At 45.7% G+C, this 117,381-nt stretch overlaps 6 protein-coding genes across 10 annotated transcripts in view; 3 read left to right on the forward strand and 3 right to left on the reverse strand.

Annotated features, from left to right (window-relative positions):
* The window catches only part of YBX1 (Y-box binding protein 1), a 17,890-nt gene extending 1,891 nt beyond the window's left edge, over positions 1–15,999 (forward strand). Inside the window, exons 3-8 of one of the 2 annotated variants that reach the window (XM_055403758.2) lie at positions 7,393–7,426; positions 10,153–10,242; positions 10,540–10,842; positions 10,959–11,041; positions 14,103–14,368; positions 15,614–15,999. In XM_055403758.2, the coding sequence (XP_055259733.1) occupies positions 7,393–7,426; positions 10,153–10,242; positions 10,540–10,842; positions 10,959–11,041; positions 14,103–14,337 (745 nt within the window). In that variant the 3' untranslated portion in view covers positions 14,338–14,368; positions 15,614–15,999. The remainder of the gene's footprint in view (positions 1–7,392; positions 7,427–10,152; positions 10,243–10,539; positions 10,843–10,958; positions 11,042–14,102; positions 14,369–15,613) is intronic. The other variant, XM_088835197.1, reaches the window with a different exon arrangement.
* Positions 16,000–31,583: 15,584 nt separating this feature from the next.
* On the reverse strand, positions 31,584–36,225 carry CLDN19 (claudin 19). The gene is made up of 5 exons (XM_055403764.2): positions 35,867–36,225; positions 34,478–34,642; positions 34,285–34,369; positions 32,398–32,550; positions 31,584–31,689 (listed from the first exon to the last, which is right to left on the reverse strand). The coding sequence occupies exons 1-5, from the start codon at positions 36,087–36,089 to the stop codon at positions 31,641–31,643; spliced, it is 675 nt and encodes a 224-aa protein (XP_055259739.1). The 5' UTR covers positions 36,090–36,225; the 3' UTR covers positions 31,584–31,640.
* A 7,002-nt stretch (positions 36,226–43,227) lies between these two features.
* P3H1 (prolyl 3-hydroxylase 1) lies at positions 43,228–61,959 on the reverse strand. The gene is made up of 15 exons (XM_055403757.2): positions 61,431–61,959; positions 57,984–58,136; positions 56,006–56,195; positions 55,664–55,795; positions 54,452–54,591; positions 49,456–49,545; positions 49,142–49,194; positions 48,846–48,967; positions 47,195–47,322; positions 46,939–47,034; positions 46,134–46,284; positions 44,930–45,047; positions 44,479–44,554; positions 44,083–44,223; positions 43,228–43,687 (listed from the first exon to the last, which is right to left on the reverse strand). Exons 1-15 carry the CDS (start codon positions 61,893–61,895, stop codon positions 43,532–43,534), a joined length of 2,211 nt encoding a protein of 736 aa, XP_055259732.1. The 5' UTR covers positions 61,896–61,959; the 3' UTR covers positions 43,228–43,531.
* A 210-nt stretch (positions 61,960–62,169) lies between these two features.
* C4H1orf50 (chromosome 4 C1orf50 homolog) lies at positions 62,170–69,223 on the forward strand. Of its 2 annotated transcripts, none has more exons than XM_055403759.2 (5): positions 62,170–62,308; positions 62,423–62,538; positions 67,605–67,691; positions 68,205–68,336; positions 68,710–69,223. In XM_055403759.2, the coding sequence occupies exons 1-5, from the start codon at positions 62,230–62,232 to the stop codon at positions 68,908–68,910; spliced, it is 615 nt and encodes a 204-aa protein (XP_055259734.1). In that variant the 5' UTR covers positions 62,170–62,229; the 3' UTR covers positions 68,911–69,223. The 2 variants fall into 2 exon arrangements, with proteins under 2 accessions (XP_055259734.1, XP_055259735.1); XM_055403760.2 differs by having other exon boundaries at positions 62,184–62,299.
* Positions 69,224–74,033: 4,810 nt separating this feature from the next.
* On the forward strand, positions 74,034–100,803 carry TMEM269 (transmembrane protein 269). Of its 2 annotated transcripts, none has more exons than XM_088835198.1 (7): positions 74,034–74,117; positions 75,405–75,513; positions 78,557–78,695; positions 86,291–86,388; positions 87,065–87,208; positions 88,204–88,404; positions 100,488–100,803. In XM_088835198.1, the coding sequence occupies exons 1-7, from the start codon at positions 74,103–74,105 to the stop codon at positions 100,622–100,624; spliced, it is 843 nt and encodes a 280-aa protein (XP_088691324.1). In that variant the 5' UTR covers positions 74,034–74,102; the 3' UTR covers positions 100,625–100,803. The 2 variants fall into 2 exon arrangements, with proteins under 2 accessions (XP_088691324.1, XP_055259736.2); XM_055403761.2 differs by lacking the exon at positions 100,488–100,803 and adding an exon at positions 93,256–93,508.
* On the reverse strand, positions 98,706–103,959 carry SVBP (small vasohibin binding protein). Of its 2 annotated transcripts, none has more exons than XM_088835200.1 (3): positions 103,892–103,959; positions 103,094–103,268; positions 98,706–99,138 (listed from the first exon to the last, which is right to left on the reverse strand). In XM_088835200.1, exons 2-3 carry the CDS (start codon positions 103,205–103,207, stop codon positions 99,052–99,054), a joined length of 201 nt encoding a protein of 66 aa, XP_088691326.1. In that variant the 5' UTR covers positions 103,208–103,268; positions 103,892–103,959; the 3' UTR covers positions 98,706–99,051. The 2 variants fall into 2 exon arrangements, with proteins under 2 accessions (XP_088691326.1, XP_088691327.1); XM_088835201.1 differs by having other exon boundaries at positions 103,094–103,243; positions 103,892–103,953.
* Positions 103,960–117,381: the final 13,422 nt, after the last annotated feature.

The following is a 117,381-nucleotide window of genomic DNA, read 5'->3' on the forward strand; positions in this document are numbered from 1 at the left end:
CCTGTTACACTGGTTGTGTGAAAGAACTTCAAGAGTAAGAAGTAACACCAAATGTTTCTGAAATGGACAATACTGAAGGAAACCAAGTGGGCAAGATCAAGCCTAGACACACAGTTGGCTGGCAAAAAACCATTAGTTACTCAAACGCTCAGAGAGCAAAAGAGATTGTAAGCATTTGATGGTCTGTTTTTCACGTTTGCAGTTGAGGGGAAACATTTTGTTTCTTCCAAAATCTTTAGGAATTTTCCATCTGTTCTTATACTGCCTTGGGACAGGCCAAGGCCACATTTTCTCATCAGTTTTTTTGATAATGGGTTACTAGTGAGGAAGGCAGGGACTGGTTTGATGCCAGTGTTTGATTGACCACTTTTTAGGTGATCTCTGAATTTGTTAGTATTTCAGTCTTACTCTGATTCTCCTTACTGGCCTCACCCTTAAACCAGTGGTTTTAGAATTTGTGTGCTTACCTTGAAAGGGTAAAAGTGCACATTCCTGAGTTCTTTCTTCTCAGCTTAGATTCATTGGATCTGGAGTACATTTTTTAAGGAGAATTCCAGGTGATTATAGCTTGTGAGCCTTAGTTTGAGAAACACTGCTTTTGACCTTTGACCCAGTGTGGTGATAGGCTATCACAGGTGTGCCTATTAGGAATGATCTATAATTTGCAGCCTTTTAAGTAATTTGTGTGTGTGTTTTAAAGATTGTAGCATATGTGTGCCTTCTGTTCTGCTGCATTTGTTAAATGGATTTAGATAATATTTGTAACTGAACAGTTGATAATCCAAGATAAAAGCAGTTCTTCGGGTTCTAAGTTTATTCTGTGAGATACCATTCCTTTATCCATCTAACTTGTAATCAACTCTTCTGATCATCAGATAGGGCAAGTTAAATTTAAGTTGGCTTTTAATGACCCTTTGTTTAGATTGTCTTAACCACAGGGTTTCATCAAACTAACTGGTTCAAATGTGCTTCACATTTATTTCTAAACTGGTTGTCTCAATGTTTCAGAGACTTTTGAACAAGACATTGTAAAACCTAACAAGTTAAGTCCAGGAGAGGTTTACCTTGCTTAAGGGAAAATGTATAGCGAATGGTTCAGGGCTGTAGGCACCTGGCTTTCCTGAGAGAGAGAGTGTGTGTGTGTGATGTGTGCTGTTTTTGAGGATGCAGTGTATAGGATGATTGGTATAGTTCTGATTTTAACCTTGGAATTCTAGGATTACATATTTTAGGTTCTTAAGTTTTTACAATTTGTTAAAAATATATTTTTAATGTAAAAGTCTCCTTTAAAGGAATGCATTTTCACTATAAACTTTTTTCAGTCTGTTATTGCTTGTGATAATTGTTAAAGCCTTGTTAGAATTGTTTTTTTAAGGATTGTATTGTGTGAAAGGTTCCAAATAAATAAGACTGTTGATTTTAACACAGCAAATTTTTTGGCTTTGTTTTCTTAGGCTATGTAGTCTAGGAATTCATTGTTATTCCTTTGTGTTCTGTGACTGTGAAAGATAATTGGATTATGTGACTAGAGGGGTTTATTAACTCCCAGAATTATTTTTCATTTTATAATGAAAAACTTCACTCAAGACTGTTGGAGATAGCATTAGAAGGATGGCATGGGGTCAGTGGTTTGTTTCAAGGTTTGATTCTCTTGATTTTGAATCTAGAAACTTTTTCCGCTTTTGCTTCCAGGTGTTGAGGATTAATCCATGCTCACCAAATTTAAGAAAGATTGACATGGATCAGTAACAACTTATTTGCCAGTTGGACATGCATCTTTTAGTGACCAGAATAGTAATATTTTTCTGTTATCCAGAGTAGTTAAAATGCTTAAATTAATTGTAAGACATGGCCAAGAAATTTGGAGCAAAGAGAATAAAATACAGAAGAGATCACAAACTGGTAATGTTCCTAATCTGTGAGTTTTTAAAGAGCTATTATTTTAATTTGGGGGTCTTTAGTTCCAAGTAAATGAAAATCAGCTAGCCATGAGTGTTACTGCCTGTAATTGGGGTACGCATTCTTTTTTACCACATCTTTCAGGCTTAGTTTTCTCCTGTTGTTGACTTCCTTTCCTGCCTGGCCTCTGTTAATGCATTTGTGTTTATTACCCAAGGTCTAGAAAAGGCTCAGCTGCCCCTCCCTAGAAAAATACTATGTATCATCGCTCTCAGATTTAGTCTCCCCTTAGGGGGCCTCCCTATTGGGGATTTCATGTGCATATAACTGATTCTTCATTACAGTGGTGGTAAGAGTAGCTAATGTTTATCAAATATTTATGCCAGGAACTATAGTAAATGCTTAAAGTCAACTAATGGATTTAATCCTCAACATTTCAGGTTTAGGTATTATTCCATGGCACCGAGAGGTTGAGTAAACTTGCTCCAAGAAGTGTGGTTAGTAAGTAGCAGAGCTGGGATTTGAATTAATTTTCTCAGGTTGGAGTTTGTGTGCCCTAAGTGCTGTTATGCTGTCTGCCTAGTCTTCAATTTGTTTGTTTCCATATGGTCTCAAAATGGGGGGTGGAGGTGGTATTCTTGGCCATTTGAAAGGTTCTTAAATGATATCTAGCTTGTCACTGGGGCTTCTGTATGCTGCTAGTTCCCCAGATTTGAAAAGCTTCCTACTTCTCACTGCCTGTTTCATGTAGTTAGGGATTGCCATAATATAGTTCTAGTTTAGTGTGCAGATTGACTACCTAATATTGGGAGGCAATTAAGGAATTATAGGAGAGAGGACTAGGCTTTATCTTTAAGCTCATTCTGTTTTTATATGATCTTTGAATCAGGAACCAGTTTTGCCTTTTAAAGGTTGTTTAAAAAAGAGGAAAATATTCAGCAATCTCTGACCCTACGAAGCCTGTTTTGTTTTAAATATTTACTTGGCTGCACTAGGTCTTAGTTTTCATGTGGAAATCTAGTTCCTTGACCAGGAATTGAACCCAGGCCCCCTTGCATTGGGAGTGTGGAGTCTCGGCCACTGGACCACCAGGGAAGTCCCACAAAACCTGTTAATTTTAAAAGTTTGTAGATCTGTAGAAAGATGATTGCCAAGCCTCTTAGGCTATTAAAGTCAAACTGATCATAGCTTGATCACATGGGAAGAGCCAAGAAATCATAGGTGGTCTGTAACATAAATGAGTAAATGCTGTGGCACTAGAGAAAACTTGAAGATTTGATGGTGTGCTAAGGGGGCTGGAAGCATTAAAAGACATTTGAGTGGTCCCCCAAGTCTGAAGTGTCATTGGCAGTCTTTTCAAAAATAGACTAGTTCTTAAGACAGTGGCTTGTGTTCAAAGTGCTTTAGGATTCATTCATGTGCTGGTTGTTAGGCACTGATTGTGAGTTGGCCAGAAGTCATGTCACCAAGTTGTTGAGAGTTGAAACTTTTGTTTTTATAGCTATAGGATTATAAATTAATTTATGCTCTTCGGCATGTTAAATTATTAATGGCTTGGTGTGGTGGCCTTCCGATAATGACGTAAGAGCATTTATTTCATATGGTATGTCTCCTTTCGGGCAATACTGTGGATTGGCACCTAGTAAAAAGAATGTTTCCTAAAATTTGAAAAGTTGGCTACATGCTTTTTTTACCTTCATTGTGCTACATTATGGACCTTGAAGAGCCTTTCATTTTCTTTAGATCCCTGCAGGACTTCCTTTTTCTGTGGCATTCTCTTAACTTAAAATGGCATCCCCTTTTCTTCAGTCTTTTGCTATCTGTGTGATTTCTTTTTCCTTGATGTAACTACTGTGTTATATGCTGAATAAGAACAAAATTGTATCAATACTTTTAGATAGGTGAGAAAGCTGTATTTTCATTAAAAATGATTTTTCAGTAGTGAATAATGTTCTGTGAACACCAGGAAGTAAGAGTAGAAGAATGCAATACACATGCTCCTTGGCTGCTGGAGAATGGAAGAATGTGTGTGAGGCCTGGAATGGCACTGTTGAGATACTGTGAGTCCATGCTGTCCAATACAGTAGTAGACACATGTGGCTGTTGAGCGTGTGAGAAACTGAATGTAAAATAAAATACCTCAGTAGTTAATGTTGACCATAATATTGACATGATCAAATTCATTTTACGTTACTTTTTTTTAAGGCCACTAGGAAACAAACTTAGATATTTGACTTCACAAATAAGGCAGCTTGCCCAGGATTATGTAGTTGGTAATGGGAATAGCCAGGATTCCAATCTTGGCTCCAGTGATTTTGGTAAGGAGCTCTTAACTGTTGTGTTCTATATCCCATCTTGCCACTCGCTCCTCCTCGTTTGATTGATATGCCTTAACATACTATGATATGCAGCTGTGTCGGTAAGCTGCTGTATGAGACTGAACGGTGGTGGCCTTCTAGATAGAAATTCTTGAGGGTAGACCATGTCTTATTTTTATTTCTGGTGCTTAGCACAATGCCCAGTTAGCTAGCACAGGTAAATACCCAGCGTTATTAAAGAATTGAATGAGGCCTTCGCTATTCTTTCATTGTCAGTCCTGTGGCTTACGGTAGATCAAAGGAAGAACTAATAAGGTGGAATAATATAGACTTTGGGAAAAAGTTAAAAGTGGCAGTAATTGGGAATCAACAAACCCACACAGAACAGAACTGGTTTTATGTGGCTTGTGAGCACAGAATGGTGTTTGCATTTTCCATGTGTTGAGGGTGGTAAGGCAGCAATATGTAGCAGAACCCTGGTCCAGTTATACAGAATATAACTGTACTGCAGGTGAGGATGTGTAGGGGGTGATTGTTACTTATTACTGCCCTCTCCCAAAATTAGAGAAACCATATGCTGTAATCTACCTCTAAAGCAGAAATATGTAAAGATTTCCAAACAGGTCCTTTTTGAGTTCTCAACGTGATAAAGACCAGGGCCTGTAGAGTCAGATTCTACCACTGTAAGCAGATGACCGCATACTTCATTTTCCTGATTTGTAGAATGGGTGGTAATATAAATAAAAGCACCCACCTTGGCTTTGTGAGGATTGGGATGGTAAAATGCTTGGCAAAGTATCTGAAACTTAAACCCTCACAGTATAAGCTGTTAAGTATCTAATTAAGTTTTTCCCCTGTATAACAAGTTGCAACTAGATCAATTGACTAGAGAAGTATTTGGTGAGTTTTTTAAAATTCCTTTTACAACTCTAAAGTAAAATTCATAGACAACTGCTTTTCTTTTTATTGTGGTGTGTATTTTTGGTCTGTAAATGCCTATTTGCAGCTACATTAGAAAAAATGATATATTGGCTACCCAGATACATGGGCAGCAGCATTGATAGTAATGAAAAATCCCTCTTGAAGGTTGCCTTTTTTTTTTTTTTTTTAAGGAAATTTTAATACATATTAAAACCATAAAGTACTTTTTTTTCCCAAAAAGCTCAAGTAATAAATTTACTTATGTGGAAGTCCAGTGCCAAATATCCTTTACCTTAGTCATCTAGCAAGTCTTATATCCTTTACTCCCGTTAATGAGAGTAATGTCCCCCTGTCTTTGGAACAACCTTAGAGCTTGCATTCAGTTGTGTTGCATTTGAAAACTAGTGGTGGCTATGGAATTGTGTGATGTATGTGGACCTATTTGACAGATGGATACTCCAACTGGCTGTTAATTCCTAAGTGTTTCTAATACTCGGTGGGGCTTCCCTGATGACTCAGTGGTAAAGAATCTACCTGCCATTGCAGGAGACTGGATAGGGACCATCCCCTGGAGAAGGAAATGACAGCCCACTCCAGTTCTCTTGCTTGGGAAATCCCATGGACAGTGGAGCCTGGCAGGCTACAGTCCATGGGGTTGCAGTCAGACACGACTTAGTGACTAAACAATACTCAGCTAGTTTATAAGGTCAGTTTTCACTCACCCTGCCTTGGGTGGGGGGGGTGTGTGTGTGTGTGTTTGAAGACTTTAAATTAATCCTGTTTCCATGAATGTCCTCGTGTTACGATAATCCCATGCTATAAGGATTCTTTGGTGCGTAAACACTAGAATATTGAGTCCTTTCTTAACTCTGACCTACTGACACCAGGGTGGGGTGAGTCAGTAAAGATCTAGAAATGTTGCTCTTTGGTTCTTTTTACTAATAATATCATCACATTAATTCCCAGTCTCTAGAAAGTCAAATCATTTACCACTGCCCCTCACTTCTAACGTCCATTCATGCAGTGTTTCCCTATTAAGTTAAGAACTGGATCAAATCTACTCCTTCACCCACACAGCCACAAAAGCTGGGTCATAGTCCACTTCCTTGTGAAGCCCTGTAGCAATATTTCAACCATATTTGCTTTACAACAGACTAAAGATTGGTGTGGGTTTCCCAGGTAGTTCTGTGGTAAAGAATCAGTCTGCAGTGCAGGAGACCTAGGTTCAGTTCCTGGATTGGGAAGATCCCCTGGAGAAGGACATGGCAACCCACTCCAGTATTCTTGCCTGGGAAATCCCATGGACAGAGAAGCCTGGTGGGCTACAGTCCGTGGGGGTCACAAAAGAGACAACTAAACAACAGCAAAGATTGGTGTAAAAATGATGTCTTAAAATGAAGTAAAAGAGGGTTGTGTGCCAGTGAAAAGTTGCGTTCATCTTCACTTCCTTGGTTTTCTGGCACAAACAACGCTTGCCATGTGAATTATGTCGGTATTGGTAGTGTTCATATTTGTACTTCATTGTAATCTGTTGCTTTATTTTAATCAATATTTTATTTTTATTTTTACAAGCACTTTCTGTTCATGGCAAAGTTGAACAGAAAATACATAGTTCTCATGTACCCCAGGCCTACAGATTGTATCCATGACCACCTCTGCTGTACTGGACCAAGTGATAAATTTGTCAAAATTGATAAATCTACATTTGACACCATTATTTATTGCTCAAAGTCCATAGTTTATATTTAGGGCTCACTCCTGGTATTGTACATTCGGAGGTCATCCTTATGACCTTCAATGAAAGTTGAGAATTGGGAATGGTGAAGATGAAGTAGGAAGGAAGCTAGTAATTGATGAGAGTTATGTTCATGATTTCTTCTAAAGTTAGTAACCAGGCTCTTAGAGGTACGAATGGCTTGTGCTGGAATACTTTTAGTGTTTAGTAGAATGAGAAGCAACAATATATGTTGCTAGTCACTTCTATCCTCTTAATGGCTTTGCCGGTCACACTTTTTGTCTTTTTCCTTTTCAATCCTTCTAAGGTAGGTGGTGAGACAGCTGTTAGTAAAACCATTGTGAGTTACTGGGTTTTTTTTGTTTTGATTCTTAATTTCCTTCCTAATGGCTGGTTGGCAGTCAGGAAAGTCTCTAAAAAGGGGCGGGGAAGGCACAGAGGATCAAGCGTATTCTTAATCTTTGGCAACATGAAATGTGTTCAGTTTTCTAATTTGTTCTACTTGGTTCTGTCTTGTAGGAATGACACCAAGGAAGATGTATTTGTACACCAGGTGAGTGCTCCTGTGGCTGTTTACACTTCTGGCTCAATGCTTGTGAGAGGAAAAGGATGTATGTCTTCTGAACTATTGTTCCTTGTAAAAAAGGTTTATTAAGTCCACTTACCAATTTAGTTCCCACAGGAAGAAGGGTAGTACAGCTTAAATGTGTACATTAAAACATTGTGTTGGCAGTTCACTTAATTAAAATAGGCCTTTCATGTTGGTATTTTGTTTTTGTTAATAGCTGTAGCTTTTTAAAATGTTGACTCTACTTGATACCTTACACTAAATTTTCAAACCTAATTTCAGACAAACTGAAAATCTCCTTTAATGTAAATTCGAACTATACTGTTACTGTCCATAACACAGAGTTTGACTACATGTTCTCAAATGCTGTTAGAGTTAAGCTCTGACAGATGACGGTAATGATGGGGGAGATAGGCCAAAGCCGCAAAATATATTGATTTGAGACAAATGTTGAAAAACTGGACATTGTAGCATTGATCCTTCTGTTTATTTTAAAGTACTTTGAATGGGTAAGATATGTTTTTATGTTTGGAGAATTTTTACCAGCTTGGGAAATTTAGAAATCCTTGCTAGTTTAAGGTTAAGTGAGAGGGTGGTATGGCAAGGTTGGTAATTACTTATTAAATGCTTTTTAGATTAGCCTCAGTGTTTGAGAGGAAAAAACTGACAGGATAGGTGCTACATGCCAGACTTTGCTCCACAAGTACTATTTAAGGAAAGTATTTGGGGGAACTTTAAACATTAAGAAGTTTATTGTTAAAGTAAGCCACTGCCAAATGAACACTAATATTTTGACCTTAAGCATCTCATAGGCTTCATTGGACTTAATTTTCTTCATAGGAATGCAATGGGTAGGGAAAATGTTTAGGAATGCATACTTCTGTGAATTCTGCAGGGGCGGGGGGGGGTTGGTTCGGTTTGGTTTGTTTTTTTACTAAGACTATTGAAATATTATTGACTTGTATTGAAAATCGCTCTTAAAGAACTTTTTAACCACTGTACTGTAATGTAGACATCAAAAGACAAAGTCAGTCTCCACACTCGTGCCTTTATTCAGGCAGGTGTGAGCTTGGCTGGCAGCATACTTCTTGGAAAGGCTGCCTTAAGTTGGTGTTGTGTAGCTCTCTGCATTGACCTGTAGACCACTCAGTGGCAGTTGAGGGGAAAACCAGATCAGTTTCTAGGTACATCCAAAACCCTGTTCAGTAATCACAGGGTCAGACATTAAGTATGGAAACATTTAAATTCTAAACAAATACAGGACTGCTTAGGCAAAATATTGTATTAAAACAAATGTTTGTTTTATAAAATTGAATACCAGTGCTTAATCTGTTTCTTACTTCCTTCTGAGTATTTGAAGGAATTTGCAGACTTGGGTACGAGAGACAGACAGCAAGGCTTGCCAGTCTTGCTGCCTGTGGGCAACAGCGAAGGGTCTGGGAATGTGCAGGAGAGAATTGACACTGACCAGAATAAGAGTTTGGGGTTTTAATTAACCCATATTTCTGCTATCCCCTATGACTGCAGATAATTGAGAGTTATATAAAAGGTATGACAACTTTGTGACAGTTTAGATGACAGATGAGATCAATTATTTGGCTGAACACATGTCACCTACTTGTACCAACCCACAAGTTGTCACCAATATGCTTTCCTCTTTATTTTGGAGGTGGTTTCAACATTTAGTTGTTTCTTAGGACTTTGGCTGCTCAGGTCTTGGTGGTGTTACAAGGAGACTGCAGTTCTGGGCAACTTTAGCTTAATTGGCTTCAGATTTGTTGGTTGTCCTGCCTCCTCTGGAACGGAAATGATGGGTGATCCCATAATGGATACTGCTGTGATATAGTAGAATGAACATGGGATTTGGAGTCCCGAGACCTGGATTTAGAAAAGTCCATACTCTGCCACTTACTGTGTGACCTTGGGCAAGTCACCTGACTTTTAAAGCCTGTTTTATTACCTTAAAAGAGGAATGATGCTTCACATCATCTTCATAATGCGATTGAGTGGGTAATGCATGAAAGTACTTTATGGAAGTATTACAAATGTGAGATGTTATTCTTCCCCGTTAGTTTTGTTATACAATTCTGGAGAATGAGTAACAATGAAAGATTTAATGTATTCTGGGGAGGTAATAACCAACAGAATATTAAAAGTGGCATAGTTAATTCATGGGAATTGCATTTCCATCGAAGTATTCCCACAATCAGGTTGGAAGGGATTTTGGTTGACATTTGTAACAGTTTGATATGGTAACACAGGGACAAAGTTGGTTTGGTCAACTTTGAAGCATGCAAAACTAAACTCGCCTGTCATCTAAACTGGCCCTGTGTGGGGCTAGCCTCTACTATTAAGTGCAGTCTTTGGGGATAGGTGGATATCCTCATTTTGTTCAAAGCTACATATAATGCTTTTGCAGAAAGCATTGTAAAATATATGTTTACAGTTGTGTTTGTCTTGCGCATTAAATTACTTGTTTTAGTTTGGAAAATAGTGATAAAATGCTGGGGCCTTGTAAGATTGGAGTATTTTGGTTGAGGTTGGGGGTAGCACTGGTCCTTGTTTTCCTCAATTTATTGCCGGTTTGGTCTTATTTAAAGCTAATTTTACGTGTATATCCAAGTTAAAATAATATTGACTCTGGTACATTTTAAATGAAAAAGCACATGATTCTCCGCTGTTAATCTATTTTTGGAATGTGATATTACTAGACTGCCATAAAGAAGAATAACCCCAGGAAGTACCTTCGCAGTGTAGGAGATGGAGAGACTGTGGAGTTTGATGTTGTTGAAGGAGAAAAGGTGAGGATGCTTTTTGTGTAAAGGTTTGACTTCAGTATGGAAATATTTTGGAGATCTCATCCATTAGGATGGTGGCTCTAAGGTGGATGGATGGGTCAGGTGACCACTTGAACACAGATGCACCAACCCTAATGTGCTGGCTGCAGTTAGAGGGCTACCTCTTCAGAACAGTGAGGAACTAGTGTTTAATCATTTCTATGCACCCCTGGCCACAGAGACCCTTTTGTATTTTTTGTGTCAGTTTTGTTGCGTGTACTTAATTCCGTAGTCACTATCACTGTATGATGGCTTTTGTAGGGTGCGGAGGCAGCAAATGTCACAGGCCCTGGTGGAGTTCCAGTGCAAGGCAGTAAATACGCAGCAGACCGTAACCATTATAGACGCTACCCACGTCGCAGGGGTCCTCCACGCAATTACCAGCAGAATTACCAGAACAGTGAGAGTGGGGAAAAGAATGAGGGATCGGAGAGCGCTCCCGAAGGCCAGGCCCAACAGCGCCGGCCCTACCGCAGGCGGAGGTTCCCACCTTACTACATGCGGAGGCCCTATGGGCGTCGACCACAGTACTCCAACCCTCCTGTGCAGGGAGAAGTGATGGAGGTAAACGTGATTTTTATGTACTTTTAACTGCTGCTGTATTCAGACTTCTGTCTGGTTGGGTTTTAAGGCTAATGTAAATTGAATAAAATTTGACTTGATTTCCGTTGCCTTTTCAGGGTGCTGATAACCAGGGTGCAGGAGAACAAGGTAGACCAGTGAGACAGAATATGTATCGGGGTTATCGACCACGATTCCGCAGGTATGGTTTGCATTTAAAATTTTTTCAAGCATGTATTACGACTCAGCAGCAACATGCTTCTTCTGCAGGCTTTTTCAGTCATTTGTTAACACTTCACATTTTCTGTCATCAGATGCCTAAGAGGTGAACCTGAAGTCAGTTGTTACCTTTGAGAAGGTGTTCTTTGCATCTTTGCTGGCACTGGTTAAAAACAGCTTTATAGATGTGGTCTACTTTTTGCAGTTGGTTTTGTTGTTGTTTTACTCTAATGAGGGTATGGAATTTCCCATTTCTGTTCTTTAACAGGTGAGAGAATAGTAGTTTAAACTGCATTGTATTATAACTTTAAGATCTGATTCATTGGGAGGGAGAAAAATAAAGGTAAGCATACCTTTTTAACGGAAGGTGTTTAATTATTAGAGGAATTAAGCTTCACAGGCCAGGCAGGTTTACTGCATATGTGTAGTAAAAGATCTTAGAATATTGAGTCTCCAGATGTGATCCCTAAAACTAACAGGTAGCATACTATTCTAAACCTAGACATAGATACCTCGTTGAAATACTGCAAACAATCACAGTATCAGCTCTTAAATGGTGAGAAATGTTTATCTGTGATAGTGATAAACGGTCTAAAATAGGCTTTCATGCTCTGTCCCTTTAAACCCCAAGGGCAGTATCCTTGGTCTACTTTTTGTTACATTATAGAACTTTTCCAATTTTCTACCTAGTTTCATTGGTATGTTAAAAACAGCACATGAATTTTTGTTGAGTGCTTCAGTTTTACTGTTTGCCTTTTCGGTTTAGACTTAATGGTCTCATTTGAATATATTTATTATAATCTATTGATGAATGCAGGGCTTTCCAAACTATTTAGTCAGGAATTTTTTGTTTGAGTAGTAAATGACACATGCTACTTATAATCCAGGGGGTGAAATGATTGATGCAGATCCAAGAGCAAATTGTGAGAAATCTGAGATCAGTACAGCAGGAGTTTTGCTGAAAGGAAGACAGATGAGGTGGCAGTAAAGGGAAAGGAATCAGTAAGAAAGGATTTTTTTTGTTTGAGAAATAAGAACTTAAGAAAAGGATGCTTGTCAGGGAATTATCTGCGGCAGCTCTCTTCCGTTAGGATTGGGTTGATCTCTTGCTGGGAACCAAGGATGTTGCGTGTGTAAAAAGCCAGAGTTTATGGGCACCAGTGTGTGGGTGAAGTCAAAAGGAAAGGGGTGAGAGGTTTGGGACAAATACATGAAATTATCTCTAGAAGAGAAATAGGGGAAATCAAAGAACAGTGATCACAAATTTAAAGTGGGTCTACCAAACATGCTTGTGTTTTTCCACCCATTTTGAGCAGCAGCCTGAGATTAAGCAGAGTTAGATTTGTTCAGCGGATACTGGGTTTGGGTTTGGTGATAATCATTAGTGGTAGACCTTATACTTGGAGAGAAAGGAGAGAAAAGGATTAAGGAAGAGTTAAAGGACAGAATGAGTGATAGGATTGTTGGATTGGAAGGAAATAAGAATAGGAGAACAAGACTCCTGGCATACACCAGGAAAATAAGGGTGACTAGAGAGTGGAATGCTTGAAACTGAGAGAACCTAAGTAGTAAACAAGAATTGCATGGGAGGTAAAGAATCTAAAAGCCCATGTTAATGGAACTGTTGTGATAATTACAATAGGAAAAGTATAGTAAAGTGGAACATGACATTAAGATTTGAAAGGTGGGGTTTCAGAATTCACAACCACCACTGGAAGGCTACAGGGGAGGGCCAGGGCAGTTTTGCCAAAGACTGGTCAGGAGTTCCCAAAAATGTGGGAAAACCATTTCAGAAGAGGTGGGAGGGGTAGGTGAAAGACTGGAGGGGTTAGAGGTGAAATGGAACCTTAAATAGTGAGAGCTGGGATGACCTACAGTAAAAGGCATGCTAATAATCTTGGTTTTTAGTGTATTCACAAAGTTGATTATGTCCCCCCTCCAAAAGAAAAAAAGGCCCTGTATTCATTAACAGTCACTCTCCATTCCCCTCTACCCCAGCCCCTGGCTACCACTAATCTGCTTGCCTTATCTCTGTATTTGCCTAGTCCAGACATTTTTGTGTCTGGCTTTCACCTCATGTATTTTTAGTCATTCATGCCTTTATCATTAGTACTTGATTTCCTTTTATGACCAAATCAGGGTTCCATTGTATGGATATTACATTTTGTTCTTCGTTCACTTGGTTGATGGGCATTTGGGTTATTTTCACATCTTGTTGTGAATGTTAAAATAATGCATAATGGATATTGTTTTGAATACAGGTCTAGAAGTAGAACTGCTAGGTCATTTAGTTGCCCAGCTGTTTTTCAAAGCTGCTGCACCATTTTATAGTCACACCAGCCAGCAATGCATTGAGGGGTTTCTCCACACCCTCCCCAATATGATTGTTTTCAGCCTTGGGATTATGGCTCTCCTGGTTTGTATGAAGTGGTTTTGATTTGCCTTTCCCAAACTAATGGTTGCTGTGTACTTTGATTTATATGAAGATAATACCTTTTCTCTGGTTTTGATTTCTGCTTTTTTTAAACAAATGTTTATCTATAAAGGTTAGCACTTGTTTCCAAACCTGGTTACTTTAATACCCATGCTTTTAAATAGCATCAGGGTATTGATGGTGTTGTACAGCTTCAATCCTCTCATGGCTAACTTTGGAATACATTATACTATGGGTATTTTGAGTAATATGCGTGTATTGTTCAGTCGCTAAGTCGTGTCCAAGTCTTTGTGGCCTCATGGACTGCAGCACTCCAGGCTTCCCAACCTTCACTTCACTATCTATGAATATGCTGGGTATATATATGGATATACTGGGTAATATGAGACTATTGAAATCAGTTTTAAATGGTCATCTTAGTTTACATTTCGAAATCCTTTTACCAAGTCATTGTACTCAATTTGTGAAGTAAAAGCCAAGTTTACTTTTTCAATTTTGATAAATTGCCTGCACACCACTTGATAAACAGAAAGGGCAGATGTGTTGACCTGGTGACTTGATTAAAGAAAGAAGGTTTTGTCATTCCAAGTTTCCACAATGTTCATTCCAGGGGCCCTCCTCGCCAAAGACAGCCCAGAGAGGACGGCAATGAAGAAGATAAAGAAAATCAAGGAGATGAGACCCAAGGTCAGCAGCCACCTCAACGTCGGTACCGCCGCAACTTCAATTACCGACGCAGACGCCCAGAAAACCCTAAACCACAAGATGGCAAAGAGACAAAAGCAGCCGATCCACCAGCTGAGAATTCGTCCGCTCCCGAGGCTGAGCAGGGCGGGGCTGAGTAAATGCCGGCTTACCATCTCTACCATCATCCGGGTAAGTAAGCCTCGATGGCCTCTGGCCTCTGGGCAGTCATGAGTGATGTCCATTAATGAAAGAGAGGAAAACCCAGTTCATCAGGTAAGGTAAGCCACTTAAACTTAGGGTGTCTTCTACCCAAACTAATCTTAAGATGACTTGAATGTCATTTTGTTAATGGACTATATATCAGAGCCATACTTTGGCCTAGCTTTACATTGTATCTTTTGTGTTAGGCCTTTCTGTCAACTTTATTGGATGATTTTATGGGTAAGTTGGAGAAGGAAATGGCAACCCACTCCAGAATTCTTGCCTGGAAAATTCTATGGACAGAGGAGCTTGGTGGGCTGTAGTCCATGGGGGTTACTAAGAATCAGACATGACTGAGTGCACACACAAACACCAGTGAGCTGAGGAAAGTCTTGCTAACCTTACCCTAACAAGTAATTTCATTGTGATATTCTTCAGTTTCAAAAATAAGTGGGATAGCTGCTGCTGCTGCTGCTAAGTCACTTCAGTCGTGTCCGACTCTGTGTGATCCCATAGACGGAAGCCCACCAGGCTCCCCGTCCCTGGGATTCTCCAGGCAAGAACACTGGAGTGGGCTGCCATTTCCTTCTCCAATGTGTGAAAGTGAAGTCGCTCAGTCATGTCCGACCCATAGCGACCCCACGGACTGCAGCCTACCAGGCTCCTCCATCCATGGGATTTTCTAGGCAAGAGTACTGGAGTGGCTTGCCATTGCCTTCTCCGAGTGGGATAGCTACTCGGATTAAAAACATAGGTGATGATGACCAGTGTAGTCTGTTTGAGGAAAGTGGTGGCTTTGGCATTACATCATCAATTCTAAAATTAAGAGGATTCCCTTTTTACTTGATTCTAGGAGACATGTATTTGTCTCTGTTTGACTCTAGAATTATCATGTTCAGCCAGTGAGACTTTTTCCCCTTCTATTTTGAGTGTCAAAAGGTCATTCAGGGGATTTCCCTGGTGGTCCAGTGGTTAAGGTTCCATGCTTCCAATGCAGGGGACACCGGTTCCATTCCTGGTCTGGAAACAAAATCCCACATACCACAACTAGCCAAATAAATAAAAATATTTTTTTAAAAAAAGGTCATTCAGAACCTACAAGTAACCATTCTTATTATATAGTAATGCCCACTCTTGTATGAACTGCAGTGTAAAGGTAAACCAATATGAGATGTGTTAGATTGCAGTGAACTGCAGAAGGTAATTAAAAAACTTTTTTTTTTTCTCTTACAGTTTAGTCATCCAACAAGAAGAAATGAATATGAAATTCCAGCAATAAGAAATGAACAAAAGATTGGAGCTGAAGACCTTAAGTGCTTGCTTTTTGCCTGTTGACCAGATAACTAGAACTATCTGCATTATCTATGCAGCATGGGGTTTTTATTATTTTTACCTAAAGACGTCTCTTTTTGGTAATGACAAACGTGTTTTTTAAAAAAAAAAGCCTGTTTTTTCTCAATACACCTTTAAAGGTTTTTAAATTGTTTCATATCTGGTCAAGTTGAGATTTTTAAGAACCTCATTTTTAATTTGTAATAAAAGTTTACAGCTTGATTTTTTCAAAAAAAAAAAGTCAACAAACTGCAAGCACCTGTTAATAAAGGTCTTAAATAATTGTCTTTGTTGTATATTTCTGCTTTGCTTCATTTTAGTTTATAAGTACTTAGCTGGTTATTAGCTTAAATCTCTGCAGATAGGTGATACTTAGTGGTATTTACTCAAGGAAATGTTCTTAAAATGTGTAATTGTTTGTTGAGTAGCATACCTGTACTGAAAATTAGAATTTGCTATGATAATCTTTCCGTTTTCCTTTCAGTGAGTTCCTTTTACTGGGAGGCAGTGGTAAAGAGAGGGCATGTTCTAGTGGAGACTTAACAGGACTATGAGTTATTTCAGCCTGCAGGTTGGACACCCGCCTTAGTTAGCAGATATCTGCCACAGAGACTGCTGTACTCAGTAAACACAGTACTCCTTTACTTGGGTACCAGAGATGGTAACCACAAATGATGGAATGCTTGTGGGAAGGCTGCTTAAAGAATATAGAGATCAGTGACATTCATTTTGTTCTCAGCATCCTTGTAATGTAAGCATGTTCTACATTTTATAGTGTCTTTCCTTTATGGAATAATTTAATGACTGCTATCCAGAAACACTCTGGATCGTTCTGGCCAGTTTTCGAGACCTTGGGGGGATATACAGTTGGCTAGAGAGGCATATCTGGGAGTCATGAAGTGCTGTGTCCCTGTTCAGAATGGGCTTGGCATTCACAGAACAGAGTTGCATTGCAGTGGTAGTTTTCGTTCAAGGGACTGGTGAATAAAGTGGGGAAAAATAGTCAAGTAGCTGGGCTAGTATCAGCTAACACTTTGAAATGCCTTTTATGAATTTGGGACAGACTCTTTGGATGGTATGGACGATAATAGTTGCATGCATTAGGATATATGTTGTAGAAAATGACTTCAACATTGCTTATATAATCCAATAATGTAAGAATGTGAATTTGAAAACCATGGCAAGGAAGGAAGGAAGCTTTTTGTGATGTAGTCTTGCTGCCAGTGTTGCAAACAGAACAGTGTTTTTCTCGTGTGTATGTTTCTCATATCACCCAGCACATCATGCTGAATTCACTATGTACAAGGACCAGATAGCCTAGAGCGGGGTGGTGGCAGCAGTGCTCTGCTGCAGCGATTTCCTCAGACAGCTCTACGCTAGTTGCTTACCCTTGAGTCTGGTTTTCCCGCTGTACCAGTTTGAATGCCTCATATTCCTGAAGACCTGTGTGGCTGGAGCACAGTGAGCACAGGTGGCAAGGAACTGGGTGCCAAGTCAGTCAAATCAAGTTTGTTGTCTTGTCTTGTTCCTTTAAAATTACGTTCGGATGCTTTTGGTTTCTGTTGAAGCTTGTGGATGAACTAGGCAGTCAGGTAATACTTAAGGAATTAGGTGATAGTGGTAACAAACCAGAAGAGCTTGTAGTCAAGAATGGATAATTTATTAGTAAAGAACTAAAATTTCTTTCATATAAGAAATATAGTAGTATCAAGGGAATATATGTAGAACTAAGTAACATTTTCCAAATATCTAGGAGGAAGCAAAACTATTGAAAGACGTTAAAGCAAAATGAAAATTTACATGTTCATGGATATTGAGAATGATGTCAGTCCATCTGTTTAAATTCAACTTTTTAAAAAATGGCATTTTTGGCTTTTAGAAAAGATGAGAGATTGGAGGTGAGAGGAGAGAAAAAGATGTAAAATGGTTGCCTTGGAGAATAGGAAAATGAGTATACCGAGGAAGTAGAACTGCCAGCAGGTGGAGGGTTGGGTTTCACCTGAGCTTGGCCAGCTGAATCCAACAGAAGGGAAAAAAGTAAAGGTACTGAAAGCAAATGCAGAGGGCTTCCCTGGTGGCTCAGTGGTAGAGAATCTGCGTGCCAGTGCAGGAAGTGGGTTCGTTCCCTGGTCTGGGAGGATCCCACATGCGGCAGGGCAGCTACAACTACGAAGCTCACATGCCAAAATGCCTGACGCCTGAACACTGTGGAGCCTGCACTCTGTAACAGGATGAGCCACCGCAGTGAGATGCCCATACCCTCACCACTTCCCCCATCCCCAGACCTAGACGGTGTATGCTTATTAGTGAAAGCCAATGAGAGCACATAGCTTTCTTCGGTGATTGGAATGAGTCTGTGAGTTGACACAGTTTCAGAGTGATCTGGTGGAGTAAAAGTACTAGTTTAAGGAAACTGGAAGAATGAGGTGCTGGCCTTAAACTAACAAGCTTGGAGACCTGTGGCACTGGTAGTGACAATTGAGGTTATGATCGTGTGTGGAAGACAGAAGAGGTAAAAAATAGACTGTGGTGTTCAAAAAGATCATGAGTGTTGAAGTTCCCTCAGGTGTTGATAGAAGTTAGGTGTGGTGAAGGCCCTGGAATGTCAGTACTGCTGGAGAATGAGCTTAGTTTGAAGGCATGGGCTTCAAGGAAGTTTGAATTTAAAAGTGGCAATGGTGTTAATAGAATTAGCCCACCGTCAGGCACCACAGTACTCTGGGTTTAGAAAAAGAAGTGAAGTCGCTCAGTCGTATCCGACTCTTTGCGACCCCGTGGGCTGTAGCCTACCAGGCTCCTCCATCCGTGGGATTCTCCAGGCAAGAGTACTGGAGTGAGTTGCCATTTCCTTCTCCAGAAAAAGAAAGCCACTACTAAAAGCTCAGAGTTCAGAGAAGCAGCTGGTGACTAAATCCACAGGGCAGGGCCCAGGGTAGGGGAGGGTTGAGAAGCGATAATGAGTCAGTAGAGGAGAGCTGAAATTAAGGTAGTGGCACTGAATGGGAACTGAGCATCTGGCAGAGGTAAACAGGCAAGTATAGTTCATGACAGGCTCATTTCTGAGGTTCTGTAGTGGCACCAAGGCTGGTAAGGCTGCTTTTTGGCTGGGGAAGGAGCATTTGTTAGGAATTCTGCCTCCCTGCTCTGAATGGCACTGCAGATATTGGAGAGCCTGCTTACATCCCTTCAGTCTGGCTGGCTGTCTTTAAAGGCTATAAATGATAAAAAGTCAACTTGCCTATCCAATACCTATCCAAGTGATGTTTAGCACCTCTTAACTGGCTTGGGGCAGCCAGCTGTACAGCCCTTCTGTCTGGGCTGAGAAGCTGGTGATACGGGGTCTGGATGATATTTGTATGTTATCTTTTCAGCAGGCTGTAGCTTGTGGGATCTCGGTTCCCTGAGCAAGGGATCAAGCCTGAGCCCTCAGCAGTGTGAAAATGCGGAGTCCTAACCACTGGACTGCCAGGGAATTCCGACATGATTTTGAAATCGGTTAGTTATCATTTTAAGTTACTCTGGAACAGAAAAGGGGGACATTGTTGTAGAAGCCCAGATAAGATGAGATCTTAGATACGGCAGTAGGAAAAGGTCAAATTTGACATGTTCTCAGAAATGGGGTTGCCAGTTAGGGGACTAGCTGAAGGTGGAATGAGGAAGAGAAGAATGTGGCGTGATTGTAGAATGGTGATGGAGATAGAGCTACTTGCTAGAACAGGGGCTGCACGATCGGGAAGGGTCTGTTTGCTTGCAGTTTCTGCGGCAGAGGGAAGGTGTGGGAAGCAGTTGTGAAGGTAAGGAGTGGGGTGTTAACCACCCAGCAGGTGGCTGTTGAAAGACGTGAGGAATCCAGGAAGGGGAGCATCACGGAACCATGGAGAAGCAGGAAGTGGATCAGTGGGCATCAAAACCAAACAGTCCAAGAAGGGGGAGGCTGAAAAGCGTCCCTTGGGCTTAGCGGCAAGGAGACAAAGGGTGAAAGCAGGCTTGTGGAAATGTGAGGGTGTCCCCAGACTCGGCAGGTGAGTGGTGACAAGGGCTGCTGCATGCTCACCTTCTGCATCTCAGTAACAGTCCATCCTTACAGGTTCTAGCCAAAATCTTCAAATCTATCCTGACTTCGCACTTAGAACACTCCACATCCAACAAGTCTGCAAATCCTGTTGATTCTGCCTTTGATATAGCCAGCATCTGACCACTTCTCACCACCTCTGTCCACATGGGTCCAGGCCTCTTGTCGTCTCTCACTTGGATTGTTGTATCTGCTAGGTGAGCTCCCTGCTACCAAATTCCTGCCCTACCTGTCTCCAGCCAAGTCGACTTAAAAACTGGTCACTTTTCTGCTCAAAACCGTTCAGAAGCTTCCAGTCTCACTTTTGAACAAAAGTCAACACCCCGCAGGAATCTGCATGGTGTGTCCCACTCACTTTTAACTGCCTTCGCCCTGGTTTACACCAGCCTCACAATTCTTTTCCTTGAATGTGCCAGCATACTCCAACTCAAGACTTTTACACTTTACTTCTTGACAGGAAGACTTTCCTCCAGGAACTAAATGGCGTTCTCCCTCTTATTTTAGGGAAAGATTAGGAAGGCTTTCCCTGGCCACTCTTGTTAAAATAGCAGCATCTGACCTCCCTGCCCTGCTTGACCTTTCTCCATAGTGCGTATCATCATAGGCTTATCAATAGTGCATATTCTCTTCGCCAGAAAGTAAAAGGCAGAGATTCTTGTTTGTGTTTTGTGTTTGCTTTTTTCCCTGATACATCTGAAGATCTACAAGGGTACAGAGTAAAAGCTCAGTAACTGTTACTATGTTGGGAAGAAGTGGGATGACGGAAGCGAGGGCTGCCGCTGGAAGGGCAAGATAAGCTAGTAATGTTAGATCGTGTAATTTTTATGTTAGCCAAGTAGATGCTCTTGAGAGTGACAGGGATTTGATTGCCAATTACACTGGGATGGAAAGACTGCCCTGGAGTTCTGATCACTCCAGAGATGTCAAATTTGAAGGAAGGGTTTTTTTAGGATGAGGAAACATGTTTATGTGGGATTGGGGGAGAAGGGGCCAAACAAGAGCTTTGTGATTCTGTGGTGCAACCAAATGCCTCGTTTACCCAATGCACAAAATTCAGTTTTCATAGATCGTTTTGAGACACCAGGATGGAAAGGTGATTTGCAGTCAGAAAACCTGAGTTCCAGTCCTGCCAATGAAACTAGAGGTAAACAGTGCCTACTTCCCAAGTTTCTTGGAAAGATTAACCAAGAATACCTTATGTGGTGGTGTTCAGCTGCTAGTAAAGTGAAGTCACTCAGTCGTGTCCAACTCTTTGTGACCCAATGGACTGTAACCTCCCAGACTCCTCCGTCCATGGGATTTTCCAGGCAAGAATGCTGGAGTGGGTTGCCCTTTGCTTCTCCAGATCTTCCCCACCCAGGGATTGAATCCAGGTCTCCCACATTGTGGGTAGATGCTTTATCATCTGAGCCACCAGGAAAGTCTTGTTCAGCTGCTAAGTCATGCCCTATTCTTTGCAGCCCCATGGACTTCAGCAACCCAGGCTCCTCTGTCCACCCCCTTCTCTTTTTGCCTTCAATCTTTGCCAGCATCAGGATCTTTTCCAGTGAGTTGGCTTTTGTCACCAGGTGGCCAAAGTATTGGAGCATCAGTTAGTGCTCAGTAAATGTAGGCTGTTATAGTAATTTTAAGTATCAACTTAGATAGGAGCTCTGAACACTATAAACTGAAATTGTGGTGGCCATAAGAGTATGACTTGCAAATCTCTAACTACAGGTAGTATAACTTACCCAAGATGCTTTGCTCTGAAATCTGCCACCATGTTTGCCTTGAGGCTGTGCTTTCAAAGTGCTCCCAAGCCAATCAATTAGTAAGCTCAGCAGAGTTTCTAAAACAGTCCTGTTCCTGGAAGATGTTGAACTCCTCTGACGGCTAACTGACTTAGACTCCATGGTAGTCTATGATTCTTCAACCCAGTATTCCTTCACTCAGGCTTGATGACTCCCCCAGCCCCCTACCCATTTTTTAAAGGTGTTTCCATAGTAAATGTCTTGCATTTTAACCCTATTGTGGGGAGGGTGGGGGTCTACTGCTTGGAGAACCCAGACTAACATAAGCATCACGGAACAGTGAGGTGAGAAAGGACTCTGGGAAGATGACCAAGTGTGAAGTACCAGGAATCTGTCCACGTAATCTCAACAAGTACACTGGTAGAATTGGTCTGATGTAACTTGAAGGCTTGCAGCATCCAGGGAAGACATACGGTAAACTGAGATTAATTGGGGATATTGGCTCTTAATTCAGCAGTGACTACCCAGCTCAGCCCTAAGGCATGCAGTTGTTTCTGGATGTGTACCTTGCACAAACCTTGCAGCAGCCAAAGTGAGCAATAAAGACGCTGCCCCCTAAATACTGGGGTTGTGTTCTGATTGTAGTCAGGCAGCTGTTTCTGATCAGGGAGGTGCAAACAGCAGTCACTGTGGTGCCTCCCCTCACTGTTGGCACCTACCCTCATTGTTGCAAGCCTCTCCCCTCCAGCTGAAGGGGTTTTCAGGGGATATAGAGAGCTGGTACCTCCCCCCTCTTCATTTTATTCTAAAGGACAATCAAAAGCACCCACATACGGGGGTAGGGAGAGTTAGTCACTTCACATGCCAGAATGGTGGGGAGATGGTCAGAAATGACCTGAAGATAGCTTGAATTTACACCTTAAGCTGATGCTTGGAACAGATACCGCCTAGAGTAAAAGAAAACAAAGATATAGCAAACCCTGGAGAAGAGAGAAATGTGATTTCCAGGGTTATTACATTATTAGTTTCAATGTCAAGTTTTTAATGGCAACAAATCATAAGGCATACAAAGAGGAAAATATGGCTCAATCAAAGGAAAGAAAACCAACAAACTAACCCTGAGAAAGACCTGGTAGCAGATCTACTAGACAGAGCTTTTAGAACAAATGTTTGAAGATACAGGACCAAAGATGAAAAAGTAGCATATAAACAGAAGAGATACTAGTGGTAAAGAACCCGCCTGCCAATGCAGGAGACTTAAAGAGACAGGCTGGACCTCTGGGTCAGGAAGATCCCCTGTGGAAGGAAATGGCAACCGACTCCAGTTTTATTGCCTGGAGAATCCCATGGGCAGAGGAGTCTGACTATATTCTCTACAGTCGACCTCCACACCCCCACCCTAGTTGCTGGCAACTGAAATAAAGCAAAATATCCACACACACACACACACACAAAAACACTAGGCAAAATACATAATTTTTAAGCTTTAAGAGATTAAAATACAAACTACTAGGCTAGGTCCAGGAGAGGATGAAAGTGTAGAAAAGTGATTTTCAGAGCGTCCTTTCCCCTGGATATGTTTGAAAATCTAGAAGAGACAACAGAGCCTGGGTGCTTATCTGGAAGCTGAAGTTTGCTGGCCTGGAAGAGGCAGTTGTAACTGCTAGAAGGCCCACGGATCATGTGAACCCTTGTGTATTACCCCATGCTTTGAGTTGAGGACTTTGAATGGTTACCATGGTAGTAAATGATCCAACCCTCACAAAGATTGCCACCTGACTTGGAGTCATGTGGGGGCCCAGAGATCTCAAGCCCTAGACTTCAATAAAGGTGATCCTGAATTGCTGGTTCCACCCCAGGTGCCCAACTAACCCAACTAAAGCAAGTAAACTATTTGTGGAAAATAATATAATCCTAGGCTTTGAATTATTTCTATAACTGTTTTACAAATGCCAAATCAAGCATACATTCAAAGGTGATTAGGTCTACAGGAGACAAGTCGTCATGAGCAAGGACTAGTAGAAGGTAGAAGCAGCAGACAGTGGAAAAAGACCCACAGGTAGCCCAGAGGCCAAAAATATTAGACATATAATGTAAAGCAACTGTTTATTGCTTCATTAAATAAAAGACACTCAAAAATTTTAGGACATGTTAGGGGCTGAATTGTGACTCTCTCCAACCCAAATTCATATATTTAAGTCCTAACCCCCAGTACTTTCCAGTGTGACTCTGTTTGAACATAGAGTCTATAAAGAGATGAAGTTAAATGAGATCATGGACGTGAGGCTTAATCTAATATACCTGGTGTCCTTATAAGAAAAGATTAAGACATAGACACACACAAGGAAGGACCACGAAGGCACCGGAAGAGGACAGGCTTCTACAATCTAAAGACGGAGTGTTCAGAGAGAAACTAACTGCCTACACCTACACCTTGAACTTTCAGCCTGCAAGAATGTGGGGAAATAAATTTCTATTGTCTAAGCCACCCAACATACATTATTTTGTTATAGCAACCCTGGCAAACTAATAAAGGAGGGAACCAGAAACTATAAATTGACAGCAGGTTTTAAAAAATTAACCAGATGGAAATCTGAGACTATAAAAATACAATACACCGGTTCAGAAGCTAGTTAAAAGCTGAAGATAAAAAGGGAATTCCCTGGTGGTCTAGTGATTAGGACTCCACACTTGTACTGTTGAGGGCCTGGGTTCAGTCCTGGTCAGAGAATGAAAATCCCACAAGCCATGCATTGCAGTCAAATAAATATTAACTGAGAGATAGTTGAAGGAAATCATTTCTGATGAAATACAGAGAATAAACAATGTGGAAAATAGAGGAGAAAAGCTAAGAGATAGAGAATATAGTAAAATCAACCAGTCTGTAATTATAGCCACAGAAGAAAGAAAAAAGGAGAAAATTGAAGAGATAATGACTAAGACTCAGTCAGAAATGACTGGGGTGGGGAGAGGGGGAGACACCAAAAGAGTCAAGAATCCCAAAGAGGTTAAATGAAATCCACATCTAAACACACCAAAAATGATACCATGGTTTTTTTTTTTTAATGGCAAAAGAATATATTACAAGAAGCCAGGGAGAAAAAAGATTACTTTCAGAGAAGTGACATTTAAGCTGATATTTCTCAACAGAAATGATGCCAGGAAATAGTAAAATGAAGTCTCAGAGTAGAAAAATACCTTCAGTGACCTGAAAGAAAATAATTGCCAACCTAGGTTTCCATACACAGTAGGATATTAAGGTGAAAAAAAAAGACATTTAGAGATAATAACGAAGAACACTCACAAGCAGCAGATGGGCATTAACAAGCAGAAGATAATGATCCTATTTGAAATATTAGGAGATACAAAAAGAATGAAAAGCAAAGTAAGAAGTAAGTCCTAAACCAAGGTTGCCTACCTCTGAGCTAGGGTAGAAGCAAAAGCTGCCTGACACTAGAGAAAAATAGGAAACTCGCTACAAAGATCCTGAATTGATACAAAACAGAAATCTGCTTCCTGATGGGAGGGCAGGAAGCTCCCACCCAGGACCCACTGTCATCACAAGGCAGAGGTCAGATGCTCAGGTGCACAGGGTCTATCTATCACTAAGCCTGGAGCAGAACTGAGAAAACCTCTGCCACCAACATGAGCCTTGTGTCATAAGGAAGCAATGGCAAGCTGTTTCTGGGGAAGGAACAAGAGCATGGAGAGAGATTTCCTTTGGTGCCAGCATGCAGGAAGTGTTGAATGCCGAGGCTCAGTAACACTAAGAAAAACTCTGGATTCCAGGTCTCAAACTAAGCACAAGGTATCAGCAGAAGTGAAGAATTGGTTAGATGTGCTCGTCAAATGATGACACAGTGGAGGAAAACGTCTTGATCTTAAAGATATGTCGAAAGAGATTATACAAACCAAAACATGGGGGAAACAGACCATTGAAGAGCCGTGACACAATATCCAGCATGTGACTGAAGTAGCTGCTGAAGATAGGAAAAATGTAGCAGAAGAAACATTTGAAAAAATAATGGCTGCAAATTTTCCAAAGTCAATGAAAGTTAATACATCACAGGTCCAGGAAGCTCAGAAAACATGAAGCAAAAATGAACCAAGGGAAAAAATACATCCAGGCACATCATAGTCAGATTTAAGAAAACCAAAGACGGCAGAACGTGAAGAGGAACTAAAAAGCCTCTTGATGAAAGTGAAAGAGGACAGTGAAAAAGTTGGCTTAAAGTTCAACATTCAGAAAACTAAGATCATGGCATCTGGTCCCATCACTTCATGGGAAATAGATGGGGAAACAGTGGAAATAGTGTCAGACTTTATTTTGGGGGGCTCCAAAATCACTGCGGATGATGATTGCAGCCATGAAATTAAAAGACGCTTACTCCTTGGAAGGAAATTTATGACCAACCTAGATAGTATATTAAAAACCAGAGACATTACTTTGCCAACAAAGGTCCTTCTAGTCAAGGCTATTGGTCATGTATGGATGTGAGAGTTGGACTGTGAAGAAAGCTGATTGCCGAAGAATTGATGCTTTTGAACTGTGGTGTTGGAGAAGACTCTTGAGAGTCCCGTGGACTGCAAGGAGATTCAACCAGTCCATTCTAAAGGAGATCAATCCTGGGTGTTCATTGGAAGGACTGATGCTAAAGCTGAAGCTCCAATAGTTTGGCCACCTCATGCAACGAGTTGACTCACTGGAAAAGACTCTGATGCTGGGAAAGGTTGGGGGCGGGAGGAGAAGGGGACGACGGAGAATGAGATGGCTGGATGGCATCACTGACTCAATGGACAGGAGTTTGAATGAACTCCAGGAGTGATGGACAGGGAGGCCTGGCGTGCTGTGATTCATGGGGTCGCGGAGAGTCGGACACGACTGAGCGACTGAACTGAAAACGGAGAAAATCTGACAAACAGCCAGAAACAAAGGAACTACAATATGAACTACAGCAGACTTTTGATTTAAAAACTATGTAAGCTAGAAAACACTAGCAAACAGTAGCATGACATCTACAAAGTCATGAAAAAGGATGAAGGAGTCAACCTAGAATTCTATACTCAGTAAAAACATCTTTCAAAAATGAAAGTGAAAGATTCCGTATTCATCATAGGTGAGTTCAAAGCTTCCATCTCTATCTTGGGAGTCCCCTGCATTTGTCTCGTTTCATTACTGGTGGTATGAACTCTTATCACTTGATTAAGATGTGTCTGCTGTCCTCATCATTGCAAAATTAAGTGTTTTGTACTTCTTAGTTAACAAATTACACATATTGCCATTTTACTGTAAAGCTTTTTCTTTTTCCCCAATTATTATTCATATCTCTAGGAACTAGTGGATTCTTATTTTTATTCAGAGTTGAAATCCATTACTGTCACTATGTATTTTGATGATCAAATTGTTCCAGATAAAATCAGAGGGAACCCTTTGATCCGGCTCCTGAATCCTTTAGACACATCTCTATCACTCCTTGAGCACATTCTTACTTTCTGGAACAAGATACTCCAAGCTTATTTTGTACTTTTCTTGAATCTCCCTGGGGTTCTGTGTGGTATTCAGAAATCAAGATATGAGCTTTCCGTTGGGGGTCATTGCTTCTTGGCCTGTCTAGGGGATGTACAGTCAGCTCTCAGTACTCACGGGGGATTGGTTCCAGAACCACACCTGTCCACCCCCTCCCATGCCAACCACAACCATACCAAAATCCCTGAATGCTCAAGTCCTTAATATGAAATACTGTAGTACAGTGCGCTCTCTATATTTCCAGTTCCATGTCTGTGGTTACAGAAGGCTCTGTGTATGTATATTACACACATGTATGTATACAACTGTATCTATTTCTACATTTATCTACATATATTAAAAGCTATATGTTCATCTGCCTACCTCCGATTCCAATCCAGCACCTCAAGATTTATTCTAGTCTTCCCGCTTTCCAACTCTATAAATCCATTCTCTGACAGTGAGAAGACTGGCTCCAATTACCTCCAGTATATATACTTATTTGGGCTTCCCAGGTGATTCAGTGGTAAAGAATCCTCCTGCAATGCAGGGGATGAGGGTTCGGTCCCTGGGTCAGGAAGATCCCCTGGAGAAGGAAATGGCAACCCACTCTAGTATTCTTGCCTGGGAAATCCCATGGACAGGAGAGCCTAGAGGGCTACAGGCCATGGGGTCACAAGTCAGATATGAATGAGCGACTAAACAATGACAAATTTACTTATTTGTTCAGTCCCCTTATATGTAACCAATCTCCAAACCCGCCAACCAGGGACTCTTCAGCTTTGTGGCAACCTCATGGGCCACACAGAGAGGGAGAGGCAGTGCTTCAGGTTTTGACTCTGTGACTCCATGGCATTGTGTCAGTCCTTTGATGCTCTCAAGAATTGTTTCCATTCTGTCGCTCAGTCGTGTCTGACTCTTTGCGACCCCGTGGACTGTAGCCTACCAGGCTTCTCTGTCCATGGGATTCTCCAGGCAAGAATACTGGAATGGGTTACCATTTTGTTTACCCTTTCCTAAACGTTTGTTTCTTTTTTTAAAAATTTAATTGAAGTACAGTTGAAGTACAGTACCCTAGAGAAGAAACTAATAATACCCACTCCTGTATTCTGGCCTGGAGAATTCCATGGACTGTATAGTCAGTGGGGTTGCAAAGAGTCGAACGCAACTGAGCAACTTTCTCACTCACAGTTGATTTACAATGTAATGTTAGTTTCTGCTGTTCAGCAAAGTGATTGTTTCCTCCATAGTTCTAGTTGTTTTTACAAGACTATATAGTATCCAGGGTAAAATTGCCTGCAATATTCTCATACATGGAGCCCAGTTTTACGTGCTCTCTGAGGTGAGATGGCCAGGAAGCCCTTCTTCGGGTGTTGTCCATTCTCCATGTCCAGTTTTGCCTGGATCAGGTTTAGTTGTGTTCCCCACAATCTTCCCAACCCTAGACAAAATCTTAAATTGAACCACTTTCATTATATCCAGTTATTCAATGGTAGCTCAATTGAAATTCTCATCCAGAAAAGGAGAAGCAACACACAGCTCTCACTAGCCTACACCTGCCTTTCCGAAATGCTCCAGAATCACCCAGAGATCTCCTGAAAATGCTGAATCTGTTTCTCCTAGTCTGGAGTGGACCCTGAAATTCTTCACTTCTAACAAGGTTTTGGGTGATGTGATGCTTGTGGCCGGAAGACTCTGCTTTGCGTGACAGAAGCCTTCATCACCTTTATTCCAAGGGGAAGTATATAAAATTGCAAACCAGAAAAACTTAGATGTATTTTTAACCTTTTGATTTTTTTTTTCATTTTCAAACACACAGAGAAGAACAGAGTGAACCCCTAAGTACCACTGGCATTGACCAATCTTATTTTATAAATTTTCCCTGCCTCTGACTTTTCTATTCCTAAAGTATTTTTAAAGAAAATCCAACCATTACATTGTTTCAGTGTGCACGCCTGACAGACAAGGCTTAAAAATGATAACCAGTGTCATTATCACATAAAATGAATAATACATATGACACAAAATTAACCATAATTCCTTGACAGTATCTAATACTAAGTTCCTATCTATACTCTCAGATGCAGGCAATAGATGAGTGTCTGGTCAGATACTCCAGCACCTGGTTCACACCCCTTAGCTGAAAATCTGTTACCATGGTACTCAGGCTTTCCTTCAGGGCTGAGGGCACAGGTATATCCCTCCTCAAACCATCTTTTATGGCCTGCCGATTTCACTCTTAGCTTCTCTGATGGCTCAGACGGTCAAGAATCTGCCTGCTATGCAGGAGACCTGGGTTTGATCCCCGCGTCAGGAAGATCCCCTGGAAAAGGGAATGATAACCCACTCCAGTAATTCTTGGCTGGAGAATTCCATGGATAGAAGAGCCTGGAGAGCTTCAGTCCATGGGGTTGCAAAGAGTTGGACACAACTGAGCAACTAGCACTTAATTTCATCCTTGAAAGAACTCTGCTAGTAAAATAATAACAGAACAACCTACCTGGGTCTCCTCTTAGTCCTCTAGCCTTGCGGCTGGGATAGGAAACAGGAGGCCTGGACAGCTGACCCTGTCACAGGTTGGCAGACAAGGTGACTGTGATGTAAACATTTGAAAGAGAAGAGGCCTGGGGGGATCAGGCTTCCCAAACTCTTCTAGCTGCAAGCTCTGAATTCTTCCCAGGCACCCTCCCATTGCCAGGACCCATTGGGTTGTGAGCGGTCATCTGACTCTCCACCTGTCCAGTCTTCGGCTACGGGCACAAAAGACTTCCCTTCACAAAGGATCACACGGAAGTTTGCTCCCACTTGGCTGTAGGGTGCTTGTCTCCCTCACAGCCCATCCCTGAAGCAGCCAGCACACTCTATCCCAACATTTTCCTACCAAGTCCCAAGCCTCCGGTGGTCCCTGAACCACAAGAGACAGAAGTCTGTGTGTGACAGAAGTTAAACTCAAAACCGTTTCAGTGGAAAGGGGTTTATTTATTTACTGGAAGGGTGTGGTGTTCTCACGGGACAGCCTGGTCTCAGGAAAGGCAGAGGGAGAGGAGCTTACTTTCATCTTTCTCGCCTCTTGTTTTACCTGCCTTTAGAGACTGCCTCAGAGGGGCAGGAAATGCGGCTGCCACAGCCCCAAGCTTCAGGCCTCACAGAGGGGCCCTCAGCGTGCTGACCTTCGGTGCCCAGGTCCGCCACATGGCCGCCTCAAGTCCATCAGGCTGGGACGCCTGGAGGCGGCGGGGAGGGCTGGACATCAGCTCCCCAGGTGACTTGAACGTGTGCGCAGAGCCAAGAGCCCCTACGTTACAGTCGGGCACCCAGAGAGACTCTTCCGTAGCTCTCGTTCGCCTCTCACCTCGTTCGAGAGGAAGGGCTCTGGTGAACCCATTTAGCCCTTCTAACCCCTCAGGCGCCCCCATGTACGCGCAGCTGCTGCCAGGCCAGGCCAGGCTGCCCCTGGACGATCCCACAGCAGCTCTGCCGTCTGCTTCTCCCCTCCCTTCTCCTGGAGCCGGACAATCATTTCGTCTGACTTCACCTCTCAGAGGCATGTCAGGGGGAGACGGTTGAGCTGCATCCTTGGGATCTGTGACTGGGTAGGAGATGTCACTGGACAGGTGGTGGAGGAAGCCGGAAGAGAACTGGCTGAGGAGGGCAGCGGAGGGCAAGGGACAGTTCTTTCCGAGAGCTGTGGTCAGCTCCTTCTGGCTGGGAGAAACAGAGGGCAGAGGCCAGAGAGAGACCCAGGGTCCCGGGAGGACGTCTGGGGTGGGCAACACCTGAGAATCAGGGCAGGGGCTCATCTGGGTTAATTTTCCCTACATTCCTTTGAGGACGTCTCTCGCTTCTATTGGAAAAGGAAATGGCAACCCACTCCAGTATTCTTGCCTGAAAAATCCTATGACAGAGGAGCCTGGCAGCCTACAGTCCAAAGGGTAGCAAAGAGTGGGACACGATTGAGCGACTAAGCCTGCGCACACACCTGCTTCTGTACTAAGGAAGTGATAACTGTCCTTCAAGACCCAAAGCCCTTCCAGCTCTGCCCACAGCCCTGGATGAGGCCACAGCTCCAGCCACTGTCTCAAGCAGCCTCAGGCTGCCCCTCCCTACTCTGGTTCCAGGGCAGGAACAGTGGGGTCTCAGCAGACTGGAGAGGAAGAGGGGTGGGTGTGGGAGAGGTGGCAGCACTGGGCTGGGAGCAGAGCTTCCGACACTGCTGCAAGGCCCTAACGTCCTTCCCTCAGGCACTTCTCCAGGCAGCCGGCTCCTCCTCGGTGTGCAGGCTCTGATCCCCAGCACCAAGTGAGAGGGCCTCCCTGAGATCACCCCCTTTCCCAGGAGGGCTCCAGGACAGCCAGAGCAGCAGGGCTGTGTCTCTAACCAAGGAGGTGCTGGTGCCAACCTAAGGACGGTTGGGGAGGATCCTGACCAGCTTGGACGTACTGTGTAACCCTTCCTCCCCGTCTTTGTGCCCAAGGAGCCCAGGGTCCGGCTCTGCCATGCCAGAGACGGATCAAATGACACCACACTCGGAGCTGGATGTTCACTTTTCTTTCCAAAAAATATCAAGCACATAGTCTAGGTGTGGCAAGGTGGGGCAGAGCCAGGCTGGGGACCTGGACATTACACACCCAGGGGGCCCTTGGTGGAGGCGGACAATTTAACAACTGGTCTGAAAGTCAAAAGAGAGGAGAGCTAGTTAGTGGGGTGAGCAGAGGGCAGTGGGGCCGGGGCAGGGGCTGTGGGGTTCAGGCCCAGACCCAGGGACTGGCAAGCGCAATTCACTGCAGCCCTGCAGCGGGAGCCCATTTCTGGGGCAGGGGTGACATGGCCTGGCTCAGCCATCTGTGTGAGTGTCCACGCAGCTCCAGGCATACTGGAAGACCTGAATTCAGAGGCAGCAGGACCACGCCTCCTGGTCTCTCTGAACCCACTTCCTTGTGTGTAATTGGGGACAAGTGTCATCCTGGTGCTACTTCCTGGGGTTGTGAGAAGCCCTGTGGGTCAGGGGAGCAGTGGGCTCTGGCCACCCCCAGGGCGTCTTTATTGCTGTGTCCTCCAGGCCCAGCACAGAGTAGTCACTCACTCAACCGGTAGATGAGTAAATAAGTGGCCATGAAAGGAACTGCAGCTGGCTGGGGTGTGGACAGGTCCCTGCTTGTACCTGGCCCTGGCCCTGGCCCCAGCAGCGCAGGAGGGCTGAGGCCTGCCTCCCGCCTCTCTCTGAATGTCTGGGTCTGCGTCTCAGAACGCAGACTGGGTGCCTAAGTTGGGGACAAGCTGCTCAGAGCCCTAACCGACCTGGGGGACCCCCTTAGCCCTCCTGGCCCCACCCGGGGTGCTGCACGGGCCGGCGGATGCTGAGCAGGCTCAGACGTACTCTCGGGCAGCCGCGGAGGGGCCTGGCCGGTAGGGCTGCGGGCTGTTGTTGGCTCGTTCTGGCTCCGGACACGTGCAGCAGAGGAAGGAGCCGCCCAGCAGGGCCAGGCCGGCGGCCGCCCAGCCTACAAACAGGGCCGGGCCGAACTCATACCTGCGAGGGGTGGAGGACACCATCAGGTGTGACTGTGCCGACCCCCGCCCCGCCCCGACCTCCCCCGGGGGGCTCCCAGCCTTTCCCTGGGGCCTCACAAGCCTCGTCCTCGGGCTCTCTGGGGAAGTTGGGATGAATGCACATCCTTTCTTCAGCCCCGTCCCAGCACATGAACACCACTGACCCAGAGCGACCTAGGTCCAGGCTGGTCTGCTCCATGCAACCTCGGGCCCCTTTCCTCCTCTGGCCAGTGCAAGGGGGTGTGTGTGTGGGCCCCCGCCAGGCCGTCAGGGGCAGTCCAGCCCCCTCTCTTGGTCAGGGTCTGGCCCACGGAACTCGCCACTGGGCTCTCACTGCCCTCTGGAGAAGGCCAGACTCCTCTGTCTGCTCCATCTGGCACTCCAGCCTCTCAACCCCTAGGCGAGGCGGGACAGCCGGGTGTCCCCTCTGCAGCGCTCAGGTCTCCCCACCTTTGGGTCCGAGGCGCCCCCTGCTGGAGCGTCCCGCTACCTGCGTCCCCTCCTCCTCCAGGACGCAGGGCAGATGCCACCTCCTCCGGCAGCTTTCCCTGAGCCCTCTTTGCTCGCCACCTGGCACTGACTCTCACATGGTGGCTGATCAGTTCCTTGCTTGTCTGGCTCCCTGGGGAGCACCTTGAGGGCAGACAGCACCGGATTCGTCCATGTCCCCAGGGCCCAGCACAGGGCCTGCAATTCGGGCAACCTCGAGGAGTGCTGAAGGGACAGGCTGAGTGCCAGCCTGGCATCTCTGAGCTGCACTACCTCTTGCTTGGCAGGTTTTCGTGGTTACAGCTGCCAGCCTCGGGGAATGAACCTCACTCCTGAAGTGTCCTTTTCCTCCCCTCTCCATATTGCTGCCTCCTCTAGGAAGTCTTCCAGACTGCGACGACCCAGCCATCTCTCCTCATCCTCCCTCCACCCCAGGCCTCAAGGTCTGTTGGGATATCTGGGGTTGAGACTGTCCCATTCTCTGCTCCTGGCAGAGCTGAGAGGTAAAGGGAGGGGCCAGTCCCTTCACAGAGCCCCTTATTTGGCCCCCATACCTTGACCTTGCAAGTCCTGACCATTTTAGCCTCTAAATATCTCTGCCCCTCAGCCCCAAGCCCTCTGCTCCGGACCTCTTCAACAGAACCTTACTGGCCTTGCCCACTCCCCATCATTCTCACACCACAGCCCGAGGGACTGTCCTGCCTTCCACCCCAAGATGGGGAAAAGAAAGCTTCCTATAGTTGCAAGGGCCTCTGCCATGTGCCCTTAAGACTTTTCCAACCTCATCTCTTTGGCTCAAAGTCACTGTGCCTCCTACAGAAATAACAACCCAGGCACTGTACTAGGTCCCTTACCTGCACCATCTCACAGAACCCTCACAACCACACTGAGCTGTATCCCTGGTCCTAGTTGCATGTTCCAGGGCAGGAAACCAGGTACGGAAAGATTAAGGAACTTGCCAGTCGGACAGACAGCCTGTGTGGAGCTGGGATTTAAATCAAGAGCCAGCGCATTACCCCTTGGGGTGGCTTCCATAGGCCTCCCACCCTGTTGGAGGGCCCAGCCACATGCTGTCTGCTCCCCGTGCCAAAGAGCTTCTCAGCGACAGCTCCTGGGGCCTGTCCCTTGTTTCCCCTCCAGGCACCCTGCTGGACAAAGGCCAGTGGCCTCAGAGAAGGTGGAGCGAGAGGCCCAGCCATGGCTCAAGCCATGTCCTGGCACTCACCTGGCGTTGACAGGTGTGCTGGGGTTGAAGAATTCCTGGGTCACCAGGGTGGCGTACCATGAGACCGCTGTCAAAGTGCAGAGGCCTAAGGACAGGGGAGGGAGGTCTCAGCTCTGCTCTGGGCCCCAGGTGGCCACCCAGCATGGGGCTACTGGCTGCAGTCAAGATGGTGGGCGAGGAGCTGGGCACTTACCCGCCAGGATGAAGAGGGCGCCCCCAGCAATGGCGACACGGCCCTTGGCGATGGGGTTGCTGTCCCCGACCCGAGTGCACTTCATGCCGACGACACTGAGGACCATGGCCACGAAGCCCAGGAGCACGGCCACCACCATCAGGGCTCGTGCTGACTGGATGTGACCTGGGTGGAGCGGGAGGGACTGAGCGGGGAGTGGGAGAAGTAGGAGTGGGAGGAGCCCGAGATGGGGGAGCCTGGAGCTGAAGCTGGAGGTGCTACTTGCTGTAGGTGTGAGGGGATGGGGAGGGTGTGAGAGCAGGGTGCAGAGCTGAGCCACACCAGTGAACTCCACCACTCACTCTCGCTTGCGGGGTCTTTTGGATAGTGTGTGGTGAGCAGCGGGGCATGAGTTCTCCCATCTGCTGCTTTCTGGCCAGGCGACTCCCTTTGGGGCCTGGCACAGCCCTCGCAGGCAGTGGGGTTGGGAGGCAGCTTCTCCTGGGGCCTTTCAGATCCGGCAGAAGGAGGAGCTGAGGGATCTGACTCTGGTCAACTTTCGCTCTGCCCCTTGAGTCACCCATGGTAGCTGGATGCCTGCTGCTGGGGTCAGTCCCAGGCCCAGGGGCAGCTCAAGGGATCTGGGTACCTGATGGAGGCCAGATGACCTGTCTGGTCCGCAGTGGTGGGGGCCATGTGACAGCAGCCTGGCTCAGGCCTGTGGGGCCCTGGGCAGAGGGCGGTGGGTGGGCTCCCAGCCAGGGTAGAGCTAAAGTGGTGTCTGTTTACGAGCCAACTTGTCAGACTCAGCCCCACACCTCAGGAGAACTGCCTGCCTACTCAAGTGCCTGTGTGGATGTGCAGGTACATGCATATGCCTGTGTGTGTTAGTCGTGTCTGACCCCCTGGACTTCCCTGGCCCTCACCACCTCCTGGAGTTTGCTCAAGTTCATGTCCATTGCATCGGGGCAGGGTGTGTGTGTAGGTGCACCCAAGTGCCTGCATACTTGTCTCCGTGGCAGGACTGACAAGTAGATGCGTGCACACAGTGTGTCTGCACAGAGTGTGGGGAGAAATAGAGGGAAGGGTCTTGATTGAGCCCCTTGAGTGCTGGCGGTCATCTCCTCTGACCCTCCCAGAGTCCTGCCAGAGTCCTAGTCCTCCCTTTCCAGATGAGGACACAGAGGGTCAGTGACTCCTTCAAGGTCACAGTGGCAGAGCTGGCACGTGGCCCCACAGTTGCCAGAACCTAGAGCCCCTGTTTCCGGCCAGGGGACAGGCTGACCTGGTTCTTCATGAGTGCACAGGGGCAGGGGCTGGCGAGTGAGGGCAGATGGCAGACTGGGAAAGCCTACTCTGGGCCCCCACCCCCACTTCCCGCCTCCCCATCCCAGCGGGCATGAGGCCTACCTTCCAGGGCGAGCAGCGAGTCATAAAGCTTGCACTGCACCTGACCGGTGCTCTGGGAGGCGCAGGACATCCAGAGCCCTTCGTAGAGGCCCACAGCGGTGATGATGGCGTCGCCTGCGTAGGAGGACTGCTTCCACTGCGGCAGGGCTGTGCTGGCGATGATGCCCACCCAGCCACCCATAGCCAGGAAGTACCCCAGGAGCTGAAGGCCGGAGTTGGCCATGGCCAAGGGAGGGGACTGGGGGTTTCAGGGCTCAGGGCTGGGCCAGGATCCCTGGGAGGGCTGAGGTCATGGCCAGGTGACAGGAGCAGCTGGGTGGGGGATGGGGTGCAGCAAGTGGTCAGAGGCTGAAGAGGAGAGGCCTGCAGCAGCAAAGGCAGCGGCTCCGGGCTCTAGAATGCAGGGGGAGGCCCAGGCTGGAAAGGCCAGGGGCCCGCCCACAGTAGCCGCCTAAGCCAGGGCAAGGTCCCCGGCAAAGCTCCTCCTGCCCAGCCCCCTGGGGGTGGGGGGTGGGGTGGGGCGTGGCCAAGGTGGGTTCCCCTCCCCAGGGATAGAGAAAGGAGGGGCTGGGAGGAGTGACCCGGGCTGGCTCTCAGGGCTTGTCTCCTAGGGGAACCCCTTTAGAAGTTGATACAAGTGCCCTAAAATTCTCATTCCTACCCCAAGCATCAGCCCTGAGATGATGGATGTTGCCATCGCACAGTTGATCTGACCCTTGGGGTTTTCTGTCCCCTGCCTGTAGGACGGAAAGAGAATGGAATTCCAATTTGCAGGAGGTAAGACTAGGGTTAGACATCAAGGAGAACTTTTTGGAGTGGGTTCTGAGGTCAGCTATGGAGAGACTGGGCTGGGGAGGAGGTGTTGGGGAGAGAGGTCCTGGGTCCCTGGGACCATGTGTATCAAAACAGGGGAGGGCCAGACTCACTCAAACAGGGGTCCGTTTGAGATCTGAAGTGGGGGGCAGAGGAGAGACCCTGTGAAGGCTGGGACAGAGCTGGCCGCCAGCCAGCCAGGAGCCTGGCAGGGAGGTGGGAGATATCACCAACCTTTGGCATCAGCCTGAAGGAGGGCAGACTGCTCAGGCTGCTAATCCCTTTGCTGGCTGGCGTAACACTCCTGCTGGGGCCTGAGGCACCGGGCCCTGGCCCCCAGCTCCAGAACAGCCTGATGGGGAGCAGTGGCCGCTGCACATTCCCGGGGTTCAGGCTGCCCTTCCGAGAGGGCCCCCTCCCGTCCTCTCCAGTCCCAGCTCAGCCCTCTGGAGCAAGGGAATGTTTAACTCTGTAGACCTCATTAGCAATCCCCTCACGTTCAGTTCGGCTCGCCAGGCGTGGGTGCCGGGGAATGTCACAATCCTGTTCCCGCTCCCGCCAGCCCCCCGCGCCGCCCCCGCACCCACCTCCTACCCAAGCGTCCCAGTCCCACTCGCCTTTCCCCATACTGCGCTGGGGGAAGGCAGGGCTCCAGGCACCCTCCACCCAGAACCCCTCCGCAGGGGCAGCCCCGCCCGCTCCCTCGCATTCTTCACGTGGCTATGCAAACGAGAGGGTGCCAGGCGCTGCAGACAATGCTGCCCTGTGAGCCCGCCCGGGCGTGGGCCCTGGTATGGCCCGCGGCCCCGCGGCTGCCCGCTAGGGGAGGGGCCTGCCCTCAAGGGGGCGGTGGGCACTGCGGGGCCTATGGTTCCCGATACTGTTCCCCCCACCCCCTCACCGCCCACCGCGGTCCTCGGAGCTGGGAAGTCCCAGGCCACGTGGATCTGGCTGTCCTGGGGCCGCCTGCGAGGCCCCCAGAGCTAGCCGGGCCTAGAGCCGTGACACAGTCAGTCCCCAATTCCGATCCCTCCACCAGGGACAGCGAGAGACTGATGCGGAGGAGCAGGGGACTGCCGGAGCCCAGAGTGGAGACTCCTGGCAAGGGTTTCTAGGCCTCATCCCTCTCATCGTAGACAACCCCTCACGGTGGGCGCCCCTTCACGGATAAGGAACCGAGACAGAGAGGTGACCGACCCCAAGCTAGGAAGCCCGGGGTCAGGGTGCTTTCCTATCAGATCTGTCTAGTCCACACCCCACCTTTCTTGCGGCACCAGGAGGAACGGGCCTGAGCTGGCTGGCTGTGGAGCCTGTGTCCTCACCTCTAAATCATGGAATTAGCTTCATGGAATCACCCAGAGAGCTGCCCAGTGTTTGAGAGAGCGTGGGCTGCCTGCATGGGTCTGCCACGCAGCAGTTACTCCCAAAGGACTGACTGCCCTCTCCCGGCTGGGCTTGGCTTCTCTCAGCCTTTGTTGTTAAGTTGCTGAGCCATGTCCAGCTCTTTGCGACCCCATGGACTGTAGTCCTCCAGGCTTCTCTGTCCATGGGGTTTTCTAGGCAAGAATACTGGAGTGGGTTGACATTTCCTCCTCTGGGGAATCTTCCAGACCCAAGGATGGAACCTGTGTCTGCTGCAAGGCAGGTGGATTCTTCATGGCTGAGCCACCAGGGAAGCCCTCTCCCAGCCTTATGCAGGGCTTCTTCTGTAAGGAGGATCCAGGAGTCATTCTGATCCCGAGTAGCACCTGAGTCAGGTCTCTGAGCCTTAGGACCCTCAAGGCCACACAGAGTGTCAGAGCCACACAGTCCGGGAGACCAGGGACTACAAGGCCCTCCACTGATAAATGAAAAGTTGAGAGTCGAAGACAGGAAGCGAGATACCTAGGGTCACACAGCTGCCCCCAGGACCTGCTCGATCCTCCTGGCTGGGCCCTCCCCACACTGGACCAGACCAATTTATGATCCAGAGTGAGGCTCACATCTACCTTGGAAACTCTTAATCCTTCTGTTACTTGTGGTCTTGAGTCTGTTCTACCAAAACATTCTCTCCTACCCCAAAGGCCTTCCCTCACCCATGTCCCAAAGCCCTTTGGAATCCAGATCCTGCTTTTGGAGTCGAGTTCCCTAACCAGGCACAGCTTCTCCACCCAGGACTTCTGCCATCCCCATGGCCCCCTGCAGTCCAGCAACTCCCAGGCATGCAGGGAGAGCGACAGGGCTCAGGAACCCACCCCAGCCTCCATTAAGAGCTAACTAGAAACTTCCTGGGATATCACACTTCACTGTTTAAAAAGTGCTTTCACTTACAAGAAACCTAGGGGTACGAGCTTTATCTCTGCCACTGAAAAGCTGTGTGATGCTAGGCAAGTCCCTTAGCTTCTCTGGTCCTGGTTCCCCAACTGAAAAATAGAGACAATAGCACTCATCTGTCTGGGTTATGAGGGAGTTTAGAAGGATCAAAATGGGTGAGAAGTGCTTTTGGAAAACACAATATGCCTGAAGAATTGTGGCTAATGAATGCTGTGTCCCACCCTGGGCGATCTCCCCCTTGTGCCCTCTCACCCTGGGTGCAGGTTGGGTGCCTTCTCACCTTGCGTGGCTGAAGACCCACTGCCCCTTCCTGCCTGGCAGTGCCTGGCGGGGCGGATGCTTAGTAGGTAGATCTGTGCTGACCACTGACTGATGGGTGTGAAGATGACATTTCTGCCTCCCTCCCAGTGAAACACAGGAGCACCTCCTCCGGTCCTTTCCCCCTGCCAGTCAAGAGGGTCTGACTCAGTTGGTTGCTGTCCAGCACATTCTCTGCAGCCACCATCTGAAACACTGGTGGCTCAGGAGGTGGTGCTGGCCAAACTCCCCCCAGCTTGGAGTCTGACTTTCCCGAGGAGTCCCAGGCTCAAAATGGAGAGGACTTGCCCCAGGTGGCACAGCTAGAAAGCAGTGCAGCTAGCAGCATGGCCACCCCAATGTGACCCAGCCGGGTGGCCACCCCAGTGTCTCGCCCGCTCCGGTGGGGTCAGGTGCTCTGATCTGGGATCTGTCGTGCTCTTTGCACATTTCCTTTCACGACACTTGGTTCATTGTTCCTTTGCCTCCTCCCCAAGGACTAAGAGAAATGCTAGCCCTACCACCAGCCTCATTTCTGTGTCCCATGACTAACTCAGGGCAAATAGATGGGGGAAAAGTGGCAACAGTGACAGACTTTATTTTCTTGGGTTCCAAAATCACTGTGGACAGTAACTGCAGCCACAAAATTAAAAAGATGCTTTCTCCTTGAAAGAATAGCTATGACAAACCTAGGCAGTGTATTAAAAAGCAGAGACAACACTTTGCCAACAAAGGTCCATATAGTCAAAGCTATAGTTTTTCCAGTAGTCATGTGTGGATGTGAGAGTTGGACCATGAAGAAGGCTGAGTGCTGAAGAATTGATGCTTTTGAACTGTGGTGCTGGAGAAGACTCCTGAGAGTCCCTTGGACAGGAAGGAGATCAAGCCAGTCAATCCAAAAGGAAATCAATCCTGAACATTCTTTGGAAGAATTGATACTGAAGCTCCAATCATTTGGCCACCTGATGCGAAGAGTTGACTCAGTGAAAAGACCTTGATTCTGGGAAAGACTGAAGGCAGGAGGAGAAGGGGGTGACAGGATGAGATGGCTGGATGGCATCACTGACTCAATGAACATGAGCTTGAGCGAGCTCTGGGAAATAGTGAAGGACAGGGGAGCCTGGAGTACTGCAGTCCATGGGGTTGCAAAGAGTCGGACATGACCTAGCAACTGAACAACAACTAAACCAGGGGGAGGGTGTCTGGCAGTGCCCTATTCTCCCCAGACAATCCTGAGCACTGGCTCTCCTTGGCACCCCTGCTGAGAGCTCTGCCAGTTGCCCAGAGTACCGAGACAGACATCTCCCATGTCCACATCTTCCCTGAGTTTGGTGAGTTGCCTCCATCCCCTCTCATGCTCCTGTGGCTGTTCGCCCTTCATTTCAAGCAGCCTTCCCCAGTGCTGATCCTCTCTTGTGCGTGTGTCACACACACAAGCCAAGCAATCTTAGCTGGACCCTGCCATCACCTCCTGCTGCTGGGAGGACCCACCCACCATAACCGTATAACTTATTCCCGTTCTGTTGCCACTGAAAACATCTGGCCTTTTGTGAGCTACACTGAGATACTCTGCTGTCTCTATGTGTTTAGCACACTTTGAAATTGTGAAGGTCATCTGCCTTGAGGTGAAAACTCCTGGAAGACCAGAATCAGGCTGATTAGTTTTCTGTAATGTTGAATATCTCCTATGTGCCAAGCATCATGCCAGGCTCTCTGTGAATATTCCCTTACTGATACTCTCAGCCATCCCAGGAGGTAAGAGCTATAATCTCACGTTACTGGTGAGGAAACACACTCAAGAGATCACACAGCCGGAGGTGGTGGAAAGTGAAAGTTTTGTCCAGTTGAGCATGTTGGTGAAGTTGGTGTTCTTTCCATTAACGTGGTCCTTTCTCCATTAGGCAAGTGGGTCATCCAAACAGGACACAGACCACCAATGACTAAAGGAATAGTGACTGTCCCTACAGGATGGTTCCCATGAGCAGACTGTCTCCCAACTTGAAAAACAACTGTTTCTTCACATCTCCCTCCAGCTTATCCTGCCCCTGAGAAGAGCTAAATTCCTGAGAAGAGTGGTCTGCACCCACCAGCACCACCATTCTCCTCCCCTTCTCACTTGAAAGACAACTTAAACATCTCTCGCGAAAGTTCTCACTGATCTCCACGTCCATCCCCAAATTCAAACGCGGATTCCCGGTTCTTAGCTTGTTTAACCTCTCTGCAGCTGTAGACACCACTGCTCACCCGCTCCTTCCTGAAACATTCTCAGCAGCTTCCAGGACCAGACATCTCGGCTTCCTGCTTATGGCTGGTCCTCATGTCCTCTGTTGGACCCCACTGCCCTCCAGTTGCCTGCAGCCCGGCCCAGTCTTCTGACTCCTCTTCTGTCTACACTGACCTCAGTTTCCTGGCTTTGAACACCCACCCTGTGCTGATGGCAACCTCCAAAATGTCAACTCCTACCTCCACCTCTCCCTGAACTCCAGATTCAGGAATTTTCTGCTTAACAGACTCTTCGAACTTGAGCAAAACACACAAAACCAGAATCCTCATTTCCATGCCTATAACCCTCTCATCTGCAGTCTGCCTGACATGGGAAAAGGGGTGGCTCCACTTACCCAACTGCTCAGGCTAAATCGTTGCTATTCCTTCTTCTTATGCCAGCCAACCCATCAGTGACTCCTGTTGGCTCTACTTTTTAAAAATTTTAGGAATATTTATCTACTCGGCTGTGCCAGGTTTTAGCTGTGGCACATGGGATCTTAGTTTCCTGTTCAGGGATCAACCTCGGGCCCCTACAAAGTCAGGAATGCAGGGTCTTAGCCACTGGACCACCAGGGAAGTCCCTTTTGGTTCTACTTTGAAGAGATCCAGAACCTGACCTTTATCACTGCCAATACCCGATCCACACCACCTCCGTCTCTCCCCAGGGTCAATGCAGCAGCCTTTGCTATGCTCTCCTTGTCTCCATACTTGCTCTTGTAGCCCATTTGCCATGTACATTCTTCACTGAGGCCTTTAAAATGTAAGTCAGATGCCCCCACCTCCTGCTCAAAATCCTCCAAGGGCTCCTGTCCCACTGAGTCAAAGCGCAGGCGTTCCCTATGGCCCACAGGGCCCCCGGGACCCTGACCTCGCTGGCTGCCCTCCTCACACGCTCTGCGCCGCCAGGTTGCCCTCCTTGTTGTTGCTCCCCACTCAGGGCCTAACCTGCTTTCTTATCTACCTCAAAGGGTCACACACACACACACACACACACATTTACGTGTTTGTTAACTGTCTCCCTTACTAAAGTATAAGCTCTACAAGGGCAGGGACTTGTTTGGTTTGGTTCCATGTTCCCAGCGCCAGACACTTAGCTGGTGCTCAATAAATAAACATGGGTTAAGTGAATAAATGGGCTCTCAAACTGCAGGTTCCCAAGTCAAGACCCCCTTGCCTCTCAAGCCCAGGATGGGAGATGAGCTTGAGGCCAGAGGAGCTGAAGCTGTAGGTCTCTTCTTACTCTGTCTCCTAGAGGTCTGTGTTGTCCTGCACATGGAGGCCCTGAGGTCTGAGGACCCACAGGTCAGACTGCAGAGCAGGATTCATGCGGCCGACACGGGGGCACCATGCCAGGGCACTGCTGACCGATGCTGGCTGCCAGAGGATTAATGATAATCCTTGCCATCCACCCAGAGCGTTCCAGTTTACAAAATGCTGTCACATCCGATATCGCCTCTGGGTCACACAACTGCCCAGGAGGTGTGCAGACTGGGGATCATGGTCCCCCTCATACATATGACAACCCTGAGGTCCCCGAGGTTAAGTGTCTGGCCTGAGGCTGCACAGGAAGTGGCCAAGCCAGGTGCCACCTCACACCAGGCCTGCCATTGCATCCTGCCCAGAACAATTTTCATCAAGTGAGACCTCTGGGGTCAATGGGCATATTTCCACTCTGAACAAACCAGCAGGTAAAAAAACCACGAATCATTTATTCTTTGGTCGTCTACACAGGCACTTAAATACTGTATTGCTGTCACGTGGCTGCCTGTGCTGGCCCCCAGAGTGGCTGCCCAGAGGGGAGAGGGCCATCCCACTATGTCCACTCCAAGAGCAGTAGCACCATGCGGATGGCCGTGAGCAGAAACCCCTCCCCTGGGCGGCAGGCCTAGGTTCCCACTGCTCCTCGCCCGGGGCTGGGCAGGCCAGGGTGCAGGACAGAATCCCTCGTGTGGGTCTGATCACCAACCACGGGAGCTGTCAGAGCTCATCCTTGTGCCCTGACTCACTGCTGGAGACAGGCTCCTGTAGGGGCTTGGGGGTCCCCTCCTGGGCTTCCTGGGGCTGCTCGGCGGGGAGGTCCATCTCTTCTGGGCTAAAGAGCATCTTTACCAGGTCATCCGCCTGCACTCGGTCCTGCAAGGACAAACCCCCTGTTCAGACAGGCCTCTGGACCAGGTGCTCACCATCACCCAGGCGCTTCTTCTGGGAGAACAAGCAGGTTCTTCCTCTGCGGCTGCCGAGCTCATCCTCTTCCTAGCAGGTCGTGGGCAGAGGTGGTACCCAGTGAGGGACCAAGAGCTAGGATCACTCCCCCATCCTGCCCCCCCCCCATCCCCTACCTGGAGCCCTACTGACAAGGAAGGAAGGGCTGGGGACCACGGTGACACAGTGCCAGAGCGAAGAGTCTCTCTGGACTCCCAAGCCTAGTGTTTCTTTCCTGTCTAAGCATTGGCAGTGGGACTGGAGAAGGAGGAAGCAGAACAGGGACCCTGCCAGGAATAGGTCGTGGCAGCACCAACTGCTCTCACCCTCTCGCTGTGTCGAGCATCCAAAGTGAACCAGAGGGCGATGGCACAGCGCTGCCCTCTGGTGACGGCCTTTACTCCATGCGGGTTTTCGGTGCCCGAAGAGAATCCCACGGCCCTTCCACACTGGGGCTGCACCTCTGCCTAAAGGGGACAGCGAGGTGGGTGCACAGGTCAGAGACCAAAACCTGCCTTCAGAAGGGACATAGGGTCATTCAGGTCTGGCTGGGAGGATGGCTTCTCTGCCTGGCTGCCCAAAGCCCAGAGCTAAAGAGAAAAGGTGACGGGTCAGAGGCCTCCTGGTTTGGGGTTGGGAGTGCTGGCTACCAGGAAGGCCAGCCGGCCATCCTGTCCACTGCACCTTGAGGGTTTCTGTCTCCCACGGACGGGCGCACTCACCGTCACGGTCTTGGCATCTAGTTCAGTGAAATAAAAGTTTCCTCCATCGAAGTCTCCGTTCAGATAAAGAATGGCGCTGGGAAAGGCAGAGAGCATCTTGACACCAACTTCCTCCTCCCGCCCCCGAGAAAACCCGTGGCTCCAATGCCTTCACCTCCAAGTGTTCCCAGCCAGCAGCCGGAGGGGGGCCTTTCATAGGAAGAAAGCTTTCCAGAAGCTTCTCTGAAGCCTCACGAACAGGACTCCTGGCCTTCCCAGCTCCCCACCCTCAGCCCTGAGCACCCAGCATGCCCTTCTCCCTTCTGTTCTCCCACTGCTCTGTAACCATTCCCATATTGTCTGACTTCCAACCCAGACGGTCTTGGGCTCCGGCAAGAGCTGGTCCCAAGCATGCATGTGTTGGAGGAGGGAACAAGTCATGGGGCCCTGGGGACCCGAGGACCACTGGCACCTGAAGTCCCGGAAGGTGTAGGCAGGGGGCTCCTTGACGCACACGAGGGCCTCGGCGTTCAGGATGCAGTTGTCCACGTGGACGGGGTGGCTACCGTCCTTCCTCTCAGCCTGTGCCTCTGCGGCCAAGGGGACACATGTTAGCACTGGGGCTCTCAGGGGACGGCCGTGCAGCTCTCCTGCTGGCCTGGGGGTGCGTTTGGGTCACTGCCGACCAGCTTCCCTTCCTCTGGTTTGATCCACACCTTCGAGTCTTGACACAGCAGCAAGACCAACCTTAAATCCTCAACATGGGTGGAATAAAGACAAGGCCTCATCCAGCCCTCCCCTGCCTGACCACTGGCTTCCTGCTGGCCAGGCCGCAGGGCGCCCCCACCTGGAGACCAGGACACAGCTGCAAGCCTGGCATCTTCCTTTGGTGTGCCCAGATTATGGTAGGATTCCAGACATTCTGAGGGACAGTAAAGCCCTAACCGCTGCCGCCATCAGTGGTACGTCAGCACCGGGGCCACTGAAGGCTCTGGCAGGACAGACCCAGCCGTGGGTCACACGTGAGTCCTGGACACTGGCTGTACCCCACCCCTCTGCAGGGACGCAAAAGGGAATGTGACAGAGGGAGAGTGAACCGTGAGTGACCTCCAGTCTGCCCTAACTTATAAAATAAGGAGCTCTCTCACAAATTTGGTATGTACAAATTAGTGACAGAGAACACAACACAGCTCATGATTCATCCAAAGACACCTGTATGCCCAACCCTGATGCTGAGAACCACTGACTTAGAGGATGAAAAATGCTCTGGAAGGTTGGTGTTTAGTCTCTAAGGCATGTCCAACTAGTAGCGCTCTGCAGTTTGGCCTCTGAGGCCCTCGCCAGCCTCACCTGGCTGCCCCACCCCTCCACCTCCCTGACCTTCCTTCTCCAGAAATGGCAACTTTCTTAGTTTCCCCAACTGCTGGTTGATCAGGGCTTCCACTCCTTTGTACATGGCTGGTGTTCCCTCTGGCTTAAACATCCTCCCGTCGCCCCAGGTACTCCACAACCCCTATTCATCCTGTGTAACCGCCGTCACCTCCTCTGGGAAGCCCTCCTGACTGCCCAGGGAGACTGACTCTTGACTTCTTCCACAGCAGGGACGGCGCTCATTTACACTGGTTCCCCAGCAGGGGTGTCTGCCGGGTGGGGGCTGCGGGGCGAGGCAGGCCCACCTTCGATGGCGGTGCGGCACACGAGGTGAGAGTAGGAGAAGTAGAGTGGGGTGTCCAGGCGGAAGTAGGACTCCATGATGCGGCGCACCTTCTCCGTCACATTGTAGTACAGGTGGGCGCTCTGCAGAGGAACCTTCCCTTCCTGCCCCAGCTGCCGAGGAGGACAGTGGTCAGCCTGGATCAGGGGCCCTGGGCGCCCCTCTCTCTGGAGGCCAACAGAGACCAGGGAGGCACCTGGCCCCACTCCTCATGCTCCTGAAGGCGCAGTCCCTCTGCTTCCTGCAAGTGACCCTCTGCCATCGCCCCTCTCCCCTCCCCTTCACACTTCTCTATAAATAACTCATTCATCCTGCTCAGAAGTAGAGCCTTTCTGGGACTTCCCTGGTGGTCCAGGGGCTAAGACTCTGTGCTCCCAATGCACGGAGCCCAGGTTTGATCTCTGGTCAGGGAACTAGACCCCACATGCTGAACTAAGAGTTCATGTACCACAGCTAAAGATCCCACATGCTGCAACTAAGGCCCAGTGCCACCAAATAAATAAAAATAAATATTAAAAAAAGGAATAGCTGTTCTTCAGAAAGCACTCTCAAACTTGGGATATTAGTCTTGTTTGCCTCAATTTTATTATACTAAGAGCCATGGTTCAAAAGTCGGCCTCACCCAGCGTGGTTTATCCTGCCTCTGAGGCAGACGGAATGCTGACAGGCAGATACTTTTCCCTTTCCCGCCACCATCTCCAACTCCCCCTCAAAGCCTGGGCACCCCCTCCCTCCTCTCCATGCCTAGAACACAGTACTGACCCTACCTTGAGGGCCTTGAAGACGGTGACACCGTAGAACTTCTCGCTGGGGGTGTGTGGGGAGGTCTGACCCCGGTAGCCATCTCCTGAAGTTGCTGCTGCCTACGAGGCCCCCAGAACAGGTAGAATTAGCCAGGCAGCTGAGAGCCCAGGAAGGGGTGGTCGACTGCCCAGAGCAAGGGGCAGGCAATCCTCCAGACCTAAGAGGCACCTAGTCAGGGGATGCTGGGCGGTTAGGGAGGCAGTGTGATCACTCCCTCACATTGGTCAGTCTCTGCAGCTCCTGGCACTCGTCGTCGGAGATGACACCATCCATCACCACCCGCTGGGAACCATTCAGGACTTTGGAGTTCATGGTGAGTCTGATGCCGTCATACAACAGGGGGCCACCTGCAAAGCAGTGACAAGACTGGCTAAATCCAGCAGCAGTTCAGACACTCTCCATTAGATACTACCTTCCTGTAAGGAATAGAAATTCCAGTTGATTCCTGTTTACCAGAGAAGCCTTCCATTTGGTCACTTCCAAAGGTGGGCTGAACCAGAGGATGGAACTTAGGACAGGAGGTCCAAGCACTGTTCCACAGCTGCTGGCTCCTGGGCCTTCACACATTGTTGGGGAAACATCATAGAGATTCCTACAACGTGAGCTCAAGACCAGAAAGAACTGGGTTTGACTCCTGGATCATCCACTTACTAGCTGTCTGACCCTGGCAAGTTACTTAACCTCCCTGAGTCTTATCTCATCTGCAAAATAATATCTTAAGGGCCAGTCTTTCTCTCTTCACTTTCTCCTGGTGTCTCTTTGTGCTGGGGACATACCAGAGACCAGTTCAACTCTACTGACTCCATCCTCAGCATGTGCCCGGCACTGTGCTAGAAGAGCTGAGGCATTAACACCTGAAGACAGAGCTGTTCCAACAAATACACAACAAGCAGCAAAAAGCAGACCTTATGAAAGCACAGAGTGCCTTGAGAATTCAACAGCAAGAGGGAGGGAAGGGAATTCCCTGGCGGTCCAGCGACTAAGACTCTGTGCCCCCAGTGCAGGGGGGCCTGGGTTCGATCCCTGGTCAGGGAACTGGATCCCACATGTTGCAACTAAAGATCCTGCATGCCGCAACTAAGACCCAGCGCAAACAAATAAATAATAGGCAGGGGCTCCTGACTGGCCTGGAGTTTAAGAAAGACTGTGGGGGTGTATCCGAGATGCCCCATGGGCAGGGATGATAGGGAGTGTGTCGGAGGATGGATAGACCTGAACAAGGACTTGTGGGCAGAGAGAGGCTCAAGGACGAGGAAAAGGTGTAAACAAGTCAAGAGTGGCGCCTTCGGTTAAAGGGAAACGAGGAGGATGGTGTCAGAGTCCCGGTGTTCGGAGACCGGTCTTGCCCCCCGGCGGGAAGGGGCAAGGACAGACTGGAAAAGGAAAGAAGGGTGCAGACAGGAGGGGCTGGGAGCCTGTCACTGGCCTGAGGCAATGGGACAGGAAACGGGTTGGGGAGATAGAGAGTGGAGTCCTACTCGGCAGGCCTGGCCAGTGGACTGGAGGGGACAGGCAAGGGGGCACCGAAGGACACCTGAAGATTCTGAGGCTCGGTGAGAGAACGAGTGATGGCAGTTGGGAGGAAATGGCCTGGGGGTAAGGAGATGAGTTTTCTCCTCTAAATACTTACCAAAGTGAACTAAACTAGTGTCCCCGTGACATGGGCATCTTATTTCTTAACCAAAGGCCGATTCTCAGTGCTCTTTGCAGGCAGAAGTCCCGTGGGTGAGTGAGGAAGGGTGATCCTGTCTGTGACCCGTGCTGGCTCAGCTCCCGAGGCTGCCCTCACATGCGAGCTGCCCCGCTGACATGGGACCCTGGCCCTGCTGCCCCCACGATGGCCAAGGTGGCCCTAAGCCCATCCTCTCACCTTCCCTGGTCAGCCTGCTCACGTCCAGTGACTCCTTGGTCTTCTCCTCCACGAGGGTCTCGATCTCCTTCATAAGGTTCCCGATCTCCTGGGAGATGCGGGCGGCTGTTTCCCGTTCTGACCTGTGAGCACAGCCACTCTGAGCGCTGCATCCCGGGGCCAACCCAGGCTCCCACCCTGGCTCCCCAGACTGGACCTGCCCACCCCTTGCCAGGAGTTCACATCTGCCTGGGCTCGGGAAGCCTCAAGTGCTTCATCACACCGATCCACTCATGCAGTTTCTTCAAGGGCCTCACTTCTGTTTCTCTTGCAGTCTCTTAGGAATCACCTCCACTGGAGTCCATGAATCCTAAAAGCAGAGCAGGAGGAAATGAACAGTGCCAGAGGGCCTGGTGAATCCTCTAGGTCTTGATGCATGGACTAGGGCCTGCAGGAAGTCCACCTTCTCACCAGACCCCTTGGCGGAGACAAAGGGAGACGTCTTTGGGACCAAGTCACCTATAACTAGCTATCCAGAATTCCCCCTTGTCTCCTGTCTTCTCCCCAGAGTCACCTGGTGTACAGCTCACCCCATCCCTTGCCCACCCCTCACCCCCGCACCCTGGCTCACCGGATCAACAAAGGGAATTCCAAAAACATCATAAGCGAAGAAGAGCAGTTCTTTCTCCAGCAGGCTCCGCTGGCGGTACTCCTGGGCACTCTGAGGACACACAGCAGGAGGAATGCTCTGGAACTCAGCCCTGCCGCTAGCTCTCGGCCCCCCACCACCCTGCCCTCCACCCCGCATCTACACTTCTGCTCCCAGTGTGACCCGAGGCTTCCTCTCCCACCATCACTCGTGTGTCCGTCCCCCAGTTTGGGACAAAAGTCTCACTTTTGGGCTTGAGGGTTCCTCTCGCCTGGCACAAGCAGCATGTCTGAGGGTGGCATAGCCAGGCTTCCCTTGAAGGGAAAATGCGCCCTTCCTTCCTCTGCCATTACTCTTCGAGACAGAAAACCTGAGGATTCTCAGGAACAATTAGTCTTCAAAGAAGGAAAATTCCTTCTTGACTTTTGCAGGAGTTTGGTACTCAGGAAACAAACAAACAAATAAACAACTTAAAAATTAGGTGTTAGGTGACTCCTGTGTTATTCATTCAATCTTTACAGCCACCTTGAGGTTGATCCAATTATCCCCATTTTACAGATGGGTCACTGAGGTACAGAGGGACAATATTGTGTCCTACTGTGGGGTGACACAATAGGAAACAGCAGAGCAGGGACCTATGTCCAAGGCTGGGCTCTCTAATCCTAAAGTCCGTGTGCTTTTTTCTGTGTCATGTGCCTCCCCTCAGACTTGGAGCAGAGGGTATCCCTCCCCAGAGCCACGCAGCTGCAGAAAGAGCAATGGGGCTCAGCACCTGGCCCTTCCCACTGGTGGGCTTACCCGGGGTAGGGAAACTAAGTACCTTCTGGACCCCATCTTTCCCTAGGTGCCCTGCTAGTCTCCTAGCAGCAGAAGAAGGAAGGAAAAGAAAAAGAAGATGGTGTCAGTCGAAATAAAAGATGAGGGCAATAAGGAAAACTTTAAAGGAGTCAATGAGGCCTACCTATATCACCTGCTATATTTACTCAGGAGGAAGATGGAAGTTTTCGAGGGAGTTCATTTTTTAAATTTTTTAAGGGATACAGTTATTTTTTAAAATATTTATTTATGTGGATCTTAGTGTCGGGTCTTAGTTGTGACACTCAGGATCTTTGCTGTGCATGCGAGATCTTTTTTTATTTTTATTTTTATGGAAGATCTTTAGTTGCAGCATGTGAACTCTTATGTGGGATCTAGTTCCCTGAGCAGGGATGGAACCCGGGCCCCCTGCATTACGTGGAGTCTTAACTACTGAATCACCAGGGAAGTCCTTCCTGAGGAGCTGAAATGACTGGCCTCCCTCACCAAGGGCTGGACACAAGGCTTGATATGTGTTAACTCACTTAACCCTCTGCAGTAGCCCTATGAGGCTGCAAGTCCCACTTCTACCACTTATTCCTTCAACACTGATTTTCCAAGTGGCAGCTTTGTGTCAGAACCATGCTGGCACTGGGATAAAGCAGGGAAGCAGAGATTCTTGTCCCCATAGGCAGTGACAGGCCACCGTGCAGGTTAACTCATTTCTTGGAGCCTAAATGTCATCTCTATAAAAGGAAGAACAGCACCCACCTCAAAGCGCACTTGTGACGACAGAATGAAACGATGGGTGTAAAGACCCAGCTCAATTCTTGGCCTGGGATGGGGCTCAACAGATGTGAGCTACCTTCTTACCAGAAGGGTGGTTCTAGAAATGGTAGACTGACCACTCATTTTCTCTTTCTGCCCAAGACTCACTAATGTGGCCATCAAGGGTAAGGGTGAGGCGGATCTTAACTGAGCAGGGAGGCCGGGAGAAGTGCCATCTCAAAGCCAGGTGGTCACCATCTAGCAGCCAGAGGGCAATGACAAGGTAACCGTCTTCACATGGCAGGGGACGGCAAGAGCGGGCTTCCTTCTATTGGAGACTCTCGGGACGCCAGACTAGGAAGGAAGAACCTTGGTTTTTAACTTCAGGGTAGGTTGGTGATGCCACCTCACTGGGCTGTTGTGAGAATCAAATGAAAGAAAAGCTATGAGAGATTTTTGTAAACTATAAAATGCCACACACATTTAAAGGGTACTTATTTTCAACAGGAAGTGCCACAATAATCAGAATGGGACATCTGTTACTACTGCATCATCTACCTGCTTTTCCCAGTGGACAGAGGAAAAGTTAGGCACCCTGGGCTGGAGTGCAGGCAGGAAGGGAGGCTGTGAGTCCCTTCCACCCTGCCACCTGTACACTCTGCAGCCCGGTGACCAGCTCCACCCACAGGTCTCCCAGGCTGGGAATTCTGGGTGTGTGCCCTGTTGCTCAGTCTGTAAGTCATGTCCTGCTCTTTGCAACCCCATAGATTTTAGCCTGCCAGGCTCCTCTGCCCATGGAAATTTCCAGGCAAGAACACTGGAGTGGGTCCCAGACTGGAACAGGCTACCTAATTAGACATGGAGAGAAGGGAGGAGTGAACCACCCCCCAACCCATGCTGCCAGTCCCACCTCCCTCCTCCACCTGGTTGGCTCCCCTGCCTCGCTCAGGCCTTGGCAGCTCTCTTGGTGCCACATGGCCCCCAGCACCTCCCATTCTGAACCCTGCACCATCATAGCTCATCAGGCTGCTTCAAACCCTTCCAGGGCTCACCACTCCCTGCCGCAAAGAGTAGAGTCCAAGGTCCTGGAGAGGCACTCAAGAACCTTCAGAATCTGATCCTCCCAGGCCCCACTGCCTGCAACTCCCTGGCACCATCCTCCGTTTGCATGGGATAGTTGTGTAGGTGTTGTACATGCTGTTCTCCATCTAAACAGCCCTTCCCCGTCTCATTCACCTACTGTAGGCTTTAAAAACCAAATGTCACCACCACTGCCTCTTGCAAAGCCCTCCCTGACTCTCCAGGCACTCCCTTCTCTCCCATGCGTCCACTCTAGCTTGCTGGCACCTCTTTTATTATATTCACTGCAGCATCCTACAAATGTCATATTGTATACCTTTCCAAGGTGGTTTCCGATGGCACTCAAAACTTCATGTTTAACATGAAGGTAAAACATACACAGCTAAACCCACAGAGAGCTGACAGACATAAACAGAAACGTTCAGGTCTTTCCTCCAACCCCTGACCTACAGGCCTGTGCCTGGGGGTTGAGGGTAGGGGAATAATCTCCATGAACAGTTATGTTAAATTTTTTTCTTTACCTAAAATTATTATCATGGAGACAATATCATATCGGTGCATAGTAATCTACTCATGCAATTTACGAGTTATCTTGTATGTCACTGAATGCATGTACCGAAATTGATTCAACCAGTCTCCAAATTGATGGCATTGAGCTTGTTTCTAGTTATTTTGCTTTCAGCAGCAATGTTCTGCTGCACAGCTGTGCACATTACCTTTGCACAAATGTGTAGTACAGCTGTGGGGTGAATCCCTGGCTGCTGAATCATTGGTTAAACAGCCCAGGGGTGGACCTGTTTTCTCATCCTTTTCATTTGTCCAAGAGATGTGATGCATTAACAACCGAGGGGCTTCTAGAGCAATCGCAGCTATTTATCTTTATTGAGGTTGACAAAGTGAAAAGTTAGTCCAAAGTTATAGCCAGTTTTGCAGGCTGGGGTTTGGGTGAGGCCAGCAGGACACAAGTGATCGAGGGCCACAGTGATAAGTCCCCTGGTTTCAGGAGGTAACTGAGGTTCGAGGCGAGAACACCCTCCAACTGCTACTCATGTACCATCGTCCAGACCCCTGTGATATGACCTGTCCACACAACATGTTGTATAGTGCCTGTCGGCTTACTCTCTTTTTCTGACTGCACCTCGAGGCTTGTGGGATCTTGGTTCCCTGACCAGGGATTGAACCCTGGCCCACAGCAGTGAAAGTGCTGAGTCTTAACCACTGGATCGTCAGGGAAGTCCCAGCTCACTATCTCATTTGACCTTCATACTCATCCTGTGTTGAAGACGGAGCAAGAACCACAGTCCTATTTTACAGCAGAAGAGACAGACTCAGAAGGGCAAAGCAGCATGACTAAGATCCCACATGATGTGCCAAAAATCACATGGCTAGTAAGTGGAGGAGTCAGGACTTGAGCCCAGATTAGTGACTTCAAATCCACCTCATTGTTCTGGGCTCAAGGAGAGGATCTAGGGCCTATGCATGGCATATGCACAAATAAGAAGGTTCAAAGTGCCAAACTTCATTAAATTAAAACAGAGAACTTTTCGTGTGTTGCTTTTTTTTTAGGCTAGTTTATTTTATTATTTATTTTTCGTTCATGCCCTGAGGCATGTGATCTTAGTTCTGTGACCAGGGATCGAACTGCACCTGCTTCAGTGGAAGCGTCGCGTCTTAACCACTGGACATCGAGGAAAGTCCTCTCATGTTTTTAGTACAAAAATAATACTCATTTACTGCAGGGAATTTAGAAAATACAAATGAGCAAAATAAAAAAAAATCACCTGTAATTCCTGAAATAGCCATTGTTAAATGAACAGCACAATGTGCAGCCCTCCCAACAGTGCAGGGATGGGGGCTACTTTCACTTCAGTACTTTTCATTTTAGTCTTTGTGTCACATAGATTTTCCTTCCAGTTTTGGAAGGATATGGGATTCATGCTGAAACAGGGACAGGTCAGACAAGGGCAGAAAGAAGAGGGGACAGGAAGGAAAATGGGGGCAGAAAAAGTGGTGAGTGAAAAAAAAAGCATGAAGTAGAAAATGATTAATCTTGGCCAAACAGTATCAAGTCTTAAAGTAGGGATGCTAAAAAAGGCAAAGAACATGGCTGCTTTGCAGTTCTGCTTTTCTTTGCCAACTCAGAGAACAGACTTCTGGGCCCAGATTGTGCTAACGAAGGCTCGGGCTTATTCCCTATGCTTCTCATGCATTCATGCCTGCCTGGGCACCCTGCCTCACCCTGCCCAAGCAGCAGCTGGCTCCCCGTTCTCTACCCCACTCTGCTCTCTGGTATGGGATCAGCTGGCAGCTGCCCTAAGTAACGCAAGTCTCTCACCTCACGGGGGCCAATGGATCTGGCTTGCTCTTCTCCAAGCATGGCTGTATAGTAGGCCAGATTCTGGCTCATCACCTCATCATTGGGGAAGAAGAGGAGATAGGTCTTGGCACATTCAATGGCCTGTGTGTAATTCCCAACTGCAAAGAGGAAAAAATGGCTGAAAAGAAAGCATCTCATTTTGGGTACCAGGAACTACCTAGAGTTCAGTCTCAGCACAGCTCAAGGTGACAATGACACGGCCAGGAGGCACCAGCTACATAACACAACTGCCTGGTTAGGGGAGAGAAATGACAGAATCCACATCAAACATGTAATTGATTTTAAGGTGCTCAGTGTCCTCAGGTAATTCAAACATTGGCCTTCATAGTCCCACTCATTAGACCAATATCAGGAATATTCCCATCTTCCTATCTTTTTTCCCCTGTGGACTTTCAGAAGAGAAGATTATAATAGCAGATTGCCTCTTTGGCAGAGTTTTTGTTGATATGTGTTGGTTTCCTCAACTATAAAAGCATATATTCTTGAATATGCTATAAGGTTTACTTTAGCATACAGTAGGAACTCAGTAAAGACCTGCTGACTTATTTTTCTGGATATTGACATGCCCCTCTCTCTACTCCAGAGCATCAGTGCTGTTATGAAAGAGAAGGGCTGGGAAATGTCCTGTGAGCTGGTTTAAATGGAAACACCTCCTTGACTTTACTATAACTTAAAGTGAAAAAAGTGAAAGCGTTAGTCACTCAGTTATGTTCAACTCTTTTCAACCCCATGGACTGTACCCCACCAGGCTCCTCTGTCCATGGAATTCCCCAGGCAAGAATACTGGAGTGGGTAGCCATCCCTTCTCCAGGAAATATTCCCAACCCAGGAATTGAACCTGGGTCTCCTGCGTTGCAGGCAGATTCTTTACCATCTGAGCCACCAGGGAAGCCCTTACTATAACTTAACTCAAGTGCAAAATCAGATTATAAATGTTATAGAGGGGACCAGTGAGGTCCTAGAATCTCCCTCTCCCAGCTTCTCAGGCTGCTGATACTGGCTTCCCAGGATGTGGCCTGTAACAAGGCACCCAGGGATCACCTGGCACAGTGCCTCCCAGAGCCACAGAGAGAAGCCAAACAGGCCAAAGAAGCACAGTGGCCATGATCCCTGCCTTCCTTGCTTTACGCTTAGTTAAAAGCAGCTGAGAAAGAGGGAAGTAGACCTTACTGTTATAGTAGGCAAACTGCAGATAATTATAATGAGATGGCAGGAAGTCTTCAAAGGGCTTCTCTCGACTTGGGTGGGAAGCAAGCTCGGTGACACAGTTCTGCTTACAGCTGAGGACCTGGATGTAATGATCTGAAAGGAACAGAAGAGATGGAGAACCTTAAGGTCAACTTCCAGGATTCCAATTCTGCTTAAGATGAACAAATCAAGAGGAAGCAGTTTTCGGTCGGATTCCCAGCTCTAGAAGATTCAGGAATGAGGCCTAAGATGCCCTGTGTGCAGAACCACGTGGCCGCCCTGAGAGCCCAGCAGGCCCGATCGGGCGGGGCGCGGGCCGCGCACCTGTGATGGCCTGGAAGAGGTCGGCGTTGTACTCGAGGTAGTTGTAGCCGTCGTAGTCGTAGGGCCCTTCGCAGAGTGCGCGGCACTCCTCGTCCGCCACGAAGTACTCCCGCAGCGCCGCCTCCAGGTGCGGAACGGCTTCCTGCGGCTGCTCCTCAGAGTAGAGGCGCACTCCCAGCCGAAATTCGTGCTACTGGGAGGAAGGGCTGCTCAGATTCCGGCTCTCCCTTCCATCCCGCAGCCACCTCCGCGGGCGTCCCCCTAACCCTCGCTGGTTACCCACGGAAAGGGTGACTGCTGCATAATGAAGGCCTCCTAGAAACGGTCTTTCCCTGTTTCTTTTGACATTTAAAAGCATTTAACTCAATCTAGATGAAAGCTATATGGGAATTCATTGTCATTTTCTTTAAAAAATTGTTTTTTTATTTATCTGGCTGTGCGGGGGTCTTAGTTGCCGCAAGTGGGATCTTTACGTTGCAGAAGGCGAACTCTTACCTGCAGCGTGTGGATCTAATTCCCTGACCAGGGATCAAACCTGGGGCCCCTGCACTGGGAGCTCAGAGTCATAGTCACGGGACCACCAGGGAAGTCCCTCATTGTCATTTTCCTGCACTTTTTCTTGGTACGGCTGAAAGTTTTCAAAATAAAATTTAATTTAAAAATTTGAACTCTTAGAGGTTAGAATGTGGTTTGAGGTGATGAAAGCAATCTTTCTGGCAGTAAGGACTGCTGATTACAGACTCTGCTTCTGCTCTCTGTGGGACACAGCTCCCTTCTTGTGGACAGTAACCATTTTCATTTGTCACAGAATCACTAAAAACAAACAAACCCAAAACTGAAACTGTGTAGTTGTATAAAGTAGTATATGTACACATTTTACTTTTAAAAGCTATTCTGATATTGTCTCTAATATGCCTATTTCTATTAATATACTAGAACATAAGCCCTTTATAAAAATACTATGCCATTGGACAGTAGCCTGCCAGGCTGCTCGGTCCATGGAATTCTTCAGGCCAGAATACTGGAGTGGGTAGCCATTCCTGTCTTTAGGGGATCTTCCCAACCCAGGGATCAAACCCAGGATTAGGTTCTGCATTATATGAGGATTCTCTACTGTCTGAGCCACCAGCTGCTAAACAAACAGAATAAGAACACTGAGGAATATGGTACCACTCACTGCTGTGAAAAGCAAAAATCTGCACAACCAAAAATATTCAATAAGTAAATGAATACAATTGATGAATAAGACAGATTATCATGCAGCTATTAAAAATTGTGTTTTCAAAGAAAATTTGAAGACATGAGAAAAAGTGCATGATAAAATGTTAATTCAAAAGGATGATAAAAAGTACATATGCAATATGACACCAAATTAGGTTTAAAAATTAGATTTGTTGCTGTTGTTTAGTTGCTAAGTTTTGTCCAACTCTTTTGCTACCCCATGGACTGTAGCCCACCAGGCTTCTCTGTCCATGAGATTTCCCAGGCAAGAATACTGGAATGGGTCGCCATTTCCTTCTCCAGGAATTTTCCTGAGCCAGTGATTGAACCTTTGTCTCCTGCATTGGTAGCTGGATTCTTTACCACTAAGCCATCAGGGAAGCCCATAAAAATTAGGTACTGAAGACTTAAAAAACAGACCAAAATATCAACCACTGGTTTTCTGAATGTAGCACTGTTAGAGATAATTAATTCCTCTTTTTTTATGTATTTGCATTTTTCTAATGTTGTACAATGAACGTACATTACTTTTGTAATCTGAAAACAACCCTAGTGAATGTCACTATGATACAGAGTGAGATGCAGAGGGAGGTGGGGGTGTTCAGGATGGGGAGCACGTGTACACCCATGGCTGATTCATGTGCATGCATGGCAAAACCAACACAATATTGTAAAGTAATTAGCCTTCAATTAAAATAAAAAAAAATATTAAAAAAAAAAAGTGAGAGAAGAGGATAACATTTGTTTTTTTTTTCACCATATGGGGTTTGGCCTCAAGATCCTTGAAGTCAGCCTCCTTCACCCCAGACATAGTCTGGTAATAGTCCAGGTTCTGTCGCATCTCCATATGCTCAGGGTTGCCCACGAAGAAGGTATGGGCTGCTGCTACGGCTTTCTCCAACTTGTTTATCTAAGGATGAAGAATAAAAACATAGTTGTCACACGCAAACCCTGAAGTTTGGTGTCTAAATATGCAGTTCACAATAAACAGGAAATCCCTGCCTTCCTGAGCCTTCCACTCAGTGTGCCCCAGCCCCTCCCAAGCCCAGAAAACATAACTATTGCAAGAAACTACATACCAGAGATTAGAAGCACGGGGCCCTGAACAGATTTTCAGCTATTTCTCAAATCAGGATTAGGGATTCCTCAAATTACAGGAGGTCATGCTTCAAAAGTGTAAACATTCTATTCTAAAACAAAGTTGGTATTGTAGAGGGAATGCTATGGAAGACTGACTGCCTGAGATAATACACTCTAGAGATTCAGATATAGGGACTGAGCTGAAAAGTCCAAGAACTTAAGGATTTAGGGGCAGGGGAGAAAGTGCAATTAACAATTAGACCATGCCTAAGAATTTGCCTAGGAAAAAAAAATGCTTTTTTTTTTGCATATGTGCTTTTGACTCACTCAAGGAAAAGGTGGGTGGCAAAAAATCTTATGGTCCTATACAAAATCCAGACATGACATCTTCTGACTTTTCAAAGCCCAGGGCTCATGAGGTTAAAACTAGTGACTTTACCGAAATATGAGGGGAAGAAATATGCTACAGGCGACAGTAATGCTTAGAGCAATGGACTCCAGCATACCAAAATTATACAACTTCATATAGAATCCAGAAGAAATCACTGATGATATAATGATTAACAACATGGGTTGTGGTATCAGACTGGTAACAATGGTAGGTTTAATTTTTCTCTTGCTGGGGCTTTAGACAAGTTAAAGTTTATTCTCTAAACTCGTTCCCCGGACTTTGCTAGTGGTCCAGTGGTTAAGAATCTGCCTGGCAATGCAGGGTACACGGGTTCGATCCCTGGTCTGGGAAGATTTCACGTGCTGCAGGCAGTTAAGCTTGTGCACCACAACTGCTGAAGCCCTAGAGTCTGTGCTCTGCAACAAGAGAAGTCGCCACAGTGAGAAGCCCGAGCACCGCAACTAGAGAGTAGCCCCCCACTCATCGTAACTAGAGAAGAGCCCCCAGACAGCGATGAAGACCCAGCACAGCCAACAATGAATAAATAAATATATAAATATATCCCCTAATCTCACAGGATTGCAGGGAAAGGTAAAGGAGAGGATATACAGGCAGCTTCTAACACATGGCACTGGGCACATATTAAATGCTTAATAAATGTCAGCTCAATGAATGTAAATCCTCAGTTCAGTTCAGTCGCTCAGTCGTGTCCAACTCTTTGCGACCCCGTGGACTTCAGCACTCCAGGCTTCCCTGTCCATCACCAACTCCCGGAGCTTGCTCAAATTCATGTCCATTGAATCGGTGATGCCATCCAACCATCTCATCCTCTGTCGTCACCTTCTCCAGCCTTCAACCTTTCCCAGCATCAGGATCTTTTCCACTGTGTCAGTTCTTCCCAGCACATGACTAATATGCCAAGAAAACATTTTACATTTCTGACTTTAGTACTAGTAAATGCACACCAGACAAGGAGTCAGCCCTGGCTGTGACCCCCAAATAGCTAGGTGACCCAAGGTCAACAATCCCCATCTCTGTCCCTCAGTATCCCTAAGTGTAAAATCAGAAATTCTCTCAAAGTGAAAGCGAAGTCGCTCAGCTGTGTCTGACTCTTTGCAATCCTGTGGACTGTAGCCTGCACCAAGATTCTCCATCCATGGGATTATCCAGGCAAGAGTACTGGAGTGGGTTGCCATTTCCTTTTCCAGAAATTCTCTCAAGTCTGTCCCTTTTATGGACTGACTCTTTCTTGTATCTTTCGGCACTACTCTTGCCTTTCTCCATTCTCCTCCATTTCCACACTCTTCACTCCACCTCCAGCCCTTTTTTACCCTCTGAGCACAGGGCACCTGATTTCTCCGTCTCATGTGGACAACTGCAGTCATCTCTTAATGGTTCACTCTGCCACCACTTTCTCCTTCTCCCAAGGCTTATCCCACATGGTTTCCAGAATCAGCATCCTACAACCCAGTTTTGCTGATGGGTCCATGAAGCCTGCAGAATTCTCTTCCTACTCTGGCCCTACTCTGTCAGAAATGACTATCCTTCCCCTCCTCCGGCAATAGTGGGGATCAGCTTCGAATGTCACCTCTTCTTTCAAGTCCAACTTCTCTGACACACAGTTAGATTCTTCCTCTGTTGTGTTTCCACAGCAGGATATACATACTCTTTTAGTAGCCCTTACTACTAAAGTGACTCTTAAACTGCAAAGCAAGGTAAAACAAAAACATACAAAGTCAAGCACATTATCGGTTCAAAAACTGGAATATAGTAAGTGTTTAGTAAATGTTTGTCAAAGAATTTTTAAAAGTGTTGTTAAGTGACATAACCAAAGACACAGCCCAATTATTTTGGTGTCAAATCCCGTACTCCTCTGGGAAGCTAGGAGGAATGGAGCAGAACTATGTAAGTAGAATGCCTGTGCAGAGGTGGAAATCTGAGGTCCCCAAGACTTTCTAAGTCTCTAAGTTGAACTGAAGGTCTGTTAAACTATGGATATAATAGATAAGCCCACACAGCTCCTCCTTCCATTTTCCCCCAATAAAATGGGGCTATTAATAGCATTTACTTTACAGGATATTGCCAGGATCTGGTAAATGAACTAACAAACACAAACTACTTAATAATGCCTAGAAGTCTGTTTTTGCTATCATTATCATCATAAATCAGAAGCGCTTCAAATCTGGGTGTACACTTGGACTTAAAGCACTCTGTAATTCCTAAAAATGCTCATTTTCTTTGGAAACCTGACACACTAGCCAGAGGGTCCCTCACGGGGAGGGGCCAGACAGCCCCTACTGGCGACGTGGCAACCTCACGTCCTGAAAGAAGGCTGCTGCACTCGGGCGACAGGAAGAGCATCACTGAAAAGCAAACCGGAAGGAAGATATTGTGGAAAGGTCTTAGCTTCTCACTGAGTAATTTACAATGAAATCAGGACTTACAGCTGCCGCTGTAGTTCCCTATAAGCGGCTTTCTGAGTAAAACAAGACCAAGTTTTGCTTGGCATGTGCCTCAACCCCAGGCTGGACTTTTGGGGTCACCATCTGCCTATGCGAACCCGGAGAGGCTGGTCTCCTGGCAGGGTCTCTGCTCTCCGTGGATTCGGGAAAAGTTTCTCGTCCAAGAGGCCACTTTCCCTCTCCGCGGACACGTCCATCGCCCCCCCAAGTTCCCCGAACCAACCACGCCCAGAAGGACCCCCAGCCGCCCGGCGCCCGGGCAGGTCTGCACCTTGAAGTAGGCGACCTGCAGGTAGTTGTAGGGGCTCCGCTTGCGGAACTCCAGCTCCAGCTCCTCGCTGAGCGAGTGGGCGGTCGACGGCCCGAGGCAGCGGCGCAGGCAAGCGGCGCGGCGCAGCAAGCCCCCGAAGAACCGCAGGTCGTGCAGGGCAGAGGCACCTGAAGCCTGCGCCAGGCTGGGGGCCGAGTCTGGGTCCACCTCCCATGGGAGGTCGGCGGCACACCGCGTGCGGCAGCGCAGGCGGAGAGCGCGCAGGGCGGCCCGCGAGCGCAGCGCCCGCTCCATGCTCAGAACCACACCCGCCCAGTCCCCGCGAGCATAGGCCGCCGTCCCCTCCGCGAACAGCAGATCGGGCGCCGTCAGGTCCCATCCCGCCTCGGACTCGGCCTCAGCCTGGGAGGCAGTGGCGGCGACCGCCAGCAATGTGGTCAGCAGCCTTAACGCGCGTGCCGCCATGGCCGCTCAGACCTAACGGGACCCCTGGTCACCAGCCAGGGAGGTTGGAGGCCCACCTCCGGGAAGCCCCGCCCCCGGGGAAGCCCCGCCCTAGACGAAGCCCCGCCTCCCAAGCCCCGCGGCGTCTCCCAGGAGGCACCACCTCTTCTGCTTTCCCCTAACCTTGACTCCGCCCCTCAGAGGAACCCTGAGCGTCAGCAGGAGCCCCACTTCCGGACTCCTGGCAGTTCCGACGCCTAGTGGTCAGAAGACGCGGAAGCTCCGCCCACGGGCCTTTTTGCGCATGCGCTGCAGCCTCGCGCGGTTTGGGTAGTGAGGAGCACAGAGTTCTGTCATGGAAGATGCTGCAATGCCCGAGGGGACCCAGGGAGTCACAGAAAACCAAGGAGTTCTGTCGGCGGCAGGTCGGGGAGGTAGGCGGGAGTCAGATGGGGAAAAGAAGCCCTTCCGGAGCAGCTAGTCTGCCGGGCTTCACGGGAGGCCGAGGGCGGGCGCTCACGGCCTGTGTTCCTGGGTATGTGTCGCAGGACCCCTGGTGGAGCTCACCCCGAACCCCGGCGGCCTAGCCCTGGTGAGCCCCTACCACACCCACAGGGCCGGGGACCCTTTAGACCTCGTGGCGCTCGCAGAGCAGGTGCAGAAGGTGAGGAGGCGGGGCTGGGATAGTGACTGACTATCTTCTTGCATATTTGGTCCCCCCAGCCACTTAGTGTGGAGTCGTGTTTTTTCTTGTCTCCATTTTACACTCAGGGAATACTGATGTTCGTGGTCAGTTGGTGGCCTGACTCCAGCTGATCTTCTGAGACCAAATACCCCTTTCAGCTGCAACTTGAGTGCCCGTAATCTCTGAGAAATGGAATATTTCATGCTGTATAAGTAAATAAGTGTGTCACAGTCCTAGCAATTGCTGCCTTCACAGGTAGTGAGCCCTGAGGGAACTCAGGAAGGAAAGAATATCTCCCATCTAGCAGTCATCTAGCAGCCATCAGACTGCAGCCACTCCCTATAGTGAGCCCTGAGGAAGCTCAGGATGAAAACAGGATGCTGCCTCAGATATCTGAGGTGCATATCAAAGGAATGATTTCAGTAAGTCCAGATTCTTGTATCTTCACATATATAGAAAAGCGCTTAATTCTTTAATTTGGATTACCTGGTTTTCTTTAATTAGTAATAGTCTTTTGATGTTCAGACTACCCGCCCTTTGTTGCACAACTTCTATATAACCTGGCTCCTCCCCTTCCTTCCTCTGAACAGTTCTCCCAGGGTCACTGGGAGTTTGTACACATGAATTTTAATCCCAGTTTTGATATTAACTTGCATTGTGACTTGAGGTAAATTACTTTTCTCTGGACCTCAGCTTCTTTATCTGTAAAATGAAGGGTGTGAACTAGGAGAACTCTTAGGTCTGAAATTCTTGAAAATCCAGATTTCCTCTAATCTTTCTTACGAAGACTTCCAATTGTAGAACCCTCTTTGAGATGTACATATACAGGGTATTGCTACTTTAAAGTTTATGATATCCCCTCATCCTGGTGTATATGATCACATTTGGCCTTGGTTATATTCAAAGGCCTTCATTTTGCTCAAAAAATTTTAATAATGTGCTCAGATTCCATTACATGTATGTCTTGGTACCTCAGTTTTGTTTTCAAATGCTTAGGAAATCTCCTTAGATATATTGTGTGCTTTCTCTTTCCTAGAGAGGTGAAAAGTAAAATATGACTTTTATGGATTATGAAAACATGTGGGCTTCCCTCATAATAGCTCAGTTGGTAAAGAATCTGCCTGCAATGCAAGAGACTCCGGTTTGATTCCTGGGTCGGGAAGAGCCCCTGGAGAAGAGAAAGGCTACCCACTGCAGTATTCCAGCCTGGATAATTCCATGGACTGTATAGTCCATGGGGTCGCAAAGAGTTGGACACAACTGAGTGACTTTCACTTTATGTGTCTGTTGAATCAAATCACTTATTGGCAGGGAGGCTCCCAGAGCCACATCTTAGGCAAACATTTTCAGTGGGTTACTGAGTGACGTGTTTATTACAATGACGTGGAAAAGAAGGAAGACGGTTTTTGTCCTTCAGTCTGTAATCTAGTGAAATACAGAATATTTATTATTGTGCTGCCTCCATTTTTCCAACATTAGTCTTTGAGAAACTGAAGAAAAAACACTCTGAAGATAAACAGAATCAAGAGTATGTCAGTTTGTGAACTGAAATGTACTTTGTAGCAGGACTGACTTCCTACATGCAATTTAGGTATTCATGTGTGCTGGAAACTGCGAGAAGCCTGGTATTAAGGCACGAAATTTAGAATCAGACTGATCTGTGTTGAGATTTGTGGATGTGTGTTTGCGCTCAGTTGTTTTGTGACCCTTCGGACTGTAGCCTGCCAGGCTCCTTTCCAGAGATTATTCTGGCAAGAATACTGTCGTGTTTGGCCATTTCCTTCTTCAGGACATCTTCCCAACCCAGGGAGCCTCTTCTCCATCTCCTGCATTGGCGGGTGGATTCTACTGAGCCATCAGGGAAGCCTTGCAACCTTGAACAGGCTACTTCACCTGTCTGAGTCTAATCCTAAAATGAGAAAGTGACGTTATCATCTCCAACTTCAGAAGGTATTATGAGAATTAAATGAGATAATATGCAAAGGGCCTCAGAGTGATTAGGGCCAGAGTTTGTGCTTAGTCGTTAGAGGTAGTCTTTCTCTTATTTCTGTTTTAGTTAGGTTCTTTTGTGTACAAAGAACAGGTTTTTTGCCACCTTAAGAAAAAGATTTATTTCAAGGCCACTCCTAACCAGAACTATCCTAGCTCAGGAACCACCTACTCTCTGCTTGGCCATAAGTTGCCTCACTTGTCCTGGAACAAAGTGCGAGTTCTTGTATCAGGGGTGATAAAGCCTTACATGATCTGATGCCTGCACTCTTTTTTACATCTCCCTTCACTAACTACTCATAAGCTGCACTGGCCTCAGAAATTCCTGGAAGCTGCTTCTCTGGTTTTTTGCGTGGCTAGCCCTTTCCTTCAGACCCAAGTCAAATGTCACAACCTCAGTGAGACTTTCTTATCTATTAGTGCAATTGAGAAACTATTTTAAATTTTAATGTGATCTTAAAAAAAAAAGTTTTAATGTGACCTTAATTTAAATTTTAAAACCTGGTAATTGAGTTAATGACTGGAAACTTTTAAGTATATTTGGAACAATTTGAGTATGTGAATTGACTCTTCCAACTATAAATTTTATGAAGTCTCAATACAGATCAAGTTTTTCCAATGAAAACATAGCATCCAAATTGATAGGTGCTGTGAATATAAAATATACACTTAATATAAAATGTAAAATATCTCTTTAACAATTTTTATTTGATTCCATGTTGGAATGATAAATTTTCTGATCAGTTCAGTCACTCAGTCATGTCAGACTCTTTGCGACCAATGGACTGCAGCATGCCATGCTTCCCTGTCCATCACCAACTCCTGGAGCTTGTTCAAACTCATGTCCATCGAGTCGGTGATGCCATCCAACCATCTCATCCTCTGTTGTCCTCTTCTCTTCCTGCCTTCAGGCTTTCCCAGCATCAGGGTCTTTGTTCCAATGAGTCAGTTCTTCACATCAGGTGGCCAAAGTATTGGAGTTTCAGCTTCAGCATCAGCCCTTTCAATGAATATTCAGGATTGATTGGTTTGATCTCCTTGCAGTCCAAGGGACTCTCAAGAGTCTTCTCCCACCACCACATTTCAAAAGCATCAATTCTTCAGTGCTCAATTTTTTGATATATTGGGTTAAATAAACTATATTAGTAGTTTTTTGTTTTTTGTTTTTTTGGCTGTGTCATGTGGTTTATGGAATCTTAGTTCCCCAACTAGGGATTGAACCCAGGCCACCACAGTGAAAGTGCCAAGTCCTAACCACTGTACCGCCAGGTAATTCACTATATTATTACAATTAATTTTACTTATTTTTACTTTTAACACAGCTACTAGAAAATTTACTATTTCGTATGTGACTTGTTTCTGTCCTCAAGGATAGTTGAATTAGACTGTAATCTTAATGAAGGCAGTGACCTCTTCCTCATGTTTGCCAGTGTGTCCAGCACAGTGCCTAGCATGGTGTCTGACCTATGGTAGTTGCTCATTATGTATCTGTGAAACAGATAAAGGCTTGACTCAGCCTACTCAGTTGTTTTCTCCACCTATAACACGACTTATACCTGACCTTTATCATAAGCTTCCTCAACTAACCAGCAAATTCTCTTAATATTTCTTAGTTCAAGTTTAACCTCTTACTTTCTTTTCCTTCACAATTGTATACCACTGAAAGTCAGTTTTTTTTTAAACTCTCTGGTGGTCCAGTGGTTAGCACTCGGTGCTTTCATTGCTGGGGCCTTGATTCAATCTCTGGTTGGACAGAGTCAAAAAAAAAAAAAGTTAGTCAGCTTTTTGTGAAAAGAAATCTGGAAGTTTTTTGACAGATTTCTGATGTGTGGATGACAGTCCTTCCCAGTACGTGAATTGGTTACATGTGTGTCTCCTAGCTTTGAAAGTTATTTTTTTAAAGCAATTTCCAGTGCCTTCAGTTGAATTTCCTAGCACATGACAATCTTCTGTGTATATTATAATTGTTCCAGGTCTACATTATAGTGGTGGTGGTTTAGTTGCTAAGTTGTGTCCGACCCTTGCGACCCCATGGACGGTAGCCTGCCAGGCTCCTGTGTCCATGGGATTCTCCAGGCGAGAATACTGGAGTGGGTTGCCATTTCCTTCTCCAGGGTATCTCTCTGACCCAGGAATCGAATCCGGGTCTCCGGCCTTTCAGGCAGATTCTTTACCCACTGAGCTTACAGTCTTTTAAAAATACATTTTAAGTACCAGGAATGCAAATATAAGTTAAATATAATTAAATGTGATGTAAATAATTCAACTGAATAATGGTCAGTTTAACCTTCTAATAGCATTGAAACATGTATATTATCATATGTGAAATAGATTATGCATGAGACAGGGTGCTCAGGGCTGGTGCAGTGGGATGACCCTGAGGGATGGGATGGGGAGGGAGGTGGGAGGGGGGTTTAGGATGGGGAACACATGTACACCCATGGCTGATTCATGTCAATGTATGGCAAAAACCACTACAATATTGTAAAGTATTTAGCCTCCAATTAAAATAAATTAAAAAAAAAACCCAGATACCTTCTATATATAGTCAGGTTTCTATATTGCAGGTCATAAGAGACATACCACAAGTGTCTTCGGATTTTCATTGTAAGATCCATCCCTGATTTCAGAAATGTTTAAATGTGAGAAAATAGATGGAGACCTGAGGAATAAGTGGGGTTAGTCAGGCAGAAGAGCAAGAAGGGAAATGTATTGGATGGAGGAGAGGGCATATGCAAAATTACTTGGAAGCAAAAGAGATTGGGGCATGTTGGAAGACTGAAAATTTTGAGCGTGACCAGAATCTAGAGTGAACAAGATAGATGCTTTGGGAGATAGAAGAAGAGCACTCATTTCCATGGTATGGGGCCATGTCAGCATTGCCTTCTGAGCTAGGTCTTGGGATGAGTGGGTGTTCATGGGGGAATGGTGAAAACGGGATGAGTATGATAGGCCTAAGCTAACATGTTGACATAATTTCACATTGGGATCTAAATAAGAGCATCGTAAAGTCTTACTCTTTTCTGACCCACAGTTCAGTTTTTTCTCACCCTTAGGCTAATGAATTCATCAGAGCAAATGCCACCAACAAACTGACTGTCATAGCTGAGCAAATCGAACATTTGCAAGAACAAGCCAGGAAGGTAAGTAGTAGCTTTTCGGTAAGCTTTCATTTTCTTCATTTAGTTCACAGGATTGACTGAACTTGCTTATAATCACTGTAACTTACTTGTTTTGGTACCTCCTAGAAATATAGAAGTGTTGAGCAAAATAGAATAAGCCCAAGAGGTTAAGTATAAGGTTTTTCACTGGGAGAAAGCTCAGTGAGGTAAAGCATCTTAAGGGGAAAATTTGTTTTCAGTTATAAAAGAAATGTACTTACCACTGAAAAATTGGGAAGAAATTTAAAAACCACCCAAAGCCAGTAGTACTCTACATTTTGAAATATAAGTTTTCCAAAGGCATTTTTATAACATAGTAGTATAATGTAGTCTAATTTTTCTCTTCAGTGTCATCTGGATCTCAGTCATGATTCATTGATGTGAGGGAGCAAGACCCTAAGCATTGAACAGGTTCCAGCTTTCGAATGGGGTGATCATTGAGTATGAGTGCTGTTTCCTATTATACCTAATTGGTTACATCTCTGTGGATTTTAGGTATTGGAGGATGCTCGCAGAGATGCCCACTTGCACCATGTAGCTTGTAATATGGTAAAAAAACCTGGCAACATTTACTACCTTTATAAACGGGAGAGTGGTCAGCAGTATTTTTCCATTATTTCTCCAGAGGTAAGAACATTTAATTGTTGCTACGAAAACCTACTCTTATCGTTAAGAAATTCTTGGTGTAGTGTTTGTGTGTGTGTGTGTGTGTGTGTTATGTGTGAGAAAATGTAGGCATAGGGGTTGGTAAGTGATTTTCTAGAAAACTAGAGGTGGCATGAGCCCAGAGATGACTCTGAAAAATATATGTGCTTAAATTATTTCACAATCATTGTCTCTGTTCAGGGAGGTACCTGATGTGTAATGCAGTGCTTTCCAAGGATGATTCTGACTGGTTTGAAGTAAAAAGCCAAAATAGAAAATTGTGGTATAATTAGAAAATGGACTCAACTTCTTTACCTCCTGCCCTGATCAGAACTGACTCCTTTGCCTTCTCTAGGAATGGGGGACAAGTCGTCCACATGACTTCCTTGGTGCCTACAAGCTACAGCACGACCTGTCCTGGACTCCGTATGAGGACATGGAGAAGCAGGATGCTAAAATCAATGTCGTGAACAAGTTGCTAAACCAGCCAGTGGCTCTGCCTCCAAGCACTGAACCCAACTTCCAGGGGTTCAGGTCCACTGAGAGTGGACCCTGACAAAGGCTGTCAGGACATGGACCTGTCACCTCCTTGTTGTCCCAACCTCTGCCTTGGTGGGAGGTAGCAAGAGAGATGAAGGCATGTGGGTGAATCATGAACTTCTTTGAAGGCGATCCTGTGTGAATGGAAACGCTGTTGTTACTACTTTTAGGTGGGATGGTAGAATCATATCAATCTCTCTTGGGATCCATGTACCCAACCTGTCAGTTTCATAGGACCAGCCAGTGTACTTTCCTTCTCCTTTATCTCCATCTGTTCTCTCATGAGTTAGAGCATTAAAGAAGGAAAGTTTTCTTCTTCCTGCAAAAAAGGCTGGTGAGTCATTTTCCAGAAACACTGTTAGTCTTTTGTAACCAGAAGCGTTTAAGGTTGGGGTTGAGGCTATTTAATAGTTTGTGCAACTCTAGCTTCAGATTCATCTGGGAAGCAGAGTATTGGGTACTGGAGGATGATAAACAGCCTGGCTTGGCTAGCGATAGTGTGTAATTCCGGTGTGTGTATGTGTGTGCACTAAGTTGCTTCAGTTGTGTCTGACTTTGCCACCCTATGGACTGTTCAGTTCAGTTCACTTCTACACAATTGATAAGGTCTGGCTTACTTCACTCTACTCCCTACATTGACCACTAGGTGGTGCCATTGTGATTTCATGGTTAAGCTGGTTACCAAATTCAGAGAAAGGACCATTGTGAAGTTATTTTGGAGATAGCATCTCCTAGAGGGACTAAAACCCAGTGATTATATACAGTAACCATTTTTCATTTACCCATCCATCCACCCATCCATAAGTAAATAATACTTAATTACTAAGTATTAAATGCCTTCTAGCTTCCACATTCTGGAGAATGACACAGCTGAGTAAGACAGGCCCCTGTTTCCAGGAAGCTCACAATCTAGTTGGAGAAAAAGTAAGTCAGCCATTACAACATAGTATAAAAGGGCTATGATGGACGTACACATGGAATATCATGGAGCACCGAGGAGAGCTACCTAACTCAGCTTAGAGAACTTAAGACTTGGAGGAGCTGACACCTGTTTGGGAAGTGAAAAACAAGAGTTAGAGCTTATCTGGAGGGTACCAACTGTCCTCTCTATGGGAAGGCTGTCTTTCGGGGTAGGAGGAGGGTTCATTTTTGGATAGAATTTATTTGTGAATGAACAAAGAAATGTCCACTTAACAAGCCACATCAACCAAAATAATCCTGTCAGTCACGAAGGGTGGACTGAGATATCTCCTGACCAGAACAGTCTTACTTCTAACAGCTAGGAGATAGGTAGATGAATAGGATGATAAACAATTCTAGACAAAAAAAATTGCATGTGAGGGACATTGACAAGAAGTAATATAACATTTGGGGAATTGGAGATAGTTTAAAGTGAAGAGTATTGGCTGGGGGGTGTGTGAAAAAGAGCTAATTGAAGGATTGGGGGTAGGGAGTTGATAAAATTGACCTTTTAGAAACTTCAGTTTGACAACGGGATGAGTGGAGGCAAAACCTCTATGAGCCTTCATCCCAGTCCAGGCAAGAGATTGGAGGTCTGAATTAAGATGGTGATGGAATGAGAAGTGCTGTATTTTATAGATTGTAAGATGTACTTTTCTTCCTCCACATTTAATCTCTTGAGACCTGGATGCTTCTAGAAGTCAGTGGTAGGTCATTGTTTAAGTGGCAGCATTTTTTTTCTTTGTTACAGCTACATGGAATAATCCTGTGTTTTAACCAATGGATACCATCTCAGGCTTGATGAAGTATGGCATTTAAAAAGTACAGTAGATCACCATCTTGTTAACTGGTACCATGTGGCAGAAAGAATGGAAGGAAAGAATCTTAGATAATGCTTGAATTTCTAGCTTGAGGGTGTGGATGGTAGGAATTCACTAACAAAATAACAGAAGAGTAAGACATCCCTGATAATCTTCCAAAATAATTACTAATCTATATTTGCCTCAATAATCCACCCGGCTGACCCTGCCTAGGTTCACTGAGTATGAGTAACAACTGACTGTACCTCCCATTCTCCTATGAGGGCTCTAGAAGGAGGGAAAGGAAGCCTGATTGTGTCCTTGGCTTCTAAGTTATCAGTTCACAAGCATTGAGAGCACTGGTGGTATAGATTCAGAGATGATAAATACTGTTTAGTGAGCTCTTTTTCTGCCAGGCATAGCCATTGTCTGATTTAATCTTTATGTAATCACCATCTATAAGGTATGTAGTATTCCTATTTTACAGAGCTGGATTGTCTCAGAGATTAAGCACCTGACCTGTGATTATACAGGTACAAAGTGCTAGAGGTCAGGTTCAGACATTGCTGTTTAGTTCATATCTGTAAGCTGTTGTGGCTGATTAAGACAGTCCTAGAAGATCTCTTCATAGAAGTGTGAAGAAATAAATACAAAAGTGACAGAGTAACGTGTGTAGGGGATACTATGGAAGTAGTTCACTTGAATATTTAGTGATGAACATGCAGAGGGTGTATATCAAAGTCTGAGGAAATTAAGTAACCTACCTAAGGTCACACAACTTAAGAATAATTGAGCCCACACTTCTAGCATGAAAGCCCATGTGCAGAACCCCCGCACACAAGATAAGGAGCATCTTCCCTAAAGAACCTGGAGCTTGGGAGGAAGGAGACTCAGTGCCTGGAGTAACTGGACTTCTGTAGTCCAAGCAGCATTCGATTCGTGGACTACTCCCTTCTTAAAAGCTTTGTTCTTCATTTTGATTTGGAATATTACCATCTTCCGCTTTACCGCCTGCATCTTTTTTGTCTCATGACACTAATAGTTTGGACTGCTCTGAGGCTGAGTCCTTGGTCCTCTTTTTCTGCTTGGTGATCTAATCATTTCCCTTGGCTTTAAATGCCACCCACATGCTGCTGACTCGTGTGTGTCTCCTGTCTTGATCTCTCCTTGAGTTTCATGCAGACTTAATTTATCCAACAGTCTCACTTGATGTCATTACAAACCTAATGTGTCCAAAATGGAAGTCTTGGTTATACCCCAAGGCTGTTTTGTCACTGGTCCTGTTTCCATCAGCACCTGTGTCACACTGCTGTTGCAACCCAAAACCCAAGTCATCCCGTTCTTCTTCCCACACCAATCAGCAAGTCTCAGCTCTGCCTTCAAAATATATCCCACTCTGACTGCTGCTCAGCGCCTCCACCCCTACCCTTAGTCCAAGTCACTAGCATCTCTGGCCTGGATGGATGCAGTAACCTCCTCATGTGCCCGTGCCTCTGTTCTCACCCTTCTTCAGTCCATTTCCACAGAGACTTGTCATCATCTTTTAAAAGTATGTCAGGTTATAATACTTCTATAAAAACGACCCCCAGGTTTGTCTTTATGCTTAGAATAAAGTCCAGACTCTTGCCGCCTCAATTTGGACTAGCCAGAAGCACGTGTTCCCCTATTCCTATTCTCCACTTTTGTGAGATCCAGAATGAGAGGAAGCTAGAAACTTCTGTCAGTTCGAGAGGAGGGTTTTTATTAGATCTCCCTACTTCCTCTCCCCCTTCTGAAGGAAGCCTTGGGAATGTCCGGGGGTAACAGATGTATGATCATGTCCTTAGAATGATGATGATGATGATTGAGCTTCTGTCCTGTGCTGAGCATTATTTAATATATTTATTATTTATATTTTAATTTAATATAAATTATAAGATTATTGTCACAGCAATCACATTTTACAGATTAGGAAATAGGTTCAGGAAACCAAAGTAACTTGTTCAGATGTACAGCTTTGCTAATGCTAGAGCTGGAATGTAAATCTGGTTAAAAGTTAAGGCCAGTGTTACTACGTGGCAGTTTTTATTTTGCCACTTCAGTGGTTCGTGTTGTCTGGGAAAATGAAGAGAAATACAAATGACAGAAAGAAGCTGACCTGACACTTGGGCTTAGACTTGTAGCACAGCTTTACTTGCCTCCATCCTGGATCTCCAGATTAGTTTCTCAAATACCTTAAGTGTGACTTTAGTGTCAAACTGTTCAGTTCCTAGAACCACTAATTAGTAATGATAAAATCGACTAATGCCAATTTCCTCTTCTGGAGAATGGGAATGCTAATACGTTAGGGGCATTTGAGAAAACCCAGTAAGATGACTATAATGTCTGTAAAGCATTGAGCACAGTGCCCAGTGGCTAGCAGCCATTCAGGACAGGCTAGATCCTATTCTCTTCCCCCTCTAGGCTGCCAGGTGAGGCAAAGGGTCACCTCACCTCCTGACTCTACCCCTTCTCTTTCATATTCTCCTGTGCGGCCCTAGAAGCTCTTGCTGCAGTACTTAGCAACAGGGTAGGTCAGAGAATGTGGGGTGGGTATTAGAACTGGTGCTTGGGATCCTCCCCAATACTAACAGGTGTCTGTGGCGCATACTCGTCCAGTTACGGAACCTGGATGCCTCAGAGGGCCTCTTTCCTCCTCCCTCTCTTCTGCTGTCTTGGCATTCCCCCTCACAGGGGCTCCTGGTCAGGCTACTTCTTGGTCCTGTCTGCTGCCGTCCAACAAGATGTCTTTGCTCCAGCACCACACCCCCAGCTCATGCGGTGTTTAAGAGAGCCTTCCTCCACAATGGCTGCCAGGATAATCTTTCTAAATCAACTTGACCTTGTCATTTCCCTACTTAAAATGTACTATTTTTCAGGACTGAGTGTAAATTACTCAGCTTGTCATTGATCCAACAAATACTGAGGCTGGGAGCAGGAGGGTACTGTATGCCTAGCATTCATACAGGCTCAAAGATACAGCAATGATCCAAGCAGAGCCGAAGCCCTGCCCACGAGGAGGGACCTTATATTCCAGGGGCCCTTCACAGGCTGCACCCCAGCGTCCCTTTACAGCTTTACCTCCCCCTAACTCTCCACCTGTCTCCCATGCACCCTGCACATGCTGGTCTCTTCACCTGCTGAGCCTTTCCACATTCCTCTTGTTACACTAGTCCACTCCTCCCAGGTCCCTCCATTCCACCACCCCCACCCCCTACCCGTGCCGCTGCTTCAAGACCTTGGGCTCCCCTGCAAAATGAGGCCCCTCTTCCTGCCAACTAAAGCCCTGTTGCCCCTCCCCTGCCTCCGGGGGATTGTGAGCTAAGAGCCAGGGCTGAGAGGCTTGGGTTGGCAGCTCCCGCTCGCCTTGGCTGGCCCCTCCACTGCACAGGAAGCGGGGGAGGAGTGTGGGCCCCCACCCCAACTAAGAATGTCTGGTCCCCAGGTAAGCATCCGCAGCAGCAGGTGCCTCCTCCGGGTGCTGTCAGTGGTCGCGGCGGGGGCGTGGGGGCGGTGGGGAAAGAGCTGTCCCGAGGTGTTGGCGCCCAGCCCCGGCTTGGTCTCCTCCATCTTTTCACCTGGGCATACGTGCCGTTGCTGTCATCCCGCAGGGAGCGAGGAATAGTGGAGGGGGAAGGACGAGGAGGAGCACGCTGCTGTCTTCAGCTTGGACGGACCAGCGTCAGGAGGAGGCCGGTTTTCTGTTGGGTTGCTGGCCTCTAGGGTAGCGGGTGGAGGAGGGTGGCCGCGGGGAGGCAGGTCGTTTCTCACACAAGTGGCTGTGTCCGTGGCTCATTGCCTGCCCGCGGGGAAGTGTCACCCGGAGCGTTCTCGCACCAACGCTGCCGGGTTCCTGGGCACAGAACCCACACCGCTGCCCTTGCCTTTCCCTCGAAAGCCCCGGGCCACACGCAACCCTCCCCACTCCTTCCAGCAGCAGACCCAGCGCCTGCCCTTCCGGCTCGCTCACCTCGTTCTCACCAGTCTCATGGCTGATTTCCTTTTCTTCAGCCTCTCCCCTTGAGACCACCCTCCACTCGCAACCCACCCTCCTACACCCTCTTACTACATAAACATTACTGCCCAGTCACAGCGGCAATGCAAGATCACACCAGCTATCACAACGGTGACCTCCCTGCCGGCTCTGCCTCCAGGTGCCCCTCTCTCCGTGGGATCCAGCCTCCTCCTTGTGCTTTCCTTCTTGCAATTTCCTTTGCCAAGAAGCTGCCTTCGCCACTGCCCCGCCCTCCCCGCCACCGCCCCACCCTCCCCGCTGCCGCCAACCCCTTTTATTTATGCTTATAGAGTCGTAAATATCCTGTTGGTGGAGCCTTCCCCTGCCCCCCTCACGGACTTAGTCTTCCCTGGACACACTCAGCAACCTGACAAACCTTTGTCCAACAACACTCATCACACCGCCTTCACTGTCCCTGCACACATCTGCCTCCCCCACCAGACTCCCAGCCTCCTGAGGGTGCTCTGTGTGCCCAGAACATGCAGGCTGGGCACAGGGCAAGCATCAGCAAGTACATTTTTTTAAATGAATAAACGGAAGATCATAAGCATCGGGTAGATGCTTGGGTGTGTTGAAGAGGCTGGATTGTTCCTTTGAGAAGGCTTCTCATGGGACAGACTAGACAGGCTTTGAGTGACTGAGTGCAGGGAGAGGATCTCAGGCAAGCACCAGAGTGCTCTATTAATTTAACAATCACTGAACAACTTCTATTGTCAGGCCTCATGCTGGGCACCGGGGACCTCGGTCAGCACTCAAGTTCCTTTCCCTGTACTAGAGAAGGAAGATCACATAGGCGGTGCCAATACAGAGTGCCAACTGTCACACGGTGAGCACAAGGGGATGTGGCAGTGCAGAGGAGGAGCACCTCAAGACTTGAGGGCATGCCAGGCTTCCCAAAGAGGTCAAGACCACCCAACCCAAGACCAGAAGCGGGCAGAGAAGGGGTCCAGGGGCAATGCACAAAGGACTTGCATACCAAACGAAGGAATTGAGCTCCATCCTGAGGGCGCTGGGAGCCACTGATGACCTCCAAGGAGCTGGGGAGTGACACAAGCTAGTCCTGCCAGCCACTGCTGGGCAAGGCCTGGCTCTGACCCCTCCTCTGAGGAGCCTTCTCTGAGCCTCCCGACAGGCAGGACCCCTCCTCTATGCTCCCTCAGCAGCCTGGTCACCTCTTCCTTTCTGTGCAGGGTTGAAGCCTCTGCCAGGCCCAAGACCAGATGTTTGCTGAATGAATGGACTGTTCTTTTTTCCTCTAAATTTCAACAGCCCTTACTCTCAGGCCCATATCCTTTCTCACCTGGAGCCTCTGCATTAGGCTGCAGACGGCTTTTATTGGGAAAGAGGAGGCCCAGTTCCAATCCTGGCTCCGCCATTTACTGGGACAAATTGTTCAACTGTCCTGAAACCTCATTTTCTCCACCTGTAAGATGAGTTATCACCATGGACAGTCATGTAAATCTCCACATGCATGCATGAGTCTTCTTCTCCTGAATAGACTGTGAGTTCTATGGTCCAGGCAGGTACCAAGGACTTTGCTCAGCACCTTGCTTGATCTGAGCTTACATCAAATACAAAATGATCAGTCCTGTTGGTTGGTAGACAGCAGAGTACACAGGAAAGAACCCTTAAGGTGAAGTTGGAAGTCTTGTTCTGCCACTTCCAGCGTGACCTTGAACAAGGTTCTTCCGCTCTCTGAGTCTTCTTTGCCTTACCTGGCAGGCCTCACAGGGCCACTGGAAACCACAGAGATGAATGTGCTTTGTGAATGAACAAGATAATCTGGTAGACAGTTAACTGAACATTAATTAAACTGTGAAGCAGTATAGATGGGGTATGTCTCGTAACTGTTGGACATACGCCAGGTATCTCTGCAGAGAGGCAGAGATGCTAGGATGCTGCTCTTCCAGGCAACAGTAGGCTAGACTGGAACAGAGGTGTTTGGTCTTGCCAGCTGAGCCCTGAGACTCAGGACAGACCAGAAGGGAAGGATTGATGGGGAGGGAACATAACTCTACTCCTTTGCTCCCCTTCCCATCCCAGATTTGTCTGGCTAGCATTGCTTCCTGTCTTACATTTTGAGGGAATCTGGCATGACAAGGTCTCAAGAGTCCCAGTGGCTTTGGGATTATAGCTACTGATACCCTTTGGTGAATAAAGCTGGCCTATGGGAGCAGTTAGCTCTGCCGTTCTGACTGATAAACTCTTAACTCTAAACTCCAAGTCCAGCCCCCTCTCACCCTCTGCATCTTGGTGGCAGTATTTACGGGAAAGGACCACGACTTGTCTTAGCTCTTGCCCAGATCAGAAGTGCCTGGGGCTGTACACAGGGGCTATATGGGAGCAGAGTCTCAGCTTCTTCACCTCGAAAATGAGTGGGGATTAAATGAGAAAACAGACGTGGAAACACCTTGGAACTTGCATATTTTACTCAAGTGCAGGATTCTATATGTGGGTAATGTGTTTACAACCGATGGGGCCTCCCTGCTTCAGAGCACTGGGGCTCTTTCTCCAAAATAAAGGTTCACAATGCAGTTTTTGTGTAAGGAGTGCACGTATTGGTCTCAGAGTGAACACAGACACAGTGGGACTGTGAAAATTGCCAGGGCCAGCTGGTCCTTGCTGCCAAAGGAGGCTGGGGGAGAGAGGAGGACTGGCAGGGGCTGCTTCTGTGTGGAAAGGCTGTAGCTGCCCTGCTGGGCTGGCCATCGGAGCTCCCTCATCACCCCCTGCCCCAAAGACCTCCTCCTGCTGAGATCACGCCCCTAGTAAGAAGCACCAGATTTAGAATCAAACAGGTAGGATTGATTCTGCTCACCTAAGATGTGACTGTGAGCAAGTATGTCCATTTCTCAGGACCTCAGTTTCCTCAACCATGAAATGGGGAGATTATAGTAGCATCTCCCCAGGTTGTCGGGATCAGGAGAGAATGTGGTAAAAGTGTGCTGTGAACTATCCAGCGCTGTCTGTCTGCATTTTGTGTTTCTCGTCTCTTCCGCTGTTGGCACTGGGCCTGCTGCTGGGGACTGTCTGAACTAGGACCCTGAGGCACCTCAGCCACACCCTCTCCTTCTGAGGGAGGGAGTGTGGCTGGGGGAGCAAAGGAGCCTGAATCTGCAGCAGGCCCTTTTTGCTTCCCTCCCATCAGGTAGCCTCTCGCCTCCTGGGTCACTCCTAGGGGTGAGGGGTTACCTCTTCCCAGTGTTTTGATTCCTGTGGGCTCACTCTAGAGTATTAAAAGTAGCTATGTGTTCCCTTGTAGCTCAGTCGGTAAAGAATCTGCCTGCAGTACAGGAGACCTGGGTTCGATCCCTGGGTTGGGAAGATCCCCTGGAGAAGGAAATGGCAACCCACTCCAGTATCCTTGCCTGGAAAATGGGCTGCAGTCTATGGGGTCGCAAAGAGTCGGGCACAACTGAGCGACTAACACTTAACACTTACTTTGTAATGTAAAAATAAAGGAGGCTCATTTATGATAAAGGTCTTTATGACAAGGGGCTCATCTCTCAGATTGGGGAATGGCCCATACCCCTTGGATCCTGGGCCGTGGGGGTGCCAGGAGGGTCACTGTATGGGCTGGAGAGAGGTCTGTGCTGTAGGGCAAGAGGTGTAGTCAGAGACAGGTGGAGGCTGTGGTCATGATTCATAACTATGGTTCACTCATTTTGCTGTTGAACTTTCATCTTCCGCACCTTTGTCTCACCTCCTCCATCAACCTGTAGTCTCTTTCATTCCAGCCAGTGAAATGATGTTGGGAGGGTGCAGTTCCGGGGTGAGGTCTAGGGGAACAGGAGGTACCTGGTCCCTGGGAGCTTCTTTTGGGACTCTTTGACCTTGGCAACCCCATGACCCTCTCTCCTGGGCTCCAGGTGAGTGCAGCAGTTCCTTCCTGACCAAAGAGCAGAGCCATCCCCAAATGAATGAATTTACCTGGAAGGATGTTGTCAATGCCTTGTCCCTGGCCAACATGATCCTGGGGCTCTTCTCCATCTTCTGCAGCTTCTGCAAGTATGTTTGGGGGCCCAGCAGCTCTTTGCCAAGAGCTGGAGCCAATGGCATGAGGGAGAGAGGGGTTTGTCCAGAGAACAAAGCACTGAGGCATACAGATTGACTCGGGGCAGGAGAAAGTGCAGTGGGTTAGGAGTCAAGGGGCAAAGATCCTAGCCCCAGTTCAACCACCAGCCTGATATGTGACCTTGGCTAGGTCACATCTTGAGCCTCAGTGTCTCCCATCTTTTTTTTTTTTTTTGGGGGGGGTCATGTTGTGCAGCATGCAGGGTCTTGATTCTCCAACCAAGGATCAAGCCCATGTCCCTTGCATTGGGAGCACATAGTCTTAACCACTGGACTGCCAGGGAAGTTCTTCTCCATCTTTAAAACAAGGAACTATGATCGCTATAGATCTTTCCAGATATGGCAATCTAGAATTTTCTCTAGAAAATCAAGAGATTCCATTCCTGTAGCCTTTGCACAATCCTTGGGTAGGCAGGCTACCATTAATATTTTTTTGATTCTTAACTTAGAGCATATGATCTGGCAGAATAGTTAAAGTTAACCCTGTTCTGGAAAGTCTGAGACATGAGTATGGGTCCCCCAAAAAATTGTAAGCAAATTATATTTCTGTGAACTGAATTGTATTTCAATGCCTTTGTGAAATCAGATCTTTAAAATAATCTCTTCATGGAGATTTCGCTGGTGGTCCAGTGTAGCCAAGACTCTGAGTTTCTGATGCAGGGGGTCTGGGTTCAGTCCCTGGTCAGGGAACTAGATCCTGCATGCTGCAACTGAAGATCCCACATGCCACAACTAAGGCCTGGCACAGTCAAATAAATAAATATATATTTTTAAAAAGATAAGTTCTTTATGGGCTTCCCAGGTGGCTCAGTGGTAAAGAATCCGCCTGCCAAAGCAGGAGATGCAGGAGATGTGGGTTCGATCCTTAGGTCAGGAAAATTTCCCTGGAGGAGGAAATGGCAACCCACTCCAGTATTCTTATCTGGAAAAGCAGGCTATAATCAAAGGGGGTCACAAAGAGTCAGACACAACTGAGCGACTGTGTGCACACACACATACACAAGCAAGTCCTTTACAATGTAGGCAATGTCCTCGTAATCTGTTTGATTCTTTATAACCATTAGCAAGTAACTTCTCTGGATCTGTTTCTCATCCATAAAATAAGATGGTTTTACCTAATTATGTTTAAGTTTCCTTCCAGTTTGAAAATTCTCTAAATCTAGGTTTGGGGGTCTCATATATTGGGGCATACCTGCAGCAGAAATCTCTATCTTCTTAGTTCAACCTAATCTTCCTCAGTGATCAATGCAAATAAATAGAGGAAAACAACAGAATAGGAAAAACAAGAGATATCTTCAAGAAAATTAGAGATACCAAGGGAACATTTCATGCAAAGATGGGCTCAATAAAGGACAGAAATGGTGTGGACCTAACAGAAGCAGAAGATATTAAGAAGAGGTGGCAAGAATACACAGAAGAACTGTACAAAAAAGATCTTCACGACCAAGATAATCACGATGGTGTGATCACTCACCTAGAGCCAGAGATCTTGGAATGTGAAGTCAAGTGGGCCTTAGAGAGCATCACTACGAACAAAGCTAGTGGAGATGATGGAATTCCAGTTGAGCTATTTCAAATCCTGAAAGATGATGCTGTGAAAGTGCTACACTCAATATGCCAGCAAATTTGGAAAACTCAGCAGTGGCCACAGGACTGGAAAAGGTCAGTCTTCATCCCAATCCCAAAGAAAGGCAATGCCAAAGAATGCTCAAACTACCGCACAATTGCACTCATCTCACACGCTAGTAAAGTCATGCTCAAAATTCTCCAAGCCAGGCTTCAGCAATATGTGAAACGTGAACTACCAATGTTTAAGCAGGTTTTCGAAAAGGCAGAGGCACCAGAGATCAAATTGCCAACATCCGCTGGATCATGGAGAAAGCAAGAGAGTTCCAGAAAAACATCTATTTCTGCTTCATTGACTATGCCAAAGCCTTTGACTGTGTGGATCACAATTAACTGTGGAACATTCTGAAAGAGATGGGAATACCAGACCACCTGATCTGCCTCTTGAGATACCTGTATGCAGGTCAGGAAGCAACTGTTAGAACTGGACATGGAACAACAGACTGGTTCCAAATAGGAAAAGGAGTGCGTCAAGGCTGAATACTGTCACCTTGCTTATTTAACTTAGATGCAGAGTACATCATGGGGAATGCTGGGCTGGAAGAAGCACAAGCTGGAATCAAGATTGCCGGGAGAAATATCAATAACCTCAGATAGGCAGATGACACCACCCTTATGGCAGAAAGTGAAGAGGAACTCAAAAGCCTCTTGATGAAATTGAAAGAGGAGAGTGAAAAGGTTGGCTTCAAGCTCAACATTCAGAAAACAAAGATCATGGCATCTGGTCCCATCACTTCATGGGAAATAGATGGGGAAACAGTGGAAACAGTGTCAGACTTTATTTTTTTGGGCTCCAAAATCACTGTGGATGCTGATTGCAGCCATGAAATTAAAAGAGGCTTACTCCTTGGAAGGAAAGTTATGACCAACCTAGATAGTATATTAAAAAGCAGAGACATTACTTTGCCAACCAAGGTCTGTCTAGTCAAGGCTATGGTTTTTCCAGTGGTCATGTATGGATGTGAGAGTTGGAATGTGAAGAAAGCTGATCGCCAAAGAATTGATGCTTTTGAACTGTGGTGTTGGAGAAGACTCTTGAGAGTCCCTTATACTGCAAGGAGATCCAACCAGTCCATTCTAAAGGAGATCAATCCTGGGTGTTCATTGGAAGGACTGATGCTAAAGCTGAAACTGCAATACTTTGGCCACCTCATGCGACGAGTTGACTCACTGGAAAAGACTCTGATGCTGGGAGGGATTGGGGGTGGGAGGAGAAGGGAACGACAGAGAATGAGATGGCTGGATGGCATCACCGACTCGATGGACATGAATTTGAATGAACTCCGGGAGTTGGTGATGGACAGGGAGGCCTGGCGTGCTGTGATTCATGGGGTCGCAAAAAGTCAGTCATGACTGAGCGACTGAACTGAACTGACTGAATCTTCTGGGAATGTAGTATTTAAGGCCATGATGGTGGGCCCAATTCCCTTTAGACACAGTGAACTGAAAGTCGCTCAGTCACATCTGACTCTTTGTGACCCCATGGACTGTACAGTCCATGGAATTCTCCAGGCCAGAATACTGGAGTGGGTAGCCTTTTCCTTCTCCAGGGGATCTTCCCAACCCAGGAATTGAACCCAGGTCTCCCACATTACAGGGGGATTCTTTACCAGCTCAGCCCCTCTAGACACATAAATGTGGGTCTAAACAAAGGAAATTCTAAGGTTGTTTAGGGACAGCTGAGGTCTAGGGTCAGGCTCTCTGTTTGCTTCTGGGCCACCCAACCATTGCAGTCAGTGCATCAACTTGGGTGTGGCCTCCTAGGGCACATTGGCCTGAGGTTGTTATAGCTGCTTTCAGAGGGGGTCTGGGAGCATGTGCTGGAAAGAAACACAGATTCCTTGAAGGTGGGCTTTCCCTGGTGGTCCAGTGGTTAGGAATCCACCTTCCAATGCAAGGGATGTGGGTTCGATCCCTGGTCTGGGAACTAAGATCCCCTATGCCGTGGGGCACCTAAGCTGATGTGCCGTGACTAGAGAAGTCAGCTCCCTGCAACTGCTGAGCCTGCATGCCACTGTGCACCCCAACTAGAGAAAGACCGTGCACTGCAGCAGACATCCAGCACAGCCAAACAGAAGGAATCCGTGAAGGCAGGGTGTGAGAGATGCCTTGGAAGTCATTTAGAGTGTCAAAAATACGTGAGATGAAAACTGATAGAACTACAAGCAGAACTTTATGGATCTATTACCATAATTGGATATTTAGCAGGCAGAAAATCAGTAAGGATATAGTTGAATAGTACCCTTGGCCCACTGGATCTAATTGATATTTTATATAATACTTGATCCAACAATAGCAGAATATATATTATTCTCAAGCTCACCCAGATAGACCACATTCTGGTCTGTAAGACATACTTTAACAAATTTGAAAGAATATAAATCATGCAAAGTATGCTCTTAGACCATATGGAGTTAAACTAGAAATAACAGAAAGATAACTAGAAAATTCCAAAATACATGGAGGTTAAACAACTCATTTCTAAATAATACATAGACAAAAAAGTCTCAAGAGAAATTAAAAAATATTTTGAACTAAATGAAAGTGAAAATACAACTTATCAAAATGTGTGAGATGCAGTGAATGCAGTACTTAGAGGGAAATTTATACATTGTATGCATATATTAGAAAAGAAATCTGCTCTGCCAAAGTCTATGTCAAGAGAACTAGAAAACAAGCCACAGACTGGGAGAAAATATTTACAAAGGATACATCTGATAAAGAACTATAGTCCAAAATATACAAAGCTTAAAATTCATCAATAAGAAAATAATTCAATTTGAAAAGCGCCCAAGAATTTAACAGATACCTCACCAAAGAAGATATACAGATGGCATTTAAGCACATGAAAAGATACTCATCAAATGTCATCATGGAAATGCAAATTAACAATGAGGTATCACTACACACCTATTAAAATGACTAGAATCCAGAACACTGACAATAACAAATGTTTCTGAAGATGTGGAGCAACAGGAGCACTTACTCATTGCTGATGGGAATGCAAAATGGTACAGCCCCTTTGTAAGACAGTTTGGTGGCTTCTTACAAAACTAAGCATACTCCTACCACGAGTCAGTGTGTCAATGTTAGTTGCTCAGTCATGTCCAACTTGTTGCAACCCCATGGACTGTAGCCTGCCAGGCTCCTCTGTCCACGGAATTCTCCAGACAAGAATACTGGAGTGGGTAGCCATTCCCTTTTTCAGGAGATCTTCCTGACCCAGGGATTGAATCCAGGTCTCCTGCATTCCAAGCAGATTCTTAACCCTCTGAGCCACCAGGGAAGCCCAACTCCTACCGTACAATCAAGCAAATGAATTGAAAACTATATTCAAAACCTGTACTTAGATGATTATGATATTTTACTCTTAATTGCCAAAACTTGAAAGTAACAAAGGTATCCTTCAGTAGATGAATGAATAAATAAATTGTGGTACATCCAGACAATGGAATATCACTCTCAGTGTGAAAAACAAATGAGCTATTAAGCCCTATGAAGACATGGAGGAACATTAAATGCATATAATCAAGTGAAAGAGGCCAGTCTAAAAAGGCTACATATTATATGATCTCTACTACATGACATTCTGGAAAAGAAAATATGGAGGAACTATGTCTCCAAAAATATGGAGACAATGAAACTATCACAGTTGTCAGGAGGGTGGGGAGGACATAAACAGAGCACAAAGGACTTTTAGGGCAGTGAGAATGTTCTGGATGATGTTATAATGATGGATCTATGCCATTATCAGTTCAGTTCAGTTCAGTTGCTCAGTCGTGTCCGACTCTCCGCGACCCCATGAATCACAGCACGCCAGGCCTCCCTGTCCATCACCAACTCCCGGAGTACACTCAAACTCATGTCCACAGAGTCAGTGATGCCATCCAGCCATCTCATTCTCCGTCGTCCCCTTCTCCTCCCGCCCCCAACCTTTCCCAGCATCAGAGTCTTTTCCAGTGAGTCAACTCGTCGCATGAGGTGGCCAAAGTATTGCAGTTTCAGCTTTAGCATCAGTCCCTCCAATGAACATCCAGGATTGATCTCCTTTAGAATGGACTGGTTGGATCTCCTTGCAGTATAAGGGACTCTCAAGAGTCTTCTCCAACACCACAGTTCAAAAGCATCGATTCTTCGGCGATCAGCTTTCTTCACAGTCCAACTCTCACATCCATACATGACCACGGGAAAAACCATTGCCTTGACTAGATGGACCTTGGTTGGCAAAGTAATGTCTCTGCTTTTTAATATACTATCAAGGTTGGTCATAACTTTCCTTCCAAGGAGCAAGCGTCTTTTAATTTCATGGCTGCAATCAGCATCCGCAGTGATTTTGGAGCCCAAAAAAATAAAGTCTGACACTGTTTCCACTGTTTTTCCATCCATTTCCCATGAAGTGATGGGACCAGATGCCATGATCTTTGTTTTCTGAATGTTGAGCTTCAAGCCAACCTTTTCACTCTCCTCTTTCACTTTCATTAAAAGGCTTTTGAGTTCCTCTTCACTTTCTGCCATAAGGGTAGTGTCATCTGCATATCTGAGGTTATTGATATTTCTCCCAGCAATCTTGATTCCAGCTTGTGCTTCTTCCAGCCCAGCGTTCCTCATGATGTACTCTGCATAGAAGTTAAATAAGCAAGGTGACAATATACAACCTTGACGTACACCTTTTCCTATTTGGAACCAGTCTGTTGTTCCATGTCCAGTTCTAACAGTTGCTTCCTGACCTGCATACAGGTTTCTCAAGAGGCAGGTCAGGTGGTCTGGGATTCCCATCTCTTTCAGAATGCTATGCCATTATAGTTTTGCCCAAACCGTAGGATGTAACATCAAGAATGAACCCTAAGGTAAACTATGGACTTTGAGTGACTGCGATGTGTGAGTGTAGGGCCACTTTTGGTGTACACCAAGGCCAGAATGTATCATTCTGTTGAATGATGTTGATAATGGGAGAGGCTATGCATATGTGAGAACAAGGGTAATGGATCTCTGCATTACTCTCTATTTTGTTGTAAACCTAAAATTTCCCTAAAAAATAAAGTTTTTGAAAAAATTGAAAAGAAGGAGGCTCTAAAATCAATTACATAGGCTTCCATCTTAGGAAACTGGAAAAAAAAGAGCAAATTAAATCCATAGTAAGCAGAAGGAAAGAAATAATAAAACTTAGAATAGAAATCAATGAAATTGAAAACAAGAAGTCAATAAAGAAAATCAGTGAAACCAAAATCTAGTTCTTTGAAAAGATCAATATAATTGATAAACTTCTAGCCAGGCTATCCAAGAAAAAGAGAAGATACAAATTACGAATATCAGAAATGAAAAATGAGGAAGCATTACATGGACATTAAAAGTATAATAAAAGAATATTGTGAAAAACTGTGTCCACAGACTTGATAGCCTAAGATGAAACAGATCAACTCCTACGAAGATACAAAACTCACATTGGAAAAATAGATAATCTAAATAAGCTTGTATCTGTTAAAGAAATCATTTGATACAAACCTTTCATTTTACAGATGGAGGAACAGAGGCCACAATGAGATGGTTGTGGAGGCTGGGCTAGGACCTAGGATCTCCCTTGCTATCGAATACAACTGGAATTTAGAACTGGAAGGGACCCTTTTTCTTAACGATTACCTATAGAGGGCAGCCCTTTAAGAATGTGGATTGAGAATACAAGCATGAAGGGGATGTAAGTCTGTGTGTGTGTGTGTGTGTGTGTGTGTGTGTGGTGTAAGGCAGCACAGATCAGAAAGGATGTGAGTTAGGGAGCATGAAGGAGTGTGTATATGTGTGCTGGCTAGCATAGGAAGCATATTGGTTTAGTTGGGGGTGGGTAGGGGTGGAGTCTCTTTGATACTGTGAGAGAGCTGTCCTGTTTGGCCTGCGGGCCTGCACTTTAGGAAATGCTCCTGTGCCTCCTGGATGGTTTTGGTCAGCTTTCTATTAGACATGGCTATCGGGTCAGCGACCAGACACCTGAACATCTGCTCCAGATCCGGTGAGTCTAGGCCTCAGCTTCATCATCCCTGACCCCAGGAGCACCCATTCAGGTCAGCTCCCCTGTCCTGTAATATCCAGCAGGCTTCTGGCAGTCACCACCCCTGTTCAGTCCCTCTGAGTACAGCAGAAGTGGCCCTAGAACAGGAGTTTGTGAGCCCCGCAGCCTAGATCTAGCTACTCTGCTGGTTCACTTGTGGATCTCTGCTTGGCCTTCTCCTGGCCTTCACTTGACTTATCTGCCCTGTCTTCCCCTCAGGGCGGATCTGGGAGTGGGAGCAGCGGTTGTGGTAATGGAGGTGTGGAGAAATGAAAAATACCCCAAGCAGAGCAACTCACTTAAAATATAATAAAATATTCCCAAGTAAGATTTTGCTTGAAAAAATAGGGTTCCATATCGTTAATTTGTTTCCAATTGTGGTCCAACCCTTGCACATTGAAGAACAGGAAAACTAAGACCTAGTCAGGGAAAGACTTGCCTCAGGTCAGTTTGAGGCAGAGCCAGGAGACCCTAGTCTTTGATCAGCAGACCACCCCAGGAAGCAACATTGCCTTCTGGCCCCTCAGGGACCTGACAGCAGGATCCTGCTTGTCACCACTCCAGCTCCCCTACCAGAGGGGACTAAGATACAAGACACATGAGCGAAAGTTCTTCTAACTTTGGCCTTCTGGAGCAGGAACCGAGCTGAATGACTTTGCAGTCTTCACCACCTTTGGCCTGGCCTCAGCCCTGCTTCTAGGAGTGGATGGACCTCTGAATGGGTTCCTGGCCATCATCTATGTGTTAGCTATTTCATTCCGCCTCTGTTTTTATTCAACCGGTGAGTGGAAACCAGACTTATGGCTGAGGGTGGGGAACTGTGTGGGGGAGAAGCTGCTGGATGTCAGAAACCAGGGGAGCAGTAACTGACTCCTCTCCTTCCTTTTATGGAGACCCTCTTCCTTCCTTCTCTCCTACTTCAGGCCCACTGGAGGTTTCAGGTTGCCTTGGCTGAACCCTGGTCTAGGGGGCGGGAACCCTTGGTTCTTGAACCAGCTGTGCTTTTTTCTTGTTGTGTGACCTTTGGATGGAGCACATGGCTTCACAGACCCTAGAACTAGAGGTCATACTCCAGTTTCCCAAAACAGATGGGGAAACTGAACTCCAGGGAGGGTAATTGCCTTGCCTAAGGTAACAATTCGCTTGGACTGCAAGGAGATCCAACCAGTCCATTCTAAAGGAGATTGATCCTGGGTGTTCATTGGAAGGACTGATGCTAAAGCTGAAACTCCAATACTTTGGCCACCTCATGCAACGAGTTGACTCACTGGAAAAGACTCTGATGCTGGGAGGGATTGGGGGTGGGAGGAGAAGGGGACGACAGAGAATGAGATGGCTGGATGGCATCACCGACTCGATGGACGTGAGTTTGAGTGAACTCCGGGAGTTGGTGGTGGACAGGGAGGCCTGGCGTGCTGTGATTCATGGGGTCGCAGAGTCGGACATGACTGAGCAACTGGACTGAACTGAACTGACAGAAGGTAACAATGCAAGGGATTGCAGAGGCAGACAGAAAGATCTCAAAGGCCTCTTCTACAGAGGCTTCCTAGGGGCCAGGGCACAGTCCTGGTCCTAGCTGCCTGCTTTACCGTGGGGATCCAGTGCAAAACCCACAGGTCATCTCTGAATAACTAAGTTCTTTACAGCTGGCCACTGCCCTGAGAGTGAAGGAATTTGGAATATGGGGCAGGGAAGACCCAAAGAGAGAAGGACTTCCTCCTGTGGATGCTTTAGAGCAGTGGGAAGCAGCTAACCCCATCTTTTCTTTCCCTGCAGGCATTCCTTTCACATACAAGGGTCTACCCTGCCCCTATGCTTCCTGTGTTTTGGCTTCCACCTCCCTCCTGACCAAAGGCAACACGTTCATTCTCTCTTGCATGGCCTCACTCATGATTCTGTTCATGATGGACCAGAGCTACTACCCACATGACGAAATCCTGGAGTCTGAGAGCTGGAAAAAAATGGTCTATCTGGGAGGTAAGTGAAATATGTTGCTCTCAATGTCACTAGTGATCATTTATTATTGCTGCTCATTGCCACCCTGTTTCTCACCCCACATTCCCTCTCTCTCTCACCCTGCTCTAATTTTCTCCATAGAACTTAAAATATCATCCCCTGAAGTGTATTTACGTGTTTGTTGTCTATATACACCAAACCTGCCCCCCTCCACCCATAAAGGACTCTTTTTTTATTTGTGCCATAATCCCTAGTACTTAGGATTTTGCCAGTCACATAGTAGATACTCAAGTAAATATTTGTTGGATGTTATTAAGTTCAATAGGGATTTAGGAACACCTACCATATACCAGGTAGTAAGAATCAAATTGGTAAACCAGACAAATACTTCCTTCTGATGGGGGAGTCAGGCACCAAATGAATCATGGCAGAAATAACTAAAAATATATAGTTTTGATGTGTTGTGACACTACAGCATGTTCTCAGAGGGCATCAGAGGATGACCTAATTTAGATGGGAATGCCTAGAGGGAACGAATCCTGGGTGATATTGGTCAAAAGGTAAAAACTCCAGTTACAAGATAAATAAGTTCTGTGCGTGTAATGTACATCATGGTGTCTACAATACTGTATTGTCTTTTTGAAGTTGCTAAGATAGTAGATCTTAAAAGTTCTCATCACAAGAAAAAAATTTGTAACTTTGTGAGGTGATGGATACTAACTAAATTTATTATGGTTATCATGTTGTAATATATACCAATATCAAAGTTGTTGATATACCTTGGACTAATACCAAGTTATATGTCAGTGATATCTCAATAAAACTGGAAAAAATTAAAAATACATAAAAACTACAAGATAATTTGCCAAGTAGTGGGAGGGGTGGTTCAGAAAATGGAACAGAGCTTTGTGAGTGCTCTGAGGCAAGGAGCAGCCAGATGCATTAGAGCAGCAGTGTGCCTGGACTTGCTGAGAGAGGGCTGGCAGCAGACTGGGCCAGCAAAGCGAGCAGACTGGGCAGGCTTGGGGATTCGATTCTGGAGGCAGATGAGAAGTCTCTGAAGGGATTTCTGAGCAACAGTTTTTCACGTACACTTTGACTGTAATGTAGAGAATAGATTGTAGGAGACTCAGAATGGAAGTAGGAAAACCAGCTTTTTGTCACATGAAAGGTGATGGTGGGGGTAAAGGTGAAGGAAGAGATTTGACATGAGTGATGGAAATATTGTACAGCTGATATCGAGGAAGCAGTTTCTGGGCTATAGCAATTGAGTAAAGGGTGCCAGGCCCTGAGGCCCTGGTCATACTGGGGCCCTGGAAGATGTCTCCCTAAGATTTCCCTGATTTATGGTCTTCTTCAAGGAACATCGATTTTTCTTCTTTTGAAATGCGCTCATGTAAACAGGATGACATCTATGCTTAGTTTCTATGTGGGTTCACTTGGTTTAAAGTGGTGGCTCAGATGATAAAGAATTTGCGTGCAATACAGGAGACCAGGTTCAACCTTTGAGTCTGGAGGAGGGCATGGCAACCATTCTAGTATTCTTGCCTGGAGAATCCCATGGACAGAAGAGCCTGGCAGGCTGCAGTCCACGGGGACGCAAAGAGTCAGACATGACTGGGTGATTAACACTTTCACTTGGTTTGAAGGGTCCTGGGTTCCATCCTGACTCTCCCCTTTAAGTTCACCCCCTTTCTTCTGTAGCATTAGCACCCCCAGCCCTGTCCAGGTTCTAAGTGCTGGCTCCTCCTGTGTCCCACTTGGCAGAGGCACAATGAGGGGAGAAGACACCTGGTTTGGAGCTAAACAGACCTGAGTTCAAGTTCCAACTTCAGCACATGTTAGTTGCCTGAATCTGAGCCTGCTGCAGCTTCCTTCATCTGTAAGACACAGCTGATAACCCCTACCTTGCAAGCTTCTTGAGACTAAATGAGGTAACGTATGCAGGTCCGCTGGCTCAGATGTGTCCTGGAAACGGAAATTCCCAGCCCCTTCTCCCTCACTCGCGCTTCTCTCCTCTCACTGCCGCAGCGTGTCCCACGGTGTTCTGTAGGCCCCAGGATCCCCTCTCACCTGACAGCCTTCCATGGATTGTCTGTGCTGTGTGGGTGGAAGGGGAGACTGCACCGCACAAATCTGACACCAGTTGATATTGAAGCCCTGCTGGACAGATTTCAAAATGCCTCCTGTGGATATTGGAGGGCAGCCAGTCATCTTTTTAGACCAAGTTCCCTTCTCCCTCACTGAGCTGTGTACATCTGAGGAGCTGCTGTATGGCTACTGAGACCTTTCTCCAGGACAACTTTGGTTTGAAATATTATCTCATTAACTCAAAAATCAATGACTGTTCTCTAGATGTAGTATTCCAATGTTCTAATACCTTTCTGTTACTGCTTCTTATCCTTAGAAGTGGTCTTTTTCAGGTCCCATGTTCTGATTTCTCTTAAGGAATATATGCTGGTTCCTCCCATGGAAATGCCATAGACTATATACTCCCTCCCTCCATTTGATCTTTCTGAAGCCATCTGTGTCTACTTTTTAACATCCAGGCAGATGAGCGATTGAATCAGGACCTTGTCCGAATTATATCCCCTGTTTCCTTATCTGAAAAACAGACTTAATCCTAAATCACAGGGTAATTCTGAAATGTGCATAAAGTACTTTTTGTAACCTATCTAGCAGACTGTCTAGTGCAGTGTGTGTGCCTGTGCTCTATTATGTACAATTCTTTGTGACGCTATGGACTGTAGCCCACTGGGCTCCTCTGTCCATGGGATTTCCAAGGCAAGAATACTGGAGTGGGTTGTCATTTCCTCCTTCAGGGGATCTTCCTGACCCAGAGATCGAAGATGTGTTTCCTGCATTGGCAGGCAGATTTTTTTTTTTATCACTGAGCCACCTGGGAAGCCTCTAGTGCAAAGTAGATCTCCACAAATGTTGGTGCCCTTTGGTGGTAAATCTGAGATTGAAACTGTGTTGTGGGAGCCTGGCGGTGGTTTAGTTGCTCAGTCGTGTGCATCTCTTGTGACCCCATAGACTGTAGCTCTCCAGGCTCTTCTGTCCATGGGATTTCCTAGGCAAGAATACTGGAGTGGGTTGCCATTCCTTCTCCAGGGGATCTTGCCAACCCAGGGAATGAACCTGAGTCTCCTGCATTGGCAGGCGGATTCTTTACCACTGAGCCACTAGGGAAGACCCTCCCCTCTGACTAGCATGCACCAAAATTCCAGACTTCCCACAGAAGGAAATCAACGTTCTGCATTAACTACCTCACTTGTATAACTAGTTGCTCTCATCAGTTTTTATCAGTGTAGGAAACTTTATTATTCAAGATTCTAGGCTCCTGGCCGACCTTGCAAGCAGGATTTTCTAAGGATAGCAGTCTTAGGCCTGCTATGTTAATTCTTTTCCACATGTGTATAATACTGTATTGACCCCTATCACATGTTAAACTTGAAACAATATCAATATACATTTTTTTTTTCTTTTTCTTTTTCTAACAAGAGATCCGGGCAACTCAAATGTATTCTTGGCTAAGACTGATTTCTGATCTGAATTTGACAACATGGAATCTGAGATGGCATTGTTGTTGTTCAATTGCTAAATCATGTCTGACTCTGTGACCCCATGGACTGCAGCACACTAGGTTTCCCTGTCCTTCGCTATCTCCTGGAGTTTGCTCAAACTTGTCCATTGAGTTGGTGATTCTATCCAACCATCTTAATCACTGTCGCCCCCTTCTCCTCCTGCCCTCAATCTTTCCCAGCATCATGGTCTATTCCAACGAGTTGCTTTTCGCATTAGGTGACCAAAGTATGGGAACTTCAGCTTCAGCATCAGTCCTTCCAATGAATATCAGCATCAGTCCTTCCAATCAGTCAGAGCTTCTCTGGTGTCTCAGATAGTAAAGAATCTTCCTGAAATACAGGGGACCTGGGTTTGATCCCTGGGTCAGGAAGATCCTCTGTAGAAGGGAATCAGTTCAGTTCAGTCACTCAGTCGTGTCCGACTCTTTGCGACCCCATGAATCACAGCACGCCAGGCCTCCCTGTCCATCACCAACTCCCGGAGTTCACTCAAACTCATGTCCATCGAGTCGGTGATGCCATCCAGCCATCTCATTCTCTGTCATCCCCTTCTCCTCCCGCCCCCAATTCTTCCCAGCATCAGAGTCTTTTCCAGTGAGTCAACTCGTCACATGAGGTGGCCAAAGTATTGGAGTTTCAGCTTTAGCATCAGTCCTTCCAATGAACACCCAGGATTGATCTCCTTTAGAATGGACTGGTTGGATCTCCTTGCAGTCCAAGGGACTCTCAAGAGTCTTCTCCAGCACCACAGTTCAAAAGCATCAATTCTTCGGCGATCAGCTTTCTTCACATTCCAACTTTCACATCCATACATGACCACTGGAAAAACCATAGCCTTGACTAGACAGACCTTGGTTGGCAAAGTAATGTCTCTGCTTTTTAATATACTATCTAGGTTGGTCATAGCTACCCACTATTCTTGCTTGGAGAAGTCCATGGACAGAAGAGTCTGGTGGGCTACAGTCCATGGGGTTGTAACAAGTCAGACACAATTAAGCAATTAACACATTCAGAATTTTTGAGCAATTAACACTTTCACTTTCAGAATTCCAGAGAATAGCAAGGAGAGATAAGAAAGCCTTAAGTGAACAATGCAAAGAAATAGAGATTGCATTAGATTGTAATCATCTAGTTACACAAACTTCATAAAGGTAAGGCTCATGTGTCAATGGTTTTAGTGTGAGTAAAAACTGAAGTCTGGAAAGATGGGGATTGGACTTACAGGGTGGAAAATACACATGACAGCTTCATGAAAATTGAGTGTCTGCCTTTTTCCTTCTTCTAGGTGTCATCATGCTGTTCTTGTGTCCATTCTCACTCACTGCCTTTTACTGCCTGGCGTGGTCACTCTCCTACATCTTCTTTCCAGATGCTCTGTGGGGCAAGGCAGCATGTCTTCGGCCATGGTACTGAAGATATTAAACAGCCCTACCCACTCCCACTGGCCTCTGTGGGGTTTCTGCCAGCATGGTGGGCCAAAGCTTGCCTTACCCTCACTAAATCTTTCCCTGTCTCTGTGTTGTGCAGTGCTGGATACATGCGGCCTTGAACCAGAGCAGCCCACAGTAGGGCCAGTGCCCTGTACTTCTTCCTCTTTATTCAGGATTCTGAATCCCTTGGTGACATAGTTGTTTGTGTCATACAGATTTTTTTCCAAGCTAAACTTGGGCTGGGTTTGAGTTCTAGTTCTGTTACCAGCTGTGTGACCTGGTGCACTAAGGTTTGTCCCTTGGAAATGAATGAAGCCCTTCAGAATTGCTGTAGCCTCCACCTCGTCCTGCCTGAATGTAATGACTCCAGTGGTAAGGTGGGGCTTACTAACGGGTTTCTTACATTTATAGACTCTGGCTCTGTAGAGCAGAGCTGATGGCAGGGCAATCCTGTCACCCCATTTATGTGTAGGGTTTTGTAACTTATTATTCTCTATTTTCACAATTAAAACTTCTGCTTTTTGCTTTGTTTAGAGATTAGACACATTGGCATCTTGAGGGCATCATCTGGCCTCCAGGATCTCATTGTGTGTTTTTTTTTTCCCCTAAGCTCTAAAAATACTAAACTCAAGATATTCAAAGGACATTTCATATTCTAAAGTCCAAATTGAATAGAAATAGAACTGTATGGAACCCTAAAGTGGCCCCGCCATAGAGAACTCAGGCCCACTGAAAGTCACATGTGCAGCACTGCCTCTGGACTTCCCACCCCCAGGTGGTGTACTGGAGGATTATTGGCTCATTCTGCCCCTCCTCGGCCAGTGCACCAGACCACCTTTACCTCAGGCCTAACTTCTTGAAGTTTGCAGAACAATGCATATTGCAAGTATGCATTAACTCTAAAGTTATATGAAAAAAGTCCAGTGAAGTCCACATTGCTATGATTTGGCTCTAAAAGAAAAGACCAACCTAGATAGCATATTAAAAAGCAGAGACATTACTTTGCCAACCAAGGTCCGTCTAGTCAAGGCTATGGTTTTTCCAGTGGTCATGTATGGATGTGAGAGTTTTGGACTGTGAAGAAAGCTGATCGCTGAAGAATTGATGCTTTTGAACTGTGGTGCTGGAGAAGACTCTTGAGAGTCCCTTGGACTGCAAGGAGATCCAACCAGTCCATTCTAAAGGAGATCAATCCTGGGTGTTCATTGGAGGGACTGATGCTAAAGCTGAAACTCCAATACTTTGGCCACTTCATGTGACGAGTTGACTCACTGGAAAAGACTCTGATGCTGGGAGGGATTGGGGGTGGGAGGAGATGGGGACGACAGAGAATAAGATGGCTGGATGGCATCACCGACTCAATGGACATGAGTTTGAGTGAACTCCGGGAGTTGGTGATGGACAGGGAGGCCTGGGGTGCTGTGATTCATGGGGTCGCAAAGAGTCGGACACGACTGAGCGACTGAACTGAACTGAAAAGACAGCACCCTCTTTTCTCCATGGCTTTCTGTTCATATCTGTTATAGCACTTACATTTTTTTTCATGGATAGATGAATAGATCTGTTTCTTAGATTTTTAAGTTCCTTCAGTTTACATTTTCGTGTTTCTGCTGCCTGCCACAGTGCCCCACACTCAGAAACATATACTTTGTAAATGAATTGATTTGGTTGTGCATTCTAGTGAGTTATATACAAGGTCAGAATAATACAGTAGGAATCTTAGAAATTTATACATGGGCTCAGACATTTCAGTGTGATGCCCTTTAATGCTGAACCCTCATTTCACTGTTGCTATTGCTGCTGCTACTGCTGCTAAGTCACTTCAGTCATGTCCGACTCTGTGCGAACCCATAGATGGGAGCCCACTAGGCTCCCCCGTCCCTGGGATTCTCCAGGCAAGAACAGTGGAGTGGGTTGCCATTTCCTTCTCCAATGCATGAAAGTGAAAAGTGAAGTGAAGTTGCTCAGTCGTGTCCAACGCTTAGCGACCCCATAGACTGCAGCCCACCAGGCTCCTCCATCCATGGGATTCTCCAGGCAAGAGTACTGGAGTGGGGTGCCATTGTTGCTATCCTTCATCAAAATATTTTAGGAACTCCAAGATGATAACTGTCTTCACATAAGCTCGTAGAGGTCAGTACTTAGCACAGTGCCTAAACATAATAGGTACTCAAAAAATACTTACTTTGCTCAGAGCCAACCAAATTTAGTCCAAAATCCTAACAATATTTAATATTAGCCAATGATATCCTCTTTTTAAACCAAAACCAAATTAGCTATTGATTTTGGCCTCAAATGACTTCTGGCTATTTCTAGAACTTGAACTATGTTCAAAGGAAGAAGATGCAATTCTGAAAGAGGATTTCCGTATCCATTCTGAGCCATAGCAGCAGAGCTGAAATAAATATGTAGACTCCCAGAGGAATGCTTTGAAAGGGGAAATATGCATTGTACTTTGTTTATAACAATAATAATCATACAAATCGCCTCAAACAAAAGTTTAGGTTAGCGATATGAGGGTAGTTATAGATCAGTTGAGAGCTGACAAACTGTTAGACTCACTAAGAAAAAAAAACAGGAGGTACCAATAAACTCAGCAATGAAAGAGGAGAAATAACAACGGATATGACAGAAATACAAAAGATTAGATCAGCTATAAATCAACAAATTGGACAACCTAGAAGGAAGGTCTTCCAAGAGTGAGTCATGAAGAAATAGAAAATCCTAATAGATTGATCACTAGTAGAGACTGAAACAGTAATCAAAAACTTCCCGCAAAACAAAAGTCCAGGGCCTGGTGGGGTTACAGGTGAATTCTACCAAACATTCAAAGAAGACTTAATTTCCTTCTCAAACTACTCCAGATAACCGAAGAGGAAGGAATACTTCCTATTTTATAAGGCTCACATCACCCTACACCAAAAGCAAACAGAGAAAACACACAAAAAAGGAAAATTACAGACAAGTATCATTACTGAATATAGACACAAAAATCCTCCACAAAATATTGGCAAACCAAATATATTAAAAGGATTAAGTGGATTATTACGGATTAAGGGGTTCTAGGATGCACAAACCAGTCAATGTGCTACACCACATTAACAAAATGACGGATAAAAATCATATAATCATCTCACTAGATGCAGAAAAAGTGTTTGACAAGATTCAACACCTTTTTATGATGAACTTTCAATAAAGTGGGTATAGAAGAAATGTACCTGTACATATTCAAGTCCACATATGCAAACACACAGCTAACATTATACTCAATGGTAAAAAATTGAAAGCTGAAACAAAAGTTTCATGAAACAATATCCTCACCACGTTGATATTTTAAAATCTGTTTTCTCTTTAAAAACTTTTTAAAAAAAATTTTATTTGGCTGCACTGGGTCTGAGTTTTGGCATGCTGATGTTCAGTTGCAGCATGTGGGATCTACCGGCATCCCCTGCATTGCAAAGTGGATTCTTAACCACTGAACTACCAGGTAGGCCCCTATTGTTGAAGTAAAAAGACCAGCTAGTCATAATTTACTAAACTGATTTGACAACCACCTACAGTTTGCAATACTAGAACACTTCTCTAGGATAAACTATATCCAGGGCTATGACATGTTAATACAAGCAGTTCCCAACTAAGGATCAGAATCTTTCCAACCAACACTCATATATTAATTGGTTATTTGAAATTTGAAACATATCCCATGAAGTAAGGTAGCTGGGAAGTAATATTTACTGAGTAGTTATTACATACATTATCTTACTTATTTCTTGATGAATGATCTCTAGAGGAAGCAAATATTATTCCATTACACAGATGGGAGAAGAGTGAGACTTAGAGAGGTTAATAATTTATCCAAAGTAGTAAGAACTATCGGAGAAGGCAATGGCAAGCCACTCCAGTACTATTGCCTAGAAAATCCCATGGATGGAGGAGCCTGGTAGGCTGCAGTCCATGGGGTCGCTAAGGGTCGGACACGACTGAGCAACTTCACTTTCACTTTTCACTTGCACACATTGGAGAAGGAAATGGCAACCCACTCCAGTGTTCTTGCCTGGAGAATCCCAGAGACGCGGGAGCCTGGTGGGCTTCCATCTATGGGGTCACACAGAGTCGGACACGACTGAAGTGACTTAGCAGCAGTAGTAGCAGTAGCAGTAAGAACTATACTTGACCCCAAAACACTGTTCTTTCTAGTATACTACATCATTTCCTTATGTTTATGATGACAGCTTACTCCAAACCCCCATTCCTCCAAAACATAAAACTGAAAAATTTGCATTCAATCCAAATTCAATAGGACACTGCTGCTGCTGCTGCTAAGTCACTTCAGTCATGTCCAACTCTGTGTGACCCCATAGACGGCAGCCCACCAGGCTCCCCCATCCCTGGGATTCTCCAGGCAAGAACACTGGAGTGGGTTGCCATTTCCTTCTCCAATGTGTGAAAGTGAAAAGTGAAAGTGAAGTCGCTCAGTCATGTCTGACTCGTAGTGACCCCATGGACTGCAGCCTACCAGGCTCCTCTGTCCAAGGGATTTTCTAGGCAAGAGTACTGGAGTGGCTTGCCTTTGCCTTCTCCGCAATAGGACACTATAGAACCTAATTACTACCTATGGGGATAATCTGTGTAAAGGTTATCCTTAACTATGACTTAGGCTCTCAGAACACATTTTCCGTAGGGACAGCAAGTTCCTTAACATCACGGTTTATTGCCAAAATAAGCATAGGAATGGGAACAGAATTCTCAGTGACTTCAGAGTGGTGGGGAGACAAAGAGGAGATGCGAATTGCTAGAGATGTTCCCAGAACCACTAGAGAAAATACAGGTGTTTATAGCACAGAGAGTAACAGAGGAGGCAATGTTGGCTGTTGTACCGTCAGAGTAATCAGCCTTACTTCCATGCATATTCTGCTTCTAGGCCCAATAAAATACAAAATGAAAAACCAATAGCACTTCACTTCCCTCCTTCCCCTGTTGGTACAAGCCTGCTGCTAGCTCTCCACATTCATAGGGTGACAGGAATCTTAGCTTCAAGGCTCTGAGTAGTGGCTCATCTGGGAGTAAAAGTCATATATTTACACCTGTATAGCTAAAAACTTAGGATCTGTAGGGTCTGCAGATCTTTAGCCTGAGGAAGAATGGAATCTGGAAACAGTCATGTTCTTTCTGTCCTCTCACCTCTGCTCCCTTCCTGAAGGAAAAAGGCTCCTCTCTGCTCATGTCAACTTTTCCTACCTATTACATTCTTTTTGACTCCACTTTCTTATGACTAGGCATCCCTAAACTAATGTATGAGCAAACAAACATTTTATTAGTATTTTATTTGTATTTTTGGAGAAGGTTTACAGTTTCAGAAGAAACACTGATTTTCTTTTCAAACAATAGAAAAAGTTAAAAAAAAAAAAAGAATGTATTGTCTCAGAAGAAGAGAAGGAGTCTCTTCAGCAAGTAATGGGCCAATTCAAATTGGAGGAACTAGTGAAGCAAGTTACATACAGGAAGTTCCGATTTATCCAGTTTCAGGAGTAACACAAATCTCTTCTTGTCTAGCTGTGTAAGGCTCCAAATGGGCCATCTCAGTTTAAAACTGGTAACACGCTCATAAACAAAGCTTCCAGGGTCCCATCTAGTGTGAACGCAGGGGTGGTTCACTCTCCAGGAGGCTGCATCTGTTTACAGAATTCATCAAACTGCTGCTGCTCCAGTTCTGTCATGACTCTGTTGAGGGCATAGATCTGAATAGGAGAAAAAGATATGTTAACAGTGGAGGCTGTCAACCTGTCTTCAGACACCACAGGCTGTGTCATTTGAAAATGCCAGAACTGCATCAGTCATGCAGGGGCAGTGATAAAGCAACTGGAGAGGCAAACATTAGCTCCACTGGGGAATCAGGAAAGAAGCAGTGAGGCAGGTGCTTGATCAGGCCTTGAAAGGACTCATAGGGGATTTCCCTGGTGGTCCAGTGGTTAAGAATCCACCTTCCAATGCAGGGGATGTGGTTCGATCCCTGGTTGGGAGGTTAAGATCCCACATGTGGGGCAACTAAGCTCATACACCGCAACTACTGAGCCTGTTCACTCCAGAGCCCATGCTCCGCAACAAAAGAAGTCACACAGCACTAGAGAAAAGCCTGCATACCTCAAAGAAGAGCCCGCATAGCCAAAAAAAAAAAAAAAGGATTGGTGGGATTTCCTTATAGCTCAGATGGTAAAGAATCTGCCTGCCATGCAGGAGACCTGGGTTGGATCCCTGGGTCAGGAAAATCCCCTGGAGAAGGAAATGGCAACCCACTCCAGTATTATTGCCTGGAGAATCCCCACAGACGGGGGAGCCTGGTGGGCTTCCGTCTATGGGGTCGCACAGAGTCAGACACGACTGAAGCGACTTAGCAGCAGCAGCAGCAGCAAGGGGGTGATTAGCATAAAATTAAGGACTTAGGGTACAGGTACTGCTTGTGGGAAGGTTGGAGATACAGTAGAGTGAGGCCTGAGGAGCTTCTAATGTATGGTCATGTTCTATTTCTGTAATTGGGTGGCAGGGTGTTTGTTTCATCTTCAAGAGTACAAATACGTTTTATATATTATTTATATGTATTATATATATTATTATGTATTAAGTGTATATTTATATTAAGCAGAGAAAGAAGACTTAAAATGGGTCAAGGGTCCAAGCCAAGGAATGAAAGACTTTCAAGAAAGAAATGGTCACCAAAAGTTCCAAATGTTGCTTCAACTGCCAAATGGGCCTTTGTTTCCATTCTCCCCTCTCATCTCCCCTCCTTATCTCACTTCCTGGAATGTGGCATCTATGCAAAACTGAATGGAAACTGTGTTTCTGCCTCCCTGCACGGGCTCCTGTCACATTCTTATCTTAGGAGGTTACATTCCAGGCCACACAGATGAACCAGCAACTGTGGGGCAAAGCTGGAAGCAGGGAAGAATGTCAAGAGACCTGTTTAAATGGCAGGCCTGCCCCTCAGTCCATCACCACTTAGGGATTCTGGTCACCATACCTCACTTTAAATGAGAATAATGCCTCCTACCTCACAAGGTCACATATATTATATATCCCATCTTTATTCCAGGAAGGACTTACAAAGGTCAAAGTGGGAGCAATAGTAATACACACCAGTATGAAGATTACATGTGGTCAGGCACATGCCTGGCACATCTGAGGAGCTCAACAAATGCCAGCTGCTACAACAGTGCAAGTTCAATATGACAGCTTAGCAAGTCAGCACAGTTCAACTTAGACTGAGCACAATAAAAACACAGAGACTCGTGGTAACCATCACTGCCATTTTCGAGTGCTTTCTCTGGGGTACTGTACTACGTGCATTAGATACAGCATTTCTGCTTACAACAAACTCATGTGACTGATGTCATCATCCTCATTTTACCAAGGAGGAACTGAAGAACCGAGGTTCAGAGAGGTTAGGTATCTTGCCCAAGTTCACCTGGGAAGAACTGGAGCTTATGGGGGAGCTAGGATTTGAGGTCAGACAAGTAAGTGGAACCCGTGAAACCTCACCAACAGGGTGACAATGAGCGCATAAACAACACCCTCAATAACATCTATCACTACACTTTGCACAAAAGATGGTTTCCTAGGGGTGTTTCTTATAGCGGTTCTCCAACTTCCACCAAAGTACAATGCAGTAACATCACCTGGGGGCCTGGGTCCAGGTGGGGATGCGGAGGTGAAGTAAAGTGGGAACAATCTTTTGAAAGCCAGGTCCACAGCTCTCAGATGGTCTGACTTAATCCAAAGGCTGACTTCAGTTTATAGATTAACTTCAAACACACTATTAAATTTACTCATTATGACAGCCTTCCTCACTGAATGCAAGCTCCACAAAGGCAGGGACTCCTCCATGCCCAAAACAGTGCCCAGCATGTAGTCGCAGTTCAATATTGTTAGTGACTGGATCAGATTAACAAAAATTTAAGGTCTGACACTATTAAGCACTGAAAAAGAAGTGAGGGATGAGAACCCACTTACCTGCTAATTACCCTGCTAATATGGGTACACATTTGTATAATCTCTTTGAAAACAATTTGGCAACATCTAATAAATTTGAAAATGTACCCCATAATTCTACTTCTAGTTATATTCGCCCTATAGGAATTCCAGTACAGGAGTCAAAGGAGACATCTAAAGGGTTTTCACTACAGCACTGTTTGTAACAGCGAAAAAAAAAAACCCCCTATAAATCATTTAAACATTCATCACTGGAAGACAGGGTAAATATACTAAGTGGATTCACAAGGTAGATTACTGTAAACAGTGATGAGGAATAAACTAGATTATTACATTAACATGAATAATTCTAAAAAGCATAATGCAAAATAAAACATGCAGTTAAATATAAGATTTAAAAAAATTTTGTATTGTTTAAGAATATCTACTAATATACTTGAGTGTAAAAGTATTTAAAAAATCATGGCTGTCCATAAAGAGGGGAAAAATGGCATAAGAAAGGAAATGGAGAAAGGGGATTTCAAATTTACAGGTAATTTTTATATCTTAAAAAAGACTACATGCAAATATGACAAAATGTTAAACACTGCCAATCTGGGGTGCTGAGTACCCAGGTGTTTGTTATAATATTCTGTTTTTCTATATTTTGAAATTTCAAAAAAAAGAGAAAGAAACAAAAGAAATAGAAAGAGGGAAAAGCTTTTTCCTGATATTAAATACTAAAGTAAAATAGTCACCATAAACAGTCAAATAGACTTTTAAGGGCAGACTGAACAAAGGAACACAGTGGTGAGTGTAGAGCTTGGGCCTCTACTTCTGAATTAGGAGCAGCTACTTTATTAAAAAGCAGAGACATTACTTTGCCAACCAAGGTCCGTCTAGTCAAGGCAATGGTTTTTCCCGTGGTCATGTATGGATGTGAGAGTTGGACTGTGAAGAAGGCTGACCGCCGAAGAATCGATGCTTTTGAACTGTGGTGTTGGAGAAGACTCTTGAGAGTCCCTTATACTGCAAGGAGATCCAACCAGTCCATTCTAGAGGAGATCAATCCTGGATGTTCATTGGAGGGACTGATGCTAAAGCTGAAACTGCAATACTTTGGCCACCTCATGCGACGAGTTGACTCACTGGAAAAGACTCTGATGCTGGGAAAGGTTAGGGGCGGGAGGAGAAGGGGACGACGGAGAATGAGATGGCTGGATGGCATCACCGACTCTGTGGACATGAGTTTGAGTGAACTCCGGGAGTTGGTGATGGACAGGGAGGCCTGGCGTGCTGTGATTCATGGGGTCGCGGAGAGTCGGACACGACTGAGCGACTGAACTGAACTGAACTGAACTCTCCAGGCCAAATCCAGGACATCAGTGCTAGGGTGTCTGAGACTTGTTCTTGGACTCCCTTACAGGACCTTCCCTCACAGGGCCCTTCTCTTTCTCCTTCCTTCCCTCAGGACTCTACCACAAAAGCTCTGCACCAGGGGTCATCAGGAGACCACCTGGGACTGATTGGGGTCGGGGTGGGGTTCCTGACACGGCATGTGACTCTGGTCTGCCACCTTACCATCTGATCCTCAGTGATCTCCTCTGGACACCGAGGAGAAGCCTGTTTTTGGCTGGAGGCAGGCAGGGCTCTCCTATACCATCCTCTGCTCTCCCTACTCCAGCATCATCTCCAGCAAACTACAGGTACCGGGGCCCTCCTCACTCTCACCTCTGCTCTCTGTCTCTGCTTCAGCTCCTGCTGGGCTGACTTCTGCTTGGCCTTCTCGATTCTGCTGACAGGCTCTTTAACTTTGGGCTTTTCTTTACGTGCAGGTGGATCCATGACTTGATTTCCGTATACTTCTTAGTCAGCTCTAACCTGGACGGTACAGAGGAAGGCTGATCTAAAAACAAAAAAAGAACGAACGAACGAACTTCCAGAAACTTAGGCCCAACCTCAGCTCCTTCCTTTGGCAGGTGAGGCAGAGGGACCCGGAGGAAAGGGCGCTGCACTGGAGGAATAAGACCAGAGTCCTACTGCCACCACCTCACTGAGTGTCTCTGGGCAAATCTCATCCCCATTCCGAGCCTTCGTTTTCCCCATCTGCGCGAGAGAACAACGGTCCATTCCCCGGCCCCTCCCACCAGCTGCGGTGTGAGCACCAAACGCGAAAAGCCCAGTGAACGGTTTCCGACACTGTCGCGGGCTGCATCCAGCGTGGCACTGCAGGACACCGCGGCCCAGACGGGCCGGCCAGCCGAGCCAGAGCATCACGCGGCCGCCAACCTCGGGACCCCACTTCTGTCCTCCCAGTCGGGAACAGCCTGCCGGGCCCGCCCTCCGCCACCGCCCCGCCCGGGGCCCAAGCCCGGCCCCAGGGGAGCTCCCCCGCGCCGCCACCGCCCTCTCCCGGTACAAAATGGCGGCGGGAGGCGGGCGGCGCTCGGGACTCGCCGCCTTTCCTTCCCGGCCTCAGGACGCCGGCACCGCCGCGCCGCGGACAAGGCCCCCCGCGTGGACCCTCACCTTCCTCTACCTCCGGGCCTAGCCTCTGAGCCTGCCGCGCCTCGGATTGGGCGTGGTCTGGGGGCGGGGCATGGGCGGGGCAAGGAAGCGGAGGGCGGGCCTAGGCCCCGCCCACAGGCCAGCTTGCGCGGGCGCAGAAAGCTCAGGAGATGGAGCTGGAGCTGGGGAAGGGGCGGGTGGGTACCTGCAGCTGAAACTTTTGCTGGGGGATTTTTCCTGGGACAGCTACTAGGCTTTGAAGGGAGAGATCTGAAACCTGGGGCTAGAATCGTAACTCGCTGAGGGATGGTGATTACTGTCTTCTGGATTCGGAAGCTTGTTAGGAAGATCAAGTGAGACCCCGTTTACTAGGATGCTTTGAAGAAAGGAAATCCTGACAGAAGTATAAGTAGCCAATATAAGCGAAGAGAAACGCTCAAGTTCACTGACAATCGATAATTTTAGTTTTTTTTTTTTTAAAAATTACATTTTTATAACTATTTACAGTAATTTTGGGCTTCCATGGTGGCTCAGCAGTAAAGAATCGGCATGCAATGCGGGAGTTGCAGGTTCCATCTCTGGGTCAGGGAGATCCCCTGGAGAAGGAAATGGCAATCCACTCCAGTATTCTTGCCTGGGAAATCCCAGGCATGTCCACTCCTGTTGTTCCTCCAAGGACTAGGCAAGAATCGAAACAAAAGGGGGATTCTAAGCAGCAGTGAAAGTATAGCCTGATGGACACTCATACACTTTTAGTCAAAATGTAAATTATCACAACCTTTTGAGAAGCCGGTTTATCACTGCACAGCAAAAGCCTTGATAACGAGCATTACCCCTCAAAAGGACAAATAATGCTTGATTCTGTTTTTGTGAGATATCTAAAGTAGTCAAATTCTTAACAAACTGGAATGGTGATTGCCACAAACTGGGGTGGGGGAAAAGGAAGCTGTTCAATGGGTATAGAGTTTCAGTTTTGCAAGATGAAAAAGTCCTAGAGATCAGGTACACAACAGTGTGTAAATAATACCATAGCACTGCACACTTAAAAAATAGTTAAGATGATAAACCCACCTAAGGAAGTAAAGACCTGTCCTTGGAAAATTATAGAACACTGATTAAAGAAATTGAAGACACAAACAAATGGAAAGATGAACCATGTTCATGGACAAGAAGAATTACTGTTATTAAAATGACCATACTGTCAAAGGCAATCTAGATTCAGTGCAATCCCCATCAGAATACCAAGAGCATTTTTCACAGAACTAGAACAAGTAATTTTAAAATTTGCATGGATACAAAAAAGAGCCTGAATAGTGAAAACAATATTGAGAAAGGAGAGCAGACCTGGAGGAATCATGCTCTCTGACTTTAGACTATACTACAAAGCTGCAGTAATCAAAATAGTATGGTATAGACACAAAAATAGACACATGGATCAATGGAACAGTATACAGAGCCTAGAAATAAACCCATGCACTTATGGTCAATTAATCTACAACAAAGGAGGTAAGAATATACAATGGAGAAAGGACAGTGTCTTCAATAATTTATGCTGGGAATACTGGACGGCTACATGTAAAACAATGAAATTAGAACACTCCCTAACACTATTCACAAAAATAAACTCAAAATGGATTAAATGCCTAATCCTTAAAACTCCTAGAAGAAAACATGAGCATAACAAATTTGATATAAATTGTAGCTTTTTGATCAGTCTCCTAAAACAAAGGAAATAAAAGTAATGCACAAGTGGAAAAGTATTAAAATCTTTTCCATAACAAAGGAAACCATCAACAAAATGAAAAGACATAAGAGAAAATATTTGCAAATGATATGTTCAATAAAGGGTTAATATACAAAATATATAAGCAGTTCATGTACTCAATATTAAAAATCCAAAGAATTCAGTTGAAAAATGGGCAGAATACCTAAATAGACAATTTTCTAAAGAAGATACACAGATGACCAACAGGCACATGAAAAGATGCTCAACATCGTCAATCATCAGTTCAGTTCGGTTCAGTTGCTCAGTCATTTCTGACTCGTTGAGACTCCACAGGACTGTAGCACTCCAGGCTTCCCTGTCCATCACCAACTCCCAGAGTTTGCTCAAACTCATGTCCATTGAGTTGGTGATGTCATCCAACCATCTCATCCTTTGTTGCCCCCTTTTCCTTCTGCCTTCAATCTTTTCCAGCATCAGGGTCTTTTCAAATGAGTCAGTTCTTTGTATCAGGTGGCCAAAGTATTGGAGCTTCAGCTTCAGCATCAGTCCTTCCAATGAATATTCAGGACTGATTCCCTTTAGGATGGACTCGTTGGATCTCCTTGCAGTTCAAGGGACTCTCATGAGTCCTCTCCAACACCACAGTTCAAAACCATCAATTCTTCAGTGCTCAGCTTTCTTCACAGTCCAGCTCTCCCATCCATACATGACTACTGGAAAAACCATAGCTTTGACTAGACAGACCTTTGTTGGCAAAGTAATGTCTCTCCTTTTTAATATGCTCTCTAGGTTGGTCATAGCTTTCCTTCCAAGGAGTAAGCATCTTTTAATTTTATGGCTGCAGTCACCATCTGCAGTGATTTTGGAGCCCCACAAAATAAAGTCTGTCATTGTTTCTGTTGTTTCCCCATCTATTTCCCATGAAGTGATGGGACCAGATGCCATGATCTTAGTTTTCTGAATGTTGACTTTTAAGCCAGCTTTTTCACTTTCCTCTTTCATTTTCATCAAGTGCAAATTAAAACGGCAATGAGATAGCATCTCTCATCTGTCAGAATGTCTATCATCAAAAAGACACAAGTGTTATTGAGGAGGTAGAGAAAAAGGAACCCTTGTATACTGTTTGTGGAAATGTAACTTGGTGCAACCACTGTGAAAAACAATATGGAAGTTTCTCAAAAAACTAAAAATAAAACCACCACCTAACCCAGCAATTCCACTCCTGAATATACATATTCAAAGAAAATGAAAACACTAATTAAAAAAAGATGCCTGCACCCCAATGTTCATAGTGTCATTATCTACAATTGCCAATTTGGATTTGGACACAACCTAAGTGTTCATCTTTGAGCCCCTTTTTTTGGGGGGGGCAAGAATACTGGAGTGGGTTGCCATTCCCTTCTCCAGGAGATCTTCCTGACCCAGGGATTGAACCTGGGTCTCCCGCATTGTAGGCAGACACTTTACCATCTGAGCCACCAGGGAAGAGTGCACAATTGCACTCATCTCACACGCTAGTAAAGTCATGCTCAAAATTCTCCAAGCCAGGCTTCAGCAATATGTGAACTGTGAACTCCCATATTTTCAAGCTGGTTTTAGAAAAGGCAGAGGAACCGGAGATCAAATTGCCAACATCTGTTGGATCATGGAGAAAGCAAGAGAGTTCCAGAAAAACATCTATTTCTGCTTCATTGACTATGCCAAAGCCTTTGATTGTGTGGATCACAATAAACTGTGGAACATTCTGAAAGAGATGGGCATACCAGACCACCTGACCTGCCTCTTGAGAAACCTGTATGCAGGTCAGGAAGCAACAGTCAGAACTGTACATGAAACAACAGACTGGTTCCAAATAGGAAAAGGAGTATGTCAAGGCTGTATATTGTCACCCTGCTTATTTAACTTATACGCAGAGTACATCATGAGAAACGCTGGACTGGAGGAAGCACAAGCTGGAATCAAGATTGCCGGGAGAAATATCAATAACCTCAGATATGCAGATGACACCACCCTTGTGGCAGAAAGTGAAGAGGAACTCAAAAGCCTCTTGATGAAAGTGAAAGAAGAGAGTGAAAGTGTTGGCTTAAAGCTCAACATTCAGAAAACTAAGATCATGGCATCTGGTCTCAGCACTTCACGGGAAATAATAGGGAAATAGTGGAAATAGTGTCAGATTTTATTTTTGGGGGTTCCAAAATCTCTGCAGATGGTGATTGCAGCCATGAAATTAAAAGACGCTTACTCCTTGGAAGGAAAATTATGACCAACCTAGACAGCATATTTAAAAGCAGAGACATTACTTTGTCAACAAAGGTCTGTCTAGTCAAGGCTATGGTTTTTCCAGTGGTCATGTATGGATGTGAGAGTTGGACTGTGAAGAAAGCTGATCGCAGAAGAATTGATGGTTTTGAACTGTGGTGTTGGAGAAGACTCTTGAGAGTCCCTTGGACTGCAAGGAGATCCAACCAGTCCATCCTAAAGGAAATCAGTCCTGGGTATTCACTGGAAGGACTGATGCGAAAGCTAAAACTCCGATACTCTGGCCACCTCATGCGATGAGTTGACTCATTGGAAAAGACCCTGATAATGGGAGGGATTGGGGGCAGGAGGAGAAAGGGATGACAGAGAATGAGATGGCTGGATGGCATCACCGACTCGATGGACATGAGTTTGAGTGAACTCCGGGAGTTGGTGATGGACAGGGAGGCCTGGCGTGCAGTGATTCATGGGGTTGCAAAGAGTCGAACATGACTGAGCGACTGAACTGAACTGAACTGAAGGGTTCATCAACAGATGAATGGATGTAGAATGGATATAGAAGGTGTGGTACATATGTACAGTGGAATACTACTCAATCCAGAAAAAATTGAAATTTTGCCATTTGCAACAACATGGATGGACTTGGAGGGTATCATGCTAAGTGAGATAAATCAGACAGAGAAAGACAAATACTGTATGATATCACTTATATGTGGAATCTAAAAAATAAAATGAACTATGTAGTGACCATAACAAAAAAGGAACAGACTCACAAGTAATGAAAACAAACTAGTGGTAATCAGTGGGAAGATAGGGAGGAGGCAAGAAGAGGTAAGGGATTAAGAGGTACAAATTATAAATAAGCTACATGGATATATTGTACAACACAGGGAATATAGCTAGTATGTTGTAGAAATTATAAATGGAATATAACCTTTAAACATTGTGAATCACTATATTTTTCACCTGTAATATGTAATGCTGCTGCTAAGTCGCTTCAGTTGTGTCCGACTCTGTGCGACCCCATAGACGGCAGCCCACCAGGCTCCGCCATCCCTGGGATTCTCCAGGCAAGAACACTGGAGTGGGTTGCCATTTCCTTCTCCAATGTGTGAAAGTGAAAAGTGAAAGCGAAGTCGCTCGGTCCTGTCCGACTAGTAGCGACCCCATGTACTGTAGCCCACCAGGCTCCTCCGTCCATGGGATTCTCCAGGCAACAGTACTGGAGTGGCTTGCCATTGCCTTCTCCGGTAACATGTAATAGTGTAATAGTCTATATCAACTATACTTCTATTTAAATTTTTTTAAAAAGATTTAAGATGGTAAGTTTTATGTTATGTGGGTTTTTAAAATCACAACAAAAAAATAAGCAGAACCTTTGACTCAACAACTGCACTTCTAAGTTATCGTAACTAAATAATCAGAGCGGGTGCTCTTCCTAAGAGTAAAAAACCAAAAAGAGTAAAAAATATTTAAAATAGAGATTGATTAAGTAAATCATAGGATAACTAAAATTTGATTCTATGCAGCCATTATAGTGACATAGAAAAATATTTTTAAAATGTTTTTACTATATTAAATATGACAGGTATTTAAAATATAAATTTAGTATATTAAATATACAATGTAGTCACAATATTTGTTTTATCATTTCATTTCATGAAAAAGAGGCTGAATAGAAACACATCAAATTGCATATTCTAATTACTTTTAGTGGAGATTATTTTATCTTCTCTGTGCTTTTCTGTATTTTCCAAATTTTTTTCAATGAACATTTAAACTTCAGCAAGATTTATATTTTTTACCACTTTTATCACATTGTACAGTTTATAAAATTTATATAAACTCTGGATTAGATTATAGCTGGAGCAGGGCAGGGACCTTTGGAAGGCTTTATAAAGCCAATGGAAACAGACTAGATATATAGAGTATTAAGTAGTGGAAAAGCTAAACTGGAAGGTTAGAGAATCAGTGGACCACTGATAAAAAATGAAGGTATGATGAGTTGGCTTGGGAAGGGATGAGGAAGAGGATAAATCAGAGAAGCGTGTGTGTGTGTGTGTGAGAGAGAGAGAGCTAGTCTACACTTACAGATGGCAATAAGCAAGAGTTGTCCACTAAGCACAGGGCTCCAGAGAGTCATAGGTGTGGAGGCACCCGTTTGGGATTCTTCATCAGGAAGGTGAAGGCTGGAGCCTTCATCATGAATTTATAATTTCTCTCTCTCTGTCTGTCTCTCGACCATCAAAAGAGTCTTGGCCAGTCTATCAATTCCCTGGTTGCTTGAGTCAGTGTTTACATGAATGTAACTGTAGAATATTTTTACAGTGTATATTGTACTAATATTTCATTCACTTTATTAAGCAACTTTTTTTTTTTACCCTGGGGTCAAAAATTGTCTGTTTTTTTCCTTTGTGTAATTATCTATGCATCTACTGGCAATCATTCTATAAACTCTCCATCAGAACTGTAAAATGTCTTTTAATCTGTTCACAAAAATCCAATGTATTTCAACTGTTTTTTTCCCTTGGAGAAAAAACGTTCCTTAGGCTTATCCTCTTCTCACTCCAAGCTGTACTCTTGGCTTTGCTGTCCCACTGTAGTCCTGAGACTTCCCCTAACCACATTTGGGGACTTCCATCTCCTTTTCTTGCCAAATCCCCTGTCTCTTGGATCTTCCTATTTGTGGTTTATTCTCTCATTTTGGAGGAGTTCATTCCCCAGTAATTTCCCCAGGACAGTTTCACGGGAGGTGAATTTTTGAAACCTTGCTTATCTAAAAATGGTTTTATTTTGCTCTCACACTTGATTGACAGTTTGGCGTGGTATAGATTGGAAATCATTTTTCCTCAGAATTTTAAAGGCATTGATCCATTGTCGCCTAGCTTTTTATGTGGCTAGACTCTGAGAAGGCTTCCCAGGTGGCACTAGTAGTAAGGAATGCACTTGCCAGTGCAGGAGCTGTAAGAGATGCGGTTTGATCCCCGAGTTGGGAAGATCCCCTGGAGGAAGGCATGGTAACCCACTCCAGTATTCTTGCCTGGAGAATCCCATGGACAGAGGGGCCTGGTGGGCTAGAGTCCATAGGGTTGCAAAGAGTCAGACGTGACTGAAGCAACTTTGCTTGCATGCAGACTCTTGAGAAGTCTGATTTATTCTGATTTCTGTTACTTCCTATGTAATTTTTGTTTGTTCACTTGTTTCTGGAAGCTTTTAGGACATGTACTTTCCCTTCTTGATCTTTTGTGCCTTTATCATGATAAGTAATAATAATGTGAGCCTTTATCATGCATTACAGTAGGTATTCAGCCTTTCAATCAGGAAACATACAGTCTTCAATTCTGGGAAATTTTAATTGTGTTAGATTTCCTTGTTTTTTTCCATCATTTTTTCTCTTATTTTCTATCTCCTTGCTTTGCTTATTCTAACTCTATAAGAGATTTTTCTGAACTTTACCCTCTAGTTTTTCTGTTGAATTTGCTCATTTTTTTGCTATAAAATTTTAATTTCCAGTGTTTTTCCTGGTTCCTTGGCTTTTTGGTAGCCTCTTGCTTTTGGGTTGTTGATTCAGGATCTTATTTCATGTTTCTGAGGCTTTCAGTTGTTGTTTTCTGCCATTTTCTCCCACTTCTTAGACTGCCTCTGTTTATTTTTGTCTCTGTTTTTCAAGTTGGCTTCCCTGGTAGCTCAGAGGGTAAAGCGTTGGCCTACCATGCGGGAGACCTGGGCTCAATCCCTGGGTCGGGAAGATCCCCTGGAGAAGGAAATGGCAACTCACTTCAATATTCTTGCCCGGAGAATTTCATGGACAGAGGAATCTGGCGAGCTACTGTCCACGTGGTCGCAAAGAGTTGGACATGATTGAGCAACTAATAGGCTTCCCTGATAGATCAGACAGTAAAGAATCTGCCAGCAATGGGGGGAAGCAGATTTGATCCCTGGGTTGGGAAGATCCCCTGGAGAAGAAAATGGCAACCCACTCCAGTATTCTTGCCTGGAAAATACCTCGGACAGAGGAACCTTGTGGGCTACCGTTGATGGCGTTGAAAACAGATGGACACAGCTGAGGGGCTAACACTTTCATTGGGTGTAAAGCACAGTTCTAAGTATTTTACATATTTTAACTAATTTAATCTTTACACCCAATGAAGGAGTTACCATTCTTATCCTCAATTTACCAATAAAATACATACTACTGTGTATTTATTTTCCATGGGGATGGTCTTGGTCCCTGTCTCCTGTACAATGTCACGAACCTCCATCCAGAGTTCATCAGGCACTCTATCTATCAGATCTAGTCCCTTAAATCTATTTCTCACTTCCACTGTATAATCATAAGGGATTTGATTTAGGTCATACCTGAATGGTCTAGCGGTTTTCCCTACTTTCTTCAATTTCAGTCTGAATTTGGCAATAAGGAGTTCATGATCTGAGCCACAGTCAGCTCCTGGTCTTGTTTTTGCTAACTGTATACAGCTTCTCCATCTTTGGCTGCAAAGAATATAATCAATCTGATTTCTGTGTTGACCATCTGGTGATGTCCATGTGTAGAGTCTTCTCTTGTGTTGTTGGAAGAGGGTGTTTGCTATGACCAGTGCATTCTCTTGGCAAAACTCTATTAGCCTTTGCCCTGCTTCATTCCGTGCTCCAAGGCCAAATTTGCCTCTTACTCCAGGTGTTTCTTGACTTCCTACTTTTGCATTCCAGTCCCCTATAACGAAAAGGACATCTTTTTTGGATGTTAGTTCTAAAAGGTCTTGTAGGTCTTCATAGAACCATTCAACTTCGTCTTCTTCAGCGTTACTGGTTGGGGCATAGGGCTGGATTACTGTAATATTGAATGGTTTGCCTTGGAAACGAACAGAAATCATTCTGTCGTTTTTAAGATTGCATCCAAGTACTGCATTTCGGACTCTTTTGTTGACCATGATGGCTACTCCATTTCTTCTAAGGGATTCCTGCCCACAGTAGTAGATATAATGGTCATCTGAGTTAAATTCACCCATTCTAGTCCATTTTAATTCACTGATTCCTAGAATGTCGACGTTCACCCTTGCCATCTCCTGTTTGACCACTTCCAATTTGCCTTGATTCATGGACCTAACATTCCAGGTTCCTATGCAATATTGCTCTTTACAGCACCGGATCTTGCTTCTATCACCGGTCACATCCACAACTGGGTACTGGTTTTGCTTTTGCTCCATCCCTTTATTCCTTCTAGAGTTATTTCTCCACTGATCTCCAGTAGCATACTGGGCACCTACCAACCTGGGCAAGGAGATCCAACCAGTCCATTCTAAAGGAGATCAATCCTGGGTGTTCATTGGAAGGACTGATGCTAAAGCTGAAACTGCAATACTTTGGCCACCTCATGCGACAAGTTGACTCACTGGAAAAGACTCTGATGCTAGGAAAGGTTGGGGGCGGGAGGAGAAGGGGACAACAGAGAATGAGATGGCTGGATGGCATCCCCGACTCTGTGGACATGAGTTTGAGTGAACTCCGGGAGCTGGTGATGGACAGGGAGGCCTGGCGTGCTGTGATTCATGGGGTCACAGAGAGTCGGACGTGACTGAGTGACTGAACTGAACTGAACTGAACTGTGTATAGTTCACCAGGCTCCTCAGTCCTTGGGATTCTCCAGGCAAGAATACTGGAGTGGGTTGCCATTTCCTTCTCCAGGGGATCTTCCTGGTCCAAGGATCCAACTGGCATCTCTTTCGTCTCTTGAATCTCCTGCATTGACAGGCAGGTTCTTTACCATTAGTGCCACCTTGGAAGTCCTATAAAGTAAATAAGCTACAGTATGTATTGTACAACATAAGGAATATAGCCGATATTTTATAAAAACTATAAATGGAGTATAACCTTTAAAAAAAGTGATTAGTTTATTTACTAGTCTGGTGTATGAGGCTGTGGTAAAATTTTTAAAAGTTGATTTTCCTGAAAAATTACAAAGAAATGTAAAAAATTTTACTAGTAAGGAGAATTCCCTGGCAGTCCAATGGTTAGGGCTCTGAGCCTTCGCTGCTGGGGTCATGGGTGCCATCCCTGGCCAGGAAACTAAGATCCCACATACTGTGTGCTGAGGCCAGAAAAAGAAATTTACTAGGAGGGAAACTGGGATACAGTAGGTTGCAACTCTCACCCAGGTCACACAGCTCAGAAGTGAACCTGAATGTAATCAGACTTCCAGCTTTCCAGTTTAGGAAATCTGAGAAATAGAGAAATACATTAAATGTTACCACAAGAATGTAATTGGCCAAATCCACCATGTGTCCCTTTGTATAAGACAATTTACCAGCAATCAAGGGTGTAAGGAAAGCTTTTGAAAGAAGGGCAGAGGAATCATTATGGAATAAGGACACTTAAGAAATTTAACCACAAAATACAGTGTGTGTTCCTTGTTTGGATCCAAGTTTGAACAAGCCATTACAAAAAGACATGATTGACATCGTTGCAAGCATATGAACATAGGCTGGACACCAAGCAATGTTAAGGAATTATCGTCAGTCTTGACAGGTGTGGTGATGGCATGAAGGGTGTAGTTGTGTGGATGCGTTAAAAATTACTGAGAACTCCCAAGAGCTTCAGTCTCTGTGGGTTATGTTTTTTGAAACTTACCATATTAGAAATTAAAACGGAGATACTTAAATTACAATTATTGCTTCATTTGAAAACAAAAAAATAATAAACATATTACATGTTAACATGAACAACATGTTTTATGAAAAACAATTATTTTCTGAAACAAAAATGTGAGAAAGATGGACTTGTTTTCTGTTTCTGGAAATCTTTTTTCTGTGTCTGGCTTAATAGGAGTCAGCTGTATCCTCATATAAGTGACTGCGTTTAATCAGGAAGTTCACGTACAGTTGACCCTTGAACGACGATGGTTTGAATTGCCCAAGTCCACTTATATGTGGATATTTTTCTTTAAAAAAATTTTTTTTAAATTGAAGTGGTTCATTTCCAGAGTTGTATTAGTTTCTAGTATCTAGCAGAATGATTCAGTTATATATATAAATATCTATTTATTATTTTTTATATTTTCTCACTATGATTTATTACAGCATATCGACGCTAGGCCCCTGTGCTATACAGTAGGTCCTTGTTGTTTATCTATTTTACATACAGTATTTTGTATCTACTAATTCCAAACTCCTTATTTATCCCTTCCTTACCCCCTTTTCCCCTTGTTGACCATAACTTTGCTCTCTATGTCTGTGATTCTGTTTTGCAAATAAGTTCATTTGTGTCATATTTGAGATTCCACATATAAGTAATATCATATGGCATTTGTCTTTCTCTTTCTGACTCCCTTCATCTAGTATGATAATCTATAGGCCATCCATGTTGCTGCAAATGGCATTATGTCATTCATTTTAATGGGTGAGTAGTATTCCATTGGAGAAGGCAATGGCAACCCACTCCAGTATTCTTGCCTGGAGAATCCCAGGGACAGAGGAGCCTAGTGGGCTGCCATCTATGGGGTCGCACAGAGTCGGGCACGATTGAAGCGACTTAGCAGCAGCAGTAATCCATTGTTGTGTGTGTGTGTGTGTGTGTGTGTTCATCTACTTTATCCATTCATCTGTTGATGAACATTTAGGTTGCTTCCATGTCTTGCCTATTGTAAATAGTGCTGCTTTGAACACTGAGGTGCATATATCTTTTTGAATTATAGCTTTCTCTGGATATGTGCCCAGGAGTGGGATTGCTGGATCATATGGCAACTTTATTTTTTACCTTTTTAAGGAAACTCCAGGCTGTTTTTCATAGTGGCTACACCAATTTACATTCCCACCAACAGTATAGGAGGGTTCTCTGGAAAAGGAGCATTTCAATCACCTCAAATAATTGTGGATTTTTTTTCTTTGATGCTAAAAGAAACTTGGTAAGTGGCAGTTTCTTAAAAGTTATTGCTGCATAGAATGTAAAACTATACCAGTGAAGTTTTCCTATCTTTCCTCACCTGTTTTTATTGAGATATAATTGTGTACGTTTATAATATTGAATAAGTTTGAGGTGTACAATAGGTTGATTTGACACACTTACAGATTGCAATCTGATTACCATCATAAAGGTAGCTACCCCACCAGCACATCGCATGATTACCATTTCTTTTTTGTGGTGAGAGCATTTCAGATCTACGTTGTTCAGTCACTAAGTCATGTCTGACTCTTTGAGACCCCAAGGACTGTAGCATTCTAGTCTTCCCTGACCTTCACTATCTCCCTGAATTTGCTCAAACTCATGTTCATTGAGTCAGTGATGCCATCCAACCATCTCATTCTCTATTGCCCCCTTCTCCTCCTACCCTCAACCTTTCCCAGCATCAGAGTCTTTTCCAGTGAGTTGGCTCTTCATATCAAGTGGCCAAAGTATTGGAGCTTCAGCTTCAGCATCAATCCTTCCAGTGAATATTCAGGGTTTATTTCCTTTAGGATTAACTGGTTTGATCTACTCTTTTAGGAACTTTCAAATGTATTATATACCAATGAACTTTTCATACTGTTACAGTAAAATACACTAGATTATCTTGAATATTGGTGGATCTTTTACTCATGCATGGTTGTCAACACATGTATTAGTCAATTTGAATTTACTGGTTCACTGAATTGTGCAGATCTTTCAAATGTTGACACATTTCATATTCATTAATGTCACTACCAATCTCATCAGGAAAATCTTCTTTTAATGGGAAACCATTAAGCTCACAGTAGCAGATAAAAGTTTTCCAAACTTCTAATTTCCAACCAAAATATCAAATCTCTTTGGCAACAAATACTGTCAGTTGTTTTCCTTGAAGTGACAGGTGCCTTTTGTTCCTTTTAGAGAAAACAACTGCCGAGTCCCCAAGTCTGAATAATCATAGTTTGTCTGTTGGTTATACTTTTTGGTAGGAATGAAGTTCATGAGTAAAGAGTTAGTTCAGCTCACAAGTCATCATTTATGTGCTTTTCCTGAAGAAAGTCATTGTATCTTGATATGCAGCAGAACTGCTTAAGTCTACTTCCATTTTGACACACTAAATATTTAAAAGATATGTGCTCCGTGGTTGAGCTTCAGTAAAATCAGCAACTTCTACTGCAGTTTGGTGCCACTTCCTTGATTGTACTAAGATGCCATCAGTTTTACCCATCATTGCTTTTGCAGGTCATAGAAAATGTCAACACCTTAAAAAAGACAAATGATGGTGCAGTGAACATGATCGCACAGAGGTCCCCTGAAAGGATCTCAGGGACTCTCAGAATTCATGGATCCACACTGAGAACTGCTGTCCCAGAGAAACTGTTGCAAATATAAACTGGGTAACATAGATCAAGAATGTTCATAACAGCTATTTGTAAAAGCAAAAGTCCAGAAATAACCCTCACTGTTTTCAATGAGTAAATGAGCAGACTGTTGGTATACTCATATTAAATACAATGGTCTACCACACAAGTGGCTAAGGAATCCTCCTGCCATGCAGGAAGACGCAAGAGACTTGGGTTCAATCCCTGGGTTGGGAAGATCCCCTGGA

The sequence above is a fragment of the Moschus berezovskii genome, chromosome 4 (assembly GCF_049115385.1).
Source record: "Moschus berezovskii isolate FMDL1 chromosome 4, NW_MosBer_1.0, whole genome shotgun sequence".
NCBI lineage: Eukaryota > Metazoa > Chordata > Mammalia > Artiodactyla > Moschidae > Moschus > Moschus berezovskii.

What these genes read in the sequence shown, in the direction of transcription:
- TMEM269 (XM_088835198.1), top strand. An exon ending in AGAGTGCCAACTGTCACACG is followed by an intron (nt 75,514 to 78,556) that starts GTGAGCACAAGG and finishes CCTGGGCTCCAG; the next exon opens with GTGAGTGCAGCAGTTCCTTC. An exon ending in GAACATCTGCTCCAGATCCG is followed by an intron (nt 86,389 to 87,064) that starts GTGAGTCTAGGC and finishes CTTCTGGAGCAG; the next exon opens with GAACCGAGCTGAATGACTTT.
- C4H1orf50 (XM_055403759.2), top strand. Translation starts at nt 62,230, where the DNA reads ATGGAAGATGCTGCAATGCCCGAGGGGACCCAGGGAGTCACAGAAAAC. An exon ending in TCGCAGAGCAGGTGCAGAAG is followed by an intron (nt 62,539 to 67,604) that starts GTGAGGAGGCGG and finishes TCTCACCCTTAG; the next exon opens with GCTAATGAATTCATCAGAGC. An exon ending in TGCAAGAACAAGCCAGGAAG is followed by an intron (nt 67,692 to 68,204) that starts GTAAGTAGTAGC and finishes TGTGGATTTTAG; the next exon opens with GTATTGGAGGATGCTCGCAG.
- P3H1 (XM_055403757.2), bottom strand. Translation starts at nt 61,895, where the DNA reads ATGGCGGCACGCGCGTTAAGGCTGCTGACCACATTGCTGGCGGTCGCC. An exon ending in GAATTCCCTTTGTTGATCCG is followed by an intron (nt 49,195 to 49,455) that starts GTGAGCCAGGGT and finishes CTCTGCTTTTAG; the next exon opens with GATTCATGGACTCCAGTGGA. An exon ending in AGCTGCAGAGACTGACCAAT is followed by an intron (nt 47,035 to 47,194) that starts GTGAGGGAGTGA and finishes GGGGCCTCGTAG; the next exon opens with GCAGCAGCAACTTCAGGAGA.
- SVBP (XM_088835200.1), bottom strand. Translation starts at nt 103,207, where the DNA reads ATGGATCCACCTGCACGTAAAGAAAAGCCCAAAGTTAAAGAGCCTGTC. An exon ending in AGCAGAGACAGAGAGCAGAG is followed by an intron (nt 99,139 to 103,093) that starts GTGAGAGTGAGG and finishes TCTCCTATTCAG; the next exon opens with ATCTATGCCCTCAACAGAGT.
- CLDN19 (XM_055403764.2), bottom strand. Translation starts at nt 36,089, where the DNA reads ATGGCCAACTCCGGCCTTCAGCTCCTGGGGTACTTCCTGGCTATGGGT. An exon ending in CTCGCTGCTCGCCCTGGAAG is followed by an intron (nt 34,643 to 35,866) that starts GTAGGCCTCATG and finishes CGCTCCACCCAG; the next exon opens with GTCACATCCAGTCAGCACGA. An exon ending in CCCTCCGCGGCTGCCCGAGA is followed by an intron (nt 31,690 to 32,397) that starts GTACGTCTGAGC and finishes TTTGACTTTCAG; the next exon opens with ACCAGTTGTTAAATTGTCCG.